This window comes from Dipodomys spectabilis, unplaced genomic scaffold, assembly GCF_019054845.1.
Source record: "Dipodomys spectabilis isolate Male_0828 unplaced genomic scaffold, ASM1905484v1 ptg000002l, whole genome shotgun sequence".
Classification (NCBI taxonomy): domain Eukaryota; kingdom Metazoa; phylum Chordata; class Mammalia; order Rodentia; family Heteromyidae; genus Dipodomys; species Dipodomys spectabilis.
In genome coordinates, this window is record NW_024870679.1 from 52,255,509 (window position 1) to 52,395,243 (window position 139,735).

At 46.7% G+C, this 139,735-nt stretch overlaps 5 protein-coding genes across 6 annotated transcripts; 4 read left to right on the forward strand and 1 right to left on the reverse strand.

The window, feature by feature from the left end:
• The first annotated feature begins 2,385 nt into the window (after window positions 1-2,385).
• Rad54l (RAD54 like) lies at window positions 2,386-24,089 on the forward strand. Its single transcript, XM_042676915.1, has 19 exons — window positions 2,386-2,472; window positions 2,732-2,841; window positions 2,932-3,021; window positions 5,440-5,559; window positions 7,521-7,581; window positions 8,258-8,393; window positions 9,472-9,541; window positions 9,656-9,944; window positions 11,300-11,424; window positions 13,398-13,548; window positions 14,738-14,864; window positions 15,501-15,575; window positions 15,715-15,845; window positions 16,372-16,482; window positions 17,081-17,204; window positions 17,767-17,845; window positions 18,148-18,327; window positions 23,424-23,587; window positions 23,681-24,089. Exons 2-19 carry the CDS (start codon window positions 2,839-2,841, stop codon window positions 23,889-23,891), a joined length of 2,247 nt encoding a protein of 748 aa, XP_042532849.1. The 5' UTR covers window positions 2,386-2,472; window positions 2,732-2,838; the 3' UTR covers window positions 23,892-24,089.
• On the reverse strand, window positions 24,009-50,093 carry Lrrc41 (leucine rich repeat containing 41). The gene is made up of 10 exons (XM_042676902.1): window positions 49,800-50,093; window positions 44,015-44,101; window positions 42,970-43,040; window positions 34,417-35,560; window positions 28,920-29,180; window positions 27,069-27,233; window positions 26,888-26,986; window positions 25,318-25,440; window positions 25,031-25,106; window positions 24,009-24,691 (listed from the first exon to the last, which is right to left on the reverse strand). Exons 1-10 carry the CDS (start codon window positions 49,996-49,998, stop codon window positions 24,472-24,474), a joined length of 2,445 nt encoding a protein of 814 aa, XP_042532836.1. The 5' UTR covers window positions 49,999-50,093; the 3' UTR covers window positions 24,009-24,471.
• A 248-nt stretch (window positions 50,094-50,341) lies between these two features.
• On the forward strand, window positions 50,342-63,150 carry LOC122112477 (cytochrome b-c1 complex subunit 6, mitochondrial). Its single transcript, XM_042685300.1, has 4 exons — window positions 50,342-50,494; window positions 56,674-56,700; window positions 58,553-58,714; window positions 62,940-63,150. The coding sequence occupies exons 1-4, from the start codon at window positions 50,441-50,443 to the stop codon at window positions 62,970-62,972; spliced, it is 276 nt and encodes a 91-aa protein (XP_042541234.1). The 5' UTR covers window positions 50,342-50,440; the 3' UTR covers window positions 62,973-63,150.
• Window positions 63,151-65,308: 2,158 nt separating this feature from the next.
• On the forward strand, window positions 65,309-84,997 carry Nsun4 (NOP2/Sun RNA methyltransferase 4). Of its 2 annotated transcripts, XM_042685269.1 has the most exons (7): window positions 65,351-65,423; window positions 68,636-68,739; window positions 70,304-70,638; window positions 73,364-73,518; window positions 76,156-76,316; window positions 83,551-83,675; window positions 84,422-84,997. In XM_042685269.1, exons 3-7 carry the CDS (start codon window positions 70,358-70,360, stop codon window positions 84,696-84,698), a joined length of 999 nt encoding a protein of 332 aa, XP_042541203.1. In that variant the 5' UTR covers window positions 65,351-65,423; window positions 68,636-68,739; window positions 70,304-70,357; the 3' UTR covers window positions 84,699-84,997. The 2 variants fall into 2 exon arrangements, with proteins under 2 accessions (XP_042541196.1, XP_042541203.1); XM_042685262.1 differs by lacking the exon at window positions 68,636-68,739 and having other exon boundaries at window positions 65,309-65,423.
• A 24,849-nt stretch (window positions 84,998-109,846) lies between these two features.
• Faah (fatty acid amide hydrolase) lies at window positions 109,847-127,655 on the forward strand. The gene is made up of 15 exons (XM_042682085.1): window positions 109,847-110,102; window positions 117,822-117,935; window positions 118,649-118,783; window positions 118,953-119,086; window positions 119,184-119,390; window positions 119,610-119,650; window positions 119,854-119,978; window positions 121,385-121,510; window positions 121,966-122,063; window positions 123,711-123,810; window positions 124,109-124,149; window positions 124,927-124,966; window positions 125,432-125,540; window positions 126,038-126,183; window positions 126,343-127,655. The coding sequence occupies exons 1-15, from the start codon at window positions 109,911-109,913 to the stop codon at window positions 126,490-126,492; spliced, it is 1,758 nt and encodes a 585-aa protein (XP_042538019.1). The 5' UTR covers window positions 109,847-109,910; the 3' UTR covers window positions 126,493-127,655.
• The last annotated feature ends 12,080 nt before the right edge of the window (window positions 127,656-139,735 follow it).

Here is a 139,735-nt window from a genome sequence, read left to right on the forward strand (position 1 = left end):
CCAGATGACAATGCCTGATATCTGCATTCTAAAATTCCCTGTCCGCTTTTTACCATGTTGTTTTACCGTCCACTGATGATTGTGTTATGAATTGGTTATTTCACTAGGGATTATAAAACTATGATTTTCCTAATATTGTAATTTCATCTTCATTTATTGACTATTTCTGTGCAGAAAAACTTTTTGCATTAAACCTAAAATAAAATTCATTCCAGAATGACAGGAAAAATGCTTAAATCTTGTCCTTTCTCTCTCTCTCTCTCTCTCTCTCTTGTGTGTGTGTGTGTGTGTGTGTGTGTGTGTGTGTGTGTGTGTATCTGTCTGTCTGTCTGTCTGTTGTGGGGCCTGAATTCTGGGTCTAGGTGCTGTCCTCAGCTCTTCAGCTCAAGGCTAGCGTTCTACCACTTGAGCCACAGTACCACTTCCAGCTTTTTTCTTTTTGCTTATGTGGTGCTGAGGAATCGAACCCAGGGCCTCAGGCATGCAAGGCAAGCACTCTACCACTGAGCCACCTTCCCAGACCCCTTCTTGTTTTGAAGGTCCTAGAAGCTCCTGATGGTGTTCTCTAATTTTGCGTCATTTCATGTTCTCTACTTTTGGTCAATACTGAAGTTCAAACTTGGCCTTAAACTTTGTAGACAAGCATTCTATACATTGAGCCATACTGGCAGACTTTTTTTCTTTTTCTTTTTTTTTTTTGGGTCCGGTCGTGGGGCCTGAACTCTGGGCCTGGGCGCTGTCCCTCAGCTCTTCAGCTCAAGGCTAGCACTCTACCACTTGAGCCACAGTGCCACTTCTGGCTTTTTTCTTTTTGCTTATGTGGTGCTGAGGAATCGAACCCAGGGCCTCAGGCATGCAAGGCAAGCACTCTACCACTGAGCCACCTTCCCAGCCCTTTTTTTCTTTTTCTTTTTTTTTTCTTTTTGTCAGTCCTGGGGCTTGAACTTGTCCCTGAGCTCTTTTGTTCAAAGCAATTGCCCTAGCACATGGGACATGGTGCCAATTCTGGCTTTTTCTGTGTAAGTGGTACTGAGGAACTGAACCCAGGGCTTCATGCATGCACTCTACCACTAAGCCACATTCCCAGCCTTCTTTAGTTTTTTTTCTTATAGGGTTTCATATTTTTGCTTGGAGATAGCTTCAGATTCTATTCTTCCCAAGTAGCTGGAATAACTGGTGCATACAACCACATCCAGATATATTGTTTTTTTTTTGGGTCCAGTCGTGGGGCCTGAACTCTGGGCCTGGGCATTGTCCCTCAGCTCTTCAGCTCAAGGCTAGCGCTCTACCACTTGAGCCTCAGTGCCACTTCTAGCTTTTTTCTTTTTGCTTATGTGGTGCTGAGGAATTGAACCCAGGGCCTCAGGCATGCAAGGCAAGCACTCTACCACTGAGCCACCTTCCCAGCCCTCAGATATATTGTTGATGTGGGATCCTCTAAGCTTTTTGCCTGGCTGGCTTCAAATTGTAATCCTGCCTTGAGTAGCTCTTCTGAGTTTTTTCTTTTTTCTTTTCTTTCTTTCTTTCTTTTTTTTTTTTGTGGTGTACAAGGCTAGCCACTTCCAGCTTTTAGGTGGTTAAATGGAGAAAAGAGTCTCAGGGATTTGCCTGCCCAGGCTGGCTTCGAACTGCAATCCTCAGATCTAAGGTCTCTTGCGTTTAGGATTATAGGCATGAGCCACCTGCTCTGGACCTGAGGAGGAATTTTTGGCTTACAGACATTCTATCTTGAAATACAAACTTGGAGCCGGGTGCCAGTGGCTCACACCTGTAATCCTACTCAGGGGGCTGAGATCTGAGGATCGTGGTTCAAAGCCAGCCCAGGCAGGGAAGTCTGTGTGACTCTTAGCTCCAATGAACCACCAAAACCCGGAAGTGGCACTGTGGGTTCAGTGGTAGAGTGCTTGTCTTGAGCTGAAGAGCTGAGGGACAGCACTCAGGCCCAGAGTTCAAGCCCCACCACCGACAAAAACAAAACAAAACAAAAAAACAGTAAATTCCTGAAGGTGCAGAGAAACTGGATAACAGAGAAACATGCTACCTGTCCTAAAGAAGAGGGCCCAGACCTGGTGGCAACAGCCCAGGCCCAGTTACTCTTAAGTAAACCAGCCGGGAGAATCGCCTGGGTTGGGGAAGGGAGGTCAGAACACTAATCCAGCCGACTCGCTGCGCCCCGCCGCTCAGGCTCTCTTCACTCGCCAGCCTTGGGGGGTGAGCGCCGAGCTCATCGAACGCAGCCAATGGGTGACGTGGCGGTAGCGTGGCGGGAGTTTTGATTGGCCCGGCCTGGAGGCTGTTAACGCGCGCTTTGGGAAGAGGAAGGTTAGGGACCTGCATGGCTCCTCAACCACACCAGCCATTTCTTCAGTCTTCCCGGAGATTCTTCTTCCAACTGGGGTCTTGTACTGGTTCTTCCTGGGCCCCCGCGTCACCTCCTTCGGGCCAGACCTGCCATCCGCGCCCTGGCCCAAGGTAAGCCATGCCCTTTGGGTTGCACCGCCTCGCCCTCCGGCTTCGACCCCAGCCTTTCCCCGGGCCTCGCGTTCGTTCATGCCTGCGGCGTCCGTGGGGGTCAGGACTGCTGCCCGCCTCGGCCGTGTTCGCCCCTTTGCTCAGACCCTTCCTCTTCGTTTCCCTGTCTTCTCGGTCAGCTAAAGGGCAACCGAGATTCCCACAGTTTGAACCCAAGCCCTGGCTGACTCCCCTCCTCCCATGCTGCCTCTTGAATTAGGCCATCGGTTCCTGCTCTGTCAGGCCCTGGTCGCGCCTTCCCGCTGCTGTGTGCACTTTTGACCCTTGGCTGATGGGTACTTGACATCTGACGTTCCAGGGCCCAGGATGGTAAGAGTGGGCGAGACTGGGAGTAGCCCTGGGTCTGGAGATGATGGGCCCAGCCTGCAAGAATTCAGTCTCCATTTTTTTAATTTGCAGAGGAGGAGCTTAGCTCCCAGCCAGCTGGCCCGGAAGAAACCGGAAGGCAAGTCCTCTGATGATGAAGACTGGCATCCTGGAGCAGCAGTGGTGAGCAACCAAGGCCTGGAAGGGCAGATATAGGGTTGTTTGGTCACAACTCTTTCTTTTTTCTTTTCTCGGTCGTGGGCTTGAACTCAGGGCTTGGACGCTGTCCCTGCGCTCTTCAGCTCAAGGCCAGCACTCTACCACTTGAGCCACAGCACCACTTCGGTTTTCTAGTGGTTTATTGGAGATAAGAGTCTCACAGACTTTCCTGCCCATGCTGGCTTTGAACCACGATCCTCAGATTTCAGCCTCCTGAGTAGCTAGGATTAGTGGCGTGAGCCACTGGCACCTGCCTGGTCATAATTCTTTATGTTGTTTTCCTTCCTTCCTTCTTCCTTGCTTCCTTCCCTCCCTCCCTCCATAGCACTGCTGACCTCACCTTTACCAAGTGCTGGAATTGCAGGTGTATTTCACTGTGCCAAGCTTTATGTTCAGTAAAGTTTTAATAAATGCTTACTATGTGCCAGGCACTGAACAATATTAATAAAAATCTTTTTCTTCCAGGTAATATCACTCCCTAGAAACTAATGTAGCCTCTATTCCAGGTGGGAGAGATATGCTAAAATGACGGAGTATATTAGTTGGGTCTTTTGACTCTGAGGGAAGAGAAGGCTCTGCAACAGCTAGCAGTCCTCGTCCCTGCCCAGTATCATGGAACAAAAGAATATTGGGGGCTTTGGGGCTGGGAAGGTGGCTCAGTGGTAGAGCGCTTGCCTTGCATGCATGAGGCCCTGGGTTCGATTCCTCAGCACCACATAAGCAAAAAGAAAAAAGCTGGAAGTGGCACTGTGGCTCAAGTGATAGAGCGCTAGCCTTGAGCTGAAGAGCTGAGGGACAGCGCCCAGGCCCAGAGTTCAGGCCCCATGACTGGACCCCAAAAAAAAAAAGAAAAAAGAAAAGAAAGAGTATTGGGGGCTGCTTTATTTGTTTTATGTTATTTTTGTGAATGTGCTGGTACTGTGATTTGAACTCAGGGCCTTTCTCTTTTGCTTAGTTTTTACCTCAAATCTGGCATTGTGCCACTTCCTCTACTTCTGGCTTTTTGCTGGTTAATTAGAGATAAGAATCTCTGGGATTTGTCCAATAGGACTGGCTTCAACAATCAGTCTTCAGATCTTAGCCTTGGATTACAAGCGTGAGCCACCACTGCCCACTTTGGGACCTCCTTTATTATCCTGAGTTATCACTTAGGCCTAAATCTGAAAGGTGGTATCTTTCCAGTCATACTCAAGTACAGTATGTTCTGCTTTGGATTTGGACCTGTACTCTGCTACCTGCTTTGGATGGTTTCTGAGGCTGCCTGTGGGCAGGACCTATATAAACCAAAATAAATAAGTTAATGCATTCACAGAGAGCAATTCAAGAAGCAAGGGTTTGGCCTCTAAAGCTTTTTTTTTTTTTTCTTTGTGGGTCCGGTCGTGGGGCCTGAACTCTGGGCCTGGGTGCTGTTCCTCAGCTCTTCAGCTCAAAGCTAGCGCTCTACCACTTGAACCACAGCGCCACTTCTGGCTTTTTTTCTTTTTGCTTATGTGGTGCTGAGGAATCGAACCCAGGGCCTCACGCATGCAAGGCAAGCAGTGCCACTGAGCCACCTTCCTAGCCCAAGCAATTTTATTTTTAATTAGTACATTAATAGTATGAAGGCTGGGAATGTGGCTTAGTAGTAGAGTGCTTGCCTAGCATGCATGAAGCCCTGGGTTCAACTCCCAGTTTTTCCCTCCTCCATCCCTTCCCCCAAGTTATATAGTTCATTTCCAGTATCTATCTAGTGCATATCACTGCTGAATTGGTTCACAATTTGTCTCACCATTTCTGTGCTTTCCCTTCCCCTCCTATAAATTTATATATAAGACTAAGGGTACAGAAATAAAAAACAGTGGGGCAGGGAAGGTGGCTCAGTGGTAGAGCGCTTGCCTTGCATGCCTGAGGCCCTGGGTTCGATTCCTCAGCACCACATAATCAGAAAATAAAAAGCCGGAAGTGGCACTGTGGCTCAAGTGGTAGAGCGCTAGCCTTGAGCTGAAGAGCTGAGGGACAGTGCCCAGGCCCAGAGTTCAAGCCCCACGACCGGATCCAAAAAAACAAAGAAATAAAGAAATAAAAAACAGTGATAAAAGGGAATAAACCGGGCTGGGAAGGCGGCTCAGTGGTAGAGTGCTTGCCTCGCATGCATGAGGCCCTGGGTTCGATTCCTCAGCACCAGGTACACAGAAAAAGCCGGAAGTGGCGCTGCAAGTGGTAGGGCGCTAGCCTTGAGCTGAAGAGCTGAGGGACCACGTCCAGGCCCAGAGCTCAGGCCCCACGACTGGCCCCCCGACCCAAGAAAAAGGAATAAACCGAAGGGAAAAAAGAAAAAAAAATGACAGCACACCTTTGTGGTTTCCTAGACGTATCATTGTGGCTTACCCATTTTTCTCCTAGACTCCTAAGAAACGGAAATCCAGCAGTGAGGGCGAGATTCAAGACCGTTTCCTGTCCCCTTTTCGGAAACCTTTAACTCAGCTAACCAATCGACCACCCTGTCTTGACAGCAGTCAGCATGTAAGTCAGGAGCATGACATTCCTGTGTATGTGTGTGCCCAGTCCTATTGCTTTGGTGGACTCCCCATAGGCTTCATCTTCTCATAGTCACCACATCTGCTGTGGCTGTTAAGAGATGGGTCTCTCATGTCTCTCAGCTGAAATTCTCCCTTATTTGTCTCTGTATGGGTACCAGATCTAAGAAATTAAGGGTAGAGGAGAGACAAGGCCATGAGGATGTTAGAACTAGGATTCTCATGCCAGCTCATGCTCTGGCTCTGTTTATACAGGTTTATGGAGTGCTAGAGTCCTATAGTTTAACGGTGTTTCCTCTAGTAAAGTCAGATAGGTCATCACCATTGGGGTAGGTTCTGTGTGCTATCTTATTTCCTACTTTTTTTTTTTTCTTTATCCCGCACTAGGGCTTGATATCAGGCCTGCTACTCTTGACTTGGCTTTTTCCCTTACAACTGGCACTCTACCACTTGAACCACACCTCTACCTCCAGTTAGGGCTTTTTGCTGGTTAACTAGAGAGTCTGCCCAGACTGGCAATGAGCTACAATTCTCAGATTTTATCCTCCTAAACAGCTAGGATTATAGGGTTGAGCTACTGGTGCCCAGTATACCCCAAAGCTTTTTCCACCACATTTTCTGAAGAATATTTAGAGGGAAAAATGGGAATATATTCATGAGAATATTATGACAGTAAGTCATTTGCTGTTTTTTTTTTGTTTTTTTTTTTTTTGTTTTTTTTGGGGTCCGGTTGTGGGGCCTGAACTCTGGGCCTGGGCACTGTCCCTCAGCTCTTCAGCTCAAGGCGAGCGCTCTACCACTTGAGCCACAGAGCCACTTCCAGCTCTTTTCTTTTTGCTTATGTGGTGCTGAGGAATGGAACCCAGGGCCTCAGGCATGCAAGGCAAGCGCTCTACCACTGAGCCACCTTCCCAGCCCCACGGTTCTGGTTTTCTAGTGGTTTATTGGAGATAAGAGTCTCACAGAATTTCCTGCCTGGGCTGGCTTTGAACCATGATCCTCAGATCTCAGTCTCCTGAGTAGCTAAGATTACAGGCGTGAGCCACCGGTGCTACATCCTTTATTCTTTGGTCATGGGGCCTGAACTCTGGGCCTGGGCGCTGTCCCTCAGCTCTTCAGCTCAAGGCTAGGCACTTGAGCCACAGTGCCACTTCTGGCTTTTTCTGCTTATGTGGTGCTGAGGAATTGAACCTAGGGCCTCATGCATGCAAGGCAAGCACTCTACCACTGAGCCACCTTCCCAGCCCCTCCTTTATTTTTATTACTATTATTTATTTATTTTGTCGATTATGGTGCTGTCCCTTAGCTCTTCAGCTCAAGGCGAGTACTCTATCACTTGAATTCTGCACCATTTCCAGTTTTCTGGTGGTTAATTGGAGATAAGAGCTTCACAGACTTTCCTGCCCGGGTTGGCTTTGAACTGAGATCCTCAGATCTCAGCCTCCTGAGGAGCTAGGATTACAGGCGTGAGCCACCGGCACCCCGCTCCTCCTTTTTTTTTTTTTTTGGGTCCGGTCGTGGGGCCTGAACTCTGGGCCTGGGCGCTGTCCTTCAGCTCAAGGCTAGTGCTCTACCACTTGAGCCACAGCACCACTTCCGGCTTTTTTCTTTTTTGCTTATGTGGTGCTGAGGAATGGAACCCAGGGCCTCATGCATGCAAGGCAAGCGCTCTACCACTGAGCCACCTTCCCAGCCCTCCTCCTTTATTCTTAAGGTATTGCATCCTAGAGAAAATCTAGGTGTCCTTATTGCCATAGTTTTTATAAGAAAGTGAACTCTAGGCCTTGTGATCGACTGTGGCTATGCATTTTTGAGCTTGGGTATTGCAAAACCTATGTGAGATCTCAAAAAAGGAAGCTGCTGTACAAAACCTAATGTGGATGCATAAGAAGTTGGTTCCATCACATTTCTGATCAGTCCTGAATCCTGTTTCTTCTTTCTTTTTAGGAAGCATTTATTCGAAGCATTTTGTCAAAGCCTTTCAAAGTTCCTATTCCAAATTATCAAGGTAAATGGAGACTTTTCAGTTTTTGAATCAGTCATGTGAGTATGCCTGGATAAAGACCTTTGCTTTTGTAAAGACAAGCTTACCTGAGAATTCAGGATGCCAGTCCAGTGGTGGCTGTGCTTAAGGTGACCCTTCTGAGGCCTACGTGGAAACTGTATTAGTCTTAGTAAGAGTTACCAAGACGAACTGTTGTTCATTATGTTGATGAGGGGTGAGTGCTCAGCAAGCGCCTGGCGGCTGATGGACTTGGGCTTCCTTCAGTCCAAGTATGTTCCGTGTTATCTCCTCTATGAGGCTGGCTGTTTGGGAATTCTGTAGTCTTTCCCTGTCTCATGTGGGGCTCTGCTTTGTGCTAAAACTGGGGCTAGGAAAGAAGGTGGCCAGTTCTCAGACTTTCAGCCTTGAAAGGCCCCATTATGGTTTTAGACCCTCTGGAGTTTGACTTGACTTGAGGTGAATAAGACTCAACACTCCAGAAATTTGTAGTTGAATGGGAAAAATGAACAGGAAAAGGTGGTCCAAGCCTGAAGAGAGACCGTGCCTGAACTGGGTTTGGAGGAGTTCTAAGAAGCAGGGTCATATGGGAGCTCAGGATATGTGAAGGATAGACAATTGAATTGCCTGCTGGAGCAACAGAAAACAAAGGTTCCTTTGATAATTGGTTGCTGATTTCTAGGTCCCCTGGGTTCTCGAGCATTGGGCCTGAAAAGAGCTGGGGTCCGCCGGGCCCTCCATGACCCCCTGGAGGAAGGTGCCTTAGTCCTGTATGAGCCTCCTGCACTGAGCGCCCATGACCAGCTGAAGCTTGACAAGTATGTACACTGGCAGTGTCCTGTACTGGTGGTGCACATACCTTATAGAAAGGAGGGTATTTGGTGTAAGTTCTTTCTGGGATGGTTGGAGAGCTGTCATGTCTGTGGTACTAGCCAGAGAGTAGGTGGTTGGGGAAGGGTCCAGTTAGTATGTCCAGTTAGTGGGGCTCCTAGCCCTCCTCCTTCTGTGCTCCTTTGTGGGGGGAGAATGGTTGAGGTGAAGGCGTAGGGTCACCCTTACCTAATTCTTTTTTTTTTTGGTTGGTTGTAGGGCTTGCACTCAGGGCCTGGGTGCTGTCCCTGTGCTCTTTTTGCTCAAGGCTAGCTCTCTACCACTTCTGGTTTTCTGGTGGTTAATTGGAGATGAAAGTCTCCCAGCCAAGTGCTGGTGGCTCATGCCTGTAATCCGCTACTCAGGAGGTTGCGATTTGAGGATTACGGTTCAAAGCCAGCCCGGGTAAGAAAGTCCGTGAGACTTATCTCCCATAAACCACTAGAAAACCGCAAGTGGCACTGTGGCTCAAGTGGTAGAGTGTTTGCCTTGAGCTGAAGAGCGCAGGAATCCAAGCCCAGAGTTCAAAGCCCCACGACCGACCCAAAAAAAAAAAAAAAATCTCACAGACTTTTCTGGCCGAGATGGCTGAACCACAAACCTCAGATCTCAGTGTCCTGAGTAGGTAGGTTTACCGGCATGAGCCACCAGTGCCCAGAACCCTTACATAATTTTTTTTTTTTTTTTTGGGTCTGGTCGTGAGGCCTGAACTCTGGGCCTGGGCGCTGTCCCTCAGCTCTTCAGCTCAAGGCTAGCGCTCTACCACTTGAGCCACAGTGCCACTTCCGGCTTTTTTCTTTTTGCTTATGTGGTGCTGAGGAATCAAACCCAGGGCCTCAGGCATGCAAGGCAAGCGCTCTACCACTGAGCCACCTTCCCAGCCCCCCTTACATAATTCTTAGAGCAGGGTCTTACTGTGGTTTGGCCAAGAAGGTGCTCTTTTTGGGCAGCTACCTCTGTAGCCTCTGGATCAACAAGACACTGCTTTTACTGAAGTTATGATTTCTTTGTGCTCTGTTTCCTCAGAGAAAAACTCCCTGTCCATGTGGTTGTTGATCCTATTCTCAGTAAGGTTTTGCGACCTCATCAGAGAGAGGTAAGGGAGGATCAGGGGAATGAGGTGCGGGCTCCAGTCTAAGTGTGGGAATTGCCATTCTTGGGGCAGTGGTAGTAAAGGTGCCAAAGTAGACTGGATGCTGTTATTTCCCAGGGAGTGAAGTTCCTGTGGGAGTGTGTCACCAGTCGGCGCATCCCTGGCAGTTATGGCTGCATCATGGCAGATGAGATGGGCCTGGGGAAGACACTCCAGTGCATCACGTTGATGTGGACACTTTTGCGCCAGAGCCCAGATTGCAAGCCAGAAATTGACAAAGCAGTGGTGGTCTCACCCTCCAGCCTGGTGAAGAACTGGTACAATGAGGTTGGGAAATGGCTTGGAGGGAGGATCCAACCTCTGGCCATTGATGGAGGATCCAAAGATGAGATAGACCGAAAGCTGGGTATGCAACTTTAACAAAGATGACTCTACTTCTCAGCTCTCTGATTCCGTCTGTCTGTCTCTATCTCTCTCTATCTCTGTATGGTTGTAGGGCTTGAACTCAGTGTCTAAGCATTGTCCTTGAGCTTTTTTTTTTTCTTATATGTTGCAGGGTTTGAACTCAGGGCCTGGGTGCTGTCCTTGAGCCTCTGGGCACTATCCTTGAGCCTCTTTGTGCTCAAGGCTACTGCTCTACCACTTGAAACACAGCACCACTTCAGCTTTTTGAGTGGTAAATTGGAGATAAGAGTCTCATGGGGACTTTTCTGCTTGGGCTGGCTTTGAACCATGATCCTCAGATCTCAGCCTTCTGAATAGCTAGGATTATAGGTGTGATCCTTGGGCATCTGTCTTCCCTGAGCTTTTTTGCTCAAGAGTAGCGCTCTGCCACTTTGAGCCACAGTTCCATTTCTGGTTTTTAGATGTTTAATTGAAGATAATAGTCTTGTTTTCCTGCCCAAGTTGGCTTCAAAACATAGTCCTCAGATCTTAGCCTTCTGAGTAGCTAGGATTACAGGCATGAGCCACTAGTGCCTGGCTCTCTTTTTTGACAGTACTAGATTTGAACTCAGGGCCTTATGCCTCCAGCTGGGCTTTTTGCTGGTTATTGTAGAGTCTAGTTAACTTTTCTGCCTGAGCTAACTTCAAATCATGATCCTTCAGATCTTTGCCTTCTGAGTAAAACTAGGATTACAGACATAAGCCATCATTTTCTTCTTTCTTTCATTCGTTCGTTCGTTCGTTCATTCGTTCTTTCTTTCTTTCTCTTTTTTTTGCTTCAGTTATTTTTCTGAGTCTCACCTTTCTTTTTTTTGTCCAGGGCCAGCCTCAGACAAAAATTTTCCTGGCTGGGAATGTGGCTCAGTGGTAGAGTGTTTGCCTAGCATGCATGAAGCTCTGAGTTCGATTCCTCAGTACTACATACACAGAAAAAGTCAGAAGTGGCTCTGTGGCTCAAGTGGTAGAGTGCTAGCTTTGAGCAAAAGAATCAGAGACAGTGCCCAGGCCCTGAGTTCAAGCCCCAGCACTGGAAAGAAAAAAAAAATCTTTCTACCTCTAGCCTTCTGATAGTTGGGATCATAAGTGTGAACCTCTGCATCTAGTTTGTTTGTTGAGATGTAGTCTCATTAACTCTCCTCTATGCCTGGCCTATTATTTTTATACTTACTTGTGAGGTAACTGCAGGGATAGAAGAAAATTTCCATTGAAAATGATTAAAATATTTTCAGTTGCTTCCAGACTACTTACTTTAAAGAGTTGTCAAACTTTTTTAAATAAGATGTTCTGATTGGCTACTTTGACACTTCTCTTTTGTAGAAGGATTTATGAACCAGCGTGGAGCTAGAGTCCCTTCTCCCATCCTCATCATTTCCTATGAGACCTTCCGCCTGCACGTCGGAGTCCTTCAGAAAGGCAATGTTGGACTGGTCATATGTGATGAGGTACTTGACTCAGCACAGGCTGTTAGGTTTGTCGGTCACTGAGCATGACCATCACAGGGTTGCCTGCGCTAGTCACTGGGGAATGTGGAAGACAGAGCATACTGTATTGGAGGATGCAGTAAGGAGCATCTCCCACACCAATATTCTAAAGAGGATTGGACAGTACTTAGAACTCTGAGGAGAGTGGGGCATTATGGGCTTAATGGTTTCATCCTTCCAGCTAATATTCCCTAGACTAGGGAAGGAACTTGAAGGATGGGAGGGATTTGGATGTGTGAAGAGACATGGCACAGTGTTTAGGCTCTACCACTTACCAGTAGTATAATTTTGGAAGTAGGTTACTTAACCACATTCACAAAGACCTTCAGGATTCTGTTCTTGCCTTTCAGGGAATTTTAGTTTAAAGGATCCAGAATTTTGATGCCACTAAAAGTTAAAATTCTGTATTTTTTAAATTAATCTTTAGTAGCAACCTTCAGATGAACTTCTATTTATCTTTCATTTATCTACTATTCAGTGAGCACTGAAGATAAAGGCTAATCTGATATGATCTCTGCTTTAATAAGTTTATGCCAGGTGGCTCACTTCTGTCATCCTAACTTCTCAGGAGGCTGAGATTTGAGGATCTCGGTTCAAAGCCAGCCAGGGCAGTAGTCTGTCAGACTCTTATTTCCAAATTAGCCACCAGAAAACCACAAGTGGAGCTGTGGCTCTAAGTGGTAGAGCACTAGTCTTGAGCAAAAAGAACTCAAGGGCAGTGTCCGGGTCTGAGTTCAAGCCCCATGACCAAAAAGTTCATACCTAGTTAAGATAAAGCACAGTGGAGCATGATTATGGTTCTCTAGTATATATAGCAGTGGGTGAGAGACAGTAGAAGGGCGACCAGCCTGGCATGGTGGCTCACGCCTGTAATCCTAGCTACTCAGGATGCTGAGATCTGAGGATCACAGTTCAAAGCCAGCCAAAGCAAGAAAGGTTGTGAGACTCTTATCTCCAATAAACCACTAGAAAACTGGAAGTGGTGCAGTGGCTCAAGTGGTAGAGCACTAGCCTTGAGCTGAAGAGCAGAGGGACAGTTCCCAGGCCCAGAGTTTAACCCCCATGACCGACAAAGCAAAAAACAAAAAAAAAAGAAAAGAAAAGAAAAAAGCTGGAAGTGGCGCTGTGGCTCAAGTGGTAGAGCGCTAGCCTTGAGCTGAAGAGCTGAGGGACAGCGCCCAGGCCCAGAGTTCAGGCCCCATGACTGGACCCAAAAAAAAAAAGAGGGAGAAGGGTGACCAGATTTCCAAGAGCTGAGTTCAAATTGTGTCCTTGCTAACTTTCTACCAGCATGATTTTGGTTTCTGGTTTATTCCTCTCACTTTCAGTCTCTTTTTACCACTTGAGCCACAGTGCCACTTCCTGCTTTTTTTGCTTATGTGGTGCTGAGGAATCGAACCCAGGGCCTCATGCATGCAAGGCAAGCCCCCTACCACTGAGCCGCCTTCCCAGTCCAGTTTCTCTATCTCTTTTTTTTTTTTGGGTCCGGTCATGAGGCCTGAACTCTGGGCCTGGGCGCTGTCCCTTAGCTTTTCAGCTCAAGGCTAGCGCTCTACCACTTGAGCCACAGCTCCACTTCCGGCTTTTTTCTTTTTGCTTATGTGGTGCTGAGGAATCAAACCCAGGGCCTCAGGCATGCATGGTAAGTGCTCTACCACTGAGCCACCTTCCCAGCCCCAGGCTGTGGCGTTTGAGGGGAAAACTAGTAGGAGGGCAGAGGAAATCCTTGTTTTATAGATGTAGCACTAGTCTGGAAATTTAAGGTCTGTCTTGTGACTAATATTTCTCTCCAAGTGGGTGAGTGAGCTCTTATGCTGCCTCCTCCCTGATTAATTCCCAAGGCTGCAGGACCTGTAATGTTTTATCTGTATCAGATCTTATGGCCATTTAAAGATGTCACGTAATATCCTGAGTGAGAATTCATTCTCTTGCAGGGACACAGGCTCAAGAACTCTGAGAATCAGACTTACCAGGCTTTGGATAGCTTGAATACTAGTCGGCGGGTGCTCATCTCTGGAACCCCCATCCAGAATGATTTGCTTGAATATTTCAGTTTAGTACATTTTGTGAATTCCGGCATCCTAGGTGAGAATCTAATCTACCTGCTTCCTTTACCTCTAAGCCACACACCCAGCCCACATTTTTATCTTTCTAGACTGTTTACTTCATTTATATTTCCGATTTTCACTACTTTGACATCTTTCTGATTTTTTGTCGGTTGTGGGACTTGAACTCTGGGCCTGGGTGGTGTCCCTCAGCTCTTCAGTTCAAGGCTAGCGCTCTACCACTTGAGTCACGGTGCTACTTCCGGTGTTCTGGTGGTTTATTGGAGATTTGAGTCTCATAGACTTCTTCCTACCCAGACTGGCTTTGAACCTTGATCCTCAGATCTCAGCCTCCTGAGTAGCTAGGATTATAGGCATGAGTCACTGGCGCCCAGCTATCTTTCTGATTCTTTCCACAGAAATTGCCTGCATTTTGTTCAGCTTTGTAGTTTTTTTTGGAGGAAAGTTGGTCTTTGATAAGAGGGTCTGCTACTTACTAGCAGTATGAAAAATCATTTCCTTTTTTTTTTTTTTTTTACCAGCCCTGGGGCTTGAACTCAGGGCCTGGGTACTGTCCCTGAGCTTCTTTTACTCAAGGCTAGCACTCTACCACTTGAGCCACAGCACTACTTATGGCTTTTTCTGTTTATGTGGTACTGAGGAATTGAACCCAGGGTTTCATGCATGCTAGGCAAGCACTCCACCACTAAGCCACATTCCCAGGCCCCAAATCATTCCTTTCTACATGCTTTTTTTTTGGGTCCGGTCGTGGGGCCTGAACTCTGGGCCTGGGTGCTGTCCCTCAGCTCTTCCGCTCAAGGCTAGCGCTCTACCACTTGAGCCACAGCGCCACTTCGGCTTTTTTTCTTTTTGCTTATGTGGTGCTGAGGAATCGAATCCAGGGCCTCATGCATGCAAGGCAAGCTCTCTACTACTGAGCCACCTTCCCAGCCCCCCAGCTTTTTTCTTTTTGCTTATGTGGTGCTTAGGAATCAAACTCAGGGCCTCATGCATGCAAGGCAAGTGCTCTACCACTGAGCCACCTTCCCAGCCTGTTTTTTAAAAATTTTATTCAGTAGGTTTTTTGTTTTTTTGGTCAGTCATGGGGCTTGAACTCTGGGCTTGGGGGCTGTCCCTGCGCTCTTCAGCTTAAGGTGAGCGCTCTACTACTTGAGCCACAGCGCCACTTCCTCTACATGCTTTAATTTCCCTTTCTCTGCTGTATTCAGGGACTGCCCATGAGTTCAAGAAGCACTTCGAATTGCCAATACTGAAGAGTCGAGATGCAGCTGCCAGTGAGGCAGATAGGCAGCTGGGAGAGGAGCGGCTACGGGAGCTTATTGGCATTGTGAATAGGTAATAGCCCCACTGAGGTCATCTGAAATGCCTCATGTGAGACCAGCCCTTTCAGGGCTGAGTGTGTCTTGAATCTTCAGGGACTGGAGTGCTAGGGAAAGGAAGCAGTCTTGAAGGCCAAATCCCCACTTTCTGACCTGGGCCCTGTGGTTTCTTTTAGACTCACAGCACCACTTATGGCTTTTTCTAAGTAGTTCACTGGGCTAAGAGTCTTACGGACTTTCCTGCCTGGGCTGGCTTTGAACTGCGATCCTCAGATCTCAGCCTTCTGAGTAACTAGACAAGCCAATCTTAAGTCCTTTCAATTATAGTTTTTTTCGGCTGGGAATGTGGCTTAGTGATAGAGTGCTTGCCTACCATGAAGCCCTGGGTTCGGTTTTGCAGTCCCACATAAACAGAAAAAGCTGGAAGTAGCTCTGTGGCTAAAGTGGAAGAGTGCCAGCCTTGAGCAAAAGAAGCTCAGGGACAGTGCCCAGGCTCTCAATTTTGGCCCAGGACTGGCCAAAAAAATAATAATCTTCCCTGTCTGTCTCACCCTGCCGCCGCCCTCGCCGCCCCTCCCTCGCCGCCCCTCCCTCGCCGCCCCTCCCCCCCCAAAGGACAACAGTTTTACTAGCCTTTTGTCCTATTTTCTAGGTGTCTCATACGGAGGACATCTGATATACTTTCTAAATATCTGCCTGTGAAGATTGAACAAGTGGTTTGTTGCAGGTACAGAGCTCAACTGAAGGGTGTGTAGTAAGTAGATAGAAATTTAGTCCCTGAAGCATGGCTGTATTTTAAGACATTCTCGGTGAAAAAAGAAGTATGGTCCAGCTTGCCCATTGACCCAGCTGCCTTTTATTTTCAGACTGACACCCCTTCAAGCTGAGTTATACAAGAGATTTTTGAGACAAGCTAAGCCAGCAGAAGAACTGCATGAGGGCAAGATGAGCGTATCTTCACTTTCTTCCATTACCTCATTGAAGAAGCTTTGTAATCGTGAGTTGGACCCATATCCTAGTGTCCTCCATGAGCAAGGGAGAGTAGGGTTTTCTGGGTAGTCCAGTGACCTTCATTTGAATGTGGCCAGAGATTCATGAAGTCCACATGTGATTCCAACTCTCACCAAGGCATGAGCCCTGCATTTACACTGTAAATTAGACACCTTGTTTTGGGAAATTTATCTTGTCCTCTGCTCGGCCTATGCCTGATGTTTAAAACATACAGTACTGTGAATGTAATTACTTGCATTGCTCACCTGCTTATATTGTTAGGTAGGAAAGAATATAATAAACGTTGACTCTGTTATAGCTCCCTTGCTGGGTAAAATTGGAGCAAGAGTGTCCATTCATGCTCCCAGAAGGACTTGACTGCATTCTTTTGGAACTCAGGAGGGAGGAAACCCAGTGAGTCTGGTGCTGAGGAAGGCTTTCTGAGCTAGGCATCTAAAGATGGTTCTAGTGAGCATTGAAATATTAACTTCAGAAAGCAAAACTAGTGTTTGTTTGTTTGTTTGTTTTTCCAGATCCAGCTCTCATCTATGACAAGTGTGTGGCAGAGGAAGATGGCTTTGAGGGTGCATTAGACATCTTCCCCCCTGGTTATAGCTCTAAGGCTCTAGAGCCACAGCTGTCAGGTGAGTCCTTCCCACCAGTATTGGGGATCCTCTAAAGGAACACTGAGGAAAAGGTATGGAATTACTTCTTTGTGCTGAAGCTACCCTGTATCAAGACAATCTGCTAGGTTCTTTTTTTTTTTGTGGTCCTGGGGCCTGAACTCTGGGCCTGGGCACTGTCCCTCAGCTCTTCAGCTAGTGCTGTACCACTTGAGCCACAGTGCCACTTCTGGCTTTTTCTGCTTATGTGGTGCTGAGGAATTGAACCCAAGGCCTCATGCATGCAAGGCAAGCACTCTACCAATGAGCCACCTTCCCAGCTCCAGTCTGCTAGGTTCTAATGACATAATCCTAACTACTCAGGAGGCTGAGATTGGAGAATCACAGTTTGAAGCCAGCCTAAACTGAAAAGTCCGTGAAACTCCTTTCTCTAGTTAATTAGCAAAAAGCAGGGCTGAACTTATGACTCATGTGGTAGAGTGCCAGCTATGAGCAAGAAAGCCAAGCGAGAGCACAAAGCACTGAGCCCAAACTCAGGAAATGGAAATGGGAGGAAGAGAAAGGATCCTGGACCATTGGAAGTGGCCAGTTGGAGATTGATGACTGCTGTTCTTCCCAGGTAAGATGCTGGTTCTGGATTACATTCTGGCAGTGACCCGAAGCAGCAGCAGTGACAAAGTAGTGCTGGTGTCTAATTATACCCAGACGTTGGATCTCTTTGAGAAGCTCTGCCGAGTCCGAAGGTAGGGAATAACCTAACCAGGCCTGCAAAGGGATGTGTCTCCACTATTGCTGTAGGAAGATTCTGATAGGCAGATGTTTGCCAAGCTGGGGTTATATGAAGGACTTCTCTGAAGAGGACTCTTTCCTTATTGCTGTAATAGTCCTATATCCGTCTCTAAGCATGGTGCTTCCTGGTCCTTCACGTACTCTCCTAGGACAGAGTTCTGGACCTTAGCTCCTTGCCCTTCCCTTAGAGCCTCTGGCTACATGTAAGCAGCATCAAGCACGTCAGTCTTGGTCCCTTCTGTAGCTTTGACTCCAGTTGATCCTTTCTTTTTTGGGTCTTGATCTTTTCTTTTCTTTCTTTTTTCTTTGCTGGTTGTGGGGCTTGAACTCCTGGTCTGGGCACTGTCCCTAGGCTTTTTGCTCAATGCTAGCACTCTCCCTTGAGCCACAGCACCAGTTTTTTCTGTGTTTGTGGTACTGAGGAATCGAACCCAGGGCTTCATGCAGGCTAGGCTAGCACTCTACCGCTGAGCCACCTTCCCAGCTCTGGGTCTTGATCTTTTCATCTCCCTTCAGGTATTTGTATGTCCGCCTGGATGGCACAATGTCCATTAAGAAGCGAGCCAAAGTTGTAGAGCGTTTCAACAGTCCATCGGTAAATATATATCCTGTATTTCAGCCCCCTGTCACAAGTGTAGTCACATCAGCATTAAGGGTCAGCAGATGCTGTAAGGGGACTCTGCTTCAGTTTTATTTGTTGGAGTTGTGGATTAGGCTGGTTGGTGATAGTTGGGTTGGAAACTGACATTGTGGGCTGGGAATTTGGTGTATAATCAGAAAGAAACTAGTGGTGTCACAACTGGTCTGAATATGAGTATAGAAAGGTAGGCTAGGCTGAGCAAGAGCCAGTTTGGGTTATAACACAGGTTCTTTTTCTTCTCCTTCCTTTGTTTCCAGAGTCCTGATTTTGTTTTCATGCTAAGCAGCAAAGCTGGAGGCTGTGGCCTTAATCTCATTGGGGCTAACCGGCTGGTCATGTTTGACCCTGACTGGAACCCAGCCAATGATGAACAAGCCATGGCCCGAGTCTGGCGTGATGGTCAAAAGAAGACTTGCTATATTTACCGCCTACTGTCTGTAAGGATGATGATAGTCAAATGGGGTGTGTCTTTTCAGGACTACCTTAAGTTGTTTTTCGGTGTCTCCTTTTAGTCTTTCTGCTTCTATCAGTGGCCACCCTGCGGACCTACCTTCCAGCTCTTTCTACTGTTCTCCCTGTTCCCTCCACCTGATTCTTTCTAATGTTCTTACTGTGCTCTCTAAATGCTTGTCCACATTCTTTTTACAGAGCACCTACTTTCCTTCCATCCAATTTCAGCTGTATTGTTTGCCATGTACTTTTTTCATACCTATGTTCTGTGGGGCTAAGAAATGGCAGTGGCATCTTCTATTTCTTTTGCCTCTTGCTGCTGCCTTCTTTTTCTTTTCTTTTTTCTCTCTCCACTCTTTTCTTCCCTTCCTTCCCTCCCTCCCTCTCTCCCTCCCTCCTTCCCTCTCTCTCTTTCTTTCTTTCTCCTTCCTTCCTTCCTTCCTTCTCTCTCTCTCTTTCTTCCTTTTTTTTTTTTTTTGTCGGTCGTGGGGCTTGAACTCTAGGCCTGGGCGCTGTCCCTCAGCTCTTCAGCTCAAGGCGAGCGCTCTACCACTTGAGCCACAGCGCCACTTCCGGTTTTCTAGTGGTTTATTGGAGATAGGAGTCTCACAGTCTTTCCCGCCCGGGCTGGCTTTGAACCGCGATTCTCATATCTCAGCCTCCTGAGTAGCTAGGATTACAGGCGTGAGCCACCGGCGCCCGGTCTTTCTTTCTTTCTTTCCATCAGTTGTGGGGCTTGAACTCTGGGCCTGTGCACTGTCCCTCAGCTATTTAGCTCAAGGCTAGCATTCTACCTTTGGGGCCACAGCGCCACCTCCAGTTTTCTGTTGGGTTAATTAGACTTAGATAAGAGTTTCATGGATTACAGGTGTGAGCCACTGGTGCCCAGCTCTTGTTTTTCTCTTTATAGCTGGTAGCAGGACTTGAACTCAGGGGACTCTCATGTTCTCGCTCAGTTTTTTCACTCATGGCTACTGCTCTACCACTGGAGCTATACTGCCAGTTTGGGATTTTACTGATTAATTAGAGGTGGAATCTCATACTTTGTGCTTGGCTTGGCTTTGAACCACAGTCCTTAGATCTCAGCCTCCTGATTAACTAGGATTACAAGTATGAGCCATATATACTTGCTGTAGTCATTTAACCTCTGCTGTATTCCCGACTCCCCAATGATTTGAGCAGTAGCTATCTTCATTTCTTTCCCAAATCTATGAGTCATCTTTTTTGGGGGGGGGAGGGTCTGGTCGTGGGGCCTGAACTCTGGGCCTGGGCGCTGTCCCTCAGCTCTTCAGCTCAAGGCTAGCGTTCTACCACTTGAGCCACAGCGCCACTTCCGGCTTTTTTTTCCTGCTTATGTAGTGCTGAGGAATTGAACCCAGGGCCGTGCATGCAAGGCAAGCGCTCTACCATTGAGCCACCTTCCCAGCCCTTCTATGAATCATCTTGATCAAGGCCCATGCCATTTTTCTAGCAGTTGCAGTGTACGTTTCCTTTACTTCATTGCTAATGACCTAACTCCCCCTCATCGAATTTACTCTGAAGGCCATACTATGGAACTTATTGGTCCCCAAGACTTAAACTATTATCCTGTTCCTATATCCTGTTTTTACAGCTTTCTCATACTCTCTATCTACTTTAATGTCCTTATAATTTCTTCCTTTTCCCCAGTCTAGCTTAGTTTTCTTTCTTACCTGGCTTGATTTTCACTGTGCATCATTTTAGCCACTCTTATCCACTTAATATCCATTTCAGTTGGGTTATTTTGTTTTCAGGTCTGCACCAACTAAAGTTTGCATTTACAGATGGACACTACCACAAATTTATTCTTTTTCGGATTGTACCTTATTTCCTTAAACTACCATTTCAGACTTTCACCACCTCCCTCAGAATTTCTCCTTAACCCTGTCTCATTCTTTTTTTTTTTTTTTTGGTCGGCCGTTGGGCTTGAACTCTGGGCCTGGGCGCTGTCCCTCAGCTCTTCAGCTCAAGGCGAGCGCTCTACCACTTGAGCTACAGCGCCACTTCCGGTTTTCTGGCGGTTTATTTGAGATAGGAGTCTCATGGTCACCCCTGCCCGGGCTGGCTTTGAACCACGATCCTCAGATCTCAGCCTCCTGAGTAGCTAGGATTACAGGCGTGAGCCACCAGTGCCCGGCTTACTGTCTCATTCTTATACAAAGACTGTCTTTTTCTTTCACAAAGTATGCTACTAGGCATAAATTTTCACATCCCTTGCTACCCCTGATCTTCCTTTTCCACCTCAGAGAGAGAGGAATCTATATCTTTTCTGAGGTTTATTCTTCTATGTCTCAATCTCTTCCCTTCTTTTTTTTTTTTTTTGTTGGTCATAGGCCTTGAACTCAGGGCTTAGGTGCTATCCCTGAGGTTTTTTTGCTCGAGACTAGCGCTCTACCACTTTGAGCCACAGCTCTACTTCCAGTTTTCTGGTTGCTAATCTGATGTAGAAGCTAGCCCAGGCAGAAAAATCCTTGAGACTGATCTCTAGTTAACTAGCAAAAAGCCACACTGGAATTATAGCCCAAGTAGTAAAATGCCAGCCATGGAAAAAAAAAGAATGTGAGGCCCTGAGTTCAAGCCCTGTTTTAACCCAGATCTCTTAACTTAAGTTCTTAGACGCATATATTTCTTTTACTTAATCTCCCCCTGCCCTTTTTCTGTACCTTTCTTCTTTCTCCTCTATCATCATCTCCCATTTTCTCCCTCTCCTTTGGAATATTGGGAATGGAGTCTAAGATCTTGTTTGTGCTAGGCAGGAACTTTTACACTGAGCTACAGGGCTGGCCTTCTTTTTTTTTTTTTTTTGGGTCCAGTCGTGGGGCCTGAACTCTGGGCCTGGGCACTGTCCCTCAGCTCTTCAGCTCAAGGCTAGCGCTCTACCACAGCGCCACTTCTGGCTTTTTTCTTTTTGCTTATGTGGTGCTGAGGAATCGAACCCAGGGCCTCAGGCATGCAAGACAAGCGCTGTACCACTGAGCCACCTTCCCAGCCCCCAGGGCTGGCCTTCTACTTGAATGGCACATGAAGACCATGACCAAAGTTATTCTCCTTATGACTTCTGTCATTTAATGGCTCTTTTATCCATCCAGTCATAGTCTTAACCAGTTATTTGGTTTTATTTTCTTGAAATGTCTTTCATATAACCCTGCATTTCCTAAGATCATAGTCATCTCTCACTTGAATATTATAAACAATGACTTGATTCTGCATCTTTTTTTTTTTTTTTTTTCTTCCGGTAATGGGGCCTGAACTCTGGGCCTGGCTGCTGTCCCTCAGCTCTTCAGCTCAAGGCTAGCGCTCTACCACTTGAGCCACAGCTCCACTTCCGGTTTTTTGTTTTTTGTTTTTTTCTTTTTTGCTTATGTGGTGCTGAAGAATCGAACCCAGGGCCTCATGCATGCAAGGCCAAGCACTCTACCACTGAGCCACCTTCCCAGGCCCTTTTTTTTTTTTTGCCAGTCTTGGGGATTGAACTCAGGGCCTGGGCACTATCTGAGCTTTATTTTGCCCAAGGCTAGTGCTTGAGCCACAGCTCCACTCTGCTCTTTGGATGCTTAATTGGAGATGAGTCTCATGGACTGTTGCTTGGCCTGGCTTCCCAATTGTGATCCTGAGATCTCAGCTTCTTGAGTAGCTAGGATTACAGCAGTGAGCCACTTGTGCCTGCCTTAATTCTCTATCTTTTGCCTTAACTTGTCAAGTCTTTACTGCTACAGGCTGGCCTCAGATTCGTGTGTGGGTGTGGGTGCGCGCGCATGCAAGCACTCTAAGACATATTCCCAACCTCTTCATCTCAATTTTTTTTTTTTGGGGGGGGGGGGTCCAGTCGTGGGGCCTGAACTCTGGGCCTGGGCACTGTCCCTCAGCTCTTCAGCTCAAGACTAGCACTATACCACTTGAGCCACAGCGCCACTTCCGGCTTTTTTCTTTTTGCTTATGTGGTGCTGAGGAATCGAACCCAGGGCCTCATGTATGCAAAGCAAAGCACTCTACCACTGAGCCACCTTCCCAGCCCCTCAAATTTTTTATTTCAAGCAAGTCTCATTTTTTTCAGCCTCTTGAAAACTGAACTTTTATAGTCCTCTAAAATAATCTTGACTTGTTTTGTTCTTGCCTTTGTTTTGCTGGGAATGCCTTCACTTTGCTTTTGAAATTGATCTCAAGAATAATTGACTTTTGCCAGGTGCTGGTAGCTCACGCCTGTAATCCTTGCTACTTAGGAGGCTGAGATCTGAGGATAAGTTCAAAGCCAGCCTGGGCAGGAAAGTCTGTGAGACTCAAATCTCCAATAAACCACTCAGGAAACTGGAAGTGGCACTGTGGCTCAAGTGGTAGAGTGCTGGCCTTGAGCTGAAGAGCTGAGGGATAGCACCCAGGCCCAGAGTTCAAGCCCCATGACCAACCAAAAAAACAAAAGAATAATCAACTATTCTAAATTCCTTTTGTAGGCTCCTAGGTATCCTGTACAGATTTTTCTCATTGTTTTTCTCAATTTGCTTACTGGTCTCCACTTGCACATGACTTCAAGGATCAGGATCATATTTGATTTTCCTTGCATCCTAATGTTAGCATAGGATCTCGCATCAAGCAGGTATTCAAATGATTTTTTTTTTTTGGCCAGTCCTGGGGCTTGAACTCAGGGCTTGGGCACTGTCCCTTAGCTTCTTTTGCTCAAAACTAGCAGTCTACCACTTGAGCCACATCGCCACTTCTGGCTGTTTCTGTTTCTGTGGTATACCCAGGGCCTCATGCATGCTAGGCAAGCACTCTACCATTAAGCCACATCCCCAGTCCATCAAATGATGATTATTAAGTGAAGAAGAGTTAGACTTGGTATGAAGGTCTGAAGATGCTGTCAACAACCTCAGCTCATCGTAAGAGATCTATCCAGGCCTTAATTCTTCACTGCAAATAGCCTGGATGGGCCAGACATGCATGAGTCATGTTTCTAAGATCCAGACTGGGGAAATGGGCTGTAGTTGTATGACTATAGTCAACTCTTGGGTTTCTCTATTCTGTCTGTATGGGAATTATGAACCCTATATCCTTCACCCACCTCCCCTAGGCAGGAACAATTGAGGAGAAGATCCTCCAACGGCAGAGTCACAAGAAGGCACTGAGCAGCTGTGTGGTGGATGAAGAACAGGATGTAGAGCGTCACTTCTCTCTGGGTGAATTGAAGGAGCTGTTTACTCTGGATGAGGCCAGCCTCAGTGACACACATGACAGGTGTGTGGAATGCCCATGCCATATATTATCTTTGAGCTACTTGCACAGTGCTGAAATGGGATCAGTAGTGACCAAAACTATCCTTAATTCCAGGCTGCACTGCCGACGCTGTGTCAACAACCGCCAGGTCTGGCCACCCCCTGATGGTTCTGACTGCACTTCAGACCTGGCTCAGTGGAACCATAGTACAGATAAGCGGGGGCTCCAGGATGAGGTCCTCAAGGCTGCCTGGGATGCTGCCTCCACTGCTATCACCTTCGTCTTTCATCAGCGTTCCCATGAGGAGCAGCGGGGCCTCCGCTAACCAGCTGGTCTCTGGTGTAGCTTGTTGGAAGATGGACACAGGGAAAAGGGGCTCCCTGCCCTACAGAGCCCTGATGAATTTTGTTCTCTGGGAGAAAAACCACCAAGAAGGGCTGCATGATGTTTGCCCAAAATTTATTTTATAAGAAAACTTTTTTGGTTAAAAAAAAGAAAAGAATAAAGGTATGAAAGGAACTGAGACCTGGGAGCAGAGTGGTAAGCCCAAGAGGGAAGAGGCCTGGAAGTGAGCACTCCTATACTGTCTAAAGCTTGGGTCCTTGCTTGAATAGGAAAAGCAGGAACCCTAGGGCAGGGGAGAGGATTGAAAGTGATCATGACTAACATCCTGGCCCAGGGTTCCCAGGGTATTGAATAAGGGGCTCAAAGGCTCTAAACCCAAGTGCGGGAATGCCTCTACAGGGCCCCATCAAGGCATCCAGGACCTCAGTGCAAGGGAAGATGGAAAAAAGACAAAAGGTGACAGATAGAGAACAATAGGTGGTTGGGGATTCTGGGCAGCCCATGCCTCAGCTCCTGCAAGCTGGTGGTACTGAGCATGGTTCTATGAGGTATGGGCCCCATCACATGGTGCTAACATAATCTGCAAAGGCCTGGGATGAGTCCCATGAGTCGCTAACCACGTGGCAGGTGGCCCGGAGCCGCCGGATCGCTTCCCTGGCTGTGACTGCATCCTGGTCCAGCCAGTTCTGGAAAAGGCGCAGGTGACCAAAGGCTCCACGGCCCCAGCGCTCCAGCCGCTTGGCAAATTCCAGAAGCCCATCTGGCTTGATACAATTAGAACTGGTAGGAGTGAGATAAACTATTAGATACACAAGTAGCAACTTATTCTTTTTTTTTTTCTTTCTTGGGTCCAGTTGTGGGGCCTGAACTCTGGGTCTGGGCACTGTCCCTCAGCTCTTCAGCTCAAGGCTAGCGCTCTACCACTTGAGCCACAGCTCCACTTCCGGCTTTTTTCTTTTTGCTTATGTGGTGCTGAGGAATCAAACCCAGGGCCTCATGCATGCAAGGCAAACGCTCTACCACTGAGCCATCTTCCCAGCCCCGCAACTTATTCTTAAGTATATCCCTATAGTCCCATCCCTTGTCCACCTTCCCTTCACCCCCATCCCCCCAATGTACCTTATGTCCAACTGACAGAGAGAAGAGGAAGAATCTTCTGAGAAGACATCTGCCAGGGCCAGCAGACCAGCATTCCCTGGAGAGAAGGGGAGAAGTGTCCATTACCTTCACTCAAGAAACAATGGTATCTTAACCCAACTCTGACTGAGAAGAAGCCCTCCTAGGTCCCGGAGCCCCAGTTCACTATATTCCAGCCCTCATATCCAAAGGAGAGGTCTTTACCCACTAAGTTTCTATGTCAAAGGCCTGGCTCCTTCCCTCTTCCCTCCCCAGGGTCTGGCCCCCACCCAGTCGGTTCCCTGGCAGCCGAAGGCCTTTCAGTGTGGAGTTGCCCTTCATAGCAGCCACCATCTCAGGCAGGAATTGGGCTGGGCGCTTCTCAAACAGACGACAGAAGGAGAAGGTAATCTCTGTCAAGAGAAATAAGAGTAAACAACAATGGCTGCCTTAGGACTGCTGTTACTCCTCTACCCTAGGAAACCCAAAGAAGGTATATGAACATTTTGTAGAGGCCCAGAAGACAGGAACAATCTGTTCAAGATGAACTACAGAATTCAAATAAGGAAGCCGGGCCCTGGTGGCTCAAACCTGTAATCCTAGCTACTCAGGAGGTTGAGATCTGAGGATCACAGTTCAGAGACAGCCGGGGCAGGAACACTGGTGAGACTCTTATCTCCAATTAATCACCAAAAAACCAGAAGTGGCACTGTGGCTCAAACTGGTAGAGTACTAGCTTTGAGTAAAAGTGTTCAGGGGAGCCGGGTGCCAGTGGCTCATGCCTGTAACCTATCTACTCATGAGGCTGAGATCTGAGGATCATGGTTCAAAGCCAGCCCAGGCAGGAAAGGCTGTGAGACTTATCTCCAATAAACCACTAGAAAACTGGAAGTGGTGCTGTGGCTCATGGGGTAGACCTCTTGCCTTGAACTGAAGAGCACAGGAACAGTGCCCAAGCCCAGAGTTCAAGCAGCATAACCGACAAAAACAAACATACAAAAGTGTTCAGGGACAACTCCCAAGCCTTGAATTCAAACTCCATTACTGAAAAAAAAGTTCAAATGAGGAATTGTGCCTAAATGCTCACTGGAAAGTGGATTCTATAGACAATTTCCATTCATTTCCCACAACCAGACCCCTCCTGCATCCTAGAAGAAAAGACTTGTGGCTCAAATGGCAGAACTTACTCTCACAGGGAGAAAAGATTTTAGCTGACCCATCCTCAACCTCTAATGCCTTGCCCCATGCAGAGGTGGGGATTAGAGTGAATTTTCTGAGGGGAAACAAGCTCACAGGTTTTTTTTTTTTTTTTGGTCATGGGGCTTGAACTCTGGGCCTGGACACTGTCCCTCAACTCTTCAGCTCAAGGCTAGTGTTCTACCACTTGAGCCACAGTGCCACTTCTGGGTTTTCTGGTGGTTTATTGTAGGTAAGAGTCTCACGGACTTTGTTGCCCAAGCTGGCTTTTAACCGCGATCCTCAGATCTCAGCCTCCTGAGTAGCTAGGATTATAAACTTGAGCTACCAGCGCCCAGCTACTGAGGTCTTTTTTTTTTTTTTGGTCATGGGGCCTGAACTCTGGGCCTGGGTACTATCCCTGAGCTCTTTAACCCAAGGTTAGTGTTCTACCACTTGAGCCACAGCACCACTTCTGGCTTTCTTCTGCTTATTGGATGCTGAGGAATCAAACCCAGGGCCTCATGCATGCAAGGCAAGCACTCTACCACTGAGCTACCTTCCCAGCCCCCTTATCTTTTGTAGCTGATACAAGGACCAAGAAAAAGCACAGTGGTTTGCTCACTTAGTGGCAGAGCCACAATGAGGACCCAGGAATGCCAAGATTCTAGATTGGGAATTTACCTTGAAGAGTCAGATTCTGTAGCAAAAAGAGCACCTCACTCTGACAGTCAGCCAAGTTCATGTCATGAAAGCTCAGCCTCTTCAGGGCTAGGTTGTACTCTGAAAAGAAAGTAGATGACCCTTAGCTCTCCCCCCCAAAAGGAATGCTAGATCCACATGTACCCTTTACCTAGGTCCTTACCTTTGAGTGTCTGCAACACAAGCCCAAAATCCTGGGGGGAAGCAAAGGTGGCACTATCCAGAGACAGCTGCTGCAGAGAACCTGAGGCCTTTAGAACAGAGCAGAGCAGAGGGGCTGGCTGTGCTCCTCGTGGAAATCCCATCTCCAGCTGTTCCAGGCAGTTCTCTGAATAGGGAGAAAATCTTGTAGCTAGCTATTTCTACACAGGTTCCATCCTTTCAGGGGTACACTTAGAAAATCATTTAAAGAGTTGGGGATGTAGCTCAGTGGTGTAATGCTTTCATGGCATATTTAAGGCCCTGGGTTCAATACCTAGCCCCACCAAAAAAGAAAAAATTAGTTCTTAAGAGCTTAAGACATAATTAAATCTAACAGGGTGTACACAGTGCCGGGATATAAGAAGTAGGATATAGGGCTGGGAAGTTGGCTCAGTGGTAAAGCGCTTGCCTTGCATGCCTGAGGCCCTGGGTTCGATTCCTCAGCACCACATAAGCAAAAAGAAAAAAGCTGGAAGTGGCGCTGTGGCTCAAGTGGTAGAGCGCTAGCCTTGAGCTGAAGAGCTGAGGGACATCGCCCCGGCCCAGAGTTCAGGTCCCGTGACCGGACCCAAAAAAAAAAAAAAAAAGAAGTAGGATATAGCGGGCTGGGAAGGTGGCTCAGTGGTAGAGTGCTTGCCTTGCATGCATGAGGCCCTGGGTTTGATTCCTCAGCACCACATAAACAGAAAAAGCTGGAAGTGGTGCTGTGGCTCAAGTGGTAGAGTGCTGGCCTTGAGCTGAAATTCCGAGGGACAGCATGCAGGCCGAGTTCAGGCCCCACAACCGACCAAAACAAAAAAAAAGGATATAGGGACATGTACCAAGGACTGAATCTAGTCGTGTGTGTGTGTGTGTGTGTGTGTATGTGTGTGTGTGTGTATGTGTGTGTGTGGTGTGTGTGTGTGGTGTGTGTGTGTGTGGTGTGTGTGTGTGTGGTGTGTGTGTGTGTGGTGTGTGTGTGTGTGGTGTGTGTGTGTGTGGTGTGTGTGTGTGTGTGTGGTGTGTGTGTGTGGTGTGTGTGTGTGTGTGTGGTGTGTGTGTGTGTGTGTGGTGTGTGTGTGTGTGTGTGGTGTGTGTGTGTGGTGTGTGTGTGTGTGGTGTGTGTGTGTGTGTGTGGTGTGTGTGTGTGTCTGTTGGTACTGGGGCTTGAACTCTGTGTGTGTGTGTGTAGGCTAGTGCTCTACCACTTGAGCCACAGCTCTACTCCTGGCTTTTTGTTGGTTAACTGAAGATAAGAGCCCATAGACTTTTCCTGCCTGGGCTGGCTTTTAATAGTGATCCTCAGAACTCAGACTAAATAGCTAGGATTACAGGCCTGAGTTATTGGCATTGGCTTTATCTTGTTCTTTATCTTGAATGATGCCCCAAGTTTCAGCCCCAGTTCTGTTCTTGATTTAGACTCTTTTTCTGGAGACTAAGCTGCCGTGGCTACTCTATTGAGTTGGCAGTTTGTTCAGTCCAAGATTATTCTAAAGAATGACAGTCTATGGGGCTGGGAAGGTGGCTCAGTGGTAGAGCGCTTGCCTTGCATGCATGAGGCACTGGGTTCGATTCCTCAGCGCCACATAAGCAAAAAGAAAAAAGCCGGAAGTGGCGCTGTGGCTCAAGTGGTAGAGTGCTAGCCTTGAGCTGAAGAGCTGAGGGACAGCATCCAGGCCCAGAGTTCAGGCCCTACAACCAGACCCAAAAAAATAAAAAAAATGACAGTCTAAAGGGGGAGCATAATACAGATAAGCCATGAATGAGAAGTAGTCCCCCACTTTTTCCACAACTGTATTATGGAACGTGTATGTGTACACAGTGCTTCCATCACCTGGTATCTCCTCATCCCCAATTATGTGGCTAGGGGACCCAGCATTCCCTGGCACAGCAGGGTTGTCTCTCTGGCTCGGGTGGTCAACACGAATAGAGAGGACCCGCAGCAGGGGCAGGGCTCGCACAATGGCACGTGTCAGTTCCAGGATGGGCAGTGGTGAGAACAGGTCGCTGAGATGGAGGGCACGGAGACGGCATCCAACTTGGCCTGATAGGGCCCGCAGGCTGTCTAGCAGGCGGAAGATGTTAGAGCCCAAGCCTATGGTAAACAAGAGAGTTTAAGTTAGTTATATGTGAGTTTCAGTAGGGCTAACATTGAAAAAGAACTTCAAATATTTGTATTGACTGCTATTAAGTCAAGCTTTGGATCTGACTTTTTTTTTTTTAATGATTTGCCTTCTTAGTCATCTATCTTGCTTTTTCTGAGGTAACCAGCAAACTGATGCCTACTATACTGGGCTATGCCCTCAGGAAGCATCAGTCAAAGCACAGCTAAAGGACATGGTAGGGCAGCGTGCGATTAGTAGCAGAATGCTAGGCCCAGATAGCAGTTCTGTTTTTGTTTTTTGTTTTTTTTGCTGGTTGTGGGGCCTGAACTCTGGGCCTGGGCACTGTCCCTCAGCTCTTCAGCTCAAGGCTAGTGCTCTACCACTTGAGCCACATTACCACTTCCAGCCTTTTCTGCTTATGTGGTACTTAGGAATCGAACCCAGGGCCTCATGCATGCAAAGAAAGCACTCTACCACTGAGCTACCTTCACAGCCCAGTTCTGTTTAATTTCCTAAATAGGCAGGGACTTGAAGGAAGTATTAGATACTAGAGGGTGGGATAATAGAGCCATTACTGTAGAAAGTCCCTTAAGCTAGTCTAAAGAGCTTAATTTTATAGGCCATGGAGAGCACCTGTTAAATGGAGAGCATGATGACAATCCAGTAGGGAAAGCTTTACAAGAATCAGTGGGTGGGAATGAGTTAGAAGAGGACCATTTTTAGGCCGGGGATGTGGCTCACTTAATAGAATTTTTGCCTAGTATGCATCAGTGCTGGGGTTTGACTCCCAGTTCAGAAGAAAAACTAAAATGGATCTGGGAAGGTTGTGGTAATTATTTATTGCCACAGGTAAATCTTTCCCTGGGTTATATAGACATGAATTCACTCAACTAAAATATACAGGGTCTCCTAAATATGTACATATATTTCTCAATATAGTCTAATAAAATGTGGAACTGGGCTGGGAAGGTGGCTCAGTGGTAGAATGCTTGCCTTACATGCACGAGGCCCTGGGTTTGATTCCTCAGCACCACATAAGCAGAAAAAGCTGGAAGTGGCGCTGTGGCTCAAGTGGTAGAGTGCTAATCTTAAGCTGAAGAGCTGAGGGACAGCACCCAGTGAGCCTGGGTTCAAGCCCCATAACCAACAACAACAAAAAAACAAAAACAAAAAAAAAGCTGAAGAACAGTGCCTAGGCCCCAAGTTCAAACCCCAGGACTGCATCCCCAACCCCCAAATGTAGAATAGGAAGTACAGGTGTAGCCCAAATAGCTAAAGTGCCAGCCTTGAACAAAAATGCCAAGTGAGTGTGTGAGTTTAAGCCCCAGTACCAACACACACACACACTTTCTAAAAAGTGGAATTAAAAATGTGATTGGAAGCCAGGCGCTGGTGGCTCACACCTATAATCCTAGCTACTCAGGAAGCTGAGATTTGAAGATCTTGGTTCAAAGCCAGCCCAGGCAGCAAAGTCCACAAGACTCTTATCTCCAATAAACCACCAGAAAACCGAAGTGGCGCTGTGGCTCAAGGTAGAACACTAGCTAGCCTTGAGCTAAAGAACTGAGGGACAGAGCCCAGGCCCAAGCCCCACAACTGCCAAAAAAAAAAAAAAAAAAAAGTGGTTGAAGCTGGATGCCAGTGGCTAGTGCCTATAATCCTCGCTACTCAGGAGGATAAGACCTGCGGATCGAGGTTCAAGGCCAGCCCAAACAGGAAAGTCCATGAGACTCATCTCCAATTAACCACCAGAAAATGGGAAGTGGTGCTATGGCTCAAGTGGTAGAGCGCTAGCTTTGAGCTGAAGAGCTGAGGGACAGCAGGCCCAGAGTTCAAGCCCCATGACACACCCCCCCCTCAAAAAAAGAAAAAAAAAAGGACAGGAATCAAGGAAGTAGAGTAGAATAGAATTATAAAAATGGGCACTTAACATATAGTCTGACTTAGTAAAGTCCTTCCAGTTGGATCCTAAAGAATATTAAGGAGGCCAGGTGCCTGTAGCTCCTGCCTATAATCTTAGCTACTCAGGAGGCTGAGACCTGAGGATTGAGGTTCAAAGCCAGCCAGGGCAGAAACATTCATGAGACTCTTATCTCCAGTTAACCACCAGAAAACTGAAAATGGTCCTGTGGCTTGAGTAGTAGAGCGCTTGCTTTGACAGCATCTAGGCCCAGAGTTCAAGCCCATGACCAACAACAACATTATCTATCTATCTATCTATCTATCTATCTATCTATCTATCTATCTATCTATCTATCTATTTACCTACCTACCTACCTATCTATGAGATAGGCTAGAAGGTATATACAGAGGACTAGAGTAGAAAGTGACAGTTCAAAATTGAAAAAAAAATATTCCTGGTGTATGAAGGGCAAAGTGATAATTGGATAGAAGAGACATTTAAGGTAACATACGGAAGTGAACAGGAAGCGGGCGCCGGTGGCTCACGCCTGTAATCCTAGCTATTCAGGAGGCTGAGATCTGAGGATTGCGGTTCAAAGCCAGCCCAGGCAGGAAAGCCTTTGAGACTTTTTTTTTTTGGTTGGTTGTGAGGCTTGAACTCTGGGCTTGGGCACTGTCCTTGCACTCTTCAGTTCAAGGCGAGCGCTCTACCGCTGGAGCCACAGCACCACTTCCTATTTTTAAGTGGTTTGTTGGAGATAAAAGTCTCATGGACTTTCCTGCCTGGGCTGGCTTTGAACCTCGATCCTCAGATCTCAGCCTCCTGAGTAGCTAGGCATGAGCCACCAACGCCTAGCGGCTTGTGAGACTTTTTTTTTTGGGGGGGGGGGGGTCCGGTCGTGGGGCCTAAACTCTGCATGCAAGGCAAGCGCTCTACCACTGAGCCACCTTCCCAGCCCTTGTGAGACTCTTAACTCCAATTAACCACCAGAAAAAGCTGTAAGTGGCACTGTGGCACAAGTGGTAGAGTGGGTCGTCTTGAGCTGAAGAGTTTAGGGGCAGCACCCAGGCCCAGAGTTCAAGCCCCATAACAGAAAAAAAAAGTGAACAGGAATGAAAGTATCATGGCTGGGTGTGGTAGTGCATATAAGAGGGCTGCAAATTAGATCTGGAATCTATAGCACGATCTTAAGATAGGGTGAAGGAAACAACAGTAGGCATTTTGAATGACATTTGTGTTTGAAAGAGTATGGGTGCTGCAATGCAGACAAAGGAGTCCTAATGAGGAGAAATGGTAGTCTGAATTAAAGATGTGGAGATAAAAATAAAGATTTAGGGGCTGGGAAGGTGGCTCAGTGGTAGAGCGCTTGACTTGCATGCCTGAGGCCCTGGGTTTGATTCCTCAGCACCACATAAGCAAAAAGAAAAAAGCCTGAAGTGGCGCTGTGGCTCAAGTGGTAGAGCGCTAGCCTTGAGCTGAACAGCTGAGGGACAGCGCCCAGGCCCAGAGTTCAGGCCCCACAACTGGACTCAAAAATAAATAAATAAATAAAATAATGATTTGGCTAGGAATGTGGCTTAGTGGTAGAATGTTTGCCTAGCATGCATGAAGCTGAGTTCGACTCCTCAGTACCACATAAACAGAAAAAGCCAGAAGCGGCCCTGTGGCTTAAGTGGTAGAGTGCTAGCTTTGAGTAAAAGAAGCTCAGGAACTGAGCTTTGAGTTAAAGTGCCAGGACTGGCAAAAACAAACAAAACTGGATTTGAGTTAAGATAGGACAAGACAATCAAATGCATTTGGAGGAGACACAATTACATGAGTTCAAGGAGATTCTGGGTCGCATGGGGTGATGTCTAGTAACCTGATGGATAAAATGGAGTCTAAGGTTTGGGATAATGTTATAGAATGGGCCGTCTTTAGCATAGCTGGCCACTGAAGCTACAAGAATGGATAATATATCCAGGAAGAGTATGTAAACTGGAAGAAACAGAAGATAGAAACATAATGTTCAGAGGGAGAAGAGTCCAATGTCTAGTTCTCACAGGAATAGGTAAAGTATGCACTGTATCTAGTAACAATGACTTTGGAGGCCTAAGTCCCTCTATAGGGGTGAGCGTGGAGAGGCTGAAGTGTGGCTATGGAGGTGGGGCAGATGAATTATGTTTATGAAGAACAGGAGAGAAGGGATAGAGGGAGGTGGTGTTTTTGACCTGTCTTAATGTTTAAATTATGAAGGAAAAAGTAGGAAGAAGGAAAGCAGTGTACAATGTTTTATAAGTATGGATTTTTAACTAGGTGCCAGTGGTCTATAATCCTAGCTGCCCAGGAGGCTGAGATCTGAGGATCATAGTTTGAAGCCAGTCCAGGCAGGAAAGCCTAGGAAACTTTATCTCCAATTAAGTACACACAAAGTACAGATTCTGGAGTGGTTATATGAGTTTGAATCCGGGCTCTACAGTGTATCCTAGGGCAAGTCACTTGACCACTTGATTATTGTAGAATTAGTATAGACTACTTAAAATGTCTGATACCCTCATAAATATGCAAAATTATCACTTCCATAAGAAAGGAGGAGGCATGGATCAAGCATACAGGGAAAACAGCCTAGGTGATCCCATCCATTGTTAAGAAAAAGAATGATGTAGACATAGAGTTTATTGGCTGAAGGAATTAATTTTCTTTTTGCAGGAGGTGAATCCATCTGGTGAGAAAGCAAAAAAAGGTTGGAACTGGCAGAAGAGGAATGGGAGCTGATGTTGAAAACAGATGTTATGGGGTTGACTATAAATGAATAGTAGGCACCATTTGCATTAGCTGTGTGATTTTTCTCTAGCAGTGCTTAGCAACCTAAGCTGATTGCTTCATAAATGCTGAGCATAAGCAGGTGGGAAAGAACTGAAGCCTGCCTTGGTGATTTGATGCTCTTACTTTGGGGCCTTGTAGGGACAGCTGATTTGATGTGGCTCACTTGTCATATTGTTTTCTATATCCATCCACCTGATAAATCTTTTTAGTACCACACTGGGGCTTGAACCCAGGGCTTCTCACTCTTGCTTAGCTTTTTCCACTCAAAGCTGGCAGTCTACCATTTTAGCTACTTCTGGCATTTTATTGGTTAACTGTAGATAAGAGTCTTGCAGAGTTTTCTACCATGCTGGCTTTGAACCTCAGTCTCCTGAGTAACCAGGGTATGTGTGTGTGTGTGTGTGTGTGTGTGCATGCACATCCCCAGCTTCCTGATCAGACCCCCAATTCCTCCCTCAGAACTAGACACACAGTTTTGTTGGGAGGTCCAAGCCCAGCCCTCCCCTCAAGGTGCTCACCATTGTAGGAGAGCGTAAGGCTCTCTAGAGACACCCAGGAGCTCAGCAGATGGCATAGTGTCAGAGCTGCCTCTGTGGAAAGAGGAACTGTGAAGAGCTCCAAGGTGGAAATGCTTCGGAATCGTTGGGAGGCTTCCAGTGTTGGAAGCCCCAGGCAACTAGGATCTGATCCATCCAAAGCTCCGCAGGCCACCTCCCCGATCTCCATCTCTTCACCATCCTCCTTCTCACCAGCCACAATAAAAACAAAGTCATATAGGTCTTCAGACTCTGCACCAGACCCTTGTCGGGTACGAGCACCCTTCTTCCCTGCAGCTCGTTTGAAGCGCTTTAAGGGCTTGGGCTGTGGAGCTGAGTTAGCTGGAGCCCGTTTAGATGAGGATGTGGAAGAGGAGGCAGAGGCAGAAGAGGTGGCAGCTGGAGCAGAGGATGGCCGCTTGGTACCAGATGCCTCCTGAGAGGTGGCTGGAGGGTGCAGCTCCCTCTTAGGCTCTGTCCCACCTGCTGCCAGGCTCTCCTGTGTGCTTCGGCGTGTTACGCGAGGGGCAGGTGCAGCCCTGGGCATCTGCTTGACTTCACTCTTCCGCCGAGTGGCCATCAGGGCTGCAGCACACCGCTCAGCAGCATCCCTGCGAGGCCTACGTGAACCCAGCAAGAGAGATCCTTCATCTCGCGATGGGGCCCGGCCTCGGGAGGCCTCTCCACAGAGGCGGCAGGGCAGGTTAGCAGGGCCTGGTTGCCAAAACCCAGCACTCATAGTGAGGATAAGGATGAAAAGGGCTGACTCAGGCACAGGCCAAGAGTATAGGGACACTTGGCTGACAGCCCCATGATGAATGAGCTGGTGCAACAGCTGCCGAAGTGACTGCTGAGCAGCCACATCAGAAAACAGCAGGTGGCGAAACTTAAGGGTGTGCAGGCAGCTGGCCAGGGTCTCCAGAACCCTTCGGTTGGGCTCAGCCACCAGCTCTGTTGCACCCTGCAGCATGTTGCAGATAGTGAGCTGCCGGACATGACGGGAGCTATGCAGAAGAGGCGAGAAGCGCTGGTCACAGAGACGCCTGTCAGAAGACACATCGATGGTCCCACGTAGAACATGGGAAAAAAAGGCCTCCATAAACTTGGCCCGCCAACAGGTCACACTCTGAAAGCAGAGAACATGCCAGAAAGCTATGACACCTAGTACTACCTGGAAATATCCCAATTTCCTTCCAATTGTAAACTACAGAGCCAGGCAATTTTCTAAACATTTTCTACAAATTATTCTAGTCTTCGCATCTTTGATGTATTACTGTTAGCCCGATTTTTACATGTAAGAAAACAGGCACATAAGCTGAAGAAAAGAAGGAATGTTTTACATTTTGGTGTCTCTTTTTGTAGGGCAGTTGTACAATGGTGCTTATCTGACGAACATGGCATGAAGTCCATGAATATCATGTGTGAAACTATTTTAGTGGTTTCTAAAATGTTTCTTTTCTTTTTTTGATGGTGCTGGGGACCAAGCGAGAGCCTCACATGCTAGATACTAGTGCTACATACCACTAAGCCACACATATAGGTCAGTTTTTAAGTCTTTGGTGTTCTCACTAGGTACTGATGGCCCACATCTGTAACCATAGCCTCTCAGGAGGCTGAGGTTTGAGGACGGAGGAGGCAGATATTTCAAGACACTACTCTCCAGTTAGCTAGCAAAAATGCCAAAAGAGATATGGCTTAAGTAGTAGAGCACCAACTACGGAGGAGGAGGAAGCCAAGTAAAGTATGAAGCTCTGAGTTCAAACCCCAGCATTAACATACAAACTCAAAAGTCCTTGGTGTTCTCAATCTTTTTTTTTTTTTTTTTCATTTGAAATAAAGGCGGCACAAAGAGGTTATCACTGGTGTTATTACATGGGTAAGTGGTAATCAACATTTGAGCCCAGGAAATCTGTTTCTCAGGATGGCTCCTTTTAATTCTTCCATATTTTATTCTAGAATGTGTTCTCAACTTTCAATTTCTAACACCACCAGCTTTCTTCAACCCTTTATGACTGAACGTATCTACTTCATTTGTTTGTGTGTGCATGTGTGCTTGCCAGTATTGGGGCTTGAACTCAGGGCCTCTCTTGCTTGGCTTTTTTTTCTGGTGGTTAACTGGAGATAAGAATCTCACGGGCCAGGCGCAAGTGGCTCACGCCTGTAATCCTAGCTATTCAGGAGGCTGAGATCTGAGGATCATGGAACAAAGCCAGCTCGGGCAGGAAAGTCCAAGAGACTCTTATCTCCAATAAACAACTAGGAAACCGGAAGTGGCACTGTAGCTCAAACAGTAGAGCGCTAGCCTTGAGCTGAAGAGCTGAAGGGCAGCACTCAGGCCCAGAGTTCAAGCCCCATGACTGACAAAAAAAAAAAAAAAAAAAATCTCATGGATGCCGGGGGCTGGTGGCTCACATCTATAATCCTAGCTACTCAGGAGGCTGAGATCTGAGGATAGTGATTCAAAGCCAGACAGGGCAGAAAAGACCGTGAAACTCTTATTTCCAATAAACCACTCAGAAAACCGGAAGTGGTGCTGTGGCTCAAGTAGTAGAGCACTAGCCTTGAGCTGAAGAGCTGAGGGACAGCGCTCAGGCCTAGAGTTCAAGCTCCATGACGGACAAAAACAAAACAAAACAAAAATCTCATGGATTTTCCTGCCTGGGCTGGCTTTGAACTGCAATCCTCAGATCTTAGCCTCCTGAGCAGCTAGGATTACAAGTGTGCATCACCAGCACCAGCACCTGGCTCCAAGGTATATTTGATCTCTCTGGTGAACAGGCACTCAGCTTGCTATGGACATCTTCTGTAGATACCTACTTTATAGCAATGTTGTGAAAATCAAGTGAGAGTGCAGGTTAAAGGTCTTTGAAGCAGCCGAGCGCCAGTGCTCACATCTGTTAATCCTAGCTACTCAGGAGGCTAAGATCTGAGAATTACAGTTTAAAGCCAGCCCCAGCAGGAAAGTCTGTGAGACTCTCACCTCCAATAAACCACCAGAAAACCGGAAGTGGCGCTGTGGCTCAAGTGGTAGAGCGCTCACCTTAAGCTGAAGAGCTCAGGGACAGTGCCTGGGCCCTGAGTTCAAGCCCCACAACCAACCAAAAAAAAAAAAAAAAAGTTTCTGAAGCAAAGGCAGAAGGGGCCTAAGATTACTAAAGTTACAGTCCTTCTCTGTGCTCTATCTCCATTTTTTCATCCCAGAGTCACACTCAATTTCTATCTGGCATTCTTAGGGGACCGCCCTCCAGTATCTTCAGGCAAAAGTGTATTTCCTTTGCCCTAGCCTTTTCCCTAGTCTGTACCTACTATGGTAATAATTAGGAATAATTTCTTCATGCTTGAGCTGCCTGCAAGTCAGGAACAGAGAAGGGCTTTGCTCACCAGCAGCAGGACATTAGGAAAGCAGGAAAAATATATACCTGGCAACCAGATCTCTGCTGCATTTGTTGTTTGCCAGTGTTGGGCATTAAACATAGAATGCTAAATATGCTAACAAGCAGTTTTTTAGGCTATACTCCCAATCCCTTGCTCAGTACTTCAGGTTCTACTTCACTAGCACTCTTCCTACAGAGCTTCTGGGCCACAAAAAAAAATTTTTTCCCCTTGCGGGGGGTGGGGGGTGGGGAGCAGTAGTGAGGCTGAATTCAGGACCTTGAGTTCTCCCTTGGCTTTTGTTCATGATTGGTGCTCTACTATCACTTGGAGCCACGCTTCCCCTTTCAGCCTTTTTTTTAGCTGAAAGAGCTCTGCCTAGGTGGGCTTTGAACCTTAATCCTCAGATCTCAGCCTTCCAAGAAGCTAAGATTATAAGTGGGAGCCACTGGCATTTAGCCATTTTTTTTTTTTATAATGGAGAGTCTTCTTTTGCACGCAGGTTGGCCTCAGACTATGATCCTTCTGCTTCAGCCTTTTGAGTGCCAAGATTATGGGCATGGTGGTACACTATCACACCCAGGTTGAATCCTGACAAACATTTGCAGATTAACTCTAGCAAGGTTTCAACTTCCCAACTGAGACAGACAGATATAAGGCTGTTTTCTGCATGAGGCATGAAGGTCAGATAGCTGAGTACTAAACATTTCTAGACATATTAATGGTTGCAGACAATAAGAAAGAATATTTGAGGATGGAATACCCTGGACACGTGCTAATTGCAGTAGGCAGCATGTTCAAATATAAGCACCCCAGAGCCAAACTACTTCAACTTTAATCCTGGTGCTGCTACACACTAACTGCAACCTTAGACAGTTATTTTACCTCTCCCCCCCCACTCCAGTTGTGGGGCTTGAACTCTGGGCTTGGGTGCTGTCCCTGTGCTCTTTAGCTCAAGGCCAGTGCTCTACCGCTTGAGCCACAGCACCACTTCTGGTTTTCTAGTGGTTTTATTGGAGATAAGAGTCTCATGGATTTTTCTGCCTGGGCTGGCTTTAAACCATGATCATCGGATCTCAGCTTCCTCAGTAGCTAGACGTGAGCCCGGCTATTTTACCTCTTTCTTGTCAGTTTCATTTCTAGAGGGAAGGAGGTAACTATACTAACATAACAGGACTGAGTGAATGTGTAAAGTTAGTTGTCACAGTTATCTTAATGGCTCATGAGTTAATGCACAGAAAACAGCAGCTCACTGCATTTTAGTCTATGGCCAATCTTTGGAACAATCTATGCTAAAAGCAGGAAAACACCTGGGAAATCTGGTCTAAGTCACTCATTTTGTGGACTAAGACAGGCAATGCAAAATTCTTTTGCATGAGGGTAAGGGAAATGAGGCACTGCCAATGAGATGATGTGACATCTGCCTACTAACATAATCTTTGGCCTACTTCAATGGGCTGGCAGCTTCAGGGACTGACAGGTGAGAAGGAATTGTGTATATAGACTAGGAAGGACTCAATATTTTTCCTGTACTCTGTTAAGAGTCAGTAAATGTTCACAAACTATAATGTCCATTTTTGCTTTTCTGATAATAGAATTATTTTGGGGAATGAAACAAACCAAAGTAATTTGTAAACCAACTGTGTAATACCTATATATATATGTGTGGATATGTGTGTGTATCTATATATATGTATGTTTGAACATTCAGACAATTCTTTTGTTGTTGTTGTTGGTAGTGGGGCATGAACTCTGGGCTTGAGCATGATCCCTGCGCTCTACAGCTCAAGGCAAGTACTCTACCACTTGAGCCACAGCGCCACTTCCGATTTTCTGGTGGCTAATTGGAGATAAGAGCCTCACAGATGGGGCTAGGAAGGTGGCTCAGTGGTAGAGCGTTTACCTTTGCATGCCTGAGGTCCTGGGTTCAATTCCTCAGCACCACATAAGCAAAAAGAAAAAAGCCGGAAGTGGCGCTGTGGCTCAAGTGGTAGAGCACTAGCCTTGAGCTGAAGAGCTGAGGGACAGTGCCCAGGCCCAGAGTTCAGGCCCCATGACTGGACCAAAAAAAAAAAAAAAAGAGCCTCACAGACTTTCCTGCCTGGGTTGGCTTTGAACTTTTATGCCTCCAGAGTAACAAAGATTACAGGCGTGAGCCACTGGTGCCCAGCCATTCAATTCTGAATGCTTTCAAATGCTGAGGCTTTTTTTGTTTTTGTTTTTGGCCAGTCCTGGGGCTTGAACTCAGGGCCTGGGCATTGTCCTTGAGCTTCTTTTGCTCAAGGGTAGCAGCACTCTACCACTTGAGCCACAGCTCAACTTCTGGCTTTTTCTGTTTATGTTGTATTGAGGAATCGAACCCAGGTCTTCATTCTCGTTAAGCAAGAACTCTACCACTAAAGTCACATTCCCAGCTCCTGCTGAGTTTTGTTGTTGTTTGAAACATTTTACCACCATGTATTTAAATATTTACTTGGTTCTTTGAGACAAAGTCTCCCTTATGTAACTCAAGCTGACCTGAACTTACAGTGTTGCTCAGATAGGCCTGAAACTTTTTTTTTTTTTTTTTTGGGTCCCGTCGTGGGGCCTGAACTCTGGGCCTAGATGCTGTCCCTCAGCTCTTCAGCTCAAGGCTAGCGCTCTACCACTTGAGCCACAGCTCCACTTCTGGCTTTTTTCCTTTTGCTTATATGGTGCTGAGGAGTTGAACCCAGGGCCTCATGCATGCAAGGCAAGTGCTCTACCACTGAGCCACCTTCCTAGCCCCAGGCCTGAAACTTGAAAATCTTTTGCCCTCGTGCAGGAATTAGAAGTGTGTACTACTGTGCATGTTATTTATTTATATTTTTTATGGAAAGCTACATTTCTGGGTTTTTGGTGATTAATTGGGAGATGAGATGGGAGTGTTATGCCATAATAAAAATGACTTTGTTATTATTTTGAAAATATAGGTGTAACAATAATTAGTAAACTAATCTATTAGTAAACTAATTTATTCACTTATTGCTATGTAGGGGTTCAAACCCAATGAACCACACTCTCTACCATGCTCTGCCAATGAACCACATTCTCACAGTCCTATTATTGAGTATTTAAATTGTTTCTAGACTTTTTATTTCTTTGGGGAGTGGTACTGGCATTTCAACTTAGAACTTTATCCTTGTTAGGCAGGTAAGACTACCTCTTGAGACATACTCTCAGCCCTCTGCTTCAGTTATTTTTCAGATAGGATCTTGTGTGTGTGTGTGTGAGTCCTGGGGCTTGAACTCAGGACATAGGTACTACTCCTGAGCTTTTCTTTTTCTTTCTCAAGGGTAGTGCTCCACCACTTTAGCCACAGCTCCACTTCTAGCTTTTTGGTGGCTAATTAGAATGAGTCTCACATACTTTTCTGCCAGGCTAGCTTTGAACCACAATCCTCTGATCTCAGCTGCTCCTGTGTGTTAGCTATCAGCACCTGGCTTAGATAGGAACATATGTTTTTGCCTCAGTCAGCCTTAGACCAGATCTTCCTATGGCCTCTCTTTGTTCCTAGGATAACAGGTTTGTACTACCATACAATGCTTATTGGTTGAGATGCGGGGGGGTGGGGTGGGGTGGGGTGGGTGTCTCACTAACTTTTTACCCAGGCTGGCCTTAATTCTCCTGATTGTAGACTCCTCTTATAATTGTTAAGTCTTCAAGATAGGAGACTGTGTTTGGACTTTTGATAGCTAAGATATTATCTAGTTTGTGGTAATTTTTTTTGGTCGGTTGTGAGGCTTGAACTCTGGGCTTGGGCGCTGTCCCTGTGCTCTTCAGCTCAAAGCGAGTGCTCTACCACTTGAGCCACAGTGCCACTTACAGTTTTCTAGTGGTTTATTGGAGTTAAGAGTCTCACAGACTTTCCTGCCTGGGCTGGCTTTGAACTGTCATCCTCAGATCTCAGCCTCCGGAGTAGCTAGGATTACAGGCATGAGTCACTGGCACCCGGCTTGTGGTAATTTTTTACAAATATTTATTAGACTAAATCTGTCCTGTCAACGTGGAGCAAAAAAAGAAATTCTGCAATTCTGAGTTCCTTGTACAACAGACTGTGTCAAGTCGTTGTCCAGATTATTTGAATAATGGGAAGTTTAATTATGGAATTAGCTTATTATGGAATTAGCATATTTCATCAATGATAATCTTAAGAGCTTAAAATTTTTGCATTTAGATTCTCAAAAATATATCTTCCTTTAGCTTTCACCCCACTCCTTCTTCATGTGACAATCATTCAAGTATTTCAAGATGGTTCATGTTTCCCAAGTTGTCTTTTTTCAGGAATAATATCTCATCTTCCAAATGTGACTCACATGATGTTGCTTTGACTTCTTTTTCCATAATCCAGGGATAGATAGACTGACCATTGCCAAACTTGGGAAGATTACTGTTCCTATTGTCCTTCAGCCTATGTTATATTTATATTAAATCATATAACTCAGGGGACAGTCATTATCAGTAGCTTCAGCACATTGTTGAATAAACCCCTTTTATCTTTTTTATATAAATTGCTGCTAAGCCAGACCCTTCTATCTCCTACTCCAAAGCCTTGCAGTTAGAATTTTTGGAACTGGTGAAAAAGATGGTTCGGTTAATTTCTTTCTTTCTTTTTTTTGTCGGTGGGACTTAAACTCAGGGCCTGGTGCTGTTCCTGAGCTCTTTCACTCAAGGCTAGTGCTCTACCACTTTGAGCCACAGCTCCACTTCTGGTTTTCTGGTAGTTAACTGGAGATAACAGTCTCACAGACTTTCTTGCCCGGGCTGGCTTTGAATCGCAATCCTCAGATCTCAGATTCCTGAGCAGCTAGGATGACAGGTGTGAGCCACCAGTGCCTGGCTTGGTTCTGTTAATTTCATTTTGTTAGATTAAGCATTGCATCAACTCTACCAAGTATTCCATGAATCCTGGCTCTTCCATCCACTGGGATCATATGCTTCTCTGTTTGTGTCCTATTCAAACATGATGAACAAGCAAGTGAATGACAAACACCCACAACCTTCTGACAAGCCATCTGAGCCCCGCTCCCCAATCCATCCCATCTCTGCCCCAGCACTTTACCACTTGCCAGCTTGTGTATGTGTGCTATTTCTCATTTACCTGTGCAGGTTTAGGCTACAGTTCTACCTGGCATCTTAACTTACTTCCAAACTGGAAGGTCTAGTCTTCATCAGTTCATCCCATAGTCGGCGCCAAATAGCCTGAGTGGAGAGACCTGAAGGAAAAAATATGAAATATCATACTTGGCAGTTTGCTGGCCACCATGAGTGAAGTGTATCAGGCTTTCATGTTGTCTTCTGGCTTCACATGGCACAGTGGTTAGAACGCTAGCTCTAAAGACACTGTGTAGATCTGAATGTCAGCATAGTAGATTTTAGCTGTGGAATCTTGGGTAAGTTATTTATCTATACTTGAAATTCTTCATTTGTAATATATACCTAATAACAGCTGTTTTATATGTTGGTAAAAGGATTAAATAAGTAAATGATTTTCTCAGGGTAAAGTATCTAGGACAACACTTGGCACATTAGGGCTAGATAAATACTCGCTGTTAACACATGTATCCAAAGAAGGGAGGCAGCTTGGTGAAAGAAAAAATAAGGGAGTCAGTTGTAGGTTCTACTGGCTTTGCTATTAATTGTATCACTTTTATCAGAACAGTAGGGATCATATACTTGCTTTGTATTTCACATTGTAGGGAGTTGTATAAGAAAGCAGGTATAAGCTAGGTGCTGGTGGCTCATTCCTGTAATCCTAGCTACCCAAGAGGCTGAGATCTGAGGATTGCAGTTTGAAGCCAGCCCAGGCAGGAAAGGCTGTGAGATTCTTAGCTTCAGTTAACCACCAGAAAAAAGTTGGAACTGGAGCTATGTCTCAAGTGGTTAGCCTTGAGCAAAATGGAGTTTAGGAACAGTGCCAGGCACAGAGTTCGAGCCCTAGGACTAGAGGCGGAGGGCGGGTGGAGGGAGAAAGTATGAGGTTACTTTCTTTCTTTTATGAGTACAATATATCTTGGTCAATGTTATAAGCCTTCCATTGTTCTCCCCCACATCCATCCATGCCCTCAAGTAAGGTTACTTTTTGAAAAGCATAAAGTTCTGTGTGGGTATCACTTATAATAGTTACCTGAAAAATATCACTGTTTTTTTTTTTTCATAATCACTAAGAAAGAGGCAGAAAGATACTTACCTTTCTTGAGGGCAGTTTCCTCAATTCTCTCCAAGTAATATATATTGAGCAGAGGTAAGATGCTTTGAAGTATTGGGCCTGGGAGGGCTACAAAAACAAACAAACAGTAAGTTTACTTTTCCACTTCCCCAGGGTTCCAAGCATTATTTATTCTATTGGAAATGAAAATAGTAGGGTAAGCATTTGACAAATGAAACCCAGAACAGCTAGCTTAGGTCTCTTCTAAACTCTTGTCCATTTACCTTAGCACTCAGTTACATGTGGAATTTCAGGAGCAAGGATAAAATAACAAAACAAGCTGTTCCTAAACAAGTAGCAGTGTTCAATTCACAATCACATTGAATGAACTGTTCTGTATTTAAAAGGTCTGACCAAATATGTGTCTTCTTCTTAATCTGGGCTAATATAAGCTTCTTACTTTGCCTCCTTACTTCAGCTATACTAAGCTATTTTTTCCATGTATCTGCTGCTTTTTGCCTCTGCTGCTGTTCTATCCAATAAGAATGTCCTTGTGGGGCTGGGAAGGTGGCTCAGTGGTAGACTGCTTGCCTTGCATGCATGAGGCCCTGGATTTGATTCCTCAGCACCACATAAGCAGAAAAAGCCGGAAGTGGCGCTGTGGCTCAAGTGATAGAGTACTAGCCTTGAGCTGAAGAGCTCAGGGACAGCGCCCAGGCCCAGAGTTCAGGCCCTACAGTTGACAACAAAGAAAAAAAAAGTAAAAAAAAAGAATGTCCTTGTACCTTCAGCATATTAGTACTCAACTTTCAATTATCATAAGCCATTTAATTAAACCTGAATCCCTTTCCACTCTTTCAGATTGAGCACTTCCATTTTTTGAGCCACCACTATATTCTGAACATAGTGTTTCTTATAATGAACAGTAATAATTAGGCCAGTAGCTTGCATCTATAAAGTTGCAGCTACTTGGGAGTTTCAAGGAAGCTCCTCAAATTTTTTGTTCAAGGCAAAAAGTTAACAGGTCTTATCACAACCAATAAGGTATAGCATGGTGTTTTGTGCAACACGTGCAAGGAGGAGGATCAAGGTCTCAGCTGGTAAGAAGAAAAGCATGCGGCTTTATCTGAAAAATAAAGGAAAAAGGGCTGAGGGCCTGGTTTAAGTGGGAAAGCACTAGATAAAATATATATACTCTGGGGCTGGGAAGGTGGCTCAGTGGTAGAGCGCTTGCCTTGCATGCCTGAGGCCCTGGGTTCGATTCCTCAGCACCACATAAGCAAAAAGAAAAAAAGCCGGAAGTGGCACTGTGGCTCAAGTGGTAGAGCGCTAGCCTTGAGCTGAAGAGCTGAGGGACAGCGCCTAGGCCCAGAGTTCAGACCCCACGACCGGACCCCAAAAAAAAAAAAAAAATATATATATATATATATATATATATAAACTCTGAATTCACTATATCTTAAAACCAGATTTGGTCAACCTCTCTAGTTCTGAAAGGGATTACAATAGACTAAAGGACTGAACAAATCTAGGTGAAATCCTGATTATTATTATTATTGTCAGTGATGGGGCTTGAACTCTGAGTCTGGGTGTTTGTCCCTCAGCTCTTCAGCTCAAGGCGAGTGCTCTACCACTTGAGCCACAGCACAATTTCCAGTTTTCTAGTGGTTAAATGGAGATAAGAGTGTCATGGACTTTCCTGCCCAGGCTGTCTTTGAACCGCTATCCTCAGGTATCAGCATCCTGAGTAGCTAGGATTATAGGCATGAGTGATCAGCACCTAGCTGAAATGTGAATTCTTTTTTTGTTTTTGGTCTTGTCAGTTGTGCGGCCTGAACTCTGGGCCTGGGCACTATCCTTCAACTCTTCAGCTCAAGGCGAGTGCTCTAGCACTTGAGCCACAGTGCCACTTCTGGCCTTTTCTGCTTGTGTGGTGCTGAGGAATTGAACCCAGGGCCTCATGCATGCAAGGCAAGAGCTCTACCACTGAGCCAACTTCCCAGCCCTGAAGAGTGAATTCTTGAACGAATTATTTAACCTCTTTAGTCTGTTTCCTTCATTTTAAAATGGAGACAAATTACTACCTCATGATACTGTTGTGAAAATTGAAAATTGAATATCTTGCTTAAAATCTGTTTAAGCCAATGCCTGGCCACAATAAAATCACTAAATATTAACTATTATATTTATTCTGCCAATACATATTTGGTCAGACCTGAATGATTATGACTGTGAACTGATTCACTTACAAACAGCTTGTATTGTGGGGTTTTCTTGCTCCTGACAGAATAAACATCAAGTATAAGTTTTTGGAGTGTACCAAAACTTCCATGGTATGGTCCTTTTTTTTTTAAATAATTGGTGATGGTACTGGGGCTTGAACCCAGGGCCAGGGTGCTCTCCCTTAGCTCTTTTTTCCTTTTTCTTTCTTTCATGCACATGGCCTAGGGTCTGTCTTTTAGTATTTTTGTTCAAGACTGGGCTCTAGCACTTGAGCCACAGCTCCCCATCTGTACTTTTGCTAGTTAATTGGAGATGAGTGTCATGGACTTTCCTGCTGAAGCTGCCTTCAAACCACAATCCTCAGATTGTAGCCCCTGGTGCATGGTTTCCACAATCTACTTTTATCTTTACTAGTGGAATAAATGTACAATCTAGTACAATTCTTTCAATAAGTAGTGAAGATACCTGTTGAATGAAAGTAATAATTCCCTATGGCATTATGGTAATGTAGGCTAACTCATCTATCATCTAGAGTAACTGCTTTCTTCACCTCTGATTCTCCTAACAACTCTGAATTCTGCTCTTGGTGATGATATTTCCCTCCTCAAAACCCTTCAAAGGTTTTCTATTACATTCAAGATAAAGTTTAAATTTTACATCCTGATATTTGAAGTATAATTTACTTTATTCTGCTGGAGACTTCTCATGATACTCTCTCCCTCTCCATTTCCTTACATAAATTATTTATTAGTCTTCTACCTCCAGGAAGTTGTTCCTACAGAATACCATTTTTAGCCATCTTACTAGACCCTTCTAAAAAGGCCTTTTTTTTTTTTTTTTTGGTGCTGGTCCTGGGGCTTGAACTCAGGGCCTTGCTCTCCTTGCTTGGCTTTTTCTTTTCTTTTTCTTTTTTGCCAGTCGTGGGGCCTGAGCTCTAAGCCTGGGCACTGTCCCCAGAACTTCAGCTCAAGGCTAGAGCTCTACCTCTTGAGCCACAGTGCCACTTCTGGCTTTTTCTGTTTATGTGGTGCTAAGGAATCAAACCCAGGGCCTCATGCATGCAAGGCAAGCAGTCTACCACTGAGCCACCTTCCCAGCCCCTTGTGTGGCTTTTTCTCCTCAAAGCTGGCACTCTATCACTTGAGCCACACTTCTATTTCCAGCTTTTTGCTGATTAATTGGAGAAAAGAGTCTCAAGGACTTTTATGGGTAGGTTGGCTTAAAATATTTTTCCTCAGATGTCAGCTTCCTGAGCAGCTAGGATTATAGGTATGAGCTACCTGAGCTCAGCTTAAAAAGCCTTACTTGATTCTGTCTTTTCTGTGTGACTGTTTTCCTGGTCTAGGCCTACAGGGTTTTTCTTCCTAGTCTCCTTTTATCCCAGCTGAGGACTCAGCCAGGAACGGACTATAGGCATAAATAGAGGAAGAGAATAAAAGAGATTAATAAACGGTTGATTATTTTGCTGAGAAGAGGTAACACAGGAAGAATTTCCTTCAGGGCCTTACTCCTTTCCCTCCAATCTACACTTAGTTTGGTTGTCTCCTCTCACAGTCCCAGGACTCCTTGCCTCTTCTTACACACAAACTAAGTTCTTTGTTTCTCTATTTTTCTGAAGCGAAGTTCTTCTCTGATTCTTTCCAGCCTATACCTTTCTTTCATGCTTTCTCTTACAAAGTTGGGGCTCTTCTCTTCTAGTCAGGATTGGCATCTCAAAAGCTTTAGGCTACTACAGCCATCCCTTCTCTGCCTTCTACATTCCCAGGAAGCTCAGCTCCAGAGCCTTTCCTCCCATTCCCCATAGGTCAGCCTGACCCTTCTCTTCCTAGCTGTGAGGCAAAGGGCTTTTAGATCTGATCTCCATATAGAGCCTGAGAAGTTCTAATGTTTTCTTTTCTTACTACATGAAGGCACTTAGGCCTCCTCAGTACTGGTGGCCCTCTACCACTACCAAAGGCTCCTGGATTAGTCCAGGCCTTAAAGGCCTTGGGGCTTATTCTGGAGCCTTAAGGCTCCAAAACCACCTCCTCGTGGAGTATCATTCCCTCCCCCCACTGGTCAAGTGTGCTTACATACATGTCTTCACTCCAGACCCGACCAAGGCCTTCCTCCAGGCAGATTCCTTCCCCCATTCCAGCTGAGGCCTCCTGGAGGAACACCCTCCCCCGCAAACTCCAAGGCCAAGGCCAGGAGCCTCCTCTCCGGCCACCTCCCTCCTTTCTCAGCTTCTCCCACAGCCAGGACTATGATGTCCTCCCTCAACTTCACCCTAGCTCTGCACCCCACCCCCATCATGCCCAGCAGTCTGTCAAGCCACGGGTCTTCCCTGTCCCCCAAGCAGTCTGGCCTGCTTTCTCCTTTCAAAAATTTACAGTGTCAGTCCTTCACATTGTGGGCCCGTTTCCCTCATCAGACTATCTCATAGTATCCACCCTGCTGGCGGGCCTTCCTGGGCCCATTTGGCAGTAGGCCTCCCTGCCTCTGTAACCCACCAGATGAACTCGGGTCCAGCAGCCCAACTACTTGCTTCCCCCTTCGCAGTCCCTCTAGCGCCCCAGGCCGCCTGCCTTGGCTGATCAGCCCCAATTGCCCATCCACCAAGGTCCAGCCCTCCCTTGACGGCCGCACTCAGGCCTGGGGCCTCCGTCCACTCGCTTTCGGACCAAGGCCTCTGTGCAAGGCCTCTTCCCCTCGATGCACCCCTTAACACTCCCGCCCCTCAGTCTGAGACCCTCGGGCCATCGCCTGGCCAGGGGTCCTCATCGGCCCTTCCCACCAGCCCGTTGCTCCAGCCTTCCTGGCTTGCTGAACAGCTCCCAGCCCTTCCACTAGCTCTCCGCCTTCCTCCCGCTCCGGCCCGTCCGAGCGGATGGTCCCGTGGACCCTGGCGCTCCCCGCTCTGCAGGTAGCTCCGCCGCTCGGTGGGTTCGGCAGCCACCAAGGCCCCGATCACCCGTGCGCTCCGGTCAGCTCTGATCCGTAAAGCAGGCCGCGGCGCCCGGAGCCTCTCGGCCCGTCCCCCAGCCCCGCTCCATCGCTCCAGAGACCTCGGTCCCACCCCGCCCATCGGCTGGGCCCCCGGAGTCTCAACAGCCCGGGTGTGTCCGGCAGACCTTGGAGGCCCCGACCGTCGGTCAGTTTAGGTGGCCCCAGGCCTGGTCTCCTAACCGCACCGCAGAGCCTGCCAATCTCGGCCCCTGGCCCGGGACAGCCTGGGCGGCGGGGCCAGCCCGGCCCGTCGGTTCGACATCTGAGACTGCCCGGTTCGGTCCGGCCCGGCTGATTGTCAGCTCGGTGCCCGCAGCTCGGGCCTGCCAGTCCGGCCTCTGTCGCCCGGGCCCTGCCTACTTTGCCCTGAATCGGGCGCCCTGGCCTCGCCCCCCGCGCCCCCCAGCCAAGCCGCGGTGCTGGTCCACTTGCTCGTTTGCTCTCGGTCTCTGTCCAGCCCTGTCAGTCATGGAATTCGTGCTCCGACCCAACAATCTGGCTTGGAGTGCCTGGGGCCGGGCCTTGCCCCGGGCCTCTCGGCCTCGCCCCCCGCGCCCCCTGGCCGCTGGGCCGCCCCCGCTCGTTGTCAGAGGTAGCCCCTCACCCCGCGACTTACCCCACACCCCGCTCTCCAGAACCCCCATATGGGCGCTCACCGCCCGCCCGCACAGCTCGAACAGGGCGGGGGGAGCGCTAGGGCCCGAGGCCGAGCTCTTCGCTGGCGCCGCCTCCCGGGACGTGGCCTCCATGGTCGTTGCCGCCGCTACCTCACAGAACCAGCAACTCCGGGCGCGCCAGGCCTCGGGCGCCGCCATCTTGGGGAGGTGCGCGAGCCCGAGAGTGACACTCGCAGGCCGCCATCTTGAAAAGGTCAGCAGTTAGGACGGTTCCATAAGCGATATAGGTAAGACTGGAAACTTCGGCGAGAGGACTGCCGGACAAATTAGCATGATCTTCCGTACTCCGGGGAGTTGCCATGAGAATCAATCATTTCCGTCCATGTGTGTGGGCTCAGAGCAGATAAGTAGGTATTTCTTAGCGAAGCTCTCGCTGGGGCCGACGCCGGCCCCCCCTCCCCTCTGCTCCGGGGAGATAGTACAGGCCAATCTGAGCGTGTGTTCAGGACCGCGGCGAGTATGCCGCACTTCCGGCGAGGTCGCCGGATATCCGCCGCGTGACCCTTACGAGTCCTTGCTCCTGAAGCGGAGTTGGTGCTTTTGTGTGTTTTTGGTGTTGAGTCCAGAACCGTTGCTGGGCATGGGACTGGAGGACGAGCGAAGGATGCTGACTGGATCCGGAGATCCCAAAAAGGTAAGGCAAGGCAAGGCTGTCGGCTCGGCCCTGCTTGCCCGGAGGCCCCGGACCCTCTGACTCAGGCCGCGCTCCCAGCCTAGGGCAGACCTTGGGAATCCACCGAGTGCCTTCGCGCGGGTGGATCGCTAGTTCTGGGTTTTTTGTTTTGTTTTTTCGAGGCCTCGGCTTCTCCGTTCTGTGAATGTGGTGAATGTTTAGCGGGAGCGAACTATGCTGTGCTGAACTTACACGGGCAGAGGTAGAATCTGTATTTTCAGCCAGGTGTTCAGAGGTCCACCTGTGACGGCTTTGTGGAACGATCAGACCAACGACAGTCCTTACCCCAGCTCCCGCCAAGAATCCCCACGACATCCGGGGGGGGAGGGGGGTTCCTGGCATCTGACTCTGTATTACTTTATGTATGGGGGAGGAGAAAGCGCGGGGAAATGGTGTTCTCCGGGGTCAGTGTAGAATTATTCTGCAGTCTTAATTCTGTGGTCAAACTTGAGCGCAGATATACCGATAATAGACACAGCCTACTCCCAAGTGTTTTAGGTTTCCTAATACACTTAAGTACACATTCCTATATGATAATATTTTGTTGCCAATTTTACAGATGTGGCAACCTAGGTTAAATATCTTAAGGGTACATAGCTAACAAAACTGCAGTTACTAAGGAGCATGGTTTGAGAGCCAGGAGTATTGCCCACAATGCTACACAAGTTTAGAAAGGTCACTGAGGAGACTAGAGACAGAAGATGTGTGGCTCAAATGGTTGAGCTCTTGGGGGAGGTCCTGAATTCAATACTCAGAATTGAAAAAAAGAAAGAAAAAAATCACTAGGGACTGGGACATGGTTCAAGTGGTAGAGTATCTGCCTAGCACAAGCACAATGTCCTTATTTCATTCCTCAGTACTACCAAAAAAAAAATTAATCTTGGTTGGGTAAGGTGTCTCAAAAGTGTAATTTTAGCTGCTTGGGAGGGAGGTAGAGATGGGAGGATCACAGTTTGAGGGCAGATTAGCCAAAAAGCCAGGTGTGAGGGCATTCTAGTTATTTTTGCAATAGCTGGCCTCAAACTTGGAATCCTCTTGCCTCAGCTTCCAAGTGCTGGGATTACAAGTGCATACCCAGAGTCCTTCATATCTTTTATGACTTGGCTAATCACAGTAGTCTCCTTAAGAGGAAGTAATCCAAAGTCAGAGAGAACAGTAGTAATTATTCAACATTTTCTGATTTACATCCAAACTGTCAGATATTCATATAAGATTTATAGAACTTAAAAGTTTTTCTTTCTTTCTTTTTGGTTGGTCATAGGGCTTGAACTCTGGGCCTGAGCGCTGTCCCTGAGCTCTTCAGTTCAAGGCTAGTGCTCTACCACTTGGGCCATAGCACCACTCCCAGCTTTTTCTGTGTATGTGGTACTGAGGAATTGAACCCGGGGCTTCATGCATGCTAGGCAAACACTTTACCAGTAGGCCACATTCCCAGCTCCAGAACTTATTTTATTCAACATATTAGTTAACTCTACCATTGCTACAAATAGCTAAATTTAGTCCTTACATCTCAAACCAAGTTAGGGGGTAGAAATTGATTTTCCTAGACTCTGGACTTGAATTTGAAATTTGAAACTGGTCAAACCTAATCTTTTCTTAGGCATGTATACAACCTTAGATTTTGTTTGCTTTCACGGGAAGCAGTGTAAAAATATTTCCCAAAGGAGCCAGGCATTGGTGGCTCATGCCTGTAATCTAGTTCTTTAGGAGGCTGAGATCTGAGGATCATGGTTCAAACCTAGCCCAGGCAGGAAAGTCTGTGAGACTCACCTCCATTTAACCACTAGAAAACCAGAAGTGGCACTGTGGCTCAAAGTGGTAAAGTGCTAGCCTTGAGCAAAGGGCTCAAGGATTCTTCCCAGGCCATGAGTTCTAGCCCCTGACCGACAAAAACAACAAAAAAAATTCCATAGGAACAGATTTAGGTCAGATGTAGGCACAGGCCTGAGGCCTAGCAGAATCTAATCAGTGTCTCAACAACCTGTCAGAAGAAAGGGGTTTGCCTGCCTGTGCATGCAGATGTCCACCATCAGGGGAAGGAAAAGAAAGGTATGTAGGGAAGTTAATAACAACAACAACAACCAAAAACCCCAAACAACAAATAGCTCCCCAACCAACAACTCACTAATCACTAGTTGCATAATTCCAATATTTGTTTCATTCTCTACAAGCAGGAAACCTGTAAGTGAAGAGTAGGATATGCTCTAATGTAACCCTCTTTTTTTTTTTTTTTTTTTTTTGGGGTCCAGTCATGGGGCCTGAACTCTGGGCCTGGGCGCTGTCCCTCAGCTCTTCAGCTCAAGGCTAGTGCTCAACCACTTGAGCCACAGCGCCACTTCCCGCTTTTTTCTTTTTGCTTGTGTGGTGCTGAGGAATCGAACCCAGGGCCTCAGGCATGCAAGGCAAGCGCTCTGCCACTGAGCCACCTTCCCAGCCCACTCTCTTTATTCTATCTTATTGTTGTTGTTGTTGGTTGTGGGGCTTGAACTCTGTGCTTGGGCACAGTCCCTCAGCTCTTCAGCTCAAGGCAAGCACTCTACCTGATCCACAGCGCCACTTGCAGTTTTCTATTGGTTAATTGGAGATAAGAGTCTCACGGACTCTCCTGTCCAGGCTGGCTTTGAACCGTGATCCTCAGACCTCAGCTTCCCGAGTAGCTAGGATTACAGGCATGAGCCACTGTGCCTGGCTTAAAACCTTTTTAAAAATGAATTCAAGCCTCTTGCAATAGCTCACGCCTATAATCTTAGCTACTCAGGAGGCTGAGATCTGAGAAGCCAGCCTGGGCAGGAAATTCCTTTACATTCTTTTTTTTTTTTTGGGTCCCATCGTGGGGCCTGAACTCTGGGCCTGGGCGCTGTCCCTCGGCTCTTCAGCTCAAGGCTAGCGCTCTACCACTTAAGCCACAGCAGCACTTCCGGCTTTTTTCTTTTTGCTTATGTGGTGCTGAGGAATCGAACCCAGGGCCTCAAGGCATGCAAGGCAAGCGCTGTACCACTGAACCAACTTCCCAGCCCCCCTTTACATTCTTATCTCCAAAAAACTACTCAGAAAGAGGCAGAAGTGGCAAAGTAGCTCAAGGGGTAGTGTACTAGCCTTGAGTAAAAGATGCTCAGCGACAGCACCCAGGCCCTGAGTTCAAGTCCTAAGAATGGGGGAAAATTTTTAAAAATTTGTACTGAACCAGGTACCAGTGTCTCACACCTGTAATCCTAGCTACTCAGAAGACTGAGATCTGAGGATTGCCATTCAGAGCTAGCCTGGGCAGGATAGTTTGTGAGACTTTTCTCCAACTGCTGAAGAGCTGGAAGTGGATCTGTGGCTCAAGTGGAAAGCACTAGCTTTGAGCATAGAAGCCAGGAACAGTGCCCAGACCTGAGTTCAAGCCCCAAGAACAGTGCATGCGCGCATGCACACACACCCACGCACGCGCACAAATCATAGTGAATAAAGTTTTCTCCTAAAAAAAAAAACTAAAATGAGGGTTAGAGGTATGGCTTAGTGGTATAACATATATATAGTAGCATGCTTAATTAAGTTCCTGGGTTTAATATTCAGCATCAAAAATAACAAAACAAAACTAAAACCAGTCAGGTGCAAGTGACTCACTCCTGTAATCCTAGGTACTTAGGAGATAAAGCATAGAGTTGTAGTTCAAAGCTAGTCTGGGCAGAAAATCTGTGAGATTCTTAGCTCCAATTATCCAGTTAAAAAGATGGAAGTAGAGATGTGGTTCAAGTGGTAGAGCACCAGCCATTAGTAAAGAAACTAAGGGAGGACTGGGAAGATGGCTCAGTGGTAGAGTGCTTGCCTTGCATGCATGAGGCCCTGGGGTTCAATTCCTCAGCACTACATAAGCAAAAAGAAAAAGCTGGAAGTGGTACTGTGGCTCAAGTGGTAGAGCGCTAGCCTTGAGCTGAAGAGCTGATGGACAGCGCCCAGGCCCAGAGTTCAGGCCCCATGACTGGACCCCAAAAAAACAAAACAAAACTAAGGGATAGCACCCCTGCCTTAGTACTGGCACCAAAAAAAAAAAAAAAAAAGGAAGACCTTAAGTTAGTATCCTATAAGCATGACCTTTATGTCAGTCCCCTATTAGCAATACCAAAACACTGATAATTTGGTGTCATTGGTAATTTTTAGAAGAAATATATATGTGTGTGTGTATATATGTATATGACTCAGACAAGTCTCTATACCTATCTGTACATCTCTATCTGTGAGTTGGTACTGGGGCTTGAACTCAGGTTCCCTCCCTCTCACTCATGTCTGGCACTGTAGTATTTGAGGCACGTTCACTGGTATGTTTTAGAAAAACAACCCCAAATATGTCTATGGGCTGCTTCATGTAAAATTTCAAATCAGTGAGAAAAACAGGCTATACTAGATTAATCCTCAAGAATCATGGATCCATCATAAAATAGCCCAGTTTTCTTAATTTTCAAATTGTCTGCTTATTTACTTTGTTTCTCTTGTCTGCTTTGGTTGACTGTGCTTAACTTCATGAGGCTGGCCCCACTTCTTTCAAATTATATCATTAGGAAGAATTAAAAAGCATATTTCTAGCTATTATGCTGTGGTTTCTATGTGTTCAAGGTCTTTCTATATAGCCCAGGCTGCCCTGGAACTTGAAATCCTTCTGCCTCATCCTCTGAGTGCTGGGATTATAGACATGTACTACCGTGCCCAGCCAGATTTCCAATTTTTTTTTTTTTAAACTCTGGGCCTGGGTGCTATCTCTCAGCTCAAGGTTAGCGCTCTACCACTTGAGCCACAGCGCCACTTCCAGCTTTTTCTGTTTATGTGGTGCTGAGGAATTGAACCCAGAGGCCTCATGCATGTGAGGGAAGCACTGTACCACTGAGCCACCTTCCCAGCCCCAGTTTCCAATTGTTTTGAACCTACAAACCTAAAATGGCTGCCCTGAAGTGACCAGAGGACAACAGAAAATGAGATAAAGCGAAACACTACTGGGGCTGGGAAGGTGGCTCAGGGGTAGAGCGCTTGCCTTGCATGCTCGAGGCCCTGGGTTCGATTCCTCAGCACCACATAAGCAAAAAGAAAAAAGCCGGAAGTGGCACTGTGGCTCAAGTGGTAGAGCGCTAGCCTTGAGCTGAAGAGCTGAGGGACAGCGCCCAGGCCCAGAGTTCAGGCCCCACGACTGGACCCAAAAAAAAAAAAAAAAAGCGAAACACTACTGAGGGTTTTTTTGTTTTTTGTTTTGTTTTGTTTTTTTTGGTTGGTGATGGGACCTGAACTCTGGGCCTGAGCACTGTCCCTGAGCTCTTCAGCTGAAGGCTAGTGCTCTACCACTTAAGCCACAGCACCCACTTCTGTCTTTTTCTCTGTATGTGGTGCTGAGGAATCGAACCCAGGGCCTCATGCATGCAAGGCAAACACTACCACTGAGCCACCTTCCCAGCCCTGGTTTATTTTTTTAAATTAATTAATTAATTAATTTTAAATGACGGCCCTGTGTTTACTGTTGTTAGGCAGGCTCTATGCCACTTGAGCCACAGCTCTTTTATTGCCCATTATTTTCCAGGTAGTCTTGTGTTTTTGCCCAGGGCAGGCCTCAGATCATAATTCTCGTATTCTAGGTCCTTCTGTGTACCTAGGATCACAGCAGTCTCCACACGACAAAACAAAAACAAACAAAAAGAATTTATTTCCTATAACTCCTGAGAGAAAGAGACAGCACATGGTGCAGTGCTATATTGGTAGGAGAAAGGAATAGGAGGAAAGCCTTGGTTTCTGTGGGAAGAAATAGGTAAGGCATGATAAACAAATGTGGTCAAATTTTTGTTATGTCTAGCATATAGGGTTGGTCCCCAAGTTGTACTATGTGGCTTTGGGCAAGTTAGGCAAATATGAGGTTGGGATGTGAGTCTTAAGTGGTTAGCTGAGTGGGTTTTTGACTCACTAGGTTGCACGTGAAAGGTATATATATGTTCTTTAAAGAGATCAATCTTGTATGACCCCCTAACATTATGTAGTCCTGGGAAGTCATGATTAGTCCCAAGATTGGCAAGATATCACAGCACCATAAAAGTACAGTGAGCAAAGTAACATGACATTCAGGATCGTTGAGAAGAAAATATGTCATAAAATTGTTGCTGACATTTTCTTTGCTTTTGTAGGGAGAAGAGGAAGAGGAGGAATTAGTGGTGAGTATTGTCTCAGGTGTGGAACCATCTAAGTAAAAGCAGGATTTTAGGCATCATGAAACTAAGGGAATTTACAGCTTGGAGAAAATGAGAGTGGGAAAAGTCTTTAATACTTCCTGTGCAGTGGTATATTTGGGGGTGTAGCCCTGGAAATCTTATCTATTCTGGATTTCAAGGATTCTGCAGTCAGGAATCAGACAGAATCTTGATGGCCTGACACCATTCACCTGTATTTGTGGTTTAATAAAAAAAATCCTGGTAGTTGGTAGTATTAATTCAGGAGGTTAAGACTTGGAGGATTGGGGTTTAAAGGTAGTCCAGTAGAGTGCTAGCTTTGAGCTGAAGAGCTCAGGGACAGAGCCCAGGCCCAGAGTTCAAGACTCACAACCGACCCAAAAAAAAAAAAAAGTTTGCAATTCTTCAATTCCAGTTAACCAGTGAAAAGCTAGACTATCTAGGCACTGGTGGCTAGTGCCTGTAGTATTAGCTAGTCAGAGGAGGAGATCTGAGGATCACAGTTAGAAGAAGGTCCAATTAACCATCAAAAAAAATGGAAATGAAGCTGTGGCTCAAGTGGTAGCATACCAGCCTTGAGCCAAAAAGCTCAGGAACAGTACCCAATCCCTTAGTATAAGCCCCAGGATTGGCATAGAAAAAACAGCACCAGTGGCTCATACCTGTAATCCTGTCTACTCAGCAGGCTGAGACCTAAGGATTATGATTAAAACGCAGCCTGGGCAGGAAATTCCATAAGACTTTTCTCCAATTAACTACTCCCCCCCCAAGAAAAAACAACCTGGGAATTAAAATTCTGGTTCAAGCCAGGCGCTGGTGGCTCACGCCTGTAATCCTAGCTACTCAGGAGGCTGAGATCTGAGAATCGCGGTTCAAAGCCAGCCCGGGCAGGAGAGACCATGAGACTCCTATCTCCAATAAACCACCAGAAAACCGGAAGTGGCGCTGTAGCTCAAGTGGTAGAGCGCTCGCCTTGAGCTGAAGAGCTGAGGGACAGCGCCCAGGCCCAGAGTTCAAGCCCCACGACCGACAAAAATAAATAAATAAATAAATAAAATTCTGGTTCAAGTGGTGAAGCACTATCCTTGAGCAAAATGAAGCTCAGGGATTACACCCAGGCCCTGCATGTTGTGCGCATGCATGCACACACACACACAGAGACACAGATTGATTAAAGGTATGGCTGAAGTAGTAGAGTGCTAGGCCCTGAGTTTGTGAAAATACTGTACAGAGGGGTTACAATTACATGGGCTAGATAACTAGTAATTTCTTATCAAGCATTGTAGCCTCCTTCTTTGTTTCCCCTTCCCATCCCTTCCCATCCTCCCCCCACCCTCCCATCCTATCCTCCTTGTCCCCCCCCCCATTTTTTTTTTGACTGGCAAAAAAAAAAAGGAAGAAGCTGCCGGTGGCTCAAGAGGCTGAGATCTGAGGATCACACACAGTTCAAAGCCAGCCTGAGGCAGGAAAGTCTTAGCTCCATTAACCACTCAGAAAACCATAAGTAGTGCTGTGCCTCAAGTGGTAGAACGCTAGCCTTGAGCTGAAGAGCTCAGGGACAGCACCTAGGCCCAGAGTTCAAGCCCCAGGACTGACAAGAAAAAAAAGTAATGCCTCCAATAGATCTACTTCAAGTTTGACCAGCCAGTTTCCTTTACCACCTTGTTTTTCAGATAGGACTGAGGCTTTCAGTATCCTGTATCAGTATCTGATCATAACTGCTTAGGATCAAAATTGAATGAGAGACCCCATTCTTCCATTTTAGAAGGCAGCATGGCTTTGCATATATATTTAGTGGATCTCCCTGAAAGCCTCTGTCTTCCTGTTTCTCTTTTAGGATCCCCTGACAACAGTGAGAGAGCAATGTGAGCAACTGGAGAAATGTGCAAAGGCCCGGCAACACCTAGAAGCCTGTCAAGCGCGTGTATCCTCTCGATCACAGACAGAAGAGGATTGCACAGAGGAGCTCTTTGACTTCTTGCATGCAAGGGACCATTGTGTAAGTGAAACTGAAGCAGACTGTAAGTCAGGAAGGCCAATGCTTACAGAGTCGGGTGATATTTGGTGCTAATAGTCTTTCCATGTTTGAGGCAGGCTCATCAGTAAGTGGTAAAGATTAGGCAGGATTGTGTAATTAAAATGCCTACTTCCTTTGCAGATAGGTATTATTCCTATTTTACAGATAGAAGCCAAGACTAAACACTGCTAAACATTTGAAATACTAAATTTTGTACTTTTGTGTGTGTGGTGCTGGGACTTGAGCTTAGGGCCTTGTGTATGCTAGGCAAATGCTCTACACAGCTTTGGATTGCATGAGACCCTAAGTTCAAACTCCAGTACCTCTAAAAGAAAAGGGGGGAAAGGAACAAACAAAAAACCCAACCAGGGGCTGGGAAGGTGGCTCAGTGGTAGAGCGCTTGCCTTGCATGCATGAGGCCCTGGGTTCGATTCCCCAGCACCATATAAGCAAAAAGAAAAAAAGCCGGAAGTGGCATTGTGGCTCAAGTGATAGAGCGCTAGCCTTGAGCTGAAGAGCTGAGGGACAGCACCCAGGCCCAGAGTTCAAGCCCCATGACCGGACCCCCCCCCCCCAAAAAAAAAAAAAAAACACAACCAAGGGTCTGGGAAGGTGGCTCAGTAGTAGAGTGCTTGCCTTGTATGCATGAGGTCCTTGGTTTGCTTCCTCAGCACCACATAAACAGAAAAAAGCCAGAAGTAGCACTGTGGCTCAATTGGTAAAGCACTAGTCTTCAGCTGAAGAGCTGAGAGACAGCACCAAGGCCCAGAGTTCAGGCCCCATGACCAAAAAAAAGGAGGAAAATAAAAACCCCAAAACAACCCTGACTGGGTAGCTAGTACGTGTATGAGAAGATGTTTAGTATGGGGTATAAGAGTGCTTTGCTAAGCTGGGCACCGGTGTGTCATGTTTGTAGTCCTAACTACTCAGCAGGCTAAGATTTATCGTAGTTTGAAGCCAGGCCCAGTAGGAAAATCTGTAAGACTCTTATGTCCAATTAAACACACACATACACAAAGCTGGAAGTAGAGTTGTCGCTCAAGTGGCAAAAGTGCTAACTCTGAACATAAAAAGTTCAAGGATAGCACCCAGGCCCCAAGTTCAAGCCCCAGTAATGGCACCAAAATAAAAAAAGTGCTTGCATAGTAGGGGCCTGGGATTGATCCCAAGTATTAAAAGATGGGAGGTAGATGAATGTTGGAGAGGATGTAGAGAAACTAGAAATTCTTCATGGCTGGTAGGAATGTAAATTGGTATAATCACTGTAGAAAACAATCTGGTAGTTCTTTAAAAATATAGAGATAAGTGTGATGACATACATTTGGGAGTCCTAGCTGCTTGGGAATCTGAGGCAGAAGGTCACGTGAGCCAAGAGTTTGGTGCCATATTGTGCCACATAGTGAATAGAGTGTTCATCTGTTCATAGCATTCATTATTCATAACAGATAAAAGGTGGAAATAATTCAGGTATCCATCTGTGGATGAGCAAAAAATTTAAATGTGGTACATGAGAATATTAAATGTGGTACAAGAGAATATTACTCAACGTTAAAAAAGAAGGAAGATCTGACATATGCTACAAGATAGATGAAGCTTGTGGACATTGTACTGAGTGAAATGGTTTAGCCACAAGGATAATTTTTTTTGGCGGGGGGTCGGTTGTGGGGCTTGAACTCTGGGCCTGGGCGCTGTCCCTGCGCTCTTCAGCTCAAAGCAAACGCTCTACCGCTTGAGCCACAGTGCCACTTCTAGTTTTCTAGTGGTTTATTGGAGATAAGAGTCTCATGGACTTTCCTGCCCAGGCTGGCTTTGAACTGAGATCCTCAGATCTCAGCCTCCTGAGTAGCTAGGATTACCGGTGTGAGCCATTGACGCCCAGCTAAGAATAAATATTTTATTGCTCTATTTTTATGAGGTATTTTGAGTAATCACATTTACAAAGTAGAATGGTAGTAACCAGGAACTAGTGTGGAGGAGAAATGGAGAGTTGTTTAAGGAATAGGAGTTTTGTTGTTTTTTTTTTTTTTTGGTCGGTTATGGGGTTTGAACTCTGGGCCTGGGCGCTGTCCCTGAGCTCTTTAGCTCAAGGTGAGTGCTCTACCACTTGAGCTACAGTGCCACTTCCTGCTTTCTAGTAGTTTATTGGAGATAGAAGTCTCACGGTTTTTCCTGCCTGGGCTGGCTTTGAACCTCGATCCTCAGATCTCAGCCTCCTGAGTAGCTAGGATTACAGGCGTGAGCCATGGTGCCCGACTGAATAGGAGCTTTTTTTTGTTTTGTTTTGTTTTTTTCTAGTCTCAAGGTTTGAACCTCAGGACCTTGTGCTTAGTTGGCTGACACTCTACTGTTTGAGCTATGAGCCATTCCTCCAGCCTGGCTTTTTGTTGGTTGTTTTAGAGATAGTCTTTCAGACTTTTCTGCCCAGGCTAGCCTTGAACTATGATCCTCATCCTCCTAAATAGCTACAATCTATAATTGTTATATCCAGCTTGAAGTTAATCACTAAACTGTAATAGCATATGTAACCTCAAGATTGCATTCACAGACCCCCTAATATTTCAAACTTCCCCTCACATACTTTCCCCCAGTTTCCTTACAATATTTACCGCTACATAAGTTACTTTGGCCAGATATGGTGGCACACATCTGTAATCCTAGCACTCAAGAGGCTGAGGTATTAGAATCCTGAGTATTGGGTCAGCCTGGGCTATACTAGTAAAAGTCTGTCTTAGTTTGAAAAACAAAAGTTACCTAAACTTGTTTACTACATTTCCTTTTTTTTTTAAATTGTTATTATAAAGGTGATATACAGGGGGTGGGGATTTAGCTCAGTGGAAGAGCACTTGCCTGGTAAGTGCAAAGCCCTGAGTTTGGTCCTCAGCTCTGGAAAAAAGAAGAAAAAAAAGCTATAAAAGGTGATTATCTAGAGGGGTTACAGTTAACATAAGTCAGTTAGTAAATTTCTTTTTGGACAATGTCAATGTCACCCTTTTCTACCTTTGTTTTTTTTTTTTTTTTTTTTTTGGTTGGTTATGGGGCTTGAACTCAGGGCCTGGGCACTCTCCCTGAACCTGTTTGTACTTATGGCTAGCACTCTACCACAGGAGCCACAGTGCCACTTCCAGTTTTTGAGTGATTGATTAGAGCTAAGAGTCTCATGGGGACTTTTCTACCTCGGCTGGCTTCAAACTCCGATACTCAAATCTCAGCCTCCCCAGTAGCTAACCATTGCCGCCTGGCTCTACATTTCTTAAGCAACAGAGATATTGTCATGTTTATAGCTATAACTCTCATAGCACTTAGAACAATACTTGGCATATAGTAGAGTAGATATTTTATAAATATTTATTGAACTTATTTTACTGTCATTGTGTTGGGAGGTACAAGTTTCTATGGAGAATTCAAGAGGGATACATTTTAATTTTTTAAAATTTTTAACTTGTTGGTTGTGGGTTGTGAACTCAGGACCTAGGTGCTCTCTCTGAGCTCTTTTGCTCAAGGCTGGCGCTCTACCATTTTCTAGTTTTCTTTCTCTATTACTCCATTACTGGGTTTTCTGGTGGTTAATTGGCAATAAGAGTCTCACAGACTTTCCTGCCTGGGCTGGGTTTGATCTGTGATCCTCAGATTTCTACTTTCTAAGTAGCTAGGATTACAGGCCGGAGCCACCAGTGCCTGGCCAGAGGTGACAGATTTGTATGACAATAGGGGTTTATTTAGAGAAACCTTACAAAAAAATGACATGTAACTTCTAAAGGAGGAATAAACAATGGAAAACATGGGAGAGGTCCAGATATCAGGAATAGATTGGAGGGCTGAGAAGGTGGCTCAGTGGTAGAGTGCTTGCCTTGCATGCATAAGGCCCTGGGTTCGATTCCTCAGCACCACATAAGCAAAAAGAAAAAAAGCTGGAAGTGGCGCTGTGGCTCAAGTGGTAGAGCGCTAGCTTTGAGCTGAAGAACTAAGGGACAACTCACAGGCCCAGAGTTCAGGCCCCACAACCGGACCCAAAAAAAAAAAAAAGGAATAGATTGGATAACTTAAGAGGAGCTCATGAGGGCCCAAGGGCACGATTGAGTAAGGAAAGGGAAATGGTAAGAAGGGGAGTGGTAAGAGACAGGACTGGTATTATTTCAGGTCATGAAGGCCCTTGGTAGCCATGATGTTAAAAATGAATTGATGACATTCATTTCTTTTCCCCCTCTAGGTGGCCCACAAACTCTTTACCAGCTTGAAGTAAATTTGCAGACTCATTCCAGACTATCAAATGGGCATCAGGATATTAACCTTCTGGTTTTGAACATGCCATTTCTAATGTGTACAACTATAAATTCCTGTGGACTTTGGATTCTGGTTTAGGAGCATCTATGTAATTAGTAGTGATGTATCTTAATAAAGTCCTATGATCTGCTGGCCTGCTGCCCGTCTTTTTTTGTTATCTTAATATTTTTGCAGTACTTATTGAACTTAGGATTTCACTGATGCTAGGTGTTTTACCACTGAGTTACATCTCTGGATCCTTTTGAGACAAGGTCGTGTGTGTGTGTGTGTGTTTGTTGGTCCTGGGGCTTGAACTCAGGCCTAGGTGCTGTCTTGAGCCACTTGAGCCACAGCTCCACTTTCAACTTTACGTTCAAATACTGGAGATAAGAGTCTCACAGGCTTTGAGCATGGTTCAAAGTGGTAGAGCACCCAGCCCCTGAGTTCAAGCCGCACAACTGACCAAAACAGTAAAAGAAAGAGGCTCAGGCTTTCCTGCTGGGGCTGGCTTTGAATCATGATCCTCAGATCTCAGCCTCCTGAGTAGCTAGGATAACAGACATGAACCACCAGTATCTAGTGGAAAGGTCTTATTGAGTCTTTTGGCAATGAACTCTCAGACTTTTCTGCCCAGCCTGGCCTCAAACTGTAATTCTCTAGATTTCAAGGCTCCCAAGTAGCTAGGACTACAAACAGGTATGTGTCATTGTGTATGACTCCTTTCCTTCAGTTTGAAATTTTTTCCTTTTTTTGTGGTGACTTGAACCTGTAGTCTCATGGATGTTGGGGAAGAGCTCTGCCACTTAGCTGTGTCAACCATCACCTGAAAATATATGACTTAGTGATAGGGGCTTTATATGTGTGTGTGTATAATATATATGTATATAATATATCCCTTGATGCCATTATCACAATTTATAAGAATTGTTCAATATTAAATGCCTATTTCATTTTTTTTTTTTTTTGTCGGTCGTTCAAACAGGTGTCTTGTCTCAAAGGATATTTTGGGCAATTTTCTGGTTTCACTGTACAGTAAGCTTCCTACTGTTTCATTTTTTAAATTTGTGGTGGTACTGAGATTTGAACTCATGGCCTTGTGCTTGCTAGACAAGTGCTATATTACCTGGCAGTGTGAGACACACAAGTGCTATACTAGCTGGCAATGTGAGATACACAATCTTTTTAGCTTTAGTTCTGGACAGTCTTAAGTTTTTTTTTTATTTTTTATTTTTCCGGTCGTGGGGCTTGAACTCTGGGCCTGGGCGCTGTCCCTCAGCTCTTCAGCTCAAGGCTAGCATTCTACCACTCAAGCCACAGTGCCACTTCCGGCTTTTTTCTTTTTGCTTATGTGGTGCTGAGGAACCGAACCCAGGGCCTCGGGCTTGCAAGGCAAGCACTCTACCACTGAGCCACCTTCCCAGCCCATGGACAGTCTTAAGTTTTTGTGCCAGCAAGACCTAACCAAGATCTTCCACTTTTAGGCCTCTTACGTGGCTGAGATCACAGGCATGCATCACCACATCTAGTATTGGCTGAGATGAGATAGGAATCTTGCTGATTTTTTGCTTGGCTGACCTTCAAACCATAGTTCTCTCAGTCTCTGAAGTAGCTGGGATTACAGTTGTGAGTCACCATATCCAGCCTAATTTTCTTTTTGTGCTGTATTGGGTCTTGAACTCAGGGCACGGGTGCTGTCCCTGAGCTTTTGTGCTCAAGGCTAATGCGTTACCATTTGAATCAGCTCTGATTTTAGGTTTTTGCTGGTTAATTAGAGATTCCCCCCCCCAGTTATGGGGCTTGAACTCGACCTGGGTACTGTCTTTCAGCTCAAGGCAAGCGCTCTGAGCCACAGAACCACTTCTGGTTTTCTGGTGGTTAATTGGAGATAGGAATCTCTCAGACTTTCCTGCTGGGCTGGCTGTGAACCGTGATCCTCGGCTCTCAGCCTCCTGAGCAGCTGGGATTACAGGCGTGAGCCACCGGTGCTGGACCCTAGCTATTTCTTTAGTACTCAATCACTAGCTCTCAGGCCACCCCCAGCTGGGTTAGACGCCTCTATTGGAGTCCCTCGCACTTCTCCAGGCATCTGAGAGGAGCCAGCATTCTGGAGGCCGGGCTGCTCTCTTTTCCAGCACCCCCCCCCCCCAGTCCCAGCCAGCGGGACGCGGTCAGTGGCGCCTGCCGTGGGAACCGGGCCGGGGGGTGGGCGGGGCCTGGAGAGGGAGCGCCTCCACCTTGGCTCCCTCCTCCGCCTCGGCTCGCTCAGGTCCCGGGAGGCCCGGAACGCCTGAGTCTGCCGCCGTGGTTCCCGTCGGAGTCACCGGCGGCGCACACCGCCATGGCTGCTCCCGTGTGGAGGCGTGCTGGCGACCTGCTGCAGCGTGCGGGCTTGGCGCCAGTCCCGCGGCGACATCGACATAAGAAGAAATGGGTAACGGGGTCGGAAGGGGGGGGGGGGGTGCGGAAGAACCGTCATGCCTTGCGTTTTCTTGCTTTTGCGCCTCGCCGCCCGCTCGCACTCCTAGGCCTTGCCCGCGGCCCCGCCCGGAGCGCCGTCCTCGCCGCTCTTACGTCACGGCCTCTTCCGGCCCGTTTCCTCCTCACCCGTCTGCGTCCCTTGGGTTTTAGCCTCTCTGGCTTCTGCCCTCCGGGTGTCGGTGCTCCTCTTGACTCCGCCCCTTTAAGTTACGTCATCGCCAGAGCCCTCTTTCTTTCCGTTACGTCTCTGCCTGGTGGTCTTTCCTCGAGCCTATCTTTCCCTAGCCCCCCCCAACCCCTTCCCTTCCCCTCCCTCCCCTCCCCTCTCCTTCCCCCCCTCTCCTCTCCTCCTTCCCCCCTTGTCCTCTCCTCCTTCCCATGACCTCTTCTCCTCCTTTCCTTCTTGAACTTTCAGCCCAGACACCCTCACCCCACGAAAAATGTGACTTACCTTTTTCTCCCGGGGTTCCGTTGCCCCGCGGGAAACAGTTCAGCCCTGTTCTCACCATCAAGTTACCTCTGTCTTCCGGGAAAGGTTGCAGCGACCACCTTGCCCACCCTACCAACCTTTCCTCCAAGGCCGGCAAAAGGTGCACCGACCCCCCTCGCCCCAGAGACCCTTATGCTTGCCCCACTTCTCCCTGCCCTCCCAGACGGCTCCCTTCCCCACCCCCACCCCCACCCTCTTCTCCCTCAGGGAGATGTTCTTTTGAGCCCTTCTCCCCACTCCTTGGAAAGCTCTACTGCCAAGAGCCTAGCATGTCTGGTTCATCGCCTCAGAGCCCTTGTTCTAACCAGCGTAACCTTCTGGGGTCACCCACTGTCCCTCAGCAGAGTGCTTATTGCAGCTGGATTAGCCCCCCACGACCACAGCGACCTTTTCTTCGAAGCCCTGGCATTGACCAGCACGCTTACCTCTGTTACTGTGGTTCAGTGATTCCCCCTCCCCCTACTCATCAGCCCCCAATAACCAACCCGGTGATCTCTCCTCAGCTCATTCATGTGCCCTTGGAAACTGGCCCAACTATTTCACCTCCTTTAACTCAGGAGGCCCAGGGAACTCCTCTTTCACCTGCTCTTCCTCCTAAACCCCCAGTAACTGTGCTCACATTTTCACCTCCTCTTGTTCATCGGGTAGTAGAAACTAGACCTATCATCTCTACAACTGTTTCTCACAGGGTTTTGAAAACCGGGTCTGTGATCTCTCCTGTGCTCTCTCAGTGGTCCTCAGGGAGAGGTTACCATGATCCTCCTCTCTCCTCAGTGTCTTCGCCACCTAATGGCAACCTTTACTGTGGTTCACTTAAACCTCCAGACTCTGATGAACCCAGTCTACAGCTTGATAGGCCCTTTGGAAAAAATTGTGGCTCTTCACTTCCTTCTCAAGCAGACAAGCCTGGTTTTCCCAGCTCACTTCAGGAAAACACTTTACATTACTCCCATCTTTCTGCAGAATCTCACATGTCTGTCCCTGGGAACCGTTACTGTACCATCAATGTAGCTCCTGATAATACTCGTTCTCCTAGCTCATCTCAGACCCAGGCTCCCAGCAAGCCTTGCTTTGAGCCCTTTGTCTCCTGGGAAGCTGGTGGAAACTCTTACCTCTTACTAACCCCAAGCACTGTGATTTCCGTTCCTCCTTGTCCCCCAGAACCACCTCTTTCTCACTGCCCTTATTCTGCGCTGTACTTCCCTTCGCCCCTGGGCAACCAGTTTATGGCCCCACCCCAGTCACCCACTCAGAGAAGCTATAAGGAACCTCCTCTCCCTAATCCAGTACCCCCCCAAATGAAATCTCCCAAATTCTCGGAGTTAAGACAGCCACACATGCTCCACAGATGTAACTCCCTAATTAACATTCCTCAGCACACCTCTCCTCAGACCAAGCCCCCCATGGTCAGCATCTCTCCTCCGACTCCCTCCCAACCCTCTGGCAGTTCTGATCCTTCTTGTACTCAACCATCCACCACAACTCCTTCAAATAGTTGTCCCAAAGAATCTCCCCCTAAAGTTACCTTAGTACCCACTGTGGTACCTGGAGTCATTGAAAGCGTTGTCCCTGGATCTCTTCCTCACTGCCTGCCACATGATCCTGCCTTACCAAATAATTATGCTAAAGGTAGTGCCCAGGTACCCGCCCTGGTTCCTCCCTGCAATACCCATCACTTCTCGGTGCTTCCTTCCACCTCCTATCCATGCCCACTTTCTAGTTCCCTCAGTCACCCTGCAGGCTCCCCTCATAATCTCCCTGTGGCACCCCCCTGTTGCACATATGGTGTTCCCAGAGGCCCACCCCTACTTCACTGCAAGCCTGTGATGCCTCCTTGTTCAACCCATATCTATTCTTTTATCCCTCTGAGAACACCCTTTGACCCCCAGTGTTTACCCATTGTCCCCCAAACTCGGCCCTGCCCTAATGTTCCTTGTGGCCTTCATACCTATTCTGTGGCCTCTCAGGGGCCCTGTAAAGAATCTCCTCAGGTCCCCTACAGCTGTCATTTGCCTTCAGCTAAGACTTCTATCTGTACCACTAATCCCAGCTGTAGTTCAACAGTTATCAGTGTTTTCAGTGACTGTGAGAGTAGTGAGAGCCAGAACAAACTTCAGAATGAGGACAGAAACCAGGATCAAAACAAAAATCCCAGATATGGCAAGAGTCCCCATCGTAGCAAAAGTCGGAGTCGAAGCAGTAGTCCTCACCAAAGAGTAATCGAGATCCGGAGTGGTATTCCCAAGGTTAGCACTAATCAGGGCGAGAGTGAAAATCACCATGGCAGAAGTCAGAAAGAGAGCAAGAGTCCTCACAGTAGTAAGAGAAAGAATCCTCACAATGACAAAAATCAAGGTCATAAGAAGAATTTCCACCGTATCAAAAGTCATGGTCAGAGCAAGAGTCCCCAAGTAACAACAAAGGAGTGTCCGTGCAAAAATCCTGACCAGAACAAAAATTCAGGCCAGAACACGGTCTCGGACAATAACAAGATGGCCGACATTAGCAAGCATTCCAGCTGCAGTGACCAGGACTTCTCAACTTGTGGACATCTCAACTGATACCTTCATTTCCTTTTTAATCTACCTTTATGCTCTTCAGATCATATTCACGGTCCCTCAATGCTATCCCCATAGCAGTCATCCTAGAAGTCCCTATTTTGGCTTACACTGAAGGTTCTTATCACTGAAGGTGATTATCCAACCTTCCTGGGGTCTGAGAATTCACCCCAAACAACTTTCAGTCCTGTGATTCTGAGCATTATGGTGCGTGATCTTAGGTAAGTTACCTTTTCTCCCATTTTGCTATTAAATGTGGAAAGGTTTTTTTTTTTTTGTCATTGTTTTTGGATATTGTGCAGCTAATAGATATGAACAGTTTTGGGGAAATAGAATTGTACAGAGGAAAGTGTTTTGTTTTTGTTTTTGCCAGTCCTGGAGTTTGAGCTCTGTGCCTATGTACTGTCTCTGAGCTTCTTTTGCTCAAGGCTAATACTCTACCGCTTCCAGATTTTTCTGAGTAGTTTATTGGAGATAAGAGCCTCATGGACATTCCTGCCTAGGCTGGCTTTGAACCTCGATCCTCAGATCTCAGCCTTCTGAGAAGCTAGGATTACAGATATGACCTGTTGGCACCTGGCTGTTTTTTGTAGTTGGTGGTGGTGGTAGTGATGGTGGTCGTGGTGGGGTGCTGCCCGTGAGCTCTTTAGCTCAAAGCAAGTGCTCTGTCACCTGAGCCACAGAGCCACTTCCAGTTTTCTGGTGGTTAATTGGAGATAGGAGTCTCATGTAGTTTCCTGCCCCACTGGCTTTGAACCATGGTCCTCAGATCTCAGCCTCCTGAATAACTAGGATTACAGACATGAACCACTGGCGCCAGTTTTTTGTTTTTTGGGGTTTTTTTGTCGGTAATGGGCTTCAACTCTGGGCCTGGGTACTATCCCTCAGCTCTTCAGCTCAAGGCAAGCACTCTACCACTTGAGCCACAGTGCTACTTCCGGTTTTCTAGTGGGTTATTGGAGATAAGAGTTTCATGGACTTTCCTGCCCAGGCTTTCTTTGAACAGTGATCCTCAGATCTCAGCCTCCTGAGTAGCTAGGATTACAGGCGTGAACCACTAGCACCGGGCTGTTTTTTGTTTTTAAACCCCAAACTTCCAGCCTTCTATAGACTCTCCTCAAGTACCCTCCCTTGTGCTCCCATTTTCTTAAATTCCTCTGTTCCATCCTTGCAGTGTGGGGGATTGAACCCAGGGCATTGCACATGCTAGGTAAGCAGTTTTAACACTCAGGGGCAGGTAGTTCAAGGCCCAGTCCCCCCCCCCCCTTTTTTTTTCTCTCTGTCTCTCTCTTCTCCTCCTCCTCTTTTTCCTCCTCCTCCTCTTTCTCTTCTTCCTCTTCCTCCTATTCATCTTTTTCCTCCTCTTCTTCTTCCTCCTCTTCCTTTTTCTCTTCCTTCTTCAGACATTTTCTTATTATGTAACCCAGTTGGTCACCTACTTGCCATGTAGCCTGAACTGGCCTATGATTCTCCTGCTTCTGCTTCCCAAATGCTGGGATTATAAGTGTGGGTCATCCCATGTAGCTGTATGCTCCCTTATTGATGACCCCTCCCCTGTCATTGCTGTGAAAGATAGAGCTTTCACAATCCTGAAATGAGAAGGCCAACTCTTCACTACTTTTTCCTCCCTAACTTCTTCAACAGGCAGAAATAATATGCAGAGGGAGGAGTGGGGCTAGGTGAATTCTGAGTTTACCCCTACACTCTGAGGTATTGAGGGGAGTCAGACAGTAGGAGATAGAGACAAGACTGGGAAGATCAATAAGCCTGCTTTTTCTCTTTTAGGCTGCTACCGAGCCCAAATTCCCTGCCAGTCGGCTGGCTCTACAGAACTTTGATATGACTTACAGTGTGCAGTTTGGGCCTCTTTGGCCATCAATCCGTGTCAGTCTCCTCTCAGAGCCAAAGTATGGTGCACTGGTTAATAATTTTGCTGACTGGGATAATGTGAGAACTAAGCTGGAGCAGCTGAGTGCCAGAGACTTTGTGAATGAAGCCATCTCCCGTAGGGAACTGGAGCCTGAGAGTGGCCACTCTGCAACCCCATTCCCAGCCTGCAGTCCTAATCTCAGATGCTTCACTTTCGCCAGAGGAGATGTCAGCCGCTTCCCTCCTGCCAGGTACTATCTGGACTCACGCATGGCTCAGGCTTTCCTCAGGGTCTGCCCGAAAGGGGCATCTAGGGATCTAGCTCTTGTCCTTGGTAATAAGAATCATAATATTGTTATTTCTGGTGTGCTTATGAGACTAGGCGTTTATCTAGATGCGATGCATGTTACCACTGTTTGTTCTGTTAACAACTTGTGATAGTAGGTAAAATTACTCTTCTTTTGCATTTGAGGAGAAACTGAGACACAAAGAAGTGAAGGTATTACTTACTTTAAAGCCTTCAAAGAATAAGTGGTACAGTTTATAGTTAGACCCAGGTAGTCCAACCCCAGAACCTGCATTTTCAGTCTGTTCTCCTCTACCTTTTTCTGAGCAGCCACTGCACCCTCTGTAGTTCAAATGCATATATTATTCACAGTTTTTGTTTTTGTTTTCCAGTTCTGGGACTTGAACTCAGGGCCTGGGTTCTGTTTCTGAGCCTTTGTGCTCAAGGCTAACACTCTACCATTTAAGCCACAGTGCCACTTCCAGCCTTTTCTGTTTATGTGGTACTGAAAAATCAAATCCAGGGCTTCATGCATTCTAGGCAAGCACTCTACCACTAAGCCACATTCTCAGCTCATAGTCACAGCTTTTTTTTTTTTTGGTCAGTTATGGGGCATGAACTCTGGGCCTGGGCACTGTCCCTGTGCTCTTCAGCTCAAGGCTAACGCTCTACCACTTGAGCAACAGTGCCACTTCTGGTTTTCTGGTGGTTTATTAGAGATAGGAGTCTCACGGTCTCTCCTGCCCGGGCTGGCTTTGAACTGTGATCCTCAGATCTCAGCCTCCTGAGTAGCTAGGATTACAGGCATGAGCCACCAGCGCCCGGCCAGTGCTCTACTTCTTCTTTTTTTTTTTTTTTTGGGTCCAGTCGTGGGGCCTGAACTCTGGGCCTGGGCGCTGTCCCTTAGCTCTTCAGCTCAAGGCTAGCACTCTACCACTTGAGCCACAGCGCCACTTCCGGCTTTTTTCTTATGTGGTGCTGAGGAATCGAACCCAGGGCCTCGAGCATGCAAGGCAAGTGCTCTACCACCGAGCCACCTTCCCAGCCCCCAGTGCTCTACTTCTTGAGCCACAATGCCGCTTCTGGCTTTTTTGAGTACTTTATTGGCGATAAGAGTCTCATGGACTTTCCTACCCAGGCTGGCTTCGAACTTGGGATCCTCAGATCTCAGCCTCCTGAGTAGATAGGATTATAGGCATGAGCCACCTGTGCCCAGCTCTAAAGAACTGTAGTCTCTTGAGTTCAATGTGCATATACATGAAGTTGAATCAGAAAAGACTGCAGAATCAGGTGCTCAGTTGTGCTACAGAATTCCAGACAATGAAGCCAGATGTTAGGCATTGCCATAGTCCCAACACTCAGCAGGCTAAAGCAGATGGATTAAGAATTTGAGGCCACCCTGGACTACATAGTAAGATAGTAGAGAGGGAGAGGGACAGAGAGAGAGAGAGAGAGAGAGATCACTCAATTTATAATCAACATTGAGGGAAAGATCATTGAAGGACTGATTTGTTCTATAAATATTTATACCACATTTTTTTTTCCTGGTCTTGGGGCTTGAACTCTGGGCTTGGGTGTTATTGCTGAGTTGTTTTTCAAGACTAGTGCTCTACCACTTAAGCCACAGCCCACTTCCTGCTTTTTCTGTGATTAATTGGAGATAAGGGTCTCACTGACTGACTTGCCAACCCAGTCTGGCTTCTAATGGTGATTCTTAGATCTCAGCCTCCTGAGTAGATAGGATTACAGGTGTGAGCCATTGGTACCCAGGTGTTGTACCAGGTTTTTAAGTGCCCAAGTTACTGGTAAACAAACCCTCATAGAATGTCTAGTCTAGTGAGGAAGACACCTGTTAAAAAAATCTATTTATGCTGGACATGGTGGTACATGTCTGTAATCCTAGCTATGTAGGAGGTAGATATGAGGATAATCATAGTTTCAGGCAAGCTCTGACAAAAAGTTAGTGAGATCCCCATCTGAACAAAACAAAACTGAGCATGATGATTCAAGTCTGTAATCCTAGCTAACAGGGAGGCATAGGTAGGAAGGCTGAAGTCTGAGGTCAGTCCTGGGGGATAAAGCAAGATGCAATCTGAAAAATAACTAAAGCAAAAAAAAACTTGGGGGTATGACTCAAATAGTAGAGTCATTACCTAACAGATATGAGGTTCTAAGTTCAAACTCAGGACCAACAAACAAATCAAAAACCTGTTCACAATTTTAAGTGTTATAAAAGTACAAGATGCCATGAAGTATTTTGTGTGTGTATGTGTGTGCTAGTACTGGGCCTTGAACTCAGGGCCTGGGCTCTGGACTTGGACTTGGACTTTTTGCTCAAGACTGACACTGTACCAATTGAGCCACACCTCCACTTCCGGATTTTTACAAGTTAATTGGAGAAAAAAAATCTCATGGATTCTTGCCTTTGAACCTTGATCCTTAGATCTCAGCCTTCTGAGTAGCTAGGATTTCGGGCATGGTATTGAGGTTTGAACCTAGGTCCTTAGACTTAGTAGACAAGCACTCATCATTGGAGCCACACTCCAAGTCCTCTTTGCTTTAATTATTTTTGGATAGGGTCTCAGGTTTTTGCCTAGGTTTGCCTCTGCTTCCCAAGTAGCTATGTTTATAGGCATACTCTACCACGCCTGGCATGACCTGGAATTTGAGAGTAGTCTCCTTTCTTTCAGACTTGGCAGTTTGGGTGTCATGGATTACTACCTAATGGATGCTGCCTCCTTGCTGCCTGTCCTGGCTCTTGGCCTACAGCCTGGGGACACTGTGCTTGACCTGTGTGCAGCCCCTGGGGGAAAGATGCTAGCATTACTTCAGACTGGCTGTTGTCGTAAGTCAGGGAGCTGGTTTGTTGGGCAAAGAGCACTGTTCACCTAGGGCACATGGAATATGGTGAACTTACAGGTTGCTAGGTCAGAGGGGCAATAGTGCTTGCTAAGTACATATATTTTTTTGTTGTTTGTAATTATTTCTTCCTTGTCTCTGTCATTTATCAAGAAAGATTGCTGACAAGGCCTCTGAAGGCAGATTACAACAGGGTTCTGCTAAATCAGTCATGTGATTCTTCTCACCTTTCCTCATCTGTTTACTTTGTCTCTTTAGATTAAGTTTCATTTCCTTGACCTACCAGCTAAAATAAAACAGTAAGATCTGGCTGTAGCCACTATTTATAGTTTTATCTTTCACTCTTCCTCAAGCCTCATGAGCATCAGCCACATCCTGCTACTCTGTTTCCTGAATAAGCCTTTGCTCACATTACATTCTCTCTCAAGAATTCCTCTACCCCACCCCAGGTGGGTTGTCTAAAATCTTTTATCTTTCAAGCCTCAGCTCAAGTGCGCCACCTTCAGGAAGTTTTTCCTCATAGTCTCTATTGGCCATGCCAGAAATGATGCCTGTGCTTCACCATTGCCGGTTACCACTGTTAACACACTAGCCTTGCCTCACAGCTTTACTGGATGTGTCATCTCACTGTTCAGGATTATTGATAGCTGAGGGCAGGCCCAAAGTCTTACTTATCTCAGTAGATTAGGCCAGCCATGGCCTGTGTACTGTACATGCTTGGTTTAGCTATCTACCAGCTCACATCCTACCTTAAACAGAAATACTTCTCCTTGGGGCCTTGAGAAATAGCCACAAGGGACTGTGATTTTTCAGATTCAACTAGAGTTCAGCCAAGCTTCTCTCTCTTTTTTTTTTTTTTTGGTGGGGGGGGGAGGTTTCGGTCATGGGGCCTGAACTCAGCCTAGGCGTTGTCCCTGAGCTCTTCAGCTCAAGGCTAGCGCTCTACCACTTGAGCCACAGCGCCATTTCCGGCTTTTTTTTTTTCTGCTTATGTGGTGCTGAGGAGTCGAACCGAGGGCCTCATGCATGCAAGGCAAGCGCTCTACCACTGAGCCATCTTCCCAGCCCACAGCCAAGCTTCTCTTGCCATGTGCTCAAGCCTTTGTGTTAGGCCTGAATTCTTTTCTTTCTGGTGGTGGTGGTGGTGGTTGTTCTCCTCCTCCTCCTCCTCCTCCTCCTCCTCCTCCTCCTCTTCCTCCTCCTCCTCCTCCTCCTCCTCCTCCTCCTCCTCCTCTTCCTCCTCCTCCTCTTCCTCCTCCTCCTCTTCCTCCTCCTCCTCCTCCTCCTCCTCCTCCTCCTTCTCTTCTTCTTCTTCTTCTTTTTTGGTTAGTCATGGGGCTTGAACTCTAGGCCTGTGAGCTCTTCAGCTCAAGGTTAGTGCTCTACCACTTGAGCCACAGTGCCACTTCTGGCCTTTTCTGTTTATGTGGTGCTGAGGAGTTGACCTCAGGGCCTCATGCATGTGAGGCAAGCACTCTTACTGCTAAGCAACTCCAAGCTCCTTCTTCCAGTTTTTATCAGCCAGCTTATACAGTGTGGGTGGGGGGTGAGGGGGTTGCGTGCGTGTGCGCATGCACAGGTGGGTTTGGACTCAGGGCCTTTTGCTCTTTTCTTGGCTTTTTTTGCTCAAGGTTAGTGTTCTGCTATTTAAACCACACTTCTACTTCCAAAGTTTGTACAGTTTGAATTTAGCCTCCAGTCTTATGGTAGACCCATGGGTGACTCAGAGAGCTATTGCATTTAGCTCAACCTTCTGCGAATCCAGAGAGAGAAGAGAAAAAGAAGTTGATGTGGGATTAATGAATCTAATGAGGAGAGTTCTGTTCTTCTTGAAGGAAGATGAGTGAAGCAAAGGTTACTTTGAAGAGGAAGAACTTGAGCTAAGAGGAGGGACACAAGGTCAAAGGAGAAGTAATTGAGAATTACTATTCTTTTTTTTTTTTGTGTGTGTGTGTGTGGTGGGGTCGGGTCGTGGGCCTGAACTCTGGGCCTGGGCGCTGTCCCTCAGCTCTTTAGCTCAAGACTAGTGCTCTACCACTTGAGCCACAGCGTCACTTCTGGCTTTTTTTTTCTGCTTATGTGGTGCTGAGAAATCGAACCCAGGGCCTCATGCATGCAAGGCAAGTGCTCTACCACTGAGCCACCTTCCCAGCCTGAGAATTACTGTTCTAAGGTACACTGAATACCAGCACCTTTCTTTTTTTTTTTTTTTTGTCGGTCATGGGGCTTGAACTCTGGGCCTGGGCACTGTCCCTCAGCTCTTCAGCTCAAGGCGAGCACTCTACCACTTGAACTACAGCGCCACTTCCGGTTTTCTAGTGGTTTATTGGAGATAGGAGTCTCACGGTCTTTCCTGCCCGGGCTGGCTTTGAACCGCGATTCTCAGATCTCAGCCTCCTGAGTAGCTAGGATTACAGGCGTGACCTTCCTTCCTTCATAGGTAGTTTGGCCCTTGCCAATCTTTACTCAGAATAACTCATTCAGGGCCATGTACATAATAAATCAACATTCACCCTGAGGTCTGCATAGACTAGGTGTACCTGAGTATTGGTCTCACTCTCATCACCATTGCTAGTGCAATGTTCTGCTGGTTCAGGGATCTGAATCATCTTTATTTCCACAGGCAATATTGCTGCCAATGATATCTCCACCTCCCGAACAGGCAGACTACAGAAGGTCCTTCAGAGTTATGTACCTCAAGAATCCAGGGAAAGGAATCAAGTTCGAGTCACCTCATGGGATGGCAGGAAGTGGGGAGAACTAGAAGGGGACACTTATGACCGGGTGAGTGGTTCCAGACTGAAGAGATCTATTGAGATAAATGTGACCTCTTCTCCTGGTCTTGGGCTCCAAGCCATCCCCTGTTTTCAGTATGTAGGGATGCTTCTGGACCTGGCCAGTTCTGCATAGGTGATTTGGAAAAAATACCTGGGTGTAGAATTCTCAGTTCAGCTTAGATGACTTGTTACTATTCTGTCTTTATTAGAGACATATGGGACCTAAGTGCAGGAAAAAGTTATTAGGCATATTTATGTTATCTTTCAAGTCACATGGAGATAAGTATAAAGAACTGTTTTCTGTACTGGCAGTGGGTCCTGAATTCAGGACCTCAAACTCTCATTTAGCCTTTCACTCACAGTTGACACTCTATTGCTTGAATCACATGTCTACTTCTGGTTTCTTTGCTGGTTAATTGGAGACAAATAAAATCTGGGCTATTTTTGAACCTTGATTCTCAGATCTCAGCCTCTTGAGAAGCTACGATTATAAGCATGTGCTATTAGTACCCAGCAGTTATTTTTTTTTTTTTTGGGGGGGGGGTCCGGTCGTAGGGCCTGAACTCTGGGCCTGGACACTGTCCCTCAGCTCTTCAGCTCAAGGCTAGCGCTCTACCATTTGAGCCATAGCGCCACTTCCGACTTTTTTCTTTTTGCTTATGTGGTGCTGAGGAATCTAACCCAGGGCCTCAGGCATGCAAGGCAAGCGCTCTACCACTGAGCCACCTTCCCAGCCCCCAGTGCAGTTATTTTTGAATGTTAATGCAGAAACCAGTAAAAAATTCAGAAAGTTTATTATTATCATTTTTTTGGTTGTGGGGCCTGCATTCTGGGTTTGGGCGCTGTCCCTCAGCTCTTCAGCTCAAGGCTAGTGCTCTACCACTTGAGCGTCAGCCCCACTTCCTGCTTTTTCTGCTTATGTGGTGCTGAGGAATCAAACCCAGGGCCTCATGCATGCAAGGCAAGCACTCTACCACTGAGCCACCTTCCCAGCCCCTAAAATTCAGAAAGTTTAAAAGAGTGAAAAATTTCTTTTTCATTCCTATACATAGCCCTATACTTCCTCTCCTTGCTACAACCATTTGTGTTTGATGTATACAAATATAAATGTGTGTGTTCAAAAAATAGGAGAGGGCCGGGCGCTGGTGGCTCACGCCTATAATCCTAGCTACTCAGGAGGCTGAGATCTGAGGATCGCGGTTCAAAGCCAGCCCGGGCAGGAAAGACCGTGAGACTCCTATCTCCAATAAACCACCAGAAAACCGGAAGTGGGGCTGTAGCTCAAGTGGTAGAGCGCTCACCTTGAGCTGAAGAGCTGAGGGACAGTGCCCAGGACCAGAGTTCAAGCCCCACGACCGACAAAAAAAAAAAAAAAGAAAAAATAGGAGAGGGACTGTATAATACTCATTCTTTAGACCTTTCCTCTTACTTGGTTTGTGGAAATTGCACGGTTTCTTCTCTCTCTTTTAATTTTTGTGCTAATACTGGGGCTTGAGCTCAGGGCCTCATGTTCTTGCTTAACTGTTTTACTTAAGGTTGGTGCTCTTGAGCCTAGCGCCGGTGGCTCACGTCTGTAATCCTAGCTACTCAAGGAGGCTGAGATCTGAGGATCGCGGTTCAAAGCCAGCCCGGGCAGGAAACTCCATGAAACTCTTATCTCCAATAAACCACCAGAAGACCGGAAGTGGTGCTGTAGCTCAAGTGGTAAGGCTCTAGCCTTGAGCTGAAGAGCTGAGGGACAGTGCTAAGGCCTGGTGCTGTAGCTCAAGTGGTAAGGCGCTAGCCTTAAGCTGAAGAGCTGAGGGACAGTGCTAAGGCCTAGAGTTCAAGGCCCACGACCGACAAAAAAAAAAAAAAAAAAAGGTTGGTGCTCTATCACTTGAAGCACAGCTATACCTCAGGCTTTTTGCTGATTAGTTGGAGATAAGAGTCTTTTAAGAGATAAGAGTCTTTTCTGCATGGGCTAGCTTCCAGCCTGGATCCTCACATCTCAGCCCCTTGAGTAGTTCAGATTACAGGTGTGAGCCACTAGCACCCTGCCAAAATTTTTCTTTTTATATGCATTTTTGGATACTCCTTTGTTTATTCCTTTAGATTTCCCACTATTGAAGCACTTGATTTGTTCGTTTTGTGTGTGGGGGGGGGTGGGGGTGGGGGGGTCATGAGGCTTGAACTCTGGGCCTGGGCACTGTCCCCGAGCTCTTTTGCTCACAGCTGGCACTCTATCACTTGAGCCACAGCACCAATTCCAGCTTTTCCTGTGTTTGTGGTACTGAGGAATTGAACCTATTGCTTCATGCATGCTAGGCAAGCACTCTACCACTAGGCCACATTCTCAGGCCTGAATCACTTGTTCTAAGTGTTTTGTTTGTTTTGTTTTTTGGCATTATGAGGTTTGAACTAAGGGCCTCATACTTGCCAGGCAAGTGTTCTACCATTTGAGCCATGTCACGCCCCTAACCCTTTTTTTTTTTTGGTCCAGTTGTGGGGCCTGAACTCTGGGCCTGGGCGCTGTCCCTCAGCTTTTCAGCTCAAGGCCAGCACTCTACCACTTGAGCCACAGCGCCACTTTCGGCTTTTTTTCTTTTTTTTTTTTCTTATGTGGTGCTGAGGAATCGAACCCAGGGCCTCATGCATCCAAGGCAAGCGCTCTACCACTGAGCCACCTTCCCAGCCCCCCTAACCCTTTTTTTGTTGTTGGTGGTGGTCCTGGGGCTTGAACACAGAGCTTGGGTGCTGTCCCTGAGCTTTTCTGCTCAAGCCTGGTACTTACAACTTTGAGCCACAACTGTGCTTCCAATATTCTGGTGGTGGGTCTGGGAAGGTGACTCAGTGGTAGAGTGCTTGCCTTGTATGGATGAGGGCCTGGGTTTGATTCCTCAGCACCACATAAGCAGAAAAAGCCAGAAGTGGCGCTGTGGCTCAAGTGGTAGAGTGCTCACCTTGAGCTGAAGAGCTGAGGGACAGCACCTGGGCCCAGAGCTGACAAAAAACAGACAAAAATGAAACAAACAAACAAAAAAACAAACTTCCAATATTCTGGTAGTTAGTTGGAGACAAGAATCTCATAGACTTTCCTGCCCAGGCTTGCTTTGAACAAAAGTCCTCCTATCTCATCCTCCTGAGTAGCTAGGATTACAGGCATGAGCCACCGGTTCCCTGCTTCTTACTCTAGCCCTTTTTGTTCTAATTTTCAGTTTTATGTTTTTTTGCCCAGGCCAGTTTCAGACTGCCTGCAATCTTCTTATGGAGCTGGGATAGCAGATGTATTACCATATACTATGCCTGGCCTGTTTTTTTTTTTCTGGTCTTGGGGCTTGAACTCAGGCCCTAGACACTGTCCCTGAGCCTCTTTGTGCTCAAGGCTAGCACTCAACCACTTGAACCACGGCATTACTTCTGGCATTTTCTGAGTGGTTTATTGGGGATAAGAGTCTCATGGACTTTTCTGCCTAGGCTGGCTTTGAACCATGACCATCAGATCTAAGCTTCCTGAGTAGCTAGGATTATAGGTTTGAGTCACCAACACCCAGCTAAAGGCAGTATTTTCTTTTTTTTTTTAAGTTTGGCCAGTCCTGGGGCCTGAACTCAAGGCCTGGCACTGTCCCTCAGCTCTTCAGCTCAAGGCGAATGCTCTACTACCTGAGCCACAGCGCCACTTCCAGTTTTATAGTGGTTTATTGGAGATAGTCTCATGGACTTTCATGCCGGGGCTGGCTTTGAACTGCAATCCTCAGATCTCAGCCTCCTGAGAAACTAGGATTACAGGTGTGAGCCACTGTTTTTTTTTTTGTCCATCATGGTGCCTGAACTCAGGGCCTGGGCACTGTCCCTCAGCTCTTCAGCTCAAGGCTAGTGCGCTACCACTTGAGCCATAGTGCCACTTCTGGCTTTTTCTGCTTATGTGGTGCTAAGGAATCGAACCCAGGGCCTCATGCGTGCAAGGCAAGCACTCTACCACCCAGTCACCTTCCCAGCCTGGTTTTTTTTTTTTTTTTATTGTAAAGATACTATACAGAGGGTTACAGTTACATGAGTGAGGTAATGGGTACACTTCCTATTGAACATTGTTACCCCCTCCATTGTTTTCCCCCTACCATCCCTTCCCTCCCTACCTTCCCCGAGGTTCTTTTTTTTTTTTTTTGATTGTGATTAAGTGATTACATAATTTCCCGAATTTCACAGTATTGTGGAATAATGATGCTCATTTAAAGTCACAAGTTCATTCTAACTTTCCTGGAGCAAATTGTCTATCACAGTCTATAACATATAACAGTGTTCACATGTTATACACCATACATGCGATCAGCAGCATGGGGTTATTTAGTAGTGATTCGACCAGATGCGTGGGAGTTCTTTGTTTCTTAAGTCCTGTTAGTTTTGTTGTATCACCTAACATTTTGGATTTAGCATCCACTTATCAGGGAGACCATGTACCGTTTGTCTCTTTGCTCTTAGCTTACCTTGCTCAACATGATTCCTTCTAGCTCCATCCATTTCCCTGCAAATGCCATTATTTTGTCATTTCTAATGGCTGCATAATATACCATTGTGTATAGATACCACAATTTTTGGATCCATTCATCTGTGGTAGGGCATCTGGGTTGTTTCCATATCCTAGCTATTGTGAACAGTGCTGCAATAAACATGGAGGTGCACGTGTCCTTGTATGTTGGTTCCTGTTGTTCAGGGTAGATGCCTAGAAGTGGTATGACTGGGTCGTAAGGGAGGTCAATCTTTAGCTTTCTAAGGACCCTCCAGACTGCTTTCCAAAGTGGTTGTATACGTGTACATTCCCACCAGCCTGGTTGTTTTTTAAATAGAGTTTTAAATTTATGTTCAGACTGATGTGGATCTTCATCCTCCTATTATTCCTCCCTATTTACTCCTCCTGATTAGCTGGGATGACTGGACTGTGCCAGCACACCTAGCTTATATTGCTGTAGATAGGATTTGAGAACTCTTTGCCCAGTTGATAAACTGATCCTCCCAGTCTATGCCTCCTCCTTGCTCCAGCTTTTCTTCTTTCTCTCTTCTTTTTTTTTTTTTGACCTGAGGCTTGGGCCTGGACACTGTTCCTGAGTTTCTTTTGCTCAAGGCTAGCACTGTACTATTTGAGCCACAGCACTATGTCTGGATTTTTATGTGGTACCAAGGAATCAAACCCAGGGCTTCATTCATGCTAGGCAAGCACCCTACCACTAAGCGGCATTCCCAACCCCTCTCTTTCTTCTTTTTCCCTCCCTCCCTCCCTCTCTCCCTTCCTTCCTTCCTTTCCCTCCTCTCTTTCTCTCTCTCCGTCCTCTTTCTGTCCATCCCCATTCCTCCCCCTCTTTGGTGGTCCTGGGATTTGAAGAAGGTACAATTAAAATATCTATATGCGAAAATACGCAAACCTCATTCCTGTCTCTTCCCCAGCCCACAAACTAACGTAGAGCCAATAATATTTACTGAGAACTAAGTATCTTAAGTTCTATGTGGGCCTGAATTGATTTTCTTCCCTCCCTCCCTCTCTCCTTCCTTTCCCTCCCTCCCTCCTTTCCCCCCTCTCCCCTTCCTTCCTTCCTTCCTTCCTTCCTTCCTTCCTTCCTTCCTTCCTTCCTTCCTTCCTTCCTTCCTTCTTTCCTTCCTTCCTTCCTTCCTTCCTTCCTTCCTTCCTTCCTTCCTTCCTTCCTTCCTTCCTTCCCTCTTCTTTCTGTCCATCCCATTCCTCCCCCTCTTTGGTGGTCCTGGGATTTGAAGAAGGTACAATTAAAATATCTATATGTGAAAATACGCAAACCTCATTCCTGTCTCTTCCCCAGCCCACAAACTAACGTAGAGCCAATAATATTTACTGAGAACTAAGTATCTTAAGTTCTATGTGGGCCTGAATTGATTTTCTTCCCTCCCTCCCTCTCTCCTTCCTTTCCCTCCCTCCCTCCTTTCCCCCCTCTCCCCTTCCTTCCTTCCTTCCTTCCTTCCTTCCTTCCTTCCTTCTTTCCTTCCTTCCTTCCTTCCTTCCTTCCTTCCTTCCTTCCCTCTTCTTTCTGTCCATCCCATTCCTCCCCCTCTTTGGTGGTCCTGGGATTTGAACCCAGGGTATGGAACTTACTAGGTAAACACTCTACCACTTGAATCATACCCCATTGCAGTGATACTTTTTAGTATGGAATCTATGTAGTTGATTTTGACATTATATGAAGTGACATATTGGGTTTGTTTGTTTTTTTTGACCCTATAGGTTGGATACTAATGCCTACTGGTATACACAATATTTGGGCCTCTTAGTTTATTCCAGTTATACTTCCTTGGTGGTGGTGGTGGTGGTTGTGGTTGTGGTTGTGGTGGTTGTGTGTGTGTGTGTGTGTGTGTTGCATGTGCTGGCACTAGTGCATGAACTCAGGGCCTGGACGCTGTCCCTTAGCCCCTTAGCTTTTTCACTCAAGGCTAGCATATAGATCTACTTCTTGCTTTTTGTTGGTTAAATGGAGATAAAACTCGCATGGATTTTCTTGTCTAGGCTGGCTGGGAATCATGATCCTTAGATCTTAGCTTCCTGAGTAGCTAGGATTACAGGCCTAAGATTACAGCTAAGATTACCAGCACCTGGTTGATTTTGCCTTCTTTTTGGTCAGTCCTGGGGCTTGAACTCAGGGCCTGGGTGCTATCCAATTTTGCCTCTTTGAAACATACATAGAGGAGTATTTTTTATTTTTTTGGTCTGTTATTAGTGCCTGGAAAGTAGGCTCTTAACAAATAAATGAATAACTTGGACCTCATAATTTTGTAACTTAATCTTGAATCCTAATCCTACTGTCATCTCTTTGTATGATCTACAAATTGAATCTTTTCAATTAAGTAGCTGAGGAAAGGGTACTAAAACACTAAGATTTCTTTCTAGGTTGATAGTAATGCTTTAATAATAGCTACTTGTGTGGAGGGGTTTTACTTTTTAACCAGCCATGAATATTCCTAAATATGCTATTTTTCTACCTACTACTTCTCAGTTAAAATGAGAAACTTATCAGATAGTCTGTAGTGGTAGAAGGAACATTGAACAATGAGCAGAAAGAACATTCCACAGAACTTAATAGCTCTGACCTAAGCAAGAAGAGCCAGTAACCAGGCGTCAATGGCTCATGCCTGTAATCCCAGCTATTCAGAAAGCTGAAACCTGAGGATCCCAGTTCGAAACCAGCTTGGACACAAAAAAGAATCTTTAAGGAGCTTTAATACTTTCCCTTTAACACTCTGAGCAGGTGCTGGTGGATGTACCCTGTACCACAGACCGCCACTCCCTTCACCAGGATGAGAACAACATCTTTCATCGGTCAAGGAAGAAGGAGCGACAGATGTTGCCTATGTTGCAAGTGCAGCTTCTGGCGTGAGTAATAGAGTTGCAAAATCTTAGAACTTCATGCCAGAGTGCTCTACGAGGCTAGCAACTTGGGAGATAGTGGGCTGCAGTCTGCTTAACTAGGCCATGATCATGAGGGGTTTTCTGACTGGAAATCTGTCTAGAAGACAAAGACATGGGAAGGTCATTTTCTGGAACATAAAAACTCAATCTTTGACTTGGGTTCTTTTACCCTTAGTACCAATCACTTGCCAGTGTTTTTAAAAGTAGCTACTACAAGGTATGGTGATATTCACATGTAGCCCCATGAGTTGGAGCCTAGGAGTTTGGGGCCAGCCCAGATAACATTGTAAGATTCTGTCTCTTAGAAAAAAAGGAAACAGAAAACAGAGTACTAACAACAACAATAAAAATTACTGAGGTCAGGACTCTGGAGGGCTAATATGAGGATTCAGTTGATAGCCTGCATCAAGTTTCAAGGAATCATTTCAAGCAGGCCTTCTATATCTGGGTATGGTGTTACATACCTATAATCCCTATAATTTTGAGGCTAAGGCAGGAGTTCAAGGCTAGCCTGGGCTATATAGCAAGACTCTGTCTAAAAAAAAAGGAAAAGAAAGAAAAAAAAGCAAAGAAGGCCTCCTGGAAAAGAGCCTGTGGATGAAAGCTGGTTTGCTCTGTCCATCATGGAGTACACTGCCATGGCTTCCTATGTTGCTCTTCTACTACTGGGAAGCTCACTAGTTTTTACGTTTTTCTCTTTCTGGTTTCAGGGCTGGACTCCTTGCCACCAGACCAGGAGGCCATGTTGTCTATTCCACGTGCTCACTTTCACACTTACAGAATGAATATGTAGTACACGGTGCCATTGAGCTTCTGGACAATCAATATAACATCAAGGTTCAGGTGGAAGACATGTCTCACTTCCGAAAGCTTTTCATGGACACATTCTATTTCTTCCCTTCCTGCCAGGTTGGGGAATTGGTAATACCAAACCTCCTGGCCAATTTTGGCCCTATGTACTTCTGCAAAATGTGTAGGCTGACATAGCCTTACATTATGCCTGGAGTAGGAGGACAAAGGAGGCACTGCAGACAGACCTGTGGCAGAGATGTACTCTATGCTGTTCAAGTTTTTCTGCAGATAAATTTCTGCAGAAATTGGTCCTGCTGTCCAATTGTGGAATATTAGCAGGTTTTTAACTAATACTCCCACCCCTATCTCTAAGCCTGTACTGAAAGTTCCTGTTCCATTAGGGGTTTAGAAGGAGAAACCAGTGAGGAAGTTCACACTTTAAAATGTAAACTTGTAAGAAGCATTTAGCCAATAAAACCATTGAAGTACCATAGTGCTGGGGCTATGGGGCTATGTCAGTCCAAGTATTTTCATAGTTCTTTTTATATCACCTGTAGCTGGTGAGCATCACTCAAGGTGCTCAAGCCCAGGACCTCAAGACTGGGTAAAGGTTTCTGGTTACACACAAAGCAAGTCCACATTTGAGGTGAATTTTACCTGATCAGCCAGCAGATCCAGTACGCCTTCCTACTTCTCCATATGGCCCAGGATCTAATTTAAGGATCAAGTAACTAAAAATGTTAATCCAGTACATGATAATCTTCCTACTCACTTTGAGGAAGCTCTTCTGAGCTGAATAATTCTAGCCATTCCCTTTTGTGAAATGTGGCTGGAAAATTACTGCTAAAGAGATGTCACATTTTATGGATTTCTTTGTTTCTTCATTTAGCCAAAATACTCCATGAACTTAAAATTTTTTTTATTTTATTTTTGTTGTTGTTGGTTGTGGGTTTGAACCCAGGGTCTCGGTACTGTCCCTTTTGCTCTTTTGTTCTAGGCTAATGCTCTACCACTTTGAGCCACTTCTGGTTTTCTGGTGGTTAACTGGAGATAAGAGTTTCATGGTCTTTCTTGCATGGACTGGCTTTGAACTGTGAGTCTCTGATCTCAGCCTCCTGAATAGCTAAGATTACAGGTGTGAGCCACAGCACCCAGCATCCCATGAACTCTTTTATGACAAATAACTAGGTAATTGATAGATATGTAGCAATGGGATTGTGGGAGATAATCAGGACTCCTAATCCTGTTTTTTTTTGTTGTTGTTGTTTTTAATGCTAATATTGTGGCTTGAATTAAATACCAGGGCACTTTCCATTAGCTTTTTCACTGTACAACTTGAGCCACAACTTCCACTTCCAGCTTTTCACTGATTAATTGGAGATAAGAATCTCATGAGTTTTCTGCCTGGGCTTGCTTTAAACTGTGATCTTCAAATCTCAGCTTTGCCAGGTGCTGGTGGCTTACGCCTATAATCCTAGCTACTCAGAAGGCTGAAATCTAAGGATTGCAGTTCAAAGCCAGCCCAGGCAGGAAAGTCCATGAGACTCTTATCTCCAATAAACCACTCAGAAAGCCATAAATGGCACTGTGGCTCAAGTGGTAGAAAGGGCACTGTGGCTCAAGTGGTAGAGCGCTAGGCTTGAGTTGAAGAGGTGAGGGACAGTGCCCAGGCCCAGACTTCAAGCACCATGACTGACCCCCTCAAAAAAAACAAATCTCAGCTTCCTCCTGTGAGCAGCTAGGATTATAGGTGTGAGCTACCAGCATCCAGCTATGATGTTCTTTTTGAAAGAAAACATTTTTGCCGGGCGCTGGTGCCTCACGCCTGTAATCCTAGCTACTCAGGAGGCTGAGATCTGAGGATCGCGGTTCAAAGCCAGCCTGGGCAGGAGAGACCGTGAGACTCCTATCTCCAATAAACCACCAGAAAACCAGAAGTGGCGCTGTAGCTCAAGTGGTAGAGCGCTCGCCTTGAGCTGAAGAGCTGAGGGACAGCACGCAGGCCCAGAGTTCAAGCCCCGCAACCAACCAAAAAAAAAAAGAAAAAGAAAACATTTTTTATTAACCTATTTGCATATTACATAATCCATCTGTTTTAATTGAATGAATTTTGATAATTGGATATAATAGTATAGTTGTGATCACCATTAAGATACAGAAAATAGATTGAATGTGGTGAGGCAGACCGGTAATTTCTGCTCTGGTGAAAAGTAGGAGGATGGTGAATTCAAGACTGCATAACTCTTACAAAGAAGTAGATAAGAATTCTATATCCCAAAAAATTACCTTGTGTTACTGTGTGCTCAATTTCCTTCCCCATTTCTGGTCCCAGGTAACCACTGATGAACTTTCTGTCTCTATAATTTTGTGTATTGTAGAATTTCCTGTTGCAGAAGACAGTTTATTTACACCTAGATTTTGAAAGCTTTGGGTTTATCCCTGAGCATCTCACTTCTAATTTTTCACTCTTGGTGAAGAGAAGGGCATTGGGATTTATGAGAATCTAAAGGTCCTCTGGTGATTCTCAGGGTCAATTTACTGAGGATTTGCAAGTGGTCTAACTAGTTTTGTATGTGTAGCTTGATTACATGTTCTGGAGAGCATATAAGCTCCTAGGAACTTATCATTTGAACTTTCCCAAAGCCAGGAATCTGTACACAGATTGTGGTAATTAACCCTAAACTCCTCTCAGTTTAATTCATGTGTGAATAAGACTATGGGCTACTTGTACACAGGCTTTCTCTGATTCCTGATGCTTACCCATGTGACCTTTCTCTTGTTGCCCTGTGTCCTTTGCTTTTAAATTAAAATCGCAGGTTATGTTTTGTAAAGGTTGCTGAATGCTTCAAAATATCTGATATTGGGACAATTTTGCATGTATACATAGAATAATACAGTAGTAGTCTTTTTTTTTTTTTTTTGGTCGGTCAAGGAGCCTGAACTCTGGGCCTGGGTGCTGTCCCTCAGCTCTTCAGCTCAGGACAAGCGCTCTACCACTTGAGCCACAGCGCTACTTCCAGTTTTTTCTGCTTATGTGGTGAGGAATCGAACCCAGGGCCTCATGCATGTAAGGCAAGCGTGCTACCACTGAGCCACCTTCCCAGCCCCCAGTAGTAGTCTTTTGTGTTTGATATCTACCTGGCATACTGCTTTTGAAATTCATTTTGCTATTTTATTCTTTTATATTACTGAATTGTATGGCATGAAAATAGATAAACCACAGTTTATCCATTCACCAGGAAATGGACATTTGAGTTGCTTCCATTTTTTTGGTTATCATTAGTTAGGCTGTTAAGAACATTTGTGTACATGATTTTATGTGTACCAGTTTTATTGTCTGAGTAACTACTTAGAGGTGGAATTGCTGGGTTGTGTGGATGCTGTATATTGACTTTATAAGATATTGCCATATTATTTTCCAAAGTGGCTATACCAGTTGACATTCTTGTCAGTAATAGATGAGATTATCAGTTGTTCTATATCCTTGTAAATACTTAGTATTATTGTCTTGTTTGTCTGTCTTGCTATCTTATTGTGATTTTGATTTGTATTTCTCAGATGATTGGTAATTCTATAAGTTAACATATAACTGGGCTGAAGATCTGTAGTTAGTAGTAGACTATATATATATAGTGTATATATAGTATATATATATATATATATATATATATATATAGTTTTCTTGCATGCATGAGGTCCTGGGTTTGGTCCTCGCAACACCCCCCCCCAGGAAAAAAGGGGAAAAAAGATTAACACTGTGGGAATAAAGATAATGGTTTCCACAGGTCCACAGGGGAATAAAGTAGTACTGAAGGGAAGATAAAGTTAGATTGCTTTTTTTTTTTTTTGGGGGGGGGTCCGGTCGTGGGCCTGAACCTCTGGGCCTGGGCGCTGTCCCTCAGCTCTTCAGCTCAAGGCTAGCGCTCTACCACTTGAGCCATAGCACCACTTCCTGCTTTTTTTTTTCTGCTTATGTGCTGCTAAGGAATCAAACCCAGGGCCTCAGGCATGCAAGGCAAGCACTCTACCACTGAGCCACCTTCCCAGCCCTTAGGTTGCTTTTAAAGTTCTAGCTTTCATTCTTGGTGTTTGTCTTTAAAAAAAAAACAAACAAAAAACTGCCGGTTGCCTATGGCTCATGATCTTGATTCAAAGCCAGCCTGGGCAGGAAAGTCTGTGAAACCACCAGGAAACCAGAAGTGGCGCTGTAGCTCAAGTGGTAGTGCCTTGAGCTGAAGAGCTGAGGGACAGCACTTAGGCCCAGAGTTGAAGCCCCACAACAGACAAAAAACAAAACAAACAACAACAAAAAAACTTTACTAGAAAGCTATATATTAAAGCATGTTATGTGGGGCAAAAGTTGTGAGCAGATGTTGCAATTAGTCCAGTTTTGTCCTTGAAGTCCTCTCTAAAAAAAAGTAGAGAGCCAAGCTGGGCATTGGTGGCTCACACCTGTAATCCTAGCTACTCAGGAGGCTGAGATCTGAGGATCGTGGTTCAAAGCCAGCCCAGGCAGTAAAGTCTGTGAGACTTTCATCTCCAATAAACCACCAGAAAACTGGAAGTGGTGCTCAAGCGATAGAGCACTCTCCTTGAGCTGAAGAGCACAGGGACAGCACCCAAGCCCAGAGTTCAAGTCCCAAAACCGACAAAAAAAAAAAAGAGAGAGAGAGAACCAAGCCCCGAGAACATAATTGTGCCAAATATGGTTTAGTCTGGCCTGTGGGACTGGCCAAATCAAGAACCTGGAAGAGTCTAGGTGCAAGGCTCAAGGATTAGAGCATCTGTCCTATGGTAAGTACTTGGGAGGCTGAGGCAAGAAGGTGGGAAATTTAAGGCCAGTCTGGGCTAAATATTAAAACCCTCTAGAGGGTAGGGGGAGGATCAGGTTCAAGGAGGGGGGGAATATGGGAAGGGATGGGAAGGGGAAACAAAGAGGAGGCAACAATGCTTGATAAGAAATGTACTCATTATCTTGCCCATGTAATTGTAACTCCTCTGTACAGTATTCTCACAATAAAAAAAAAAAAACAAACCCTGTCTTTAAAAAATTTACATGGAGGGGCTGGGAAGGTGGCTCAGTGGTAGAGTGGTAGAGCGCTTGCCTTGCATGCATGAGGCCCTGGGTTCGATTCCTCAGCACCACATAAGAAAAAAAGCCGGAAGTGGCGCTGTGGCTCAAGTGGTAGAGCGCTAGCCTTGAGCTAAAGAGCTGAGAGACAGCGCCCAGGCCCAGAGTTCAGGCCCCACGACCGGACCCCCCCCCCCCCAAAAAAAAAGAAAAGAAAAGAAAAAGAAAAGGAGATAAAAAATTTACATGGAATCTTTAGGTTTTTTTGATTCTTATTTATTATTAATGATATCTTCACATAGTCATACAAGGGGGTTTTACTTTAATATGTCCATTTATGTGTACAATGCATCTTTCTTTCTTTCTCTTTCTTTCTTTCTTTTTCTTTCTTTCTTTCTTTCCTTCTTTCTTTCTTCCCTCCCTCCCTCCCTTCTTTCCTTCCTTCCTTCCTACCTTCCTTCCTTCCTTCCATTCTCTCTCTCTGTCTCTCTTTCTTTGGTGTGCTGTTCCTGGGGCTTGAACTTGGGGTCTGAGCACTGTCCCTGAGCTGTTTTTGTTCAAGGGCTAGTTCTCTTATCTCCTAAGCTACAGCTCTATTTCCAGCTTTTTGGTTAGTTGGAGACAGGAATCTCATGGGCCTTCATGCTTGGGTTGGCTTCGAACCATGATTCTCAGACCACAGCTTCCTGAGTAGCAAGGATTATGTGAGCCACGGGCACCGGGCAGTAAAATGCATCTTGATAGTCATCTCTCTTATCTATCCCATTCTCACCCATCTCATTTCCTACTTCCATTTTCATGTACATATACTGAGTGTATGACTGTGTCCATCTGCCATTCCCTTCTGTATTCATCCACTCCCCTCCTTTTATCCCCCAGTCTCAGTGCTGGGGAGACTGAGCCAGGAGAATGGTAAATTTGGGGTCAATCTCAGTTATCCAATAAGACCTTGTCTTGAAAAAAAAATCACACAGATCTGTACTTTGTTTCTTCTCTTTTCTCTTTTATGGATTATATTATTAATTTATTATTATTACAGAGGTGGTATACAGAGGGATTACAATTACAGGAGCCAGGTAATGAGTACATTTCCTTTCATACTGTGTCTTCTGTTCCCTCATTCTCTTTTTTTTTTTTGTCAGTCATGGGTCTTGACCTCTGGGCCTGGGCACTGTCCCTAAGCTCTTCAGCTCAAAGCTAGCACTCTACCCACTTAAGCCACAGCGCCACTTCCCACTTTTTCTGTTTATGTGGTGCTGAGGAATCAAACCTAGGGCCTCAGGTATGTGAGGCAAGTACTCTACCTCTGAGCCACCTTCCCAGGCCCCCACTTTTTTTTAAATTAAAAACTTATGTTTAGTGGATATTACAAGCCTACTGGGGATGTAGTTCACTTGCATAATATTTTCCTACTACAAAGCCTTGGGTTCAAATCCCAGCACCACAAAAGACAAAAAAAGCACCTATGTAAACTTTAGACTTTAAGAGGCAGAGCAAGGGTAAGAGATGTAGGATTCCAGGAGACAGATTTTTTTTCCTTCCCCTCTTCCTTTCTTCCTTCCCTTCCCTCCCTCCCTCCCTCCCTCCTTCCCTCCCTTCCTTCCTTCCTTTCTTCTTTCCTTCCTTCCTCCTTCCTTCCTTCCTTCCTTCCTTCCTTCCTTCCTTCCTTCCTTCCTTCCTTCCTTCCCTCCTTTTTTTCCTCTTTCCTTTCTTCCTGCCTTTCCTTTCCTTTTCCTTTCCTCTTCTTTCTTGAAATCAGGGCTTGAGTACTTTCTGAGCTTTTGTTCAAGGCTTTTACCACTTGAGCTATAGCTTCTCTTCCAGCTCTTTCTTTTGTACTGTTCCTGCCATAGGTCAGCTCTTATTTCTCACAAATTACAATATCAAAACTAGTCATTATGACTACCAGTTCTCATTTTCTCCCATTCATCCTCCTCATCACCCCTTGCCTTGTGTGGCTGCTAATAACAATAATTCCTCCCACTCAGTCCTGGACTCTATTCCTACTTTTTGTATCTGAGCTGACCTAATGGTTTATTTTTATTTTTTATTTTTATTTTTTTAATTTAAATTTTTTTTGTGAACATACTGTACAGAGGGGTTACAATTACATGGGCAGGATAATGCGTACATTTCTTATCAAGCATTGCAGCCTCCTCCTTTGTTTACCCTTCACATCCCTTCCCTACCTGCCCCCTTCCCCCCCCACCACCCAATCCTCCCCCCTTCCCCCCCCCCTCCTCGCACCAACGTTGTAAAGCTCGTTTTCGACATGACCTTGTACTTCTCATTATTGCAACAGGTCCACCTGTATCCTTAAACGACCTGTTTTTCCCCATCTCCTCCACAAGTTATACTGACATCAAATATAGTGAAAGCAGGGGTTATACTGTGGGGGAGGGTTATTTTTTATTTTTTAACTAGTTCTTCCCTGGTAGAATCTGAACAGGAGCTTGAAGAGTTCTTGTAGCTTCCATTCTCACCTTGGACCTCTTTGTGTGAGAAAGCCTAGGTCGTTCTGCTGGAGACCTAACCAAAGCCATCTTAGTTCTTCAACCTCAGGACAGTGACCACATGACCAGTGCTGTGTAAATGACCTCAGTCAAGACCAACCTAATTGCTGATCCACAGAATGTTGAGCAAATAACCTATGATTGCTTAATGTTTTTTTTCCAATTGAACTCTGGGTCTGGGCACTGTCTCTCAGCTCTTCAGTTCAAGGTTAGTGCTTTACCACTTGAACCACAGTGCTACTTCTGGTTTTCCAGTGGTTAATTGGAGATAAGAGGCTCATGGACTTTCCTTGCCCATGCTGGCTTTGAACTGTGATCCTCAGATCTCAGCCTCCTGAGTAGCTAGCATTACATTACAAGCGTGAGTCACCAGCACTCAGCTCTTAGTGATTGTTTTCAAGCCAATCAATATTGGAGGTAACTAATAAGTAAATTTAAATTTATGTGTGGCAGCTCAGAGATAACATGTTTACTATGCGTAGGTCTGGGTTCAATTCCCAGCACCACAGGAAAAACTAAACTGAACCAAAAAACACTCCCAAATCCTAAGTCTGACATTCATCTGCTTACAATTCTTCCTTCTGTATGTTGACTGCAGTTTCAAATTTAAACTCTGCCCTGGGTCCAGCTCCTTTTTTGTTTAATCCCTGTGCTTTTGAGTCATAGTACATGTTTTTCTCTGTTTGGTAACCTTCCCCACCCCCTCCTCCCCTTCTCTCCCTCACCGGTTCCAGAACTTCAACTCAGGGCCTGGATGCTGTCTGATAGGGTAAACTAGACTTTGCCAGAGAACCACACAGCCATCCAGGTACAGGGAACAAAGAAAGGCTTATTGCCGGGAAAGGTGCTGGCAAGACCCCTTCTCACAAGGGAGAAATGAGAAGCACCGGCTATTGCCTGAGATGACCTATATAATTTAGGAGGGGCTAAAAGGGGCTAGGAGGCGGAGACCCTGGGATGGACGTGTGGGCCAGGGGCTTCATCATGGTGGACTAGGATTTATGGCTGCTGTCCAAATAGTAGATAACTGGTCCTGCAACTGCCCAGACCTGAAGGTCACTCTAAGGGGCTCTTGTTGCCTTATATGGTGGTAGCTGCCCCAGAGAAGTGCCATCCCAAGGTAAAGGGGTTTGGAGGCTGATTATTTACTGCCTTTACTATGTGGGCCTAGTGTTGCCTAGGAAGGGAGCATGCTAAGCTGTGGAGAAGGGAAGGAGGGAGCTCATTTCACTAACACTGTCCCTTTAGCTTTCTAGCTGCCACATAGGAGTGGGAATGATTGTGAATACAGGGCTGGAAAAGGCAGAAGCTAACTACAAACCTTACAGGCCACAGGAAAGAACAAGTATTTTATCTAGTTAGTGGGAGCTACCACGGGAGTTTTAATCTGTAAAATGAGTCGATCAAATTTTGTGGGATTCCCACAGGGAATCTGTAAGCTGCTCAGACCACATTTTGAGGTGACATATTTGGACATATTGGCATACTCAGCTGTAACCTGAGGAGGGTGAATCAGATGGAGAGGAAATGGGAAGTCTCATTCTGGGAGAACTGGCAGAACTATGCCTGGGAAAGGGCAGACATAAGGAAAAGAGATGTCATGTTTAGATAGGACTGTTTTAGGGGCTGGGAAGGTGGCTCAGTGGTAGAGCGCTTGCCTTGCATGCATGAGGCCCTGGGTTCAATTCCTCAGCACCACATAAGCAAAATAAAAAAAAAGCCGGAAGTGGCGCTGTGGCTCAAGTGGTAGAGTGCTAGCCTTGAGCTGAAGAGCTGAGGGACAGCGCCCAGGCCCAGAGTTCAGGTCCCACGACCGGACCCCCCCCCCCCCCAAAAAAAAGAAAAGGACTGTTTTAGGTAAAGAGAAGACTTGTGTTTTGAGTGTCCCTAAGGGCAGCCAAGACCAGCCCTTAGTTGCAGTGAGCGAAGGTTACAGATTAATCTAAGAAAATCTTAGACAGCAGGTGTACATCAGTGGTAGAACATATATGCCAGTGCTGGAGCTTGAACTCAAGGCCTTAGTAGTGTTCCTGAGCTTTCCCCTCAAGGCTGCCACTACCACCTCTACTCCCAAGTGTGTTTGGGGTTAATTAGAGATGAGTTCTTGGAATTTGTCTTCATGAACTGGCTTTGAACTATGATCCTCAGATCTCAACTCCTGAGTAGCTAGGATTACAGGCATAAAGCATTAGTACAGGCTTCCACTGCTTGTGGCTTGAACATGGGGCAGTGTCTCTGAGCTTTGCTGCTCAAGGCCAGTGCTCTCCACTTTGAGCCACAGCTTTGCTTCTAGTTTTTTGGTGGTTAATTGGAGATAAGAGTCTCATGGATTTTCCTGCCCAGGCTGGCTTTAAACTGTGATCTTTAGATCTCAGCCTCCTAAGTAGCTAGCAGTGAGCTACCAGTGCCCAGCATTGCTTTAATTAATTTTGTTTTTATTTTTGCCTGTCAGGCACTATCCCTGAGCTGCTTTTTGCTCAAGGAGAGTGCTCTACCACTAGAGCCACAGCTCCACTTCTGGCTTTTTCTGTTAATGTGGTACTTAGGAATTGAACCCCGGTGCTTAAATTTAAATTCTTTTGCTTAACTTTTACTTAAGAGTTCTCAGTAATCATCCATTTAGTAAAGATTTTCACATTTAGGGTCTTGTAGTGCACACAAATGGGAGATAAAGTCACAAAGAACCTTAGCAATGCCTGTGGGCTTCTCTAGCGTGAGTGGTTGGATTACCTGCAGTGCTGGCCAGGAACCATTTCTCTGGGGTCCAACAGGCTGGCCTTCCTGGATCTGTGGTTTTTGTTTTTGTTTTTACTATGGCATGGAAGTTGCACATATCTTCATGCACTGAAGAAGGAGGGAGGTACAAAACAGGGCTCCCAAGGATAAATAGAAAAGCTGCTCTATACCAGGTGGCTGAAGAATAGAGACCAGGTCAGCTTGAGAAACAAGTCACCAGGAGGGAGATGCTAGCTTGTCATATACCCATGTAACTGCCTGCATGATGGCAGAGAATATTCTGTGTGCAGGTTAGCATCTGTCCCAGCCACCAGGGCTCTTGGGGCAGGGTGCACATCAGGCCTGAAACTCATCTCCACTTGCCTATAATCAGCTTTCCCCCCCCCACTCTTCCCCTCCCCTTTTTCTGGTACTAGGGCTTGAACTCAGGCCTTCTTGTATTCCCTTATCTTTTTTGGTCAGTGCTGATGCTTTACCACTTGATCATACCTATCCATGAACATGGAAAGTCTTTCCATTTCCTGATTTCTTTCTTCAATTTAAAAAAAAATAGTTTTCACTGTAAAGTTTTTTTTGCTTCTTTGGTTAGGTTTAGTTTATTTTTAGTTTATTTTTTGAGGCTATTGCAAATGGAGTTGTTTTTCCTGATTTCTCTCTCAGTTTGTACATTGTTGGTACGCAGAAAAGCTACTAATTTTTTTTTTTTTCAGTTATGGGGCTTGAACTCCGGGCCTGGGCACTGTCCCTGAGCTCTTCAGCTCAAGGACATTTAAGCCACAGCAACACTACCTGTTGTTTGGTGGTTAAGTGGAGATCAGAGTCTCATGAACTTTCTTGCCGGGACTTTGAATTGGGATCCTCAGATCTCAGCCACCTGAGTACCTAGGATTACAGGTGTGAGCAACCAGTGCCGGGCCAGGAGGCTAATTTCTGAGGATCGCAATCTTTTGGATATCTTGGATGTTTCTTGTAATATTTTCTTTGGCATCTCTGCTTTTGTTGACTTGAGTCTATCTTTTTTGTTTTGTTTTTGTTTTTTGTTGGTTGTGAGGCTTGAACTCGAGACTTGGGCACTGTCCCTGAACTCCTTTTGCTCAAGAGTAGTGTTCCACCACTTTGGGCCACAGTGACATTTCTGATTTTCTAGTGATTAATTGGAGACCAGTCTCACAGACTTTCCTGGCTGGCTTTGAATGGCAATCCTTAGATCTCAGCCTCCTGAGTAACTAGGATTACAGGTGTGAGCCACTGGCAGCCAGCTCTGAGTCTCTTCTTTTTTTCATCAATTTAGCTAAAGGTCTGTCAATTTTACTGATTTTTTTCCCCTAAGAACCAGCTTTTTGTTTCATTGATTTTGTGTATACTTTTTTTTTTTTTTTGTCGGTTGTGGGGCTTGAACTCTGGGCCTGGGCGCTGTCCCTCAGCTCTTCAGCTCAAGGCGAACGCTCTACCACTTGAGCTACAGCGCCACTTCCGGTTTTCTGGTGGTTTATTGGAGATAGGAGTCTCACGGTCTTTCCTGCCGGGGCTGGCTTTGAACCGTGATCCTCAGATCTCAGCCTCCTGAGTAGCTAGGATTACAGGCGTGAGCCACCAGCGCCCGGCTATGTGTATACTTTTTAAAGTTTCTGTTTCATTGATTCCTGCCCTAATTTTGACTATCTTTGTCTAGTAGTTTGGGGCTTGGTTTGTTCCTGTTTTTCTAGCAGCCTTAGTCATATCATGAAGTAATTTACTTGTGTGGTTTCTGGTTCTTTTTGTACACACTTAGAGCTATGAACTTTCCTCCCAACACTGCAGAGGTTTTGCTATGATGGTTTTCTTTTTAATTGAATTGTAAGAAATTTCTCATTTCCTCTTTTTTTGTCAGTGACCCACATATTCTTCAGCAGTGTGTTGTTTAGTCTTCTTGTGTTTGAGTGTTTTCTAAAGAAGTTTTTGTTGTTGGGGGTATGGGAAGGGATGGGAAGGGGAAACAAAGGAGGAGGCAACAATGCTTGATAAGAAATGTACTCATTATCTTGCCCATGTACTTGTAACCCCTCTGTATGGTATTTTCACAATAAAAAAGAAAAAGAAAATCTGAAAAAAAAAAAAAAAGTTTTTGTTGTTGAACTAGTTTAATTCCATTGGGATCAGTTAGGATACAAGGAGTTATTTCAATCCTTTTATATTTGTCAGGCTTGTTACATGTAACTCTGTAGATGTCTACTAAGTCCATTTGGGTTATGTTATTTAATTTAGTAGCTTCTTTGCTGATCAGAACTTTTGTTTGGTTGATGTTTCCTTTGGTGAGAGTGGAGTATTAAAATTTCCCACTATTATTGTGTTGAGGTCTGTCATATTCTATAAATATAAGAGTGTTTGTTCAATGTATTTAGGTGCTGCATTGTTTGGTGCATAAGTATTAACCACTGTGATTTTCTCTTTGTGGATCATTCCTTTTATTAATACATAATGACTTTCCTTGTCTCTTCCTATGATTTCATTGAGAAGGGTATTTTATCAGACACCAGTATGGCTACTCTGGTGTTCACTGGGAATTTGTTTATCTTGTTTTTTGTTTTGTTTTGTTTTTTTTTGGTCGGCTGTGGGCTTGAACTCTGGGCCTAGGTACTGTCTTTGCGCTCTTCAGCTCAAGGTGAGCACTCTACCGCTTGAGCCACTGCACCACTTCCTGTTTTCAAGTGGTTTATTGGAGATAAGAGTCTCATGGACTTTCCTGCCCAAACTGGCTTTGAACTGCGACCCTCAGATCTCAGCCTTCTGGGCTAGGATTACAGGCGTGAGCCACCAGCATCGGGCTGGGAATTTGTTTATCTTGTGAGATGAGTTTCTTGAAGACAATGTATGGTTAGATTTTTTTTTTTTTAATTTTTTTTTGGGTCCAGTCGTGGGGCCTGATCTCTGGGCCTGGGCGCTGTCCCTCAGCTCTTCAGCTCAAAGATAGTGCTCTACCACTTGAGCCACAGCGCCACTTCAGGCTTTTTTCTTTTTGCTTATGTGGTGCTGAGGATTCAAACCCAGGGCCTCAGGCATGCAAGGCAAGCACGTTACCACGGAGCCACCTTCCCAGCCCTGGATTTTGTTTTTTGATCCAATCTGCTGCTGTACATCTTTTGGTTGGGGAGTTGAGCTTGTTGAGGTTTAACATTAGTATGGAAAAATATGACGTTTCCTGCCTTTTTTGTTATTTTCCTATAGTATGCTTCTTTCCTCTTCTTGTGTTTGCTAAATGAGTCTATTAGTGATTTTTATTCAATGCTGTGTTTCCTTGATTTTGATTGTTTTTTTTTTCAGATGGTATACTTCCCCTTACCATCCTTTGTAGTACTGGTTCATGAATTCCTTTAGTTTTTCATAAAAACTTTTAGTTTTGCTAGTACACCAGTTTGGATTGGAAATTGTCATTCAGAACTTGAATTATACCACTGCAGGCTCTCCTTACAATCAGAGTTTGTGGGGAGAAATCTGAAGTAATTCTAATCTTCTTTCCATTGTAATAAAATCCCCTCTTTGATTTTGCTGCATTTAAAATTAATTCCTTAGTTTTTTTTTTTTTTTTTTTTTTGTCAGTTGTGGGCCTTGAACTTAGGACCTGGGTACTGTCCTTGAGCCTCTTTGTGCTCAAGGCTAGTGCTCTACCAGTTTGAGCCACAGCACAACTTCACTTTTTTTTTTTTTTTTTCCGATAGGGCACTGTCCCAGCACTTCAGCTCAAGGCTAGTGCTCTACCACTTGAGTCACAACACCACTTCTGGCTTTTCCTGCTTATGTGGTGCTGAGGAATCGAACCCAGGGCCTCATGCATGCAAGGCAAACACTCTACCACTGAGCCACCTTCCCAGCCCTCAACTTCACATTTTTGAGTGGTTTATTGGCGATAAGAGTCTCATAGAGACTTCTCTGCTGGCTTCTAGTTGTGATCCTTAGATCTCAGCCTCTTGAGTAGCTAGGATTACAGGCAAGAACCACCAACACCCAGCTAATTCCTTGTTGTTTTTCTCCCCCGAGTCCTGGGACTTGAATTCATGGACTGGGTACTGTCCTTGAGCTTCTTTTTGCTCAAGGCTAGCACTTTACTGCTTGAGCCACAGAATCACTTCTGGCTTTTTTTGTTTCTGTGGTACTGAGGAATCAAACCCAGGGTTTCATGCATGCTAGGTGAGCACTTTACCACTAAGCTACCTTCCTAGATCCTAATTCCTTTTTTTAAGTCCGAAGTTGTCACTATGATGTGTCTAGAGATATTTCTTCTCAGATTCTGTCTTCTAGGCATTCTGAATGTTTCTTTCAGGAGGGTAAGATTCTCTCCCCAAGATTAGGGAAATTTTCTGTTATTTTGTTAAATAGGTTTTCAATACCTTTGGTTTTGACTTCTTCTCCCTCATGTATCTGATTAGGTATATATTTGATCTTTTGGCCAAATCTGCCAATTTTTGAATGGCCCTTTGGTATGTTCTGAGTGTTTATTTTTGTATCTTTGATTTTTTTTTTGTTGTTCTAATTCCTCTGCTTTATCTCCATCTCCTGATACATTTTCTACTTTACTTGTTCTGTTGCCTACACTTTCAACTGTGCTTTATAATAGGGAGATAGGGCCTTTCCTGTCTCCTACCTTTTTTGTTGTTATTGGTCATGGGGCTTGAACTGTGGGCCTGGGAACTATCCCTGAGCTCTTCAGCACAAGGTATGTATGCTACCACTTGAGCCACAGCTCCACTTCTGGTTTTCTGGTGGTTTATTGGAGATAAGAGTCTGATGGACTTTCCTGCCTGGGCTGGCTTTGAATTGGGACCCTCAGATCTCAGCCTCCTGAGTAGCTAGGATTACAGGCATGAGCCACCAACATGTGGCTTCCTACCTTTTTGTTGATGTCAGTTCTTAGGATGTTAATTTCATTTTTCATTTCTTTCATTGAGATGTGTAATGTATCTATCTTCTTATTCATGAATTGTGTCTTCTTGGTCATTTCCTCCTTGAATTCTATTTGGTTTTGTTTGTCTTTTGGTTGTGGGGTTTGCACTCAGGGCCTGAGTGCTATCCCTATCCCTGAGCTCTTTTGCTCTAGGTTGGTGCTCTACCACTTTGAGCCACAGCTCCACTTACAGTTTTCTGGTGGTTAATTGGAGATAAGAGGTTCAAGAACTTTCCTGCCTGGGCTAGCTTTGAACCATGACCCTCAGATCTCAGCCTCATGAGGTAGCTAGGATTTCAGGTATGAGCCACAGAACCTGGCTTACATACTTATTTAGATTGACCTTGACATAAACACTTAAGCAATTACTTTTATAGATGGACATAAAGAATAAGATACAGTTTTACATCAGTGTATTAATCTTGACCTTAAGAAAAACCTTTAGGTTAGTTTTAAAAATAATATCCAGGGCTGGGAAGGTGGCTCAGTAGTAGAGCGCTTGCCTTGCATACATGAGGCCCTGGGTTCGATTCTCCAGCACCACATAAGCAAAAAGGAAAAAAGCCAGAAGTGGCACTGTGGCTCAATTGGTAGAGTGCTAGCCTTGGGCTGAAGAGCTGAGGGACAGCGCCGAGGCCCAGAGTTCAGGCCCACGACTGGACCCAAAAAAAAAAAAAAAAGTAGAAGTAATATCCAAATTAATTACATACCAACTTTACTAATCAATGCTATTGTAAAATTTAGGACATTCTCATACCATCTGCTTCTTACTTGAACCTTTTGTGGTTAGTCTTAATTTCTCCTTTTATTTTGGAACAAACATTTAAGATAATTTTTACTTCCCAACTTATTTTTTATCCAAAGGAAACCACTTTTTTCTCAACCCTTTCCTGTCTTTTTATTTAAAATTTTTTTACTAACTTCCCTCTTGCTTTATATTTTATCTCCTTACTGATTTCTTCTTTAGTTTCTATTTTTAATTAACTCTTTAAAAAAACCCTCCTGAACTCAAATAATAGTTTAAAAATATATAATAATATTATAATATATAATAATAATATATAATATTATAATATATATAATAACCCAGGGCTGGGAAGGTGGCTCAGTGGAAGAGCGCTTGTCTTGCATGCATGAGGCCCTGGGTTCGATTCCTCAGCACCACATAAGCAAAAAGAAAAAAGCTGGAAGCCGGGCACTGGTGGCACACGCCTGTAATCCTAGCTACTCAGGAGGCTGAGATCTGAGGATCGCGGTTCAAAGCCAGCCCGGGCAGGAAAGACCGTGAGACTCCTATCTCCAATAAACCACCAGAAAACCGGAAGTGGCGCTGTAGCTCAAGTGGTAGAGCGCTCGCCTTGAGCTGAAGAGTTGAGGGACAGCGCCCAGGCCCAGAGTTCAAGCCCCACGACTGACCAAAAAAAAAAGAAAAAAGCTGGAAATGGCGCTGTGGCTCAAGTGGTAGAGTGCTAACCTTGAGCTGAAGAGCTGAGGGACAGCGCCCAGGCCCAGAGTTCAGGCCCCACGACTGGACCAAAAAAAAAAAAAAAAAATATATATATATATATATATATATATATATATAATAACTCTTAGAAACATTTGTTCACATCCATGTCTGAGATTACCTTTTTTATTTATTTATTTTTATTTTTTTGGGTCCAGTCGTGGGGCCTGAACTCTGGGCCTGGGCGCTGTCCCTCAGCTCTTCAGCTCAAGGCTAGTGCTGTACCACTTGAGCCACAGTGCCACTTCCAGTTTTTTTTCTTTTTTGCTTATGTGGTGCTGAGGAATTGAACCCAGGGCCTCAGGCATGCAAGGCAAGCGCTCTACCACTGAGCCACCTTCCCAGCCCGAGATTACCTTTTTTGTGGTTTGAGTTTAAAACTGTCCCCTTTTTTTCTTTTAGCCTGCAGAGCCAGTTAACTCTTGGTTACCTTAGAACTACACGATGACTCTCTGATGTCAGAAATGAATAAATAGACAAACAATAGATACAGAAGATTTCCTCAAGATAATTTTTTGCAAAAGAGTACAATACTGTTAGAAGCAGACTGCCCAGGCAGAGCAGTTTCCTAGGATTTTATTCTAATTTAAACTGCCCCTTCTCCTAGCCAAAGAGGTTCATATTTCAAATAAAATTGATTATCAAGATTACAAAGGCTATTAAAGATTTGTCTGCCTAGCTTGGCTGCAGGTCACAAGTATCACAGGTAATAGTTACAATTAAAGTAAAAAAGCAAATAATTTCAGGAAATATCAATACCAAAAAAAAAATCACCATACAAAACAGAATTATTTAGTCAGTTGTAGAGCTTGAACTCGGGGCCTGGGTGCTGTCCCTGAGCCTCTTTGTGCTCAAGGCTACCACTCCACCACTTCACCCACAATGCCATTTCTGGTTTTTGAGTGATTAATTGGAGATAAGAGTCTCCTGGGGACTTTTCTGCCCAGGCTGGCTTCACACGATGGTCCTCAGATCTTAGCTTCCTGAGTAGCTAATTGGTACTTGGCCAGAAGTACTTTAGTTTGATTGAAAGACTACTTTTTCTCACACCATGATGAGAGGTTGTGTGTGTGTATGTGTGTGTATTAAAATATATTCACACATACACACACACTTGTGCACAAGGGTATTAAGGCACATTAGTTTCTTTCTTTTTTTTTTGGGGGGGGGGGGTCTGGTCATGGGGCCTGAACTCTGGGTCCAGGTGCTGTCCTTCAGCTCTTCAGCTCAAGGCTAGCGCTCTACCACTTGAGCCACAGCGCCACTTCCAGCTTTTTTTTTTTTTTTTTGAGTCCGGTCGTGAGGTCTGAACTCTGGGCCTGGGCGCTGTCCCTCAGCTCTTCAGCTCAAGGCTAGCACTCTACCACTTGAGCCACAGCACCACTTCCAGCTTTTTTCTTTTTGCTTATATGGTGCTGAGGAATCGAACCCAGGGCCTCATGCATACAAGGCAAGTGCTCTGCCACTGAGCCACCTTTCCAGCCCTAAAGCACATTAGTTTCTATTTTATTTTTATTTTTTTGGTAGGTTGTGAATCTATGAACTCAGGGCCTGGATGCTGTCCCTGAGCTTTTTTTTTTTTTTTTAACGGATCAAATTATTCAGTTTTGAAGATCTCATTCAAACTCTATTAAAACAAGAGGAGATGAAGAAACTAGTATTCAGACCAAAGCTGTAGGTTTAAGATAACAACAACAACAATAATAATAATATCTCAAGGCTATCCCTGAGCCTTTTTGTGTTCAAGGCTAGTACTCTACCACTTGAGCCTCAGCACCACTTCTGGTTTTCTAGTGATTAATTGAAGATAAGAGTCCCAGACTTTCTTGCCTGGGCTGCTTTCAAAACCACCATCCTCAAATCTCAGTCTCCTGAGTATCTAGGATTACAGGTGTGAGCCACCAGCACCCAGCTAGGTTTTAAAAATGAAAATCAGCCAAAGTTTTCTGGCTTTTAGTAGCAAGAGACATTTTTGCCCATAACACTATAAAATCAAGTAGTCAGGGGGCTGGGAATGTGGCTCAGGGGTAGAGTGCTTGCCTTGCATGCATGAGGCCCTGGGTTCGATTCCTCAGCACCACATACACAGAAAAAGCAGGAAGTGGGTGCTATGGCTCAAGTGATAGAGTGCTAGCCTTGAGCTGAAGAGCTCAGGACAGTGCCCAGGCCGAGTTCAAGCTCCATGACCAGCAAAAAAAAAAAAAAAAAAATCAAGTAGTCAGTACAAGCAACACCAAACAAATACAAGACAAAATGCAAAACTTTTGCCAACAACAAACAGAATTTAACAGAATCTTCATTCTAAAACATTATCAAGAACCGAAAACCTGGGGCTGGGAAGGTGGCTCAGTGGTAGAGCACTTGCCTTGCATACATGAGGCCCTGGGTTTGATTCCTCAGCACCACATAAGCAAAAAGAAAAAAGCCAGAAGTGGTGCTGTGGCTCAAGTGATAGAGTGCTAGCCTTGAGCTGAAGAGCTGAGGGCAAGAGTCTAGGCCCTGAGTTCAGGCCCCATGACTGACAAAAAAAAAAAAAAAGGGAGTTACAAAGGACAAAGAGAAGAGGCAGACATCCATCCTAAATAGGTATCCCAGCCTTGGACCACCAGGATCCTCTTTCTCAAGGCTGTCATCCCCAGATGGAAGAGAATTAATGTGAGGGAGAAACAGGAAACAGGAGCGTCCTTCCTAAGGCTATTACCCTCAAATGGAAGAAGGACTACAGGATTTGTGAGGGATCTAGTCCAATACCTACTCACCAGGGGTTGTGCAAACATGACAGAATACAAAAATAAATACTTGACACTTACCAAGGACCATGCCAATTGATAACCAGAAGTATCAGGCTGATCCAGGGAAAGGCTGGCAAAAGCATGGGTTCTGGAATGCCTCAGGGGCTGCTGCTTTTATGATCTGGCGGCCAACCCAAGGAGGACCAGAGAGAGACTTTCTCAAGGGTGTGGCCTCCAATCGCTCTGGGGCTTCCAACTGTTATATCCACGTGAATGTAAACAGATGAGACCATACACTGAGAATTTTTTTTGTCGGTCATGGGGCTTGAATTCTGGGCCTGGGCGCTGTCCCTCAGCTCTTCAGCTCAAGGCTAGCACTCTACCACTTGAGCCACAGCGCCACTTCCAGCTTTTTCTGCTTATGTGGTACTGAGGAATTGAACCCAGGGCCTCATGCATGCAAGGCAAGCACTCTACCATGGAGCCCCCACATTGAGAAATTTGAAAGGGAAGTTAAGTGGAGTTTTTAAAGGCAGAAATTGTAAATTTTGCGTGTTTAGTTAGTACCAGGGAGGTTAGGTACTGATCAGATATGAAGACAACTGGAGCTATTAGGAGATAGGGCATACATATCTCTTAATTAAACAAAACTGACTGCAAGGGGTTTCACAACCTAGGTAGATCGTAAAACAGGAATTATACCTCAACAATTTGCTCCAGAGTTGTATTTTCTTTGGCTTCAGATTTTCTCCTTATCTTGATACTCTGCATGGCTCTTTACTGTAAAACTGGGATCAGGGGGAGGTTAGTCATTCTGACTTTCCTACTTGGGCCAGATTTGAACTGCAATCCTTAGAGCTCAGCCTCCTAAGTAGCTAGGATTACAAACATGAGCCTCCTGTGCCAGGTTGCTTTTCTGCTTTTTAATGAGACAATGAACACACGTTTCATTTGTCATCTGAGAAGTGAGGCCTCTGAGCTAGGTCTTGAAGAGAAAAAGTATATTAGGGAGAGTCGAGTGCTGATGGCTCATGCCCGTGGCTCATGCCTGTAATCCTAGCTATTCTGGAGACTGAGATTTGAGGATCAAGGTTTGAAGCATGGGCAAGGCAGGAAAGTCTATGAGACTCTCATCTCCAATTAACCCCAAGGAAAATGGAAGTGAGGCTGTGGCTCAAAGTAGTAGAGAAGTACCCTTAAACAATAAAGTTTAGAGACAGTGCCTGGGCCCTGATTTTAAACCCCATGACCAAAAAAGTATGTCAGGTTGCACTGTGTGTGTGTGTGTGTGTGTGTGTATGTTGAGGTGTTGAGGAAGACTATGGAATCCTCAGGAATTAGAAGCCACAGGAACAGTGTGTTCAGAGGCACAGAATAATACTGGAACCTGAGTATTTAAAGAAGGTTGGAAAGTAGGTCAGGGCTTTCTTCATATTGATAACCTTCCAGAGCTGTCACATACTGATCTTTAATTTAGAGATTTATGTTCCTCCCAACTTATAGAAGCAGATGTGGACATCTGATGGGACTATGGGTGGTATCTTTCATAGATGTCCTTGTTTGCAACAGAAGTTACAAGTATGATCTTGACAGCTAGGAAGAACACAGAGAACCTGCAGGCTTGGCAGCTGTTAGTATAATAACATCAGACTCAGTGAAGACAGTTCCTCCAAACCTTCTGTTTCTAAAATGGCTGTTCTTTGTAGAGCCAGGAATCACACAGGCCCCAGAACTAAACAGCTGAGGGCAAGAGGCCAAATGTAGGAGTCCTTTTGGGGGCTCTTTGAGATGCATTAAGGTTCATTGGCAGGCAGCCCTGGAACCTATAGGGGTGGAATGCCAGGAAGGACCCTGAGGTAATCCTGAGTAGGGTGGATTTAGACAGACAAATTCAGTGCATGTCTGATTGTTTGGACTATCCCTCATAGAATACTGATTTGCTTTATAAAACCAGGGTTTTTTTTGTTTAACTGGTTCTGGGGCCTGAACTCAAAGCTTGGGCCCTGACCCTGAGCTTCTTTCACTCAAGGCAGACACAGAGGCACACAGAGGCAGCCAGGACTGAATCTGAGCTTCTCTGTGTTTTTGTTTTTGTTTTGAGATGGGGACTTGAATTTGGTATCTGACACTTTTTCTCATTGGCTGATGCTCTACGACCTGAGCCATGTCTCCAACCCCAGTATTAACTCTTGAAGACCCAGATTTGACTCAAAGTTGGATTCCCTATCAGCCATATAGTGTTGAGCAAGTAATCAATTATCTGTGAACCTCAGTTACCTGATAAATAGGAATTGATAGGTATATCAATTAACTATTATTTTGTAACAAACCAATTCTCAAACTATTGGTTTAAAATGTGTATTGTTCTCTGAGTCTGGGGGCTGGCTGAGCTGGTTCTAGTGAGCTCACGTGGTGAGCCTATCACGTGTTGTGTAATCATGGGGCCTTGCTCAATTCTTCTGTGGAAGGGCCTAAGCAGGGCTAACTGGAGTGAGTAGGCTGTACTCTTGTCTAAGCTAGGGTTGAACTTGCTCTCATGGCAGTGCCTAGGTTGCAGGAGTGAGAGAGAAAGTAATTCTCTTGCAGCGTAGGCTAAGAACTTGTATAGTACTACTGTTGTTGCATTTTGCAAATTAGACTAAGCCATAGAGCTTACAAAGATAAACAAATAGATTCTACCTTTAGGAGAGGAGCTCAAAAGTTAATTTACAAAGAGCACAGGTATAGGGAAGGGTGGACTGTTAGGGTTGCTTATGCAATCAGTGTACCTTAAGAGACAAAGTCTCCCTAAACTCAAAAGGGAGTGGTAGCGAGTCTCAGACCACTGTCTTAAAACATCTGGCAGTTCTTTGTAAATTTTAAGCATTCCCAGATAACTTTGCTTCCAAGATATATCCAATATCCTACTTCATATACAGAGACAAAAGTCCTACCTTAGTTTGTTTGTGCTGTTTTAACAATACCTAACAATTCTATTCTATACAGAATAGAATTTATTCTTACACTAAAGGATGGGAAGTTCAAGATCAAGACACTGGCAAATTTGATGTCTGATATAGGATTTGTAATTTGCAGGTAGGACTTAAAAGTTGTCTGCCTTGGGGCTGGGAAGTGGCTCAGTGGTAGAGCACTTGCCTTGCATGTATGAGGCCCTGGGTTCGATTCCTCAGCACCACATAAGCAAAAAGACAAAAGCCAGAAGTGGCGCTGTGGCTCAAGTGGTAGAGCGCTAGCTTGAGCTGAAGAGCTGAGGTATAGCACCCAGGCCCAGAGTTAAGTCCCCACAACCGGACCCAAAAAAAAAAAAAAAAAAAGTTGTCTGCCTTTCATATGGCAGAAGGGGCAAAACACTATATTTTTTTATTGTTATTATAATGATGTACAGAGGAGTTACAGTCAAAATGCTGTTCTTATATGGATCGAGACTAGGTACAAAAAGGGCTTCTGTCACTTTTTCACATCTTTCCTTTTTTCTTTGGTGGTAGTAGGGTCTGAACTCAAAGCTTCATTCTTTTCTTTTTCATTTTTTCTGGTCATGGGACTTGAACTCTGGGTCTGGGTGCTGTCCTTGAGCTCTTCACTTGAGCCACAGCACCACTTCTGGTTTTCTGGTGGTTAATTGGAGATAAACATCTCACAGACTTTCCTGCCCTGGCTGGCTTTCAACCATGATCCTCAGATCTCAGCCTCCTGAGTAGCAAGGATTACAGGCTTACAGGCGTGACCACCGGTGCCTGGCTAGGCTTCATTTTGCTAGGCAGGCACTATACTGCTTACTCCATCTCCACCCTCCCCCCCCTTTTTGTGTGTGTGTGTGTGTGTGTGTGCGCGCGCGCGCGCGCGCGCGCACACATGCATGCTTGTACTGGGGCTGGATTTCAGGGCCTTAGCTTTTTTGCTCAAGGCTAGCACTCTACCACTTGAGTTACTTTTCCACTTCAGCTTTTTGGTGATTAACTACAGATAAGAGTCTCCTAGAGGGCTGGGAAGGTGGCTCAGTGGTAGAGCGCTTGCCTTGCATGCATGACCCCCTGGGTTTAATTCCTTAGCACCACATGAGCAAAAAGAAAAAACCGGAAGTGGCTCTGTGGCTCAAGTGTTAGAGTGCTAGCCTTGAGCTGAAGAGCTGAGGGACAGCGCCCAGACCCAGAGTTCAGGCCCCACGACCGGACTAAAAAAAAAAAAAAAAAAAGAGTCTCCTAGAGCCAAGCACCCGTGGCTCATACCTGTAATCCTAGCTGCTCAGGAGGCTGAGATCTGAGGATCAGGGTTCAAAGCCACCCCAGGCTTATCTCCAATAAACCACCAGAAAACTGGAAGTGGCACTGTAGCTCAAGTGGTAGATCGCTAGCCTTGAGCTGTAGAGCTGAGGGACAGTGCTCAGGCCCAGAGTTCAAGCCCCACAACCGACAAAAAAAAAAAAAAAGAGTCTCCTAGACTTTCCTGCCCAGGGTGGCTTTGAACTGTGATCCTCAGATCTCATCCTCCAGATAGGATCCCAAGCATGTACCACTGGCAGCCCAGCTGCAGGAACCTCTTGAGGGTAGGACATATGGGTCAGGATGTTATAGCATTGCCTGATCTCACAGAGAGCGTACAGATAACACAGAGTCCTGGAAGTGCACCCCACCAGATCTTCACATGCATCTGCTGCTTTTGAATTTCAGGCCTTAGCCTCCAGTGTGTCTTTCCCAAACCCTCCACACTGCCTTCTGGGAAACAATGATAAGATTGCATCAGCTCTGCCTAAAATAAAGTGATAATATTATAATATTTACTGGGTCCTCACAATGACTGAATAAACTTTAATATTAGTTTCCAACAATTCTGTGAGGTAGTCAATAGTGTTAAGCCACTTTTTACAGGTAAGGAAACTTAAGTAATGAGAGGTTAATTTTGGGCCTGGGTGTTGTCCATGAGCTCCTTTTGCTCAAGGATAGCACTTTGCCACTTGAATTACTGAGCCACCCCTGGCTTTTTCTGTGATTAATTCTGTGATTAATTGGAGATCAGCATAGCTCATACTTTCCTGCTCTGGATGACTTCCAACCTCGATCCTCCCCTGAGTAGCTAGGATTACAGGACTGAGTCACCTGCGGCCAGACTTTTTTTTTTTTGGGGGGGGGGGGGGGGTCGGGTCGTGGGCCTAAACTCTGGGCCTGGGCGCTGTCTACTACTCGAGCCACAGGGCCACTTCCGGCTTTTTTCTTTTTGCTTATGTGGTGCTGAGGAATCGAACCCTGGGCCTCATGCATGCAAGACAAGCGCTCCACCACTAAGCCACCTTCCCAGCCGCCAGACTCTTACCTATAATTAGCCACCAGAGGACTGGAAGTGGGGGGCAGCCCAAAGTGGTAGAGCACTAGTCTTGAGCTTTAAAGCTCAGGGACAGCGCCCAGGTCCTGAGTTCAGACCCCATACCCCTCCCCCCCCCCCAAAAAAAAGACAAAAAACAAAATCAGGAGATGTCTGCAGAGGTCAATAAGGACTTTAAGACTAGTCTATCCTGGGGGGGTGGGGGTGTCTGTCTAGGAGGCTTCAGCTAGGTCGTTCCCTGGAGGGAGTTGGGACTTGTGGGGTGCACGAGGGCGGGGGTGGGGGAGCGGGAAGGGCTGGGCCTGGCACCTGCCACTCCGCTGGCTGGCATCGGGTGGGTGCCCTACCAGCCCGGCTCGCTACTCCCCGGGACCCGAAGCTCCAGAGTGAGTGCAGGGTGTCAGCCCAGCGGGAGGCCGGCCTTGACCTTGACGGTTGCCGGCCGCCCACGTGGCAGCCGCTGCCGGGCAACGGCGCGCTCCCGCGCGGGCACGCGGCCGCCCCTCCCCGCGGCGGGCTCAGGATCCTGGGCGGTCCAGGCCGGGTTTTACAGCGGAGCGGTGCACTCTGTGCGCCACTTCGCCTTCTAGCAGCAGTCGGCGGGGCCGGGGACCATGCTGGCCGAGGCGTGGGCCGCGCTGTCGGGGGCGCCCGGGGCTGCCCTGCTTTGCTGCCTCGTGGCGGTCGCCGTGGTGCTGCGCTGGACCGGAGGGGGGACGGCGCGGGGCGCGGCGGCGCGGGCGCGGCGGAGGCAGCGAGCGGGCCTGGAGACCATGGACAAGGCGGCGCAGCGCTTCCGGCTCCAGGTGACCCTCCGGGCGGGGTGGACCTGGATTCGGGGAGCTGGGGACGGCCCGGCTCGCCGGGAGCGGGCGGGCGGGCGGGCCGCGCAGGTGTACACCGGCCCCCGACTTCTCCCTCCCTCATCCCTGCCCTGATGCCCTTTCTCTTGCTGAGCCCGATGGGCCGCCGGGAGGAGGAAGCCAAACTCGGCTGAGGCTATCGCCATACCGATCCAAGAGGAGCTTGGCTCTGAACCGATCAATCCCCATTGCTATCAGAACGCGGTAACGCGGCGCCGAGAACCAATGGGATGCTGGTGTTGACTCAGGGTGGAGGACTTTGGAATCGCCTTAGCACTTTGGAATGATATCCCGGGGCGTCAGGAGAGCTGGTTAACGTAGAGCTGGTTGTCCAACACCTCTCAAAACCCTCCCATGAGCAGACATTGTTCGAGCCTTTACTGGATGATCTGCAAACAAATTTGCTTTTTTGATTGCACCGTCTTGGATCTTATCTCTGTGTGTGTGTGTGTGTGTGTGTGTGTGTGTGTGTGTGTCTTGGATCTTATCTCTGTGTGTGTGTGTGTGTGTGTGTGTGTGTGTGTGTGTAGGAGGGAAAACTGGGGGAGCCAGAAAAAGTCTCTAGAAGAGGAGGCTTTCCCTTCAGGAGAACGAAACTCGAGCCCCAGTTAGAAGCCCAAATGCTGAAGAAGAGAAAGCTTGCTACTGTAGGCGTTTATAGGATCTGACACGTGGGAAGACTTCCTCCATGGTGGGGCTAGCAGGAATCAGGAGGCTATTCCTAGGTGAAAGGCAGGAAAATGATTTTTATTGAAAATTGCATTTAACAGGTGCTCAGCAGCAGCAAGTGATTTTTCGAGTTGGGGCAGAGCTGGAACTAGAACTCGGCCCTGTGCCACTCCCTAACTCAACGCATGGGAGAGACATTAGGGAGAATGTACCTTCGATGCCATGCCTAGCCTGTGTCGGGGAATGTGGGTGAAGTTTTGGCTGCCTGTAATTGTTTATGTTTATTCCACATCATCCTTAAGTCTTATTGATCAACCGATTGATTGGCTGATCGATTGAAATAAAAAATATGTCTTGAGCCAGGCACTGGTGGCTCACACTTGTAATCCTAGCTACTCAGGAGGCTGAGACCTGAGGATCAAGGTTCAAAGCCAGCCCAGGAAGGAAAGTCTAGGTGATTGTTATCTCTAATTGATCACAGAAAAAGCCAGAAGTGGAGCTGTGTTTCAAGTGGTAGAGCACTAGCCTTGAGTACAAAAGCTCAGGACAGCACTCAGGCCCAGAGTTCAAGCCCCAGGACTGGCAAAAAAAAAAGTAAAATAAAGTGGAGTCTATTCCGGTTATCAAGCTGTCTGGAAAGTCCATCCACAGATTTTGGGATTCTGTTTTCCCAAGTTGGAAGCGTCTCAGTGTTCAATCCAAACTGACCATTTTCTCTGCCTTCTGAGCACAGGTCCTTCACTTTCCAGCCTGCCCATCTCCCTCATGCTTCTTGTTTTTAGATCTTCTTTTTTAAGGTCATGGGGCTTGATCTCAAGGCCTGGATTTTGTCCTTGAGCTTGTTTTGCACAAGGTTAGCTCTCTACCCCTTTGAATCATAGCTCTACTTCCAGTGTTTTGGTGGTTAATTGGAGATAAGAGTCTCATAGACTTTCCTGCCTGGGCTGGGTTTGAACTGTGATCCTCATTTCAGCCTCCTAAGTAGCTAGGATTAGTTGGGCATCAGTGGCTTGTTCCTCTAATTGTAGCTATTCAGGAGACTGAGATCAGAGGATCGTAGTTTAAAGCCAGCCTGGACAGAAAAGTCTTATCTCCAATAAACTACTCAAAAAAGCTAGAAGTGGTGTGAAGAGCCTGGGCCTGAGTGATTACATCTTTAAGCCAGTAACCATCTTGTGAGATACGAGTCATAAAATTGACCATGAGCCTGACCTAGGAGTAACACAAAGAGAAACAATTCACAGGCAACTAGGGACATAAACAATTGTTGGAAAAACCACAGGAATTTCCTCCAGATGCATCAGTCAGGCACTGGGTGGCTGTGCTGGACATGGTGACCCAGTAGTCAGACAATTCTCATCAATAACAGTGTTAACCAATCATGTTTGCCCAGCTTAGCTTGTTTTAAATGTTAACCAATCATGTAGTTTCTCATGTAAAAGTTCCTTAAAGTTGTTTGTTCTATACTATAAAAACTGTGCTGATTCTTTGCTCTGGGCCGCTTAGCGTCACCAGTTACCGAGTGTGAGGAGGACCAAGCTCAAGCTTGCAATAAATGACTCTTTTGTCACTTACATTGATCTTGGTCTCTGGTGGTCTTCGGGGGGTCATGAGTCTGAGTACAACAGGTGCTGTGGCTCAAGTGGTAGAGTGCTAGCCTTGAGCACAAAGAGGTCCAGAGCTCAAGCCCCAGGACCAGCTAGAAGAACAAAAAAACAAAAATAAAACAAAACAACAACAAAACAGTAACTAGTATTACAGGTGTGAGCCACCCGTGGAGGGGCCCCCTGTTCTTTGGCTTAGCTTTCTCAGGGATCCTTGTGATGATCTTCAGCTGCTCTACCATGTCCACCTGAGTTCAGCCAGCTTCCAGCTCAGCATGGTAAGCTGGCACAAGAATCTCCCCGTGGTTTCTGCCTATAGGAGGGAACCTTTGTTGCAAGAAATCCATTTGGTAGGGCAGAGAGTTATCTTTCTGCAGGGTCTTCCCTCTGGACTAATTGCCTTTTTAAGAACTGAATTTTTTTTTTTTTTTTTTTTGGTCGGTCGTGGGGCTTGAACTCTGGGCCTGGGCGCTGTCCCTCAGCTCTCCAGCTCAAGGCAAGCGCTCTACCACTTGAGCTACAGCGCCACTTCCGGTTTTCTGGTGGTTTTATTGGAGATAGGAGTCTCACAGTCTCTCCTGCCCGGGCTGGCTTTGAACCGCGATCCTCAGATCTCAGCCTCCTGAGTAGCTAGGATTACAGGCGTGAGCCACCAGCCCCCGGCAAGAACTGAATTTTCTAAGGTAGATATTTTGGCTCTAGAACACAAAAAGCTTGCTGGGCACCTGGTGGTTCATACCTGTAATCCTAGCTACTCAGGAGACTGAGTTCTGAGGATTTCAGTCTGAAGTAAGCCTGGGTGGAAAAGTTTATGAGACTCTTACCTCCAGTTAATAACTCAAAAGCCAGAAGTAGAGCTATGGCTCAAGTAGTGGAATGCTAGCCAGTACCAGCATATGCTATGCTAGTACCAGCATATCATTCATACATACATACACCACATACATACCACAAAAAGCTGCTTCCTAGAGAGGAAGCCTGGCCTCAGACACCTAACTTGGTTCTCTCTCTCTCTCTTTTTTTTTTTTTTTTGGTCAGTCATGGGGCTCTAACTCTGGGCTGGGCACTGTCCCTGAGCTCTTCAGCTCAAGGCTAGTGCTCTATCACTTTAAGCCACAGCTCCACTTCTGGTTTTCTGGTAGTTAATTGGAGATAAAAATCTCATAGACTTGGGCTGGGAAGTTGGCTCAGTGGTAGAGCGCTTGCCTTGCATGCATGAGGCCTTGGGTTCGATTCCTCAGCACCACATAAGCAGAAAAAAAAAAAGCTGGAAGTGGCGCTGTGGCTCAAGTGGTAGAGTGCTAGCCTTGAGCTGAAGAGCTGAGGGACAGTGCCCAGGCCCAGAGTTCAGGCCCCACGACCAGACCAAAAAACAAACAAACAAAAAAAAGAATCTCATGGACTTTCCTGCCTGGGCTGGCTTTGAACTGCAATCCTCAGATCTCAGCCTCCTGAGTAGCTAAGATTATAGATGCGAGTCACATGTGCTCAACTTTAGTGTGGTTCTTTTTTTTTTTTTTTTAGTTGGTTGTGGGGCCTGAACTCTGGGCCTGGGCGCTGGCCCTGAGCTCTTCAGCTCAAAGCTAGCGTTCTACCACTTGAGCCATAACGCCACTTCTGGCTTTTTCTGCTTATGTGGTGCTGAGGAATTGAACCCAAGGCCTCATGCATGTAAGGCAAGCACTCTACCACTGAGCTACTTTTCCAGCCCTTAACTTAGTTCTTTTTTTTTTTTTTGGGTCCAGTCGTGGGGCCTGAACTCTGGGCCTGAGTGCTGTCCCTCAGCTCTTCAGCTCAAGGCTAGTGCTCTACAACTTGAGCCAGAGTGCCACTTCCAGCTTTTTTCTTTTTGCTTATGTGGTGCTGAGGAATTGAACCCAGGGCCTCAGGCATGCAAGGCAAGCGCTCTACCACTGAGCCACCTTCCCAGCCTTAACTTGGTTCTTTAAGAGGGAAAATTACCTATTGGATTTCTGGTGACTAGAAGCCAAACTGGCTAGAAGCATCTTGGTTTGTACAGTCAGCAAATAAGAAGTTTCAATTTCTCTAACTCTTTCCCCTTTTTTTCTTTGTCTCTTTTGAGAAGGTTCTCTACATGTTGCCCAGGCTAGTCTCTTAACACACCTCAAATGATTCTGCCTCAGATACCCTGATAGCTGATTATAGGAGTAAGTCACCATGCCTGGCTAAGAGGTGAGGGTCTTGATTCAAAAACTCTGTAGGTCTTTGAGGATGGGTAGAAAGTGAGCCTTCAAGCTGAACTCAGCCCAGCCTTGGGACCAGCTCTTCTTTAAGGCATCCTCTGGGTGTGAGACGTGAGCCTGTCTTAGCAGCCTTTCTTCTGGGACCTTCTCAGCTCAACACTGAATAGAAAGCAGGACCCTAGCTGCTAGAAGCATGTAAGTGTGTAGTACAGTCCCCTCCCCACCCCAGATGCCAGACAAAGCTGGGGGAGGGGAGGGGTGACACAACCTGAGCATCCCTGAGTCGCCACAGAATGGTTCCCTCCCATGCTCTGGAGCAACTCCAGAGGTGTGCTTCTGATAACTCCTGCCAGGGCCAACCATGGAGGCTTATCTGCAACAACCTTTCACCCATCCTTTTCACTTGTTCCACTTGGTTAGAGTAAGGGTTGCCAAAAGGAAACTTCCGTGCAGTTCAGGCAGAAGAGGGCTTATGGAGAGGGAGAGGGAGGAGCCAGTTGTGCTGGTTTCAGCACCAGATAGAGGCAGGAGGAGAGAGATTATATAGAGAAGGTAGAGGGAGGGGGTGTGGCCACACCTCAGGGGACCGCCCACTGCCCCAGGCTTGCCAATGGCATGGGTTACAGATGCTGGGTGGGGACTTCTAGGGTACTTGGAGAGAGAACCTGGGGAAGGCGCCATTTCTCCTGGGCAAACCTAACAGCCTCCCTAAATTGCAGGCAGAGACTCGAGGTAAGGCATTCCTGAGGAGAAATGCCCAGAACCCTGCGTTGCACATGTGGTGCTTGCACACCTGGATGCCTCTTTCAGCTCATGCACTCCCTTGGTAGAGTCCTGATGCTACTTCCTTCAACTGGAATTTTAGTGGAGAGGCCAAGCCAAATTGGGCTTTGCCCTTGTCTGGCCCTAGCACGAAAGGCACTCAAGAGGGGCAGGGCCTGGACAGGGCTGCAGTTAGGTTCCTTGTGTGTTCTAGGAGAAAGGGATGAGCCTGGATAAAGGTCTTGGTAGAGAGGTGGCCATTTTCCTGAGCTATTCAGAGAGCTTGGTGAGTGACATGGGTGCGTGAGGGAGGGAGGAGGCGCCAGGACTGATTCTCACCTGAACATCTGCAGAGAGGATCACGCACCTGCTTGGGGGAGATGCTGAGGAGGAAGAGCTGGGGAGGAAGAGCCATTGAGAGTGGGGTAGGTGAGGACCTCAGGGGGAAGGAAGGATGTGGTGGCTAGGGGCAGGTGACAGGAGTAGCTTCTGGTGAGCTGCGCCTCTGGGCTCACTTGTGTCAGGCTGGCTAGAGGCTCAGGGGGTGTTGGGTGTGTGGAGGGCCTGGAGAGAGTCAGGGCACTTGGGGGAGGGGCTAGGGAGAGGGAGTGGACAGGGAAAGTCTTACTCAACTTTTCCCTCTCATGGCTGGCACTCTATCACTTGAGTTACATGTCCACTTCTGGTTTTTTGCTGGTTAATGGGAGGTAAGAGATTTGTCTGCCTGGACTGGCTTTGAACTGTGATTCTCAGATCTCAGTCTCTTGAGTAGTTAGCATTATAGATGTGAGCAGCGCACTGGTTGCCGGGCTTCCACTTCTCTTTTTGAAACAGGCCTGGAACTTGCAATCCTTTTGCCTCAGTATCCCGAGTGCTGAGGTCTGCTGCTCAGCTAAGACAGTTTCCTCATGTCTACCACAGCAGTTCATCTGCTGGCTCACCTTACCATGACCTATGACTAGCTTGTTTACTTGCTTGGATGCTGGCTGTCTGAATGTAGGGACCTTATCTTATCGTTTACTTCTGAATGCTCTGCATTCAGAATGGCACAGTTTGCTGACTGACTAAATGAGCGAATGTCAGAGTTAGCAGTGGAGGAGCATGAGAGAAACCAGCAGAGTGTATCATCTGAAGAGAGCAGCCTGTGGCTTCAGCACCTCAGAATGCCTTTCTGAGCCCTGGAGGGAGAGAGAGAGTCAAGTATCTGTTGGATCTGACAACAGAAAGTCTCTGGTGACCTTGGCAGGAGTAGGGAGGTGGGGTAAACAGCCAGAACTGTGACTCTGTCTTCACTAATTGGTCCAGTACTCCTGGGGAGGAACAGCTAGGTGTTTGCAAGTCAGAGCCTCACCCCAGAGACCTGGAGCCTTGGAGGCCTGGCAGGCAGATGTGGGATGCCCAACTCTTTCAGAGAGCAGTTCCCTGCAGCTCTGCCCAGATGTGGCATCTAATAACAACCCTATTCAAATGCTTTCTTTTCTTTCTCTCATCTGGAAATCATATTTTTGTTTACCATATGTCTTCTTAAGTTTTCTATTAGAGAAATAGAGTGTTTGAATATTATACTCTTTAATTCTAGTTATAGCACAGCTAGTTATAGCTCACATTTTAAAACTCCTTATTTTAATTTCTCTATATAGTTTTCTTAAGCATCTTAACATTGACTTCTGCTATGCCCCACCCCTGCCCTGCTTAAGCTTGTGTGGGCGTGGCTTCTCGTTTGCTACTGGTTCCATGTTGGGTTTAGTTCTGGGTCCAAGGCAGGCACTGCATCCATGTCTGCAGAATGAATGTATAAGGTCTCCGTTTGGGCTATGCCTGCAGCACGTCCCTTCCAGGGGTTGAATGCAGGTAGGTGGCTGATAGGCAGGCTATGCAGGCAGCCAGAGCACTGCTGCTTGCCATCACGGTCTGGGGTGAGGTACTCTTTTGTTTCTTTATCTGTTCAATGGAAGTGATAGTAAGTATAATTTAATCAAAACATGGAAGGCATCCAGGCATGGTGCTGAAGGCCTGTAATCTCAGCTACTTGAGACAGGAGGATCTTGAGTTTAAGGCAACATAACTGAGACTTAATCTCAAAAACTAAACCCAAGTGCCTCAGCACAGTGCCTGGCATGGTAGGCAGCACTGATTGAGGTTGTTTGCAATGCTGCAGTAATCAGCCTTCCCCCTCCAGCCCCTGCAGCATGCCCCACCCACCTCTAGCAGGCTTCCAGAGGTGACATCTGCACCAGCCAGGAATGGCAAGGGTCCTGTCTCTGCTGTCAAGTTGTGGGTGGGCATGTCTGTCATGGGTTGGCATGTGGTGGTGAGCATCTGCTGGGTAAGGGTGGAGCCTGAGGGGTATGGGCTGCATGTGTCTGCTGCAGGTGTGGGAGCTTTTGGGGCGAAGGGGACTGATCAGAATGTGTTCCCTACAGAATCCAGACCTGGACTCAGAGGCGCTGTTGGCCCTGCCACTGCCTCAACTGGTGCAGAAGTTGAGCAGTGGGGACTTGTCCCCTGAGGCTGCCCTCTTCACCTATGTGGGAAAGGTAAGACCCTTGACCAGCGCCATCCTCTCTTCCCGCCTCCTCCTTCTCTTTGCATAGGCTGTGGGGAAAACATGGCCTGCTTAGGGCCATGGTGACCACAGTGCCAGGAACAAAGGAGCCAGAGCAGTGTGTGTGTGTGTGTGTGTGTGTGTGTGTGTGTGTGTGTGTGTGATTGTGGATCAAACCCAGAGTCATGTGCATGCTAGAAAAACACTCTACCACTGGAATAAATGGCTATTGTTGCTGTTGTTGTTGTTATTATTATTATTCTCTATGTAGCCCAAGCTGGCCTCAAATCCAAGATCCTCCTGCTTCAGCTTCCTGAGTGTTAGGATTATAAGCATGGGACACTATGTCCAGCAATTTTTATTTTACCACAGTTTAATAAGAAAAAGCTGGGTGCTGGTGGCTCATCCCTGTAATCCTAGCTAACTGAGGAGGCTGAAATCTGAGGATTAAGGTTCAAAGTCAGGCTGGGCAAGAAAGTATGTGAAATTATCACTAATTTACCACCAAAAAAAAAAAAAAAGCACCAGAAGTGGAGCTGTGATTCAAACAAAAGAGCATTATCCCTGAGCAAAAAAGTTCAGGGACAGCATCCAGGCCCTGAGTTCAAGCTAGGACAAGCACCAAAATAAATAAAGTAATAACTAATAAAAGTAAAGAAAAGAAAAAGAGGCCAGCTTTTTTCTTCTTATGTCCACATCCCCTAGGCCTGGGAAGTGAACAAAGGAATCAACTGTGTGACCTCTTACCTGGCTGACTGTGAGACCCAGCTGTCCCGGGCTCCGCGGCGGGGTCTGCTCTATGGGGTCCCTGTGAGCCTCAAGGAGTGCTTCCACTACAAGGTACTCCCTGCCCAGCATTGGGCTCCATCCTCCTTCTCGCCTAGCAGCCAGCCCTGTGGCCAGGGTTACTTGGGGCCCTCAGAGGAAAATAGCAGGTCCTGAGTTCCTGAGAGAGGACCAGAGTGGGCCGGAGCTTCTGGCTCCTCTTTATGTCCTTCCGTCCTCCCAGGGTCAGAACTCCACGCTGGGATTGAGCCTGAACGAGGGGGTGCTGGCAGAATGTGACAGCGTGGTGGTGCAGGTGCTGAAGCTGCAGGGCGCCGTGCCCTTTGTGCACACCAATGTCCCCCAGTCTATGTACAGGTTGGTCTTGGCTTGGGCCTCAGCAAGGTGAGGTGGGGGTGGCTGGTGGGCATTTGAGTTGATCTGACCTGGGCTAATCTGTTTCTGCTTCCTCCAGCTATGACTGCAGTAACCCCCTCTTTGGTCAGACCATTAATCCATGGAAGTCCTCCAAGAGCCCAGGAGGGTCGTCAGGGGGTGAGGGAGCCCTCATTGGGTCCGGAGGCTCCCCCCTTGGCCTAGGCACTGACATTGGAGGCAGCATCCGCTTCCCTTCATCCTTCTGTGGCATCTGTGGCCTCAAGCCTACCGGAAATCGCCTTAGGTATGGTAGGTTTGGGAAGCTTCTGAGCCCCTTGCTGTGTGATCCTGGCCTAGCCTCCAACCTCTCTGGGCTGCAGAGTTTGATGGGAGGAAGTGTTACCAGCCTTAGTCATGCAGGGTTCCTAGTTTCCAGTGCTGGGAGTTTGGAGCTGCCACACGCGCTTGGAGTGGGCAGAGGGTAGCCACTTCCAGTTTCCAACATCTTATGTTTCTTATCCAGCAAGAGTGGCCTGAAGGGCTGTGTCTATGGACAGGAGGCAGGTGAGGCTGTGGTCCCCTCTGTGCCCTGGTGGAGGGTGGTGGTGGTGGTGGTGGGCGTGACCTGATCCACCTCTGCCCCTGCTTCCCCGGTTGGCCATGTCTGACTGTCAGGCAACTCTTTGTCTTAAACTCCCGAGCCTTGACCCAGCCTGAGAACCCACTGGGGCCGTTGACCCTTCTTGTCCCCATTTCCTGCCCTACAGTGAAGCTCTCTGTTGGTCCCATGGCCCGGGATGTGGAGAGCCTGGCGCTGTGCATGCGAGCCTTGCTATGTGAGGACATGTTCCGTTTGGATCCCACCGTGCCACCCCTGCCCTTCAGAGAAGAGGTGAGCAGGGGTGGGTGTGGCTGAAGGGGTGTGGGCAGGCCCCAAGACCTCCTCTCCTGCAAACCCTAGGATCTGAAGCCAGGCTTCATTGCTATACCACAGTTTGCCACCAGGTGGCAGCCTTGCTTGGATTTGAAAATCTTCAGCTTTCCAGCCTTGCTGCTGGGAGTCAGGAGTAACTACTTTCAGTCTGAGAACTCCTTGGAAGAGAAGCCCTGTACCTGGGGTGTGTTTGTCTCCGAGTCATTAGCAGCCTTGATGACTGTCTCCTGTTCATTTCTCCAGCAGTACGATGCTTGGCATACAGGCCCAGTGAGTGGTAGACAAAGTGCTGGCTCCCCAAAACATCACAGAGACAGCCTGTTGGTCAGACAAAGTTGAGGTGGGGGAGTCTTTCCTCAACAGAACCTGAGCAGATTTCCTGCCATAGAGGGCAGGGAAGAGTGGGATCTAGCTTAGACAGGTCTTCTAATGTGAGTGTTGGCTGGGGTAAGGTAAAAATCACCAGCTAATAGTTAGGGATTGGGGACATAGAAAGGTAAGGCTCTGGAGGTACGAGGATCAAAGTCCTGGGGTGTCATTGTCCTTGGATGCTTTCTACAGAAGAATTGAAGACTGTTCAAGCATCAAGGAAGTTGATTGTATGTATAAAGTGTTTGGCAAAAGGCACACTAGATGGACCCAGACTGGAACACGTGCCCCATCAACGTGGTGTGTGAATTGTGTGATACAAGCTCTACTTCCTGCTCTGGTGTTTCTTTTTCCCATGCCTGCTTCTTGTCTCACCCCAGTAAATCCACCTTGAACGGGCTGAGGGACCATGGGCAGGAGAGTAGACCAGATGTTCCTGGTGGGTGGGGCAGGTGGGCAGCTTGGAGTAGGGTAGAGCAGGCTTTCCCTACTCAACCGATTAAACACTGCACCCTGAACTCCTTCCTTCCCAAGAGGGAGGAGAGCCCTGTCCAGAGGTCTGAACAGTTTGTCATAGGAGCAGGGCAGGTAATGAACTTTAGCTCAGGAGACAGAATACCTGAGTTCAGACCTAACCTTGTTACTCTGTATTGAGTGGCTGGTCAGGTCCCAATCACACTTGGGCTCCAGTCTCTAAGTAGTCCCAGTTTCTTCTTATGACCAGTGGGGATCTTCTTCCTTTTCTTGCCACTTCACTGTGAAGGTGTTTTATGAAGGGGACAGATATGGAAGGTCCTGGCCTTGGTCGTGGTCCATTTTTTTGGTGGGGGGAGGGGGAGGGAGAGAGGGGGGATGGTGTCAGAGGGATCCAGGTTGCAGCCTTGCAGCTCTGATTGAAGCTAAGTAGCTTTTCTGTCTCTAGGAGCTCTTCCTAGGCCATCCTTGTCTGACTCAGCCCTGCTCTGCCCTGCCCTGCCTCTTGTGTTTGCTCCCAGATCTACACAAGCTCCCGGCCCCTGAGAGTGGGATATTATGAGACTGACAACTATACCATGCCTAGCCCGGCCATGAAGCGGGCCTTGCTAGAGACCAAGCAGAGCCTTGAAGCTGCTGGCCACACGGTATGCTGGTGAGGGTTCAAAGTCCTGGTATCTCCTCTCCTCTAGGGAGAGGCTGCTTCCTCCAAGCCCCTCTCCTATTTAGTCATTTGTAACAAAAACCATGGCCTGGAGGAACCAGCATATGGAGGGGTGTCTAGGAATATTAGGGCAAGCGGTGGGTGGAGAACTCGGCCTGCACTAAGTGGCATATCAACACTGCATGAATGGGGGGGGGCACACGGCCATAAACAGAGGGTCTCAGGCCCCTGAGACTGTGGGACAGCTTTGTGTGTGATTCCAAATATCACTCATGAGGGCCATTTTACAGGTGTTTTTCATGACTCAGTAAAGCTGCCTTTGTGGCTCTTGTGAAAGCGACCATGCAGTGGGCAGGGTAGGTTTAGCCCTACTCTGGGCCACCAGGGAAGCATGAGGCCCCACACATACTGGGGCCTTTACGCTCTTACTCCCTGCAGCTGGTTCCCTTCTTGCCACACAACATACCCCATGCTCTGGAGACCCTGGCGACAGGCGGGCTATTCAGTGATGGAGGCCACACCTTCCTGCAGAACTTGTGAGTGCTGTTGGGCTTCAGGGTATGTGGTAGGATCAGAAGTGGCCTGGACCTGGAGAGAGCATGTGGCCGTATGACTCCTGGGATGGGCCGTAGTCACAGCCTTCAGGGCGCCGACCTCGCTCTTCTAGTGGTACGAGTTAGGCCTGGAGATAGCTCACCAGGGAGGCTTTGGGAAGGTGCCAGCCCAAGGCTAGCAAGGGGAGAATGGGTTTCACATTCCTAGCCCTACCTGAGCTGAACTTGTTTATGTGTGTTGCGCAGGGAGATAGGGACTTCAGGGGGTTTTCTTCTGTCTGGAAAGATCCAGGATCAAGGCAGGAGGATGGGGGATATGCATCAGGCTGTGGTTCTGGCTCTGTTTGGCCTGAGCCAAGTCTTTCTTTTTGAACAATTTTCTTAGTTTTCTCTACTGTGAAGAGGGAAGGTTGAAGAAAACTTTCTTTAAGGGACTTATCAGAGCTCATGTTTTTTTTTTTTGGGGGGGGGGTCGGTCATGGGGCCTGAACTCTGGGCCTGGGCACTGTCCCTCAGCTCTTCAGCTCAAGGCTAGCGCTCTACCACTTGAGCCACAGCGCCACTTCCAGCTTTTTTCTTTTTGTTTATGTGGTGCTGAGGAATCGAACCCAGGGCCTCATGCATGCAAGGCAAGCACTCTACCACTAAGCCACCTTCCCAGCCCCAGAGCTCATGTTTTAAAAAGCTTGTTTTTTTGTTTTTTTTTTTTATGCTAGTTCTGGGACTTGTGCTCAGATCCTGCGCACTGTCCCTGAGCTTTTTTTGCTCAAGGCTAGCACTCTACCACTTGTGGTACAAGTTTCGCTTCCAGCTTTTTTTGGTGCTTAAATGGAGATAAAAGTCTCACAGGCTTAACTGCCTGGGCTGGATTTGAACCGTGATCTTCAGATCTCAGCCTCCTGATAGCTAGGTTTGTAGGTGTGAACCACCAGCACCCAGTGTCTTTGGCTACTTTTTGTCATCAAGCTGTGGGGCAGCTTCACTCTTGCAGCCTTGCTCTATCACGGGCCCAGCCTGTGGTATCCCCCACTGCCAAGTATGGCGGGCTTCAGTGGAGGTGGCTACCTCTCACTCTGCCCTGGGAACGAAGCCCAAAGTTGGTCACTTGTGACTTCCTCCGTGATCTTGAGGCAAACGATGGGCAGCCCACTCCGAACAGTCCCACTTGAGCCTACAGGCTGGCATCAGTGCTGATGGGTACCTACCCAGCATGAAGCCTAGGCAGGAAAGTGTTGCCCTCAGTCCTTAAGACTCTGAGCTGGCTCTGCTGTAGAGGCAGATCCTGAGCAGCCTTGGGGCCTCCAGTGAGTGGAGTTCAGGCACAAAAGGGTACAAACATTGAAAGGAGGTTAATGGAGGTGCTGGAGACCAGCATTTACTGGGTTCTGGTGGCGGGGTGTGGAGGAGATATAAAAGGAACTGGCAGGATTGGGAATGGGGTGCAGTGCTAAGCAGGAAGCGGGGGGGGGGAGGATGAAAGTGCCTCCACTTGCTCTTTTTTTTGGGGGGGGTCCGGTCGTGGGGCTTGAACTCTGGGCCTGGGTGCTGTCCCTCAGCTCTTCAGCTCAAGGCTAGCACTCTACCACTGAGCCATCTTCCCAGTCCTCTACTCACTCTTTTATCTTCCAGTAAAGGTGATTTTGTGGACTCCTGCTTGGGAGACCTGATCCTAGTTCTGAAGCTGCCCGTATGGCTTAAAGGGCTGCTGTCCTTCCTGCTGAAGCCTATGGTAAGGGAACAAGTTATTTGAGGCGCTGGGCTGGGTAGAACCTGTAGGGTCCCCTATCCTGTGACACCTCATAGCCTCTGGCTCTTTGCTGCCTTCCTTACCCTCTTGGGTTAGGTGGGCATGGCTTCTTCTTCTCTCCACTCCTTCCCCAACTGCTCTCCTCCCCATCCCCTCCAGTTTTCAGACAACCTGCTTGCCAAAAGGGGTACACCCTGGGCCTTGGGGGACACAGGAGAAGGTGCGGGTGGCTGGCTGTGCCCCAAGCTGAGTCACTGATCCAGTGTCTGTTCCGGTGCAGCTCCCACGGTTGGCAAGCTGTCTCAGCAGCCTGAAACCTCGGTGAGTATCGATCCTGTGCCCAGATGCCTGGCCCTATTTTTCCCCAACCATTCTGAGTCTAGGTTGTTTCTGACAGGAAAAGCCCCAGGGAAGGAAGTTTCTGAGGTAGAAGTTGTTCAGGCAGGGGGCAACCTCTGAAGATGTTTTAGTAGGGTCCAGCTCTGGCTGGAAGGCAAGGGTTTAAGGAGGGAAGAAGATGACATTGGGCTTCAAGTATAGCTGAAGTGGTAGAGTTCTTGACTTGCAAGTACAAGGCCCTTAGTTCAATCCTCAGTACCACCCAGATGGGAGACCAGATGGGCAGAGAATAATGGTCAGGGAGGAGTTGGGCAGGGGTGGTAGGGATGGTAGATACCGGGGAAACATGGAAGACTTTTAGGGATCTGAATTGAACTATGCTGTTCTATCTGCTCTTTAGTGACTCATGCTGGAGAAGCAGGGTACAAATCATCTTATTCCCAGGCTGGCATTCTGTGGACTGTCCTTTTCTCACCCTCAGGCATTCAGGACCTTTGACAGCACTGTCGTTTCCTGTGTCCTAAGTAACAAAGAATCAGGCCTGGTCTAATACTACCTCTGCTCTGGAGTCACCAAGTGACTCGGCCTAAGTCTCTCTGGGGCCTGTGTTTCTCATGTGGCAGCAGGTCCTTGAACTGCTTGCTCTCAGCATTCCCATAGGGTGGAGGGAGATCTGGAAGTGGTGAGAATAGAGTGTATGACGCTGCTAATGCCTGTGGCTGTGGCTCTGGTCATGGTGACCCTACTCCCTCTGCCTAGGTCGGCTGCAAAGCTCTGGGAACTGCAACGTGAGATCCAGGTGAGGCCTGAGTCCCTACAGTAGGGCTGGGCAGAGTGTGAAAGTTGGAGTTGTTTACTTTTTCTTTGTCCTTTCTTTGTCCTGGTATTCTGGATGACCTGTCATTCCCCTCCCCCTCTCTGGATCACTGCTTGGACCCTGCTTTCTGACACTCATTTACTTCAGTGCCTGCCCTTAAGGGCTGATGAGCATGGCTCCTGCCCTGGCCATCTCTTTGCCCCTCTGGAGCTAACTATGGCCATGCAGTGCATGGCTCCCCCTTGGCAGGAAGTCACATCAGTAGTTTAGGTGGAGGTTGATTATAATGATATCCCTTAAAAGCGATGTTGCCGTCCCGCCCTGAGGACCTCCATTCCTTGGGCTGGTAGCAGGTACTAGGGCCATAGCCACTCAGCCATTGTCTCTGCTCCGGACATGGTGGGTGTGAGTGCCTTCCCTGGCACAGGTGGGTGTCCCCTCCCTCAGGTGTACCGCAGCTCCGTGATCACTCAGTGGAGAGCACTGGACCTGGATGTGCTGCTGACCCCTATGCTTGGCCCTGCTCTAGACCTGAATGCTCCAGGCAGGGCCCCAGGTGAGCCCTCAAACACTCCTGCCCCTCCTCTTCTATGAGTTCTGCTCATGCCTGGTGGAGTTTCTGGGAAGTAGAGGAGAGGGAGCCCACCCCTGGGGGAGCACCAAGCCCTTTGTGGAGGGGTGGGGCATCACAGGGGAGCAGGGATGAGATGAGAGATATTGGGATGTCCTGGGAGGGAAGCCCTATTCAACTTGGGGATCTTGAATTAGAGAGTCTGTAGTTTGGGGAAGTAGGCTTTGAATCTAAATGATACTTGGGTAAGTCAAGAGAAAAACAGTATTCCAGGTGGGGAAACTACATTGGTGAAGCACAGGAGAAGAATCAGTGGATCTTTCAGAGATCCTAGGCTCTGTCACTCAAATCTCAGCCTGGGGAGTAGGCTTTTCCTGGCCGTGGGCAGATTGCCATTTTGAAGGGAGGGTAATGGTGGCTCGGAGAGGACAATGGGCCTGGCAGGTGGCAGAGTGTGCTGCAGCTGCAGTGCTGGGTTCCAGGGGCTGTCAGTTACACCATGCTGTACAACTGTCTGGACTTCCCTGCCGGGGTGGTACCAGTTACCACGGTGACAGCCGAGGATGATGCCCAGATGGAACACTATCGGGGATACTTTGGCGATATCTGGGACAAGATGCTGAAGAAGGTAAAGCTTGCTCACCTTCCAACTCACGCCCTTCCTGCCTGCTCCCCGGCCCCCCTCAGCTGTCATGGGCGGGCCTCACCAGCCTTCCAGCAAGCCCCAAGCCTGTGGCAGCCTCTGTGCCCCCAGTCCTCAGTGCCTCGCCATCTGTGTTCCCTATAGGCCATGAAGAAGAGTGTGGGGCTGCCTGTGTCCGTGCAGTGTGTGGCTCTGCCCTGGCAGGAAGAAATGTGTCTGCGGTTGATGCGGGAGGTGGAGCAACTGATGACCCCGGAAAAGCGACTTTCTCCTCAGGAACACCTGCCTGCCTAGCTCCAGGCAACCTGGATCCCACATACTCCGTGGTCCAGCCTAGTTAGGCCACATTGCCACCCCACAAGCAAATGTTCAGCATGGGGAAAGGCTTCCATGCCCATCACCCTGACCCTCCTCTCCCCAAATTCTGGACCTTGCTCCCCTCTCCGACCCCTTACCCCATGTGACAGCCAGTACTATGACATGGGCTAAGGCCCACCAACAGTGAAGAATCAGTTCCTTGTCTGTGCACTTTCTGGATGTTGCCATTCGGCTGCTGGGGGGCTGGACCTGTTGGGAGCAGGGCTCTTTTCTTGCTGGGCATTAGCCTGTTTGTCCTGAGCACTGTCCCTGTTCTTTCTTGCTTTGCTCCCTTTCTCTGCCAACAGTGCCCTTTTCTGCTTTTGCATCACTCAACCCATTGAGGCCCAGCTTAGATCTTCCTCCAGAAGGTCTGCTGTCTTTCCTTTAGGCTATTTCCTGGCAGCCAGTAGTTTGTGTGATGCTACCTGAGCACACTTGCTCTCCCCAATGGCTACATCTTTGTCTTCTATGGACTGCAAAGGGTCAGGAACGTGCCTGAATGGGCTGGGGTGTGGGGTATGGGGTGAAGAGTTGAATGGACACAGCTGGCTCTAAGCTGGTGCTGTTGGGCAGAGAAGAGCTGGAGACAAGACAGTCATTTGACAGCATCTCACAGAGCCCACTGAGTCCGGATTGCTCTGGGAAGGCATCCTGGAGGAAAAGGACCTGTGTTGAAACTAGAAAATTCCTAGAGATTGAGATAAGAAATACTAAAAAAAAAAAAAAAAAGGCATTCCAAAAAGAGACAGTTTTCCCAAAGACTATGGTGATGGCAAGCATGTGGAATTGGTAGAGCGGAAGCAGAAATACAGGAGAGGCCAGATCAAGATGAACTTGGGGTCAGGAACTTGAACTCTTGTCTCATGGGAGATGAGGGCATTTGTAGGATCATGCACATTGGAGGAGCAAAGCGAAGGACATTGGGCCATGATTTGTAATCTACAGAGAGGCTGAGGTACTTGCCCAAGATTGAGAGGGGTTGTTTGGAACTGTTTTGGATTGGGATGGAGGTCAATTTGTGTCCTGTCCAGTCTGTCAGCTAACCTCTCACTGGACTGCATTGCCTGGTGAGTAAAAGGCAGTTAGTTTGTCATGGACTCTGGGTTTTTTTTTGGCGGCGGGGGGGGGGGGGGAGGTTCCTCTTTACATCTCTGGGGAGCTGGTAATATGTCAGTACCTAAGTCCTGGGGACAAGACAGCCCCTTGGCTCCTACCTGGCCTGATTTACAATCTCTCTCTCTTTCTCTCTCTCCCTCTCCCCCATCTCTTCTTTCCTTTCCTTCCCTCCCTCCCTCTCTTCCTCCTTCCTTCCTTCCTTCCTTCCACTCTCCTCCCTCCCTCCCTCCCTCCCTCCCTTTCTCCCTTCCTCCCTGCCTGCCTGCCTGCCTGCCTTCCTTCCTTCCTTCCTTCCTTCCCTTTCTCCCTCCCTCCCTCCCTCCCTCTTTTTCTTTTCTATTCTATTCTTTTCTTTTCTTTTTTTTCCCCTTTAGTTGTGGGGCTTGAACTCAGGGCCTGGCACCGTCCCTGAGCTTTTTTGCTCAAGGCTAGCATTCTACCATTTTGAGACATAGGGCCACTTCTGGTTTTCTGGTGGTTAATTAGAGTCTCATGACGTTCCTGCCTGGGCTGGCTTCAAACCATGATCCTCAGATCTCAGCTTCCTGAGTAGCTAGGATTACATTCTTTACAGAGCAAATTGTCTTCCAGGCTGATTTTCCTTCCCTGGAAGTGCTGTGTGCTCCAGGAAGTGGTATATGCCTCTCGGTATATGCCACGGGGAACCTGCGCTATCCACCAGTGTTGTCTGTGTCTGGAAGGAGCCCATCTCAGGCAGACACCTCAGGCCTCATACCTTGGAGCTGACTCAGGAACCTGACATTGGGACATTTAGATTGAGACAATGTTGCCCTCATTCTTCCTGAGTGCTGTTGTAATTTTGCCTCTTATTCCATAGGCCCACCTCCCATCGGCCCTGGCCTCCTCCTTTTCCTGCTCCATTTCTCTTTCAGCTCCTGTACCCTTGTGCTTTCAGCTTGAAGCTGTGGAGTGGCTATGCTGCTCCTTCATCTCTTTCCTGGTTCATTGGTTCATCCTTGGACCCTCAGCATGGCCACATCTATCTGGCCCTTTGCAGAGTTGAAATGGAGATCAGTATGAACCAAGTTTGGCTCCCAACCTGGGTCAAGTTGACACAAACGTACCTGTTTTCTGGTGATCAGGGCTGGAGGGAAAGATCAGTGCTGGGGGTGGCTGGGTGGGGGAGGAGGGGACAGTTACTGAGGCACCTGCATCTACTGTGTTACATCTTCACCATTATGCACCTAGCCAGGCCACTTGTCCCATGCAGATGCTGTGCAAGCTTCCTAGCAGGGTTCCCTGTTTCCATCTTCCTTACCAGTCCCCAGATCCATTCTCTATATAGAAGTGTGTGATCTGATCCTCCAACGGTGTAAGTCAGATTAAGTTACTTCCTTTTTAAACCTTTGCAAGGGTCAACAACCAGCAGCCACAGATAAAATCTATTTCCTTATATCTTACAACTCTGTGGGATGTGGTTCTTGCCTGCCTCTCCAGCCTCATGTTAGGGGTCTCTTTCTTTCATTCCCTGTGCTCTAGCCACATGAGTATCTTTGGTTTCTTGAGCATCTCAACTCAAGCTGGTCCTTTATTTATTTATTTATTTAGATCAGTTGTGGGGCTTGAACTTAGGGCCTGGGTGCTGTCCCTTGAACTCTTTCGCTCAAGACTCGTGCTCTACCACTTAGAGTCATAGCTCCACTTCCAGTTTTCTGGTGGTTAATTGGAGATAAAGTCTCACTGCCAGGGCTGGTTTTGACCTGTGATCCTCAGATCTCATCCTCCTGAGTAGCTAGTATTATAAATGTGAGCCACCAGTGCCCAGCTAAGCGGTCATTTAATCATAGCTTTAGTGTTGGGTGTTACTTTCTCTTAATTACCTGCTGGTAAAGCAGCCTCCTCTGTCACTTGTGTGTGTGTGTGTGTGTGTGTGTGTGTGTGTGTGTGTGTGTGTGTGTATACACCACTGGGGTTTGAACTCTGGGCCTCACACTTGCCAGGCAGGTGCTCTGACCGCACTTAAAGTCTTTAATATAACCTGTGCCAAAGGCAGACTCGTTGCTCTGATGTCCAAGGCCGTGTTCTACCTGATTGGTATATGACAGTCTCAGCTCCTCTCCTTCCCAGTGCCACATCGGGGTCACCCCGCATTCAGGCAGCTCTATCTATGCACAACTCTGTGTACTGTGTGCCTCTCCAATCTCCATGCACCACACCCGGAATATTCTTTGTCTTTTTTGTGTGTGTGCCAGTCCTCAGGGCTTGCCCCTGAGCTTTTTTTGCTCATGGCTAGTGCTTTACTATTTGAGCACAGCTCCACTTCTGGTTTTCTGGTGGCTAATTGGGCATAAGATTCTCCTAGATTTTCCTGCCCAGGCTGGCTTGGAACCTCGATCCTTAGATCTCAGTCTCCTGAGAGATGGCCACTGTATTTTTATTCATGAACAGATTTGGCCCTTCTTGATTACTTTGTTATCCTCCACAAGGAGTTTCTCAGCCTGTTCCTGGTCCTCCAACCTTTTTGCCCATATCTGATCTAGTGCTATAATTTTGATTAGTGTCCACAAGGAAAAATAGCTCTCAGTCTCTATCCAACCTAGAACTTTTTTTTTTTTTGGGGGGTCCAGTCGTGGGGCCTGAACTCTGGGCCTGGGCACTGTCCCTCAGCTCTTCAGCTCAAGGCTAGCGCTCTACTACTTGAGCCACAACGCCACTTCTGGCTTTTTTCTTTTTGCTTATGTGGTGCTGAGCAATCGAACCCAGGGCCTCAGCATGCAAGGCAAGCGCTCTACCACTGAGCTACCTTCCCAGCCCCTAACTTAGAACTTTTTCCTGTCCTATAGATCTCCATCCACTTACTTTCTCCATACCTCCAAATCTTCTTTCCTCCCTCCCTCCATACCATAAACATTAAATTCCCCCCACAGTATGCTCCAGTTAACAAATCAGAAATAGTTCCTACTTGAATATAGCTTTTGTTCCATCGGAAAATACATAATTACCTCAAAACATGTCATAAATATAAGAAAGTTAAGTCTTGAGTATTATGTCAATAAACCCAGTGAGACTTGATGGGACCTGTGTACAAAGCTATCAAGGGATGCTTCCTGGACAAGGAAACATCACAGAAGTCAAGCAATGGCTGTGTTTTAAGACAAGAGAGCTGGGCGCTGGTGGCTCACGCCTGTAATCCTAGCTACTCAGGAGGCTGAGATCTGAGGATCTCGGTTCAAAGCCAGCCTGGGCAGGAAAGTTCCTGAGACTCTCATCTCCAATAAACCACCAGGAAAGCAGAAGTGGCATGGTGGTGCAAGTGGTAGAGCGCTCGCCTTAAACTGAAAAGCTGAGGGACAGCACCCAGGCCCAGAGTTCAAACCCCACAACCAAAAAAAAAAAAAAGACGGGAGTCAAACACTCAAGAAGCTCCTGGGGTGACCTGGACCCAAGACAGAGGAGAGAGTAGAACTTAAGAATCTTGGATGGGGGGGGGCGGTTGGGAATGTGGCTCAGTGGTAGAGTGCTTGCCTTGCATGCATGAGGCCCTGGGGTTCGATTCCTCAGCACCACATAAGCAAAAAGAAAAAGCCGGAAGTGGTGCTGTGGCTCAAGTGGTAGAGTGCTAGCCTTGAGCTGAAGAGCTGAGGGACAGCGCCCAGGCCCAGAGTTCAGGCTCCACGACCGGACCCCCCCACAAAAAAAAAAAAAAAAAAAGAATCTTGGATGGGAGCCGGGCACTGGTGGCTCACGCCTGTAATCCTAGCTACTTGAGAGGCAGAGTGAGATCTGAGAATCATGGTTCAAGGCCAGCCCAGGCAGAAAAGTCCATGAGACTCATCTCCAATGAACTACTAGAAAACCGGAAGTGGCGCTGTGGCTCAAGTGATAGAGCGCTTGCCTTGAGCTGAAGAGCTGAGGGATAGCGTCCAGGCCCAGAGTTCAAGCCCCACAACTGACAAAAAAAAAGAGGCAGTTGCCATGGAAATAGATTAGAGAGGATCTTTTCCCCTACAGTGGAGAGGCTTAGCATGTCCAGTGCCAAGAGGAAGAGATGTGTGGAGCAGGGAGACAGGTAAAGGCAGGAGTGGAAGGCGACACCCACTATCTTTACTTCACTGAACAATTATCAGGCACCTACTCTCTGTCAGACATGTTGCAAAAGATCCTTGTATTGATGACATTTCTAGGGAGGGAAATAAGCCGTGAACATGAACGCATAGACATGTTACTTTCTACACCTAAGTGTGATGAAGTGCAGGGGAGGGATGTGGTAACCCAAGGAAAGCTAAGATGCAACACCTAGGTGCTATGAGATACGGGCCAGCTGCCACATGGACTGGAGAGCTGGGGGCATCTAGAAGTAGCTAGGTCAGTGAGACTGGAGCAGGGCTGGGGAGAAAGGAAGGAGAAACAACCCCCCACCCCAAGATGGTAGAAGGATGAGAAGGAGGGACATGAAGACAAACAGAGATGGAACCTGGGATTTGCTGTGTGGCTTGGAGGGTATGACAACCCCTCTCTGGGCTTTGGCCTCCCCAGCTGCTGGAAGAAGGGAGGGCTCATGATATTTTAGGGTCCCTGGCTTTACTTAACAGTGTCAGACTCCTCTGGGAGTCCCAAGGGTGGGGGTTGGGGTTAGAGCCCGAAGTGCAGTCCCTTGCTCTGGAGATCCTGAGCGTCCTCTGCTGTCCCCTGGATGGTGATTGATGGCCCCAATGGGCGGTTTCTCTGCCCAAGCTGCCGCAGTTACTGAGAACGTGTATTAATATTAATTGGGGCTAATTAGTTGGATAAATCAATCTGCCCCCAGAGAGCAGCTGCCCCTCCCTGGTTGATGAGGAGGAAGCCGGGGCTAATGGGGTCGCTGTGGCAAATCAGCATGATGGGGGGGGGGGGGGTTGTGAGCGTGTGGAGTCCCATCTGTGGACAGTGGCCGCTTAGGTGCCTTTACGGTGACTGAGGGTCTGGTCGTATGTATCTCCTGCTGCTGTTTCTTTGTGTTGTGATTGGGTGCCTGTCTGGTGGTGTGTGTGCTTGGCTGGGTGTGCATATGTGTTATTACTGGGTGAAGTACATACATCCTGATATGTGTGGCAGAGTGGGTACATGTGAGGTTCTGTGTCAGATACATGGGGACAGTGGGTTCTGTGTGGGTCTGGGCATCTGGTTGGTGCACATGTGGGCATCTGAGACCTAAAGCTACCAGCTGGGTCCCCAAAGTGGGAGGGGAAATCTGTTTGGCTGGAGAGGTGGAGGGGGTAGGAGTGAAATCACCCATGGGGTCTCCTGGATCCTAGCTGCAAGCTTCTTGTCTGTTTGGACTTCATTTGCTCCTCAGCAGAGCCTCATAGGCTGCCCTGACAGCCTCAAGATCTTAGGTATCCAGCTTTCTATCTCAGGGAAGAGGAAAGTGGAACCACAGGTCAAACCCACACAGGTCGCTGGCAAACCAACAGGGTTCTCAGTTCAGTTTAGCAAAATTTCATAGAACTCAGTCAAACCACCAAAGAAGCGCCTCCAAGTTTTTCCTTGTGCTGGAACCCTGGGGACCAAGGCATTGTAAAGATGCATCTGAAGGCCGGGCGCTGGTGGCTCACGCCTATAATCCTAGCTACTCAGGAGGCTGAGATCTGAGGATCGCGGTTCAAAGCCAGCCCGGGCAGGAGAGACCGTGAGACTCCTATCTCCAATAAACCACCAGAAAACCGGAAGTGGCACTGTAGCTCAAGTGGTAGAGCGCTCGCCTTGAGCTGAAGAGCTGAGGGACAGCGCCCAGGCCCAGAGTTCAAGCCCCACGACCGACAAAAAAAAAAAAAAAAGATGCATCTGAACCAGATTCATTGGTCTAACATTAGGCCCAAATTCTTAGAAGGTAGAACTAGAAGGATTGCTTGAGCCTAGAAGGTTAAAGGCATGCCTTAGTTGGGCGCCAGTGGTTCACACATGTAATCTTAGCTACTCAGGAGGCTGAGATATGAGAATCATGGTTTGAAACCAGCCAGGACAGGAAAAATCCACGAGACTCTTTTTTTTTAATTTATTGAGATTAAGTGATTATTTAAATTTCACAATACTGTGGGGTAGTGGTACTTTGCTAAAGTCACAAATCCTTTTTAACCTTCACAAGGCAAATTGTCATTATCATGGTCTATAAAGCTCTACAAACTTTGACAATACAACTATTTCTTCCAAGTAGGGTGACATGTACATTTCTTTCCTTTTGCTTAGTGTAAGCTGTTCCCTCTTTCCCTCTCAAGTCTTCCCTCCCATTGCTGTCTTTGAGTTTCTTAGTTCACTTTCATCAATGTCTAGTGCAGCGGATGGGCCCCTCTGCCGTATTTTTTTCCCGTTTCCCTCTGATTCTGTGCCCTCCTCCTAGCTTCCCTCATACGTGCACATGTATACATCATATGTGGGGTCAAGAACATAGCATCATCTAAAAAACAATATGACAAATTAAGAAGAGGTCCTTTGTTTCTTGAGTCCTGTTTATGAGTCTCTTATCTTTAATTAAACTCCAAAACAACTGCCAGAAGTGGAACTGTGGCTCAAGTGGTAGAGCATTAGCATTCAGCAAAGCTCAAGACCGTGCCCAGGCTCTTGAGTTTAAGTCCCAGGACTGGCACCAAAAAAGAAAAAGAAAAAAGAAAAAGTGGGGCTAGGAATGTGGCTTAGTGGTAGAGTGCTAGCCTTGAGCAAAATGTTCAAGGACAGTGTGCAGGCCCTGAGTTCAAGCCCTAGAACTGACAAAAAAAAAAAAAAAGCAACTCCAACATTTTATCTAGACTTGTCTTGAAGAATTCCCTAGTCTGTCTAGGGGCTGGTGGCTTATACCTGTAATCCTAGTTGCTCAGAAGGCTGAGATTTGAAGAATGAGAAGATCGAGGTTCAAAGCCAACTCGGGCAGGAAAGTCAGTAAGACTCTCATCTCCAATTAAGCACTAAAAGAAACTGGAAGTGGACTGTGAAGCTAAAAGTGGTAGAGTTCTAGCTTTAAGAACAAAGCAGGTCAGGGACAGCACCAGGCCCTGAATTCAAGTCTTATGATCTTAAAAAAAATGAAAGGGCTGGGAAGGTGGCTCAGTGGTACAGTGCTTGCCTCCCATGCATGAGGCCCTGGGTTTGAATCCTCAACACCATATAAACAGAAAAAGCCAGAAGTGGTGCTGTGACTCAAGTGGTAGAGCACTAGCCTTGAGCTAAAGAGCTCAGGGAGAATGACCAGGCCCAGAGTTCAGCCCCACAACCGACAAACAAAAAAATAATAAAAAAAATTTTAAAAATTAAAAGAGGGCTGGGCACCAGTGGCTTACACCTGTAATCCTAGCTACTCAGGAGGCTGAAATCTGAGGATCACAGTTCAAAGCCAGCCCGAGCAGAAAAGTCCATGATACTCTAATCTCCAATAAACCACAAGAAAACCGGAAATGGTGCTGTGGCTCAAGTGGTAGAGCGCTTACCTTGGCTGAAGAGCTGAGGGACAGTGCCAGTGCCTAAGCCCAGATTTCAAGCTCCACAACCAAAAAAAAAAAAAAGACGGTCTGGGAATGTGGCTTAATGGTAGAGTGCTTGCCTGGGTTCAATTCCTCAGCACCATATAAACAGAAAATGCCAGAAAATGGCACTGTGGCTCAAGTGATAGAGTGCTAGTCTTGAGCAAAAGAAGCTCAGGGACAGTGCTCATGCCCTGAGCTCAAGCCTCAGGACTGTCAAAAAAAAAAAAGAATTTTCCAGTCTAGGTGGGATGTGGTAGAGACATAGCTGTGGAAGCCATGATGGATGTGAGTATTGCAAAGGCTAGATGCCTGTAGAACTTCGGGACTTGGCAGCTGTGTGGGGTCTGTCCTGGTGAGGTGGGTCCTATGGCGGAGGCTTGGCAGAGAGGTGATGTATAAGCAGAGCTGTGCAGGATCTGTAGGGGGTTTTCAAAAAGAAGGAACAAGAAAAGCAGTAGGAAGGGAGGGAGAAGCCTGAGAGAAGGCAGTGTCCTATACAACTCAGAAAATTTGTAGTGGAATCCCTAATTGCTCATGACAAGTTGCTCATGGCTGGGCAGTTGTTATCTTACATGAAACCTGGCTCCCGTGAGGCTTGATAGGTTTTCTGATATTAAACGTATTTAAAGCTGGGCGCTGATGGCTCATGCATGTAATCCTAGCTACTCAGGAGGCTGAGATCTGAGGATTGTGGTTCAAAGCCAGCTAGGGTAGGAAAGTCTGTGAGACTCTTTATCTCCAACAAACCACCAGAAAACTGGAAGTGGTGCTGTGGCTCAAGTGGTAGAACCCTTGCAGAATAGCTCAGGGACATTGTCCAGACCCAGAGTTCAAGCCCCATGGCCAACAAAAAAATAAAACAAAAAAAAACAAACACATTTGAAACCACTTTTGGAAGTAGTAATCAAAAAATCAATTTACTAAAAACTTTAGTGTGTTTTGTTTTGCAAACTATTGAAGAATTGGGAGTGGGTGGCTCATGCCTGTAATCCTAGCTACTCAGGAGGCTGAGATCTGAGGATCACAGTTCACAACCAGCCTGGGCAGGAAAGTCTGTGAGACTCTTATCTCCAATAAACCACTAGAAAACTGGAAGCGGCGCTGTGGCTCAAGTGGTAGAGTGCTCGCCTTAAGTTGAAGAACTGTGGGACAGCGCCCAAGCCTAGGGTTCAAGCCCCATCGCACACACACACACACACACACACACACACACACACACACACACACACACTCTATTGAAGAGAGGCAGCCCAACCAAGTGTGGACGAGTGCACATGTCCACAAGCTGTAGGACCATATAGAAGGGATGAACCCAGCAGTCTGTATTTCAAAAGTCAGGATTGCTGTCTGATCTCACATCGAAGTCAGATCTAAGCCTCCCAATCTCAGTGACCAGAGGGACCAGGAGTCTTAGTCTCAGGGAGGAATTCATGGAGCCAAAGATGCCATGGGGTTGACTTCTGAGGGCAGGAAGTGGTGTTGAACTCCAGGCAAACATTCATCTCCAGATCCATTTCTCTTGCTCCTTTCAGCTCTGATAGCAACAACCCAATCTATGGTGAGACCCTGAAACCTCTGAACCTAAGAGCCCTCAGATGAGGGCTCCTCAGGAGGTGAGGAAGCTTTGCTGGAAGAAAGAGGGTTTCATCCTGGGCATGGGTAACTGACATAGATGTTAGCATCTGCATAGCTGCTACTGTTTGTGGGATATAGTGGTCCTTGGTTATTTATTTGTTTTTGGTGATATGGAATTTGAACTCAAGACCTCACACTTGCTGGGCAGGCACTCTCTAGCCCTTGAATCACTCTTCCAGTTTCTTTTGGCACTGGTTTCTTTTGAGATAGGGTCTTACTCTATGCACCTGCTAGCCTGGACTGTGAGCCTCCTATTTGTGCTTCCCCACATTGCTGTGGATGACAGGTACATGTTGCTCTTCCTATCCATTGTGTTTTCCCCTGTAGCAAGGATAACTGGTGCACACCACTGCTCCCAGCTATTTGTTGAGATGGGGTCTTGCAAAAAATTTTTTGGGGGGGTTGTGGGCTAGCCTTGAATCATGATTCTCTATCTCTGCTTCCTAAATAGCTAAGATTGCAGGCTTGGGACCCTGTGCCTCAGGCTGCCTCAGATTGCCTTGGGTTTTTTGTTTTTTAATGGGGGGGGGGGGATGGTTGTGTGTGCCTAGCCTAGTCTAGAGGAACTAGGGCTAGGGGAGTAAAGGTGCCTGCTCCACCCATCAACTTTCATTTACCCAGCTATGTGGGAGAGGGGGTGAAGGTCAGAGGTGAGAGAGTTCCTGCCCTAGCCACAGTCAAATGTACGTGGCAGTGGAATGGAGCTTCTACTCATTAATTTATCAGCTCATTAATTTGTTCATCTATATAGCTATCCATCCACCTATCCATTTCCTATTTCCTTATTTCTTCCATACATTTATCTCTCTATCCATTTGACCATCCATGCAGTCACCATTTCAATCTCTATCCATCAATCAACTTCACCATGCACCTACTATTCACTTAACACACTTTGATTGAATATTTACTCTGTGCCATACACTATACTAGCTACTACATCAGTGAATAAAATAGACAAATATTCCAGCTCTTGAAAGCTTGCATACATTCTTCCTTCATTTAGTCATGCATTCTTCCATCCATCTTTCCATCCATCCACTCATCTAGCCAACTATCTAGCAATCCACACTTAAACACATCCATGCATTCACCCATCTATCTATCCAACTTCTGTTAATCCTTATATCCAAGTATGCATTTACCCACCTTTCAACCCTACTTTGCAAACTCACACTGTGGTCTCTGTACTGGGGACACAAAGTATGAGATTCTAGCCCTTTCTATATTCTTAGACACTAAAATAGCTTATAAAGGGTAAAGGAGGAGTCACAGAAATGGAGGGACGAAAGGCGAGCAAATGCAACAGTGGTACTCCCTAGCCACTATGTTGAAAATGGCTACACAGCTTGTAGGTGGGGATGGGAGGGAAGGGGTGACATAATTCAAACAGAAGCGTACTCTTTGGCTGACTTAGGTAACTGTAACCCCTCTGTACAATAACAATAATGAAAAAAGTTATTATAGCTTTAAGAATGGGTCAAAGCTATAAGAATTCACAAAATTAAGCAAACATTTTCTTTTCTTCTTTTTGGTCGGTCGTTGGGCTTGAACTCTGGGCCTGGGTGCGTCCCTGAGTTCTTCAGCTCAAGGCTAGTGCTCTACCACTTTGAGCACCACTTCTGGTTTTCTGGTGGTTTATTGGAGATAAGAGTTTCACAGACTTTTCTGCCCAGGCTGGCTTTGAACTGAGATCCTCGGATTTCAGCCTCTTGAGTAGCTAGGATTATAGGCGTGAGCCACTAATGCCTGGTTTTTAAGCGAACATTTTCTTTAACAGATATTTATTAAAAACCTGTATTTAGTGGATATTTATTACAAGCCTACTGGGGATGTAGTTCATTTACATAATATTTTCCTAGTACAAAGCCTTGAGATCAAGTCCCAGCACCACAAAAGAAAAAAAAAAAGCACCTATGTAAACTTTAGACTTTAAGAGGCAGGGCAAGGGTAAGAGATAGGTAGGATTCCAAGAGGATTTTTCTTTCCTTCTTTCCTTTCTCCCTCCCTCCCTCCTTCCCTTTCTTCCTTCCTTCCCTCCATAGTACCAGGAATTGTGATTCAGGACCTCCCACTTGTTGGGCAAATGCTCTCTACTGCTTGAGCTGTATTGCAGTCTTTGAGCATGGTTTGGAAGAATGGACCAGCAGAGATAGAGTCTACAAGGCAGTTTACTTGGCCTGGAGCAATATGCATGCATGGAAGGATTATGAAGGGAAGCTGTGGAGATGGATCATTTAGACCCCTGCAGGACAAATAGATCAGACTTTCTACTGTGGGCAGCAGCGTCACAGAAGGCCTGAAGCAATTCCTGTCTCTGTGTGCTTGCCCTGGGAGAGGGTTGGGTACTGACCAGGTGCTCAAGCTTCCTGGTCTTTTCTTCCAGGATATTCTACTTGGTCTGCATCTCCAAACACAGCAGCCCTTCAGGTGATGAAGGTTTCTGGAAGAGAACACTGCTTAGCTCTCATCTGGCTGAGTCCAATCCTCTTGCCCCACTGGGAAAGATTTCTTCTTTTTTTTTTTTTTTGGGGTCCTGTCGTGGGGCCTGAACTCTGGGCCTGGGCGCTGTTCCTCAGCTCTTCAGCTCAAAGCTAGCACTCTACCAATTGAGCCACAGCGCCACTTCCGGTTTTTTTCTTTTTGCTTATGTGGTGCTGAGGAATCGAACCCAGGGCCTCAGGCATGCAAGGCAAGCGCTCTACCACTGAGCCACCTTCCCAGACCCTGGGAAAGGTTTCTTGCTATCCAACCTAACCTTGCTCTCTCCTGCTGATGTTTTTATTTATTTATTTTTATTTATTGTAAAGATCCTGCACAGAGGGGTTACAGTTATATGAGTAAGGTAATGAGTACATTTGTCTCCTGCTGATCTTGATGTCCAATCCCGGATGATAGTTTCCTGCCAGGCACCAAAACTGCTATGGCAGGTCTACAGGCCCCCTGCTTTTCCACAATCCAGAGTGGCATCA

Bases quoted from the DNA above. Each gene is read 5' to 3' on its own strand.
- Rad54l (XM_042676915.1), top strand. The intron at 9,542-9,655 runs GTAAGGGAGGAT...GTTATTTCCCAG, and splicing joins TGCGACCTCATCAGAGAGAG to GGAGTGAAGTTCCTGTGGGA. The intron at 15,576-15,714 runs GTACAGAGCTCA...TTTTATTTTCAG, and splicing joins GAACAAGTGGTTTGTTGCAG to ACTGACACCCCTTCAAGCTG.
- Lrrc41 (XM_042676902.1), bottom strand. From the start codon at position 49,998: ATGGCGGCGCCCGAGGCCTGGCGCGCCCGGAGTTGCTGGTTCTGTGAG. The intron at 43,041-44,014 runs GTAAGTATCTTT...TTTTTCCTTCAG, and splicing joins GGAAACTGCCCTCAAGAAAG to GTCTCTCCACTCAGGCTATT. The intron at 27,234-28,919 runs GTGATGGAAGCA...CTCCCTATTCAG, and splicing joins TGGGGATGAGGAGATACCAG to AGAACTGCCTGGAACAGCTG.
- LOC122112477 (XM_042685300.1), top strand. From the start codon at position 50,441: ATGGGACTGGAGGACGAGCGAAGGATGCTGACTGGATCCGGAGATCCC. The intron at 56,701-58,552 runs GTGAGTATTGTC...TTTCTCTTTTAG, and splicing joins AGGAAGAGGAGGAATTAGTG to GATCCCCTGACAACAGTGAG. The intron at 58,715-62,939 runs GTAAGTGAAACT...TTCCCCCTCTAG, and splicing joins TGCATGCAAGGGACCATTGT to GTGGCCCACAAACTCTTTAC.
- Nsun4 (XM_042685262.1), top strand. From the start codon at position 65,331: ATGGCTGCTCCCGTGTGGAGGCGTGCTGGCGACCTGCTGCAGCGTGCG. The intron at 65,424-70,303 runs GTAACGGGGTCG...TTTCTCTTTTAG, and splicing joins ATCGACATAAGAAGAAATGG to GCTGCTACCGAGCCCAAATT. The intron at 73,519-76,155 runs GTAAGTCAGGGA...TTATTTCCACAG, and splicing joins ACTTCAGACTGGCTGTTGTC to GCAATATTGCTGCCAATGAT.
- Faah (XM_042682085.1), top strand. From the start codon at position 109,911: ATGCTGGCCGAGGCGTGGGCCGCGCTGTCGGGGGCGCCCGGGGCTGCC. The intron at 117,936-118,648 runs GTAAGACCCTTG...CACATCCCCTAG, and splicing joins TCTTCACCTATGTGGGAAAG to GCCTGGGAAGTGAACAAAGG. The intron at 119,087-119,183 runs GTTGGTCTTGGC...TGCTTCCTCCAG, and splicing joins GTCCCCCAGTCTATGTACAG to CTATGACTGCAGTAACCCCC.